We start from the raw sequence: 143,669 nt of genomic DNA, 5'->3' as shown, positions 1-143,669 counted from the left end.
CAAATCTCCAGCTGCCTGCTCTGTACAAGTCTGCCCGCCGTTCCACTAAGAAGATACAAGGAGGAGTATGTGCTTTAGGGCAAGCACTTGGCGGAGGGGGTGGTTCCTGATATAAGAAGATGAGGCAATCAAAAATGGAATTCTGGGTAACCTTTGGCCATTAGACAAGACTCAACCTATCCATCTTCTGTTGGGAAGAAGTAGTATAGCGGTCAAGAGCTTTGGCTCTGGAGCCAGACTGCCTGGGCTCGAATCCCTGTGCTGTCCCTCCCTAGTTGCTTTACCTTCCACAAGTTACCTAACCACCTCAGTTTCTCCACCTATAAAATGGGGATGGTAATCACAGCTCCTTGTGAAGATTAAGTGAGCTAACTAATGCTTGTAAATACTTAGCATAGTGCCTGACACTTGGTGAGCTCTATGTAAGGGTTTGTTTAAGTAACACTGATGAAGGACTCAGTGACATTGGGCTGGACAGCAGGGGAGCTCAAGCAGGACAGGAAATGGGCTTTCAGAACTAAAATTTTGGAAGCCACATAGTCCAGCCAGCATCCTATCAAATTGGCCTCTTTCTGAAGAAGCGGGGGACTGGATGTTTCTAAAGTTAAAAGGCTTTGTCTGGAGACCGTAGTGTACCTTGTATGGAGAGGTTGGGTCCAGGACCTGGACCGCAGAGGCAGGATCTGCAGAGGGCAGCAGGGAAAGGAATCCGGGGCTCTAAGAGATGCCCCCTGACCCACACAGGTCTCGCTGGCCCATTCTGTGGCCCGGTAGAGGCTCCCGGAAGGGCTCCTCTCTCCCTGTCAGCACAGCAGGGATCCATTCCCCATCCGCTGTCTGCCACCTCACAAAGATCCTTGGTGGGATCTGGCTGCCAAGCTTCCCAAGGTCTGGGCCCTGCCCCAACCTCAGATGCCACCATCAGGAGCTGAGACACTGCCTGAGGTGTGGAAGGGACCAGCCCAGGTCACAGAATGTGGTATGGGATGGACAAACTCTATATACAGTTTTCAATAAACTCTTTATTCTTGAAAAAACAGGTGAGGCTGGCTGCCGTGTCCCCTTGGCGGAGTGGGATCAAGACACTTTGTCAGGGAGTCTCAGAGAATTCCCTCCTGAATCTCAGCCAGGCCCAGAACTACACCTGTTACTGAGCACCTGTTCTATGCTGACCTGTGGAGGGTCAGTGAATCAGACATTGCCCTTGCCTTTGAAGAATTTGGGATAAACAACCAACTCCAGGAGTCTCTTCTCTTTGGGCCTCAGTTTCCTCTTTAGTCTTCTTCTCTTCTATAGAGCGGTCCTTCCATTTGCCCCTCTCTTCTCTGTTTTCCTCCCAGGCCCCTTCCCCAGGCAGATGATGGGAAGGACCACTACGGAGAACAGAGTTTGTACAAACTGGGGCCATGGCTAGAACTTCTGATTGGCTGGTCAGGGCCGTTCTTTTCCCTGGTTGCCATGGTAGCCATTTCCCAGGGTTGTCAGTGATGAAACTCACAACATTGTTTTCAAATAATCCGTGTAATTGAAATAACAATTGAGCTGTTAACTCGTCTCTCTCACGTCCTGGCTAGGACAGATCCTCCTCTCTTCACACCGGCCTGCCCACCCCTGGGAACACTGGTCCCTCCCACCTTCTCCCTGAGGGTCCAGCCCCTTCCTCTGGGGAAAAGGAGTTGGAGGAAGAAAAAGGAGGTGGCATGGCCTCCCAGCACTATCAGAGAATCCTAGAAACTCAGGCCTCCAGGGCTGAACCTGAACTTAGGGACCAGAAATCCCTCATTTTGTGTCCAGAGGCCCAGAGGAGGGAAGGGATTTGCCACGGTCACACAGCAAAGCAGCAGCTGACTAGGACATGTAGCTCCATTTTTTTAGCACCTGGCCCAAGTTGGAATTCATGCATTGCACTGAGAGGTTGAACTCAAACCATGGAGTTGTCCCCTTCTAAGGACTTGATCTTGTCTGAACCCCTTCATACTTCTACCCTCATTTACAGATGAATAACTGAGGTCCTGAGAATTCAAGCACAATATAGGTGCTTTTATACCTACTCAGAAAATACCTGTTGAATGGGTAGATCTCAAAGAGCACAGGACACCTCCCTCCCTCGAGCTGACCCCTCAAGCCAGGAACTGAGCCTTGGTCCCTTCAGTTGGAGGGCTTCATGGAAAAGGGGGTTGAGGACAATTTGGGTATATGGGCTTAGAGGAAGAGGAGAAGGGACTCCTGGAGAAGATATGAGACAGAGGAAATTCTAAAGTACTGCCTCACCCCCATCCACCCCTGGCTTGGGCTGGGGGTGGCGTATTCAGAGGCAAGACTGTGAAAAAGGCAGGCCCTGCCCAGTCCTCAGTAGAGCCTGGGGTGGGCTGGAAAATGGAAGAAGCAAGGCCTCTTCTTCCTCCATGCACGTGCCAGGACGCCGGTCTGCACAGACGGCTCCCAGTAATGGCACCTCTACGTAGGATAAAAGCATTTTTTATAAATGTCTGGTCGCTGTCCAAGGTACTCGCTGGGTCCAGCAGACTGTGTGGGTGGCTGGGGTGGCAGGCACTTGCTGGGACTGGGGGTGGGGAAGTCCTCTGGATGCGAGACTGGGTGACAGCAAGAGGCTGGCTTAGTTCCCTGAATTGGAGAGTGTTGGAAATGCTAAGGCTCTTGGCAACCATTTAATTTCCCTCCCCGCCCCCCATTCATTCATTCTTATTTACTCGACCTTTATTGAGCACTTATTCTGTTCAGGGAGCCCTGGTGACACAATGGTTAAGAGCTTGCCTGCTAATCAAAAGGTCAGCAGTTCAAATCCACTAGCCAGTCCTTGGAAACCCTAAGGGACAGTTCTACTCTGTCGTATAACGTGGCTATCAGTTGGAATCAACTCAACAGCAATGGGTTTGGTTTTTTTTTTTTTTTTTCCTGTTCAGGTGCTGTGTGGGCCACAAGGTAGGAGGATTAGACAGACTCAGTCCCTTTCTTCAAGGACTCTTTCAGTCTAATGGGGAAAACACAAACACATCCAGTGGTCAGTGCTTTCCTGGAGAGTGGGAGGCACTAAAGGAAAACAGAGGAGGGAGTGCTTATCTCTGCCTGCATTAATAAGAAAGACCTTGAGCAAATGGCTTGGACTCAATCTTGAAGGATGAATAAGAGTTCGCCAGGTGGACAATAGGGAGAATAACATTTCAGTGGGAATGGCATAAGCAAAGGCAGGGAATTAGTTATGGTTTAGAGAACAGTGAGAATTTCTGTGTGGCTTAAGTGCTGGCTGCCTGGAGGTGAATGGCAACTGAAACTGGGTTTCAGAGAGGGACAGTGACTTGCCCAAAATGCCACCTTGAGTTGGGGGTGCATCTGAAATCTTATTTACAAGATACCTTACTTTGTCATAAAATTAAAATATCAGAGCTAGTTGGGTCTTTGAGATGCCCTTTTCCAAACTGTCCATTTTTCAGATGAGGAAACAGAAGGTCAGAGATGTTAAGTTCTAATGCCTGGGGCCCCACAGCAAAGACGTAGTAGAGCTGGGATTTGAAATCTGGTCTATCTGACATCAAAGTCTAGACTATTTTCTCAGCACCGCAGCTGGGAGCAGGGTGAGCCCCATCTTAGCTCAGCTGGAGAGCAGAGGGCTCAGGCAAGGACAATCTGTCCCAGTGGGACCTGTGCATGTGTGGGGAGCAGGGGGCTGGGGCAGCTCCGTCACTTCATTGGCACTCAACACCTGCCCCTGGGGAGCACGACTTCAGCAGGAAAGCTCAGCGGCAAGGCCTTCCTCTTGGCTGGAGGGAACCTGAGTCCTGCGTGCAGCCCTGCCACTGACTTTATGTGACCTTGGGCAGGACACCACCCCTAGCCAGGCCTCGTTGTCCGCAATCACCTGTATCAGGATTATCCTCCTTGCCAACTCTCTTGGCAGTGGTTCTCAACCAGGGGCAATTTCCCCACCAGGAGACACTTAGCAATGTCTGGAGACATTTTTGGTTGTCACACCTGGGGAGGGGAGATGCTACTGGCATCTAGTGGGCAGAGACCAGGGATGCTGCTAAACACCCTGCAACTCGCAGGATAGGCCCCCACAACAAAGCATTATCTGACCCCAAATGTCAATAGTGCCAAGGCTGAGGGACCCTGCAGTCTGAGGTATTATTGTGAAGATCAAACTAGGTCGTGGGGGTGGGCACGGAGTTCTGTGCACTCCAGGCTGTAATATGGAGAAGCAGAGTAGACTGATGTTGGGTAGACCTGGCTGTGTTAAGAGGTACTTAACCTCCCTGAGCCTTGGCTGCTTCATCAGTGGAACAGGGACAGTAATCACAGCACCTAGCTCTGGAGACTGTGGAGAGGCTGCAATGAGCTTCCATATGTAGATGGCAGAGGAAGACGGGCAGCGTATGAAATCAGGGGACCTTTACCCTGACCTCCTTGACCACAAGCAGAAGCACAGGTTCTGGAGCCAGCTCTGCCACTCACAGCTATGAGCTCTTGGACAGCTTCCTTTGCCTCTCTGGGCCTCAATTTCTCATCTGTAAAATGGGGATTACAGTAATACCCTCCACATAGGCTTGGTGGGAAGATTAATGAGTTTACAGATGTAAAGTACTGAGACCCATGTTGACACAGAGTAAGTGCTATGCGAGCATTAGCTATTAGTATATGAATTCTGTTTCACACACATGGCAGAGGGTGCCTCAGACAATGGCCTCTCCAGACGCCGCCATCTTTCTACAGCTCTCTGACCTCCCAGGCCTCCCGCGGACCCATCTCAGAACCTCAGGGACCCTGCCAAGGCTGTCGGTCTCATTCTCACCAGCTCCTGCCCTGCTTGTCTGTAGCTTCTTGGATCCCCTGACAGATTGGGCTGGCTCCTTCCTCCCTCTCCCTCCCCATCTCCATCCTCGCCCTCCTCCTCTCCGCTTAGTCTGCCAGAGCCAGAGGCAGCTGTGCAAAGCTGAATCCACGGCGAGGGGGCATGTGGGCACCTGCCCCACACTCTTGACCTAAGCCCCGTCACACCAGCCTCTGCCCCCAAACACTCATATCCTGACTCCTGGTCCTCTTGGATTAACCCTTGGCTAACCCTCCAGGGAATAGGTAAATTGTCTAGCAATAGGTTCCTAGCCTCAGCACTATTGGCATTTTGGGTTGGATTATTCTTTGTTGTGGGGGGCTGTCCTGGGCATTGTAGGATGTTTAGCAACATCCCTGGCCTCTACTCACTAGATGCCAATAGCACCCTCCCCTCCAGGTTGTGACAGCCAAAAATATGTCCAGACATTGCCACGTATCCCCTGGGCAGCAAAATCATCCCTGGTTGAGACCCGTGGCTCTAGAAGTTTGCTAGGAAATGTGAGTTTCTGTCCTCTAGTTTCCGGGAATGGAAACTTTTACAACCTAACAAATGTCCTCAAGTCTGGCGTCTGATGCCTCCCTTAACTTCATCCCATTTTCCCACCAAAGTTCAATCCCTTGACCCATTCTCAGAACTCTTTAACCCCAAATCTCAGGCCCATCTTCCAAACTCTGACCCCTAACCAGAAACTCTGAATCTTAACCTTAAATCCAAAACTTCAACTCATATCCAAGCCCAAAACCTTAATCCAAGCCCTAACCCTAAACCCTTAACCTGTTTCAAAACCTCAGGTTCCTTAACCTCAAACAGAACTCTAAATCCAAAGGTTGGTCCCAATCATAAAGCCCAGTAGGAATCCTGCACTTCCAGATCCTTCCAGCACCAGCTCTTAAATTCTGATCCTTGTCTCTCTGGCCTCTGCAGATTCTTTGGCTCAATTTTTCAGCCTTCCTCCCCCTCTAATGTGACCCCAAGTCCTTGGTGGAAAGGCAGGAAGGGCCACAGGAATGAGAGGCTCCGGAGACAACTCTATTTATCTCATAACCTCTCCCCCACACCACCCAAGGAACCCATCTGGAAACTCTGTTGTTTATTCATTTGTTCATTCAAACGTTTAATGAGCACCCACCCTGGACGGGTTGTGTTGGACACAGGAAAAACAGCGGGGCATTGGACCAGTTGCCGTCCGCTGTCTACTGGGGGAGACCCACAAGTAGACAGTTAAAAAAAATGAGTCTAGAGGCATTCAAGAACCACCCATTGAGCACCTATTGTATGCCAGTACCACTCAAGATGCTGGGGATACAGCATGGAGCACAAAAGTCAAGGCCCCTATACTTTTGGAGCTCCCGTTCTAGGGAGAGGAGACAGACAATAAGCAAATAGGTAAATTTATAATATATCAGATAGTGATAAGTTCTATGGGGGAAAGGATGCAGGGTGAGGGGGACAGGGAGGGTCAAGAGAGTGAGGAGCTGTTTTGTCTCAGTTCGTCAGGGAAAGCCTCACCAAGGTCAGCCATTTGAACAGACCCTTGAAAGAAGTGAGAAGGTAAGCCAGGCAGATATCAGGGGCAAGGACGTTCCAAGCATGTGCAAATGCCGTGAAGTGGCGGCATGCCTGGTACATTAAAAGAACAGCCAGCAGGCCAGTGTGGCTGGAAGAGAGTGTGTGAGTGTGGGGCTGGGGGGACTGAGGGGTAACAAGAGGCCAGATCGCATTGGGTCTCATGAACTATTTTACTCTGTGTAAGACAAGAAGTCAGAGAAATTTTGAGAGGAAGAGTGTTATAATCTGATTTATGTTTTAACACCATAACTGAGAGCAGTCTGTAGGGGGCAAGGGCAGAAGCAGGCAGACCAGTGAGGAGGCTGCTGCAATAAGCTAGGTGAGAGATGATGGCAGTTGGACCAGGTTGTTAACAACGAAGGTGGTGAGAATGGTCAGCTTCTAGATCTATTTTAAGGTAGAACTGGCAGGATTTGCTGATGGATTGGATGTGGGGTGTGAGATAAAGAGTGAAATCAAGAATGACTCCAAGGCTTTTGGCAGAAGCTGCTGGAATAATGGAGTAGCCAGTTACTCAGATGGGGACAGCTGGATGAGGAATAGTTTTAAAATTTATTTTATCATGATTATCGTTTTGCTGTTATGGGTGGAACTCAGGAGTTTGGTTGGGGCATGATAAGCTTGAAGTCCATTTTAGACATTCAAGTGGAGGTGTGGAGCAGGCAGATGGATCTGTGAGTTGGGGTTGCAAGGACAAGTCTGGGTTGGCCGTAAACATTTGGTGTCGTCAGCAAATCAACAGTGTTTAAAGGTGTGGGGTTGCATGAGGTCACCTAGGTTGTGGGTACAGACACAAAAGATGAGGGCCCCAAGGACTAAGTTCTGGGGACTTCCAACACATGGAGGGAGATGAGATCGAAAGTGCAAAGGAAACACAAAGGAGCTGAGAGGTATACAAGGTGCAGGATGCTGAAGGGGTTGGCTACAGAGAAGGAAGACAAAATCTGGAGGAGCCAGGGAGGGCTTCCTGTATTGGAGGAGCCACTGGAGTCTCATCTTGAGTTATGAATAAAAAGTCTCCCTTTAGACAAGCTTGGGAAAGGGCATCCCAGGGACAAGGAACAGCGTCTGCAAAGATCTACAACCACCAGGCATGTTCAGGGCGGGGCAAACTGAGCTCATGGTCTGTGACCCTCCAAACTTGTTACTCCCCCCTGCTCCTCAAATCCACAAATGGGGCCACCTCCCTCACCTCTTCATCAACCCCCTACTATGTCCTGAGGATTCTACCTCCTAAATAGCTCTAGAAGCTGCCCACTCCTCTCAACCGCCACTGTCCCACCCTGGTCCAGGCCATCATGACCACCCTTCTGGACAACAGCCTCCTCTCCAGTCTCCTTGCTTCCTTCTCAGTCACTCTGAGAGGGCCCCAGCTGGGTGGGGGAGGGGCCAGGCTGCTCTGTGCTTGCACTCAGTGGCCTGGGTGAGCTTAAAAACAGAATCAGGGCCACGTCAAGGCTCTGCTTCACAGGCTTCCAACAGCTGTCCATTGCCCTAAGGAAGGAATTTAAAATTTAACAAGGCCCACCAGGCCCTGCGTGGCGTGGCGTGGTGTGGCCCCCTGCCTGCTCCTCCAGTCTCATCTTCCCCATCACTCCTGACACGCCAGCCTCACTGGCGCTTTCAGGTTTCTCAGCTTGGCGGGTTGCGGCCAGCCTCTGGGCCTTTACCCATGCTGTTACCCCTCCAGCCTACCTCCCCTCCCCACCACCACCACCACCACCACTGTAGTTAACACCCACTCAGCCCTGCAGCCTCAGAAAAAACAGCCCTTCCTGGGAAGCCCTTCCCAGAGGCCCAAACTGGATCAGACCCCTGTCAGAGGCTCTCCTTCTTCCGTACTTTTCTTTTGAGGCCATTATCATACATTTTAAGGAGCCCTGATGGTGCAATGGTTGAACGCTCAGCTACTAACCAAAAGGCTGGTGGTTCAAATGCACCAACCGCTCTGAGAGAGAAAAGACCTTGTGATCTGTTCCTGTAAAGATTGGAGCCTAGGAAACCCTATGGGGGCAGACTTACCCTATCACATGTGGTGGCCATGAGTCAGAACTGACTCAATGGCACCCAACAACAGCAATAACACCATCATATGTTTTCATAAAAGCGTGAGTTAATAATGATAATAATGGCATACAGTTATTGAGCACTTTATGCCACACACTTACAGTAAGGGTTTCACATATGTTCCTAATCATTTAATTCCTCAGACAACCCTGTGAGGTGGCTACAATTATTATTCCCATTCTACAAAGGAGAAAACTGGGCTCAGAAAATGTTATTTGCGCAAGACCGCGCAGAAGCTCAAGAGCCCAGCAGGGATATGGGCCCAGGCAGCCTGGCTTCAGAGCCCACAAATGTCTATCTTTGCTGCCTGATGCTAAGTTCCATGAGTTGAGGGGCCATGTCCATCCTGTTTACAGCTTCATCCCCTGCGTCCTTCAGATGTTGTTGTTGTTGGGTGCGCAGAGTAGAACTGCACCATAGCATTTTCAAGACTGCGACTTTTTGGAAGCGGGTCACCAGGCCTGACTTCGGAGGCGTCTCTCGGTAAGTTCGAACCACCAACCTTTTGGTTAGTGGCCCAACGCTTAACCATTTACACCACCTAGGGATTCCTGCATCCTTCAGAGGGCTCAATAAATATTTGTTGAATGAATGAATGATTGAATGAGTAGTAGCTTTAGCAGTACAGGGTTTGTGGCTTGGGAATGGCAAGCAAGGAGGCTGGGCAATAGATAGAACGTGAAATGAAGGGCTCTGAATGCCAGACAGATGAGTCTGGACTTGGCCCTGGGGCATGGGGCTTTCTGGAGCAGGGGAGGGCAGAGCTCAGAGAGGCACGTTAGAAAAATCCCACTGCTGACTGCTGTGGAGGAAGGCCAGAGGTGGGGTCCTTTCCTGCCCAGCAGCCAGGCAAGACTGGCACCCGCCCCCTCCCACTTGGCCCTATTAGCATTCCGCATGTGGCTTGGGCTCCACAATTAACACAAAGGTACAGTCATTCATTCTGACTGGCGGACTTGGGGGATCAGCCGATCTGGGGCTGGCTGCGCGGGGCTTCTGCTGGGAAGGTATGTCACAGCACAGCGGCCACCGAAATGAAAAGCTATTAATAACGATCCTGTAACTTCACTCCCATCAGCTGTTTGTTTAAAGGTGTTCCGTACTTGGAGCCGCCTGATTTATGTGGGCAATAACGCGCCCCGGTCAGTCCTCACTTTTTAAAGCTGCGCTAATGGGGTAAGTCCAAGACCCAGGGGGATTCTGGGAATAAGGCTCGAGGGTGAGGCCTGGCCAGGCCCAGACCTGGTCTCCCTGCCTGGCACCATCTTAAAGGGCTCTGGAGGTGCAGAAAGGGGAAAGCTGGAAGAATCTGGTTCAAGCCTGAGCCTGTCTCTCCCTCTCTGAGCCTCGGTTTCCTCATCTGCGCTTTGAGAAAGAGAACCATTTGCATTGCAAGGTTAATAGGAGGATTCCATGAGAAGCATGAAGTAAGTGATCAGTAATTTCTTAGTTCTGTCTCCTTCCCCTCTCCTCGTAAAAAACTGCCCCCACCACCTCCCAGGAACCTCTTCAGGTCCAAGAAGCATTCAGTCCACTTAAGTGGCTGTCGAGGACGTACAGTTGTATCTGACACCTAAGTGTTTGAAGGCCTCGCAGCAGTGCTGGGAGAAACAGGTTGTTTTGCCCATTTTAGAGATAAGGAAACTGAGGCTCAGGAGGAAGAGACATGTCTAAGGTCACCCAGCTCAAAGTCCATTACCCTCTGAGATCCAAATGGTCAGAGATTGTGCCTATTTTCTCTGTCACCGAATCCCCAGCCCCTTGCACAATGCCTGGCACGTAGTAGGAGCACGACACGTGTTTGTTGAATTGAAAACAAAAAGTGTCAGAACCCTGAATTTTTGACTCAGAGGCCTAATGCCCTTTTTACTGTCTAATCCCAGGGGTAGACACAGTCAGGAGACCTGAGTCCTACCCCCAGCTCTTGGGTAAGTTACTTAATGGAAATATTATTCTAGGGTACGGTTTTTTAACCTTAGCACTACTGACATTTGGGGTTGGATAATTTTTTGCTGTAGGGGCCTGTTCTGTGCCCTGTGGGATGTTTAGCAGCATCGCTGGCCTCCACCCATTAGATGCTAATAGCAACCACCCCTCCTCCCCGTTATGACAAGCAAAAGTGTCTCCAGACATAGCAAATGTCCCCTGGAGGGCAAAATTGGTCCTGGTTGAGAACTACCCTCCAGGAGCTCTTTCTAAACCAGGCACAGACTCTGCACAGCAGAGGTCTACATTGTGACTGGGAGGGCACAGGAGACAGGACTTGAATGCATGGCCCAGCCTATGACCCGAGGAGAAATGTCATATTGACATTTTCACAAAGTCACATTTTCCCACTTGGCCTGTCAGAGAGCAATTCTTATTCTTATCAGAGCCAATCACTAGGCAGTTTCTGCTGATAACGCTGACCTGGTTCAGACAGGAAGGTCACTGGACATGCAAGGCTAAGCTTCCCAGAATCCACTGCAGCTAAAAATGGTGACCACTGGCTCGCTACTAGGTTCACAGGTGGAGAGATCTGAGGCTCTTGGGGCTGAAGGTCAGGCATGGTTAGGGCTGGCCTGCACAGAGGCGATGGAGGATTTGGAGAGATGAAGAGAAGGTGATAAGAAGGTCAGGTAGGGGCACAGCCTAGGCAAAGATGGAGAGGCAAGAAGACATAGTGGTAGGAGATGGGGACAGATGGTCGTACCCCTCCCAGGAGGAGAGACACAAGTACCCATGCCCATTGCCATCATGGCGACCCCATGTGTTACAGAGTAGAACTGCTCCATAGAGTTTTCTTGGCTGTAATCTTCACAGAAGCAGATCTCCAGGACTTTCTTCCACGGTATCACTAGGTGGGTTCAAACTGCCAACCTTTAGGTTAGTAGTCAAGTGCAAACTGTTTGAGCCACCCAGCAATTCCTTAGCCACTGGTACATCTTTCTGTACCCAATAGACCCTCTGCCCACTTTCCCACCAGTGCAGGGGACACCCAGTTTCTCCTGGATCCAAGCCATCCCTCCAACTCCTCCCCACTGGGACTCATTACACAGAAGTCCTGGAGGGGCAGAAGTGGTGCACAGTTTGGTATCAGACACCATGGGTCCCAATTCCAGATCGCAATTTACAGCCCTGGGACCTTGACCAAGTCCCATGACCAAGGGTGATAGTCAACATATTTAATAGCCGGTACAGCCAGGCATGGACCAGCCTGAACAGACAACACCTGAAAACCACTACTAGGGCCGGCTGATCATCAGCCTTGCCTCCGGTCCTCCTCTCCGTCTCTAGAAAATGACACTCATATCTACTCTGTAGGGCTGTTGGATGAAATGGAGGTAAAGCACTCAGCACAGCAGCTTGCATACAGCAGATACTCAATAAACATTCCTTGGCTTTTCTAGAGGACCCAGAAGGTGCTGAGGTCTGAGTTCCCTGCAGTGGGCCCTGTTCTTGTTGTTAGGTGCTGTCAAGTCTATTTTTGACTCATAGGGATCCAATGTAACAAAGTAGAACTGCCCCTTAGGGTTTCCTAGGCTGTGGTCTTTATAGAGGAAACCCTGGTGGTGTAGTGGTTAAGTGCTACAGCTGCTAACCAAAAGGTCACCAGTTCAGATCCACCAGGCGCTCCTTGGAAACCCTATGGGGCAGTTCTGCTCTGTCTTGTAGGGTTGTTATGAGTCCAACTCGATGGCAACAGGTTAGGTTTTTTTGTTGTTTTAATCTTTACAGGAGCAGATTGCCAGGCCTTTCTCCTGCCAACCTTTAGGTTAGCAGCCGAGTGCCTAACCATTGTGCCACCAGGGCTCCCTTGACCCCAGCAAAGACATCTTTCTTTCCAGGTGTTGAGCAAAGTTGTTTAATAATGGCTCCCTCTGGCCAGGACTTAGGAGCACAGAGGCTGAGAGAGACCAGCTGGGGCCCAAATATATCGACTGCAACCAGCATTCATTGAGCACTGCTCTGCAGAGGCCCCTGACCACGCTGAGGCTGGTGGCCTGGGCCCTTGCCCCAGGGGTCTCCGTCCTGCCCAGGGCCCTGGAACAGCCAACATCCTCTCCACCCCAGAAGGAGTCTGTCACTCCATCCTGGCCCAGCGAGCTTCTCTCAGTGTGTTTAGGCAGCTTGTCATTACAAAATCCATTTTCTTATCTTCTACTATATCTATTTTTCTAATTCTTACTTAACGAGCTCCCCTGAAAATAAAATCATTGGAACAATTTCCTTAAGTGTGAAAGATTAGTCTGAAATCGGCGTTAAGGGGACTAATTACCTTCATTCCCCTACCTTTCCGACAGCTGTTTGTTAGCTGCAAGGCCTCATTCATCTGCTGCTCAGGAAGTCAGTCAACATGGGCCGCAGTGAGATCCACGCTTGCCTTTGCTCATAGCGTGTGTGCATGTGCGTGCAAACACACAGGGCTGGGCCTAAGGTGAGGCAGGTGAGGCATCTAGGGTGCCACATTTAAGGAGATTTAAGGAGGTTCCCCAGCCCTGCACTTGCATGGCTCTGAGGGCGTGCACCTCCTGAAATTTTGCACCCTGGTACCTCACTCGCCTCTCCCTAGCCCCAGTGTGAGACAGAGAGAAGTCAGGATCGGGGGACCAACAAGATCAGAATGTCTTTCGACTCAGGGTGAGTTCTCTCTGGGACTCTTGGCGGGGGGGGCATCTAGTTCAGAATCAGGGGTGGGGGTACCTGGGGAGGTGTGGGCTCTGACTAGCTCCCAGGGACTTAGGTTCTCTGCCACTTTTAGGTTCTCTGCCACTGACTCGCAGAATGACTTGGAGGAAATCACTCTGACTCTCTGGGCCTCAGTTTCCTCATCTGTAAAAGGAAGGAAGTTTCTTGTAGCTACAACAGCAGCCGTGTCCCATTTCCCGACGGGAAGACACTGCCCAGGTGTCTACTCTTGAGCCTCACAATAGCCCAGCGCAGACGAGAATGGGGAGGATCAGAGATCCAGGGGACTTGCCCAGCCTAGCCCCATAGTGAGGTCAGAGCTAGAAGTGGAGCCTGTGTCTGATTCTGAAGCTCAGGCCTGTCCATTCTATCCGGTTCCAGACCTTCACCTGCTCCCCAAATCACGCTCCTAGTGACCTTGGAGTCTGAAGTCTGGGGTTCTACTCCCAAGTCAAGTTTGTACCAGCTAAGTGACCAGAGGCACCTCCAGGCATCTCTCTGAGCCTCAATTTTTCTCCACTGTAAAATGGGGACAGCAAGGCTTTCTGCCCTAGAGGGACGTGGTGAGGACCACACGAGATAACGCAGCCCAGAACTGAAGCATGGCAGAGAAAATGATGGCAGTGGGGACTCTCACAGAAGGGAGGAGCACCTAGAAAGGGACGAAGACTTCACAGGGCCTGCATGGAGTCTGTGGTAGCCAGGGACAAGAACCCGGGTCTTGTCCACTCCTATCCCCAGCACTGAAGGGGAACTCCTCCCTAAACATAATCCTGAGCAGCAAGAAGGCTTGAGACAAGGGAAGAAGGTGACAAATGGTGACGCCCAGAACTAGCCAAAGATCACAGGCTCCAGACTCCAGCCCTATATGCCGAGTGGGAGAGGGGTAACCCCCTACCGAACCACCCCTCCCCTGGAGAGACCTCACTGCGGGAGGCGGATAAGCTCTGGGAAGACCACGGGTACATCTTCCATTTTCCATTTAACCACCCGATATTGAATTATAAATAATTCATACACCTGCCAAACATTTGATTAAAAGAACCCAATTCGCACTGCATTTGTCAAGGGGTAAGAATTGCATTTGGTGTTTTTATTTTAATCTGTCCTTTAACTCTTTTACGAATATTTATTTATACTTGGCTGTCAGGTTTTATTCTATTTGCCCTGATTTTATTCTAGCGGTAGCTGGCATTTTTTCCTTTCCCTTTTTATTTTGTCACTTCTGCCTGGTAGTCATGCATTGGAGAGCCCAGAGGTAATAAATAAGGAAGCCAGATTCCAGACTTATTCGTTGCTTGCACTTCCCTCCTGCCCCACCCCCATCTCCACCCACTGTTTATAGACCCTTTCTGTATTTTTTTTTTTTTTTCTGTATAGAATGGCTCCCCACCCACCCAGGCTAATCTACTCTGGATTCTCACCTGCAAAGTCCAGGGTACTCTGAGCACCGTCACACTCATCTGACCTTTGCCCGTACAGTCCCCCTGCCATTCTCCTTCCTCTTTTCCAAGCCTAGAACTACCCCACAGGGTTTCCAAGGAGTGACGGGTGGATTCGAACTACCGACCTTTTTGGTTAGCAGCCAAGCTCTTAATCACTGTGCCACCAAGGCTCTGTAAGCATAGAGTAGGGGCGTTATTATTAAATAAGTGAAAGAAGCGACTTCATTAAAATCGTCAGTATTGATGTCTTTGGGGACACAAAGGAAGGTATGAGTATTCATCAAGCCTAGTAATGGGAGGAAGCTGTCATAGAGGTCTTCAGAGCTGGGCCAGGTTTAAACCCCAGCTCTGCCACTTAGCAGCTGTGTGAACCTTGGGAAGAGACTTCAGTTCCCTCAGCCTGCACCTTTCATCTGTAGAAGGTGTCTATAATAACAGCGCCTATGTCGTAGAGTAATGTAAGAATTAATGCATGAGCCCAGCGCACAAGAAGCATTCAGAGAACGGTAGCTGCTATTTTTATTATGAACCGTAACCTCCCTTTCTCACCCTGGTCACCTTCCACCTGCCCTTCCTGCTTCTCCCTTGAATTGGAAGTTTCAGGCATCGGTGGTGCTATCCTGAGTGCCAGATGTAGGTCGACAGATGTGTCTGTGACAAACAAGGAGAAGAAAAGCTGGCCGTCCCTGTTCTCGGTTACCTGCCTTCACAATGATGCACTGTGTTTGTCGGAGGGCTTACATGGGTCGGTTTGTGAATTGACATAAAAACTTGTTTCTGCCAAGTGATTCAGGTGAGCTGGGAATTTACTTGAGAGCTGTGTCAACGTTCCCTGAATACAAAGGTGCAGGGATGTTGTATGCCCAAGAGAGGCTTTGGCAGTGACCATGAGAGTATCAGGGTAAGTGGATACTATTTTTTAGTTTACAAAACACCTTCTCATATACATCACGTGTTTTATTTCAATTTCCTATAAAATCAGAGCACCTTTCAAAGTTTAGTCCAATCACCCCACTCTTCTCTGACCTCCTCCACCGCCATCTCTATCCTCAGGGATCTCATAGTATTAGAAGGACCTCAGGGGCACTCATCTGTCACCTGAACTATTCACCACAGCCTCCTCACAGGTCTCCCTGCCTCCAGGCTTGTCCCTTCCAAGCCACGCTCCACGCAGCATGTTCTTTCTCAGGCTTGTCTGACCATGTCACTCCCTCGATTAAACCTCTAAGGGCTCTCAAGGTAGAATTCAAGATGGCCCTAGTGATGTGAGACCAGCTATCAGCTGTGATGAGGAGAACTCTTGCTTGTGAGTGACCTGCCACCTCAGGTAGATTGTAGTGGCTTTTTCTGTTGTCACTGATAATTCAACCCCACCCTGTGTCTGGCACAGGGCTCAGGGGCGAGTCAGACACTGTCCGGGGCTGTCCGGTCCTTGGGTAGAGTTAGGGGCTGTTGAAAGAGGAAGAGAGAACAGGAACTAACGTTCATCAAGTGCTTCAATGTACACTTTGCGCACAGAAGCCTGTGAAATAGGAACAGTGAGAGCCGGAACTTCCTGGGATTGCCTTGTTTTCCTGGGTCTCACAGGTTTTCCGCTTTTGATAGGGTGCAGCCTTACCACTTTTTTTATTGCTCATTTTAGTGGAAAATATTTGAGTTTTCCTGACAGGTTTCTGCCTTACACAGGTTCTGGCTTTCACAGGTTTTACTGTATTATCTTGCGGAGAGAAGTGACTTGCTCAAAGTCACACAGCTGGTAAGTGACAGAGCTGGGATTTGAATCCAGGTCTCTCTGTGTTCAATATCTAAAGTCTATCCTTAGCACAAGAGCCCTGGTGGCACAATGATTAAGTGCTCAGCTGCTAACTGAAAGGAGAAAAGACCTGGCAATCTGTGGCAGTAAAGATTGCAGCCTAGGGCAGCTCTACTCTGTCACATTGGGTTGCTGAGTGGAAAATTGACTCAACAACACACAGCAACAACATCCTTAACATGGTACAGTAGTGAATATTCCCATGTGTCGCATGGGACAGTAGGGTTCAATTCCCCAATGGGGAGCCATCGCCACCCATCTGTCAGTATGTCGTAGTATGATGGCTTGTATGTTGCTATGATTTTATATGCCACATACCAGCAGGGTTACCCATGGTAGACGGGTTTCAGTGGAGCTTCCAAACTAAGAAGGCTAGGAAGAAAGCCCTGGCAATCTACTACCAAAAATTAGTCAGTGAGAACCCAATGGATCACAATAGACTATGCCCAGTGTAGTGCTGCAAGATGAGCTTGCTAGGCTGGAAGGCACTCAGAATACACAGTGGCCACAACAATGGACCTGAGCATAGCAACGGTTGTGAAGATGGCACAGAACTGGGCAGCGTTTCATTCTGTTGTATATGGAGTCACCGTGACTCAGAGTGACTTGATGGCAACTAACAACAACCACAATCCTTAGCACTATGCTGCCTCCTGGGAAAGGTCTCAAGAGAGAGGGCAGCATCCAGACCATATGGCTGAGGTCTTTGGGGCCAGCTCAGCTGGGGCTGTAGGGCCTCTGCCTGGAGACTGAGTTCTCCAGAGAGGGAGCTCAGAAGAGGGCGGTACCTCCACCATCATTATGCTTATTACAGCAGTGGTCCATACACAGCTTAAAAGGCATTTCACCGCCCCCCAGCCTGAAGCACCGTAAAGATGGGCCCAGGATACGGAATCAGCCAGCTCCGGGTTCGAATCCCAGCTCTGTCCCCACGTCACATCTGTGACCTTGGACAAATCATTTCACCTCTCTGTACCCCAGTTTCCTCCTCAATAGAACAGAAATTATATCACTCAATGTCTCGTGGAGAGGATGAGTAAGGTCACGTGGGTAAAAATGCTCTGTCAACTAGAAAATGAATTAGACATTCTCCATGCACCTAGCATTTGATCCTCCAGACAATTTGGTGAAATAGGCAGGGCAGGAATCTTTTGAAGTTGTTAATTTCTTTTCAAAAATTTTATTTTAATTTTATAAGGAATACACGCGTCCATTCTCTTAAAAATTGGGACACTGCTGATGGAGGTAACATCCCTTTATCACCACTTTCAATTCGGGGCTCCTCCCCACTTCCACAGAGGCAGCCCCTGGGGTGGGCTTGGTATGGATCACTGCATATCATTTTTATACTTTAACATACATTACATGTGCCCACAGAAAATAAGTAACGTTGTTTTGTATTTTTAATGTAAATGGATTTATACTGGATGTATCACTCTATAGCTTGCCTTTTCTTTTCTCTCCAGCATTGTTCCTGCGAGCTATCAGTGTTGATATATATAGCTCTAGCTCACTCCATATAAGGGGCTGTATTCCACCACGCGAATATACTCCGTTTTATTTGTCCACTCTGTTTCCAATCGACATGTAGGGTGTTTTCTCTTCCTCCCTTATTATCAGCACTGCTGACAGGACTCTCTTTATATGCAAGCTCTCGTACACATATGCTCAAATTTCTGTAGCACAGACTTCCGGGTTTTATACATTTTCAGTTTTAATCAATCAGGTTGGCTTATTAATAACGATACCGTTATCACTTGCTGTCCAGTCAATTTCAAATCATGACGACCCCTGTATTTTCAGAGAAGAGTTGTGCTCTTTAGGGTTTTCAGGACTGTGGCCTTTCAGAAGCAGATCGCCAGGCTTTTCTTCCGAGGCTTCCTCTGGTTGGGTTTGAACTGCCAACTTTTTGGTTAGTAGCCGAATGCTGGACCATTTGCCCTACCCAGAGACTCCTATTAATTATGATAAGAGCTTTCATATGTGGAGTTTTTGCTATATTCTAGGAGTGTTGCGGGTATTATCTCATTTAGCTCTTACAATAAGAACACATGACTGCAATGATTATCTCCAATTTTCAGATGAGAACCTCAAGGCCCAGAGAGATGCAGGATTTGCTAAAAGGCACAGAGCAACTGGGTTGGGACAGAGCCTGGACTAGAACCTGGTTCTCCTGAGACCACCCCCCTCCATTCCCTACCCCAGAAATAGCTTCTCCTTCCATTCATGGGGGTTTAGGGCAGGAATCACTGGGAAAACTGACTAGGTCATTCTAGACCCAGAGACCAGAATCCGCAAAATTCCAAGTGGCAGGTCTCTTCTGGTAATATGAAAGGTGTCCCTCCAGGTCCTCTCCCAGCCAGAAGGCTCATCTTGTCTCCTAGGAGGACTGGCTTGCCCCTCATGATCCTTCCTTAATCTAGATGCCAGGGCCGGGGCAGCAAAGGCAGGGACTGGAAGGGCCGTTGAACCATGGGATCCTAGAAGCCTGGAGCTGGACTGACCTTTGCAGAGAAAATGGTGTGTTGGGGCCTGGAGGGGTGGGGGGGGGCTTGCCCAAGGCCATGCAGTAAGCCTGAGGACGGGCAACCTGCAGAGGCTGCCTGTGCCCCATCCAAGCTGAGTCTTCACATCCTCAGTGGCCTGAGCAGCATGAGTGGAGGGGCCTGGGAAGCCTGGGCTGGTGCTGGTGATGGACAGGGGAAGCAAAGCCAGTCCCCAGAAGGCAACTACCAAATGGGAGCTCCTAGGCCCCCAGAGGACTGGGTCTGGGCTCTGTTCCCAGGTCTCGCGACCTGCCACCCCCAGACTCACCCTCTGGCTCCTCCTCACCGCCCGTTGTCATGGAGGAGCTGTCTTTCTGCTCAGCTGAGTCCAATCCCTCCGCCCGCCTTCCCTCTCTGCCTCCAGTCTTCTGCACTTTAGCCTCTCCCACTCTGTGACTCTTCCCATCAGCACTGAACACTGGTCACCCCAGCCAGTGCCTGAGACTCACCCCAAAAGCCTAACGTGGACGTTAAGAGGAAAGGCTCAGGGAGCAGACTGTCTGAACCCTGTATCCAGCACTTGTGGTGTAGACTCCCTGTGCTTCCATTTCCTCATCTGTAAAATGGAGATAATAGTCCCTTCCTCATAGTGGGAACTGTGGTGGCATAGTGGCTACATGCTATAGCTGCTAACCAAAAGGCCGGCAGTTCAAATCCACCAGGCATTCATTGGAAACCCAATGGGGCAGTTCTACTCTGTCCTATAGGGTCACTATGAGTCAGAATCCACTCAACAGCAATGGCTTTGGTTCCCCTCCCCCCCATAGGGGTGTGGAGTGGTGTGGTTGTGTGGATTAAAAGAGATGGTAGGCGTCTCTCTCCTTTAAAAAGCCCTCCCTCAGCCCCACACTCCTCTCCAACTTCCGTCCCCTCGCCCTCCTTCCCTTCACAGGCCTACTTATCAAGTTGTCTCCATTTTCTCTCTCTCCCACCCATTCCACAACCTCCTCCAATCCGGTGTCTGCCCCTCCCCCCTTACAACTCTGGCAAGGTCACCAATGGCCTCCCTGGTGCTAAACCCCAGGGTGCTGATTCCTCACCTCAGGACCACGCCCTCCTCTAAACCCTCCTTTCCCTGGCCTGGCACTCTTTCACTTCCTGCCTTTCCTCCGCATCCAGACCTCAACTCCTCAGTCATCGTTGCCATCTCCTCCTCCACTGCCCCCAACTTGTATTAAAATATTCATTAGTTAAAAAAAATACAAAGTAGGGAGAACAAAAATGACTTAAAATCGCACCAATCAAGCGTCCCTCATTGATGTAGTTCTTAAAGTAGCTTTGGTGCGTGTACCGCACGTACGTGTACTGCATGTCTGAGTACGTGCTCAGTGTACAGAAGGGACAAAGGAGGCAGGGAGAGCATCCTCTCCCACCCTCCCAGTTTCTCTCCAGAGGTAAACCCATTCCTTCTAGAAAAATGTTTTGTGCACGCACCAACACACGTTTTTACATTGTTTTACTTAACCCCAAAAGGACCATACTAACACCCTGTTCTGTACCCCTGCCCGCCCTTTAAATCCTGCGGCTGACCTGAGCTTTTTCTCACACCTCATACTTGTCTCAAGCCACCACTACAGCATCCGGTGGTGTCCTGGAGGGGAAAACGCTCAAGTCACTTGTTGCTACTCTGGACTGTAGACCCACAGGTAGACTGGGCATTTGGCGTCCACTTGGGTGGCCCCAACGCCTCACACTCTTTGTGGATCTAGTACCTCCCCCACTCCTGCCTCCCCAAATGGCTCTAGTACTCACTGGTCACTCAAGCCAGCAACCTGGGAGTCACCCATGAAAGCCTAACATGGTGAAGTTCAGGGACCAGACTGTCTGAATTGCGTATCCAGCACTCGTGGTGTAGACTCCCTGTGTTTCCATTTCCTCATCTGTAAAGTGGAGATGATAATAGTTCCATCCTCATAGTAGTGTTGTTGTGTGGATTAAAAGAGATGGTACCTGTAAAGTGCTCAGAACCATGCCTGGCTCACAGTATCTGCTCAATAAATGATGGCAGTGGTTCTTATAACCCTATGGGGCGGTTCTACTCTGACCTATAGGGTTTCTGTGAGTCAGAATCAACTCGTCAGCAATGAGGTTTTTTGGTGGTTATTATGATCATTATTATCCATGCCTCCTTCCTTTTCTGGCCACTACATACGATCTATCTCCTATGATTGTCAATTCTCCCAGCTGGAATAGCTTAATAGCCTCCTATCCAGCTTCCCTGAATCAACTCTGGCCCTCCAATCTATTCTTCTCTTGACAGCTGGAGTGATCCTTCTAAAAGGTGAATCTAATCACTGTCATTCCTCTGTTTAAACTCGTCAGTGATCACCAATATGTCTAAAGTCTGGGCTTTCTCATGTGGTTTAGGGCACAGAAGAGATTCCGCCAGAATGTCCCAGCCAGAAAAATGGCCAGCATCTTTCTGATGCGTCGGTGCCCTGATGAGCTAGCTGACTGTTCCTTATGTTGCCTATCCCCTGGGCCGAAGGTCCTGTGCAGTCTGGCACCACCCCACCTCACCAGCCTCATCTCTCTCCTGCCCCCCTTACAATTCATGTTTCAGTGAGAACAAGCATCTTACATTTTCTTTTACTTTCTCTCTGACCTCTGAGCCTTCACATACGATGTTCCCTGGGCCTGAAACACTCTTCCCTGCCTCTTTGCCTAGCTAATTCCTACTTACCCAGCAGGCCATTCCCCAAGACCCCATCATCCTGCTCCCACAGCAGACTTCTGTAAAGTTTATCACACTCATTTCTTCTTGGCTGTGGGGGATAGGGGTCCCTGTTTATAACGGATTTAAGTTTTTCTCTCTACTACTAAAATGCAAGCCATTTGGGGACGAGAGACTTGTTCACCTAGTTCACCACTGTATCCTTAGCTGCTGGCACAGAGTGGGCATTTGTTCAACATTTGTTGAGTCACTTGTTAATTCATCCACTCTACAAAAGTTTGTTGAGCACCTTTCTGCGCCAGGTACAGTATGATGCCCTGAGAGTACATCAGTGAATCAAACCAACAAGAATCCTTATCCCAGTGAAGCCTACGTGCAGGTAGGGAGAGACAGACAATCAATAAGCATAAAGAAGAAGTAAGTCACAGAAGGTGATATGTGCTATGGAAATGGAGGAGTAGAGAAAGGGGAATTGGCAGTACCTTGCGGAGGGGCTGTAATTTTAGATGGAGTGGTCAGGTTACATTTCAATGAAAAGATGAAGTTTGAGTGTAGGTATATGTTATCAGGAAGGACCAGTCCCTGGAGAAGGACATCATGCTTGGTGAAGTAGAGGGTCAGTGAAAAAGAGGAAGACCCTCAATGAGATGGATTGGCACAGTGGCTACAACAATGGGCTCAAACATAACAATTGTTAGGATGGCACAGAACCAGGCAGTGTTTCATTCTGTTGTACATAGGGTCACTATGAGTCGGAACCAACTCAACGGCACCTAACAACAACAACATTGAAGTAATATCGGAAGGAGCCCTTCAGGTGTCTGGAGGGAAGAGCATTTCAAGCAGAGGGAACAGAGAGTGCAAAAGGTATCAGGTTGGAGCATATCTGCTGTGTTAAAGGAGAACAAGAAGGTCAATGGGGCTGGAGGAGAGTGAGCAAGGGAGTGAGTAGGAAGGGACACCATGGATGTGGATTAGGTAGCGCTTTGTAGGAACTCTAGCTTTTATTCTGAGAGAAATGGGAGCCATTTCTTTCAACAGTCTCATTGAAGTATAATTTAGAAAAAAAATAATAATAATTTACATCGTATAAAATCCCCCCATTGTAAGTGTACAATTCGATGATTTTAGTAGATGAAAGAGTTGTGCAAGCATCATCCCCATCCAGTTTTAGAACATTTTCATCACTCCAAAAAGATCCCTTGAGGAATGCCTGGGTGGTGCAAATGGTGAAGCCATGGGCAAAAAGCATAATGAGTAAGTCGTAGAACATGCCAAAAGGTGATAAGCACTATGAAATTTTTTATTTTAATTTTTTTGGATAATAATAATAAGATAATAAAAAGGCTGATGGTTCAAACCCACCTAGAGATACCTCAGAAGAAAGGCCTGGCAATCTGCTTCTGAAAGATCACAGCTATTGAAAACCCTCTGGAGTGCAGTTCTGCTCTGACCCAAGTGAGGTCGCTGAGAGTCAAAAGCAGCTCCATGGCAGCTGGAAAAAAGAAAAGGCAAAAAAATCCCTCGGGTCTATCTGCAGTCACCTCCTATCCCCGCCTCCCCAGCCCCAAGCCAATCACTAATCTACTCTGTCCCTATAGATTTTCTTGACATTTCATATAGACGGTCATACAATGTTTTTTTTGCATCTGGCTTCTTTTACTTAGCATAATGTTTTTTGAGGTGCATCCGTGTTACAGCATATATCAGTAGTTCATTTCTTTTTATTGTTTTATAGTATCCCTTTGTGTGGCTATACCACATTGTGTTGATCCATTCACCAGTTGATAGACTTTTTGGATTGTGTCCACTTTCTGGCTATTTTGGATAATGCTGCCGTGAACATTTGTGTACGAAGTCTTTGCGTGGACATACATTTTCATTTCTCTTGGGTAGATACCTACAAGTGATTCCTGGTCGTATGGTAAATTTATGTTTAACTTTGTAAGAAATTACCAAACTGTTTTCCAAATGGGCTGCTGGGTGGAGATTTGTCTACATTGGAGCTAGGATGAGAGCCGAGAGACCAGTCATTTAATTAATTAGATAGGTTCACTAAGTTCAAGGAGAAAAGAGTTAGGATTGTCATTGATACCAGGATGCCTGGTGCCCATGTTGGCACCAAAGACCTTCATCAAGGACCCAGGCCAGGGAACCCCAGAGCCTAGCCTGCCCAGCCCCAGAAAGGAGCAAGGAGGGGTCCCATCCCACCTATCCCCACCACAGTGCCCTATCCCCAATCCCCAGACAGCTTTCACACAGCCAGAGCATGAAAATCTCCAGTTTGGAGAACAATCAGCGTCAGGCATGACTGTTGGAAGCTACAGAGCCCTCTTCCCCCAGGGAGATGACAAAATTTTCTTTGCAATTAAAATTCCTTTGAAACTGGGACCAAGGAAAATGCTGAGGAGAAAGCTTTTTAAACTAGGGGAATACTCTTCTGTAGGAATTACCGTGTGTACATTTCAACAAAAGCTGTTCTGCCCCCCTCCTCCCCGGGCTGCAGGGTGCTGCCCGTGCCTGGGCTCTGCGGCCACCTTCTCAATGGACCAGGCGTCTCCCTTGGCCTTCAAGACCTGGCCCTGGTTGGTCTGGCTTCTTTGGCCACCATTAGCTCTTGGATTCCTCACACATTGCAACCTGCAGACATTTGCTTATAATGTGCACTTCCTGTGACCTTCCCTTCCCAATCCAATGACTCACCTGCCAAGATGCAGTTCCCTGGTCCTATACATCACTCGCTGCCATTGTTCCTCTCCATACCCATGGATCTTTCCATCTTCAGAGCTCCTCAGCCCTGCCTGTCTGTACAGTTCACGGAACTCTGAACTCTGACCGCAGCACTCTGTGAATATGATGGCCAATGCGTTAGATAGAGCAGGGACCCTGGGGACCTGGGCTCATGACATTCATTCAATCAACAAATCTTTATTGACCCATTACTATGTGACATGCCTCGGGCTAAACCCTAGGGATTAGGAATTGCTGTGTTTAGAAACGATAGGCTGGTTTTTTTTTTTTTTTTTTTTAACTAACTCTTCAGCTGAAAAGAGCTAAGAATGCTGGATAAAATATAAGAAGCATCTTATTAAATCATCAAAGAGCTGACAAGTAAGCTCTTTGTAAGGAATTACCAGAAATTATTAGGTCAAAACTGAAGGGAAAACAGAAACCCGGAGAAGTTAGAATATAGAAACTGCTTTTGTCCTGAGGGCACTGCTGATCCCAGAAGATTTGAATTTGTGTTCTGATGATCTCACAGCAGAAAAGGATTGAAATCAAAGCCCACTGCCTGGATAAGGTGGACAATCAAATGGGAGACCTTTACCAAAACAAACAGGAACTCCAAAGGGCCTCACGCTTCAGGTGAGCGTAAACCAAAGGTAACCCAGCCTTGAATCATGGATTGGCAGCCTCATCCATGTTGCCTGGGTATTTCAGGGAACCTCAAGCCTAAAATTTTAAAAAGGTAATCCCAGAGTGGTAGCGCACACAGACAAATGCAAATCCTCTTTAGAAGAAAGTACCTTCATCCTAGGCCTCAAATTCTTACTAAAAAAGAAAATGTCAATAAAATGGCTAACACACAGTCAAAGATGATCAGACATGTAAGAAAATAATGCATAATGAGATAAGCACTGGGGGTACAATGTGGGCAAAGCAGGTGACATCCTTTGCTTATACCAGCAGGGAAGACAGAATCAACAACCTCTGTATTGTCTAGCAGAGTCACTTCTCTGTCCTCAGTTTACTTTGCCTCTTGGCAGCTTTCGGTCTCCAGCCTCACTGGCAGCTTCTTCTCAGTCTTTGCTTCCTTCTCCTCCTGTATTTCATCTTTGGAGTGCCCGGAGGCTCACTTCTGGGCCAGCTCTTGATCTCTCCCCAGGTGATCTCATTCATTTCCTCAGCATTAAATATCATCTACATAATGATAAATCCCAGATTTATGTCCTTAGCCTGGTCCTCTCCTTGGAGTTCCAGACTGCTCTATCCAACTGCCTGCTATACATCTTCATTTGCATGTCTCATGAATGTCTCAAACATAACACCTAGAAAGAAACTCTTGCCCCCTCCCACAACCTTTCCTTCCCTAATTTGCTCCATCATTATCGTAAGTGTCGCCACCATCCAGTGTCAAGTCAAAAACCTGAATCACTGGTGTCTTAGTTTACTAGTGCTGCTATAACAGAAATACCATAAATGGATGGCTTTAACAAACAAATTTTCTCACAGCTTAGGAGGCTAGAAGTCTGAATTCAAAGCGTCGGTTCTAGGGGAAGGCTTTCTCTCCTTGTCTTTTCAGCTTCTGCTTCCTGGTTCCTTGGCATCTATCTTCGCTCATCTCTGCTTCTCCCACTTGCTTGTTTAATCTCTTTTATATCTCAAAAGAGATAGACTCAAGACACATCCCATACTAATCCTGCCTCATTAACATAACAAAGACAACCACTGACATAAATTCACTGCCCCCTTAGGTTCCTATCTAATCTTTCAAGTTGCCGTTGTCACTTTGATCCCATATAGCCCAAGCCCAAGCCCACTGTCCAGTCAATTCTGACTCAGTGATCCTATAGGACAGAGTAGAACTACCTCAGAGGGTTTCTAAGGAGCAGCTGGTGGATTCAGACTTGTCAACCTTTTGGTTAGCAGCCACGCTCTTAACCACTGTACCACCAGGGCTCCATTCACAGGCATTAAAAAAAAAAAAAAAAAAAAAAGGCATAGAGGTCAGGAATTACAAAACATATTTTGGGGAGACACAATAGGGTACTAATGGAGATGATGGAGATGGTCAAATTAAAGAGTTATTTGGGAAATTAGTGAACCAGACTTGATAACAGATTATCCACTGGGGGTCCAGGGATGAGAGCTGCTGAGCATGACTTCCACCCTTCTGGTTTCGACTACTTGATAGATATGGGTGGATAAAGGCCATTCACTGAGATGAGGAACCCTGGAGAAGGACAAGGTTTGAGGGAAAAGAGCATAATTTGGCTTTGGATATGCTGAGTTTGAGGTTTCCTAGAGGCATCTAAAGTAGAAGTGTGGACTTCGGAGGAGAGGTTAGAACTGGGGATACTAAATTTGGGAGCCATCATAGTACTGATAGCAACTGAAGTCGTTGGCATGGATGAGATTGCCCAGGGAAAGACTGAGGATTTTTGAAGGTGGGATAGAGGAGGATAAGCGCGCAAAGAAGATGCAGAAGGCACTATCAGAGAAGTAGAAAGGAGCCCAGTTATCTAGTCACACGAGAGGTCGAGTAAAATGAAGACTGAAGAACATCACTTAGATTTAGCAACATGGTGGCCATGGGTGACCTTAGTGAGCCATCTTGGTGCAATGTTGAGGGTGAAAGCCAGGTGTCAGTGAGTTGAGGAGAAAGGAGAAAATGAGTAAAGGAGATAGTGGGATGACAAGTCTTCTGTGAAGTGTTGCTAGTAAGGAAAGGGGCTGGGTGGTATAGGGAGCAGTGTGTGTGTTGTTTATTTTTTAAGATGGAATCTACTCGAGCATGTTTAAATGTCGATGGCCAGGAGCCCATTAGAGAAGCTTGAAGATAAGGCAGGGGAAGGACAAATCCGTAATAGCAAAATAAAAAAATCAGATGCTAGGAAAGTGTGGGCTCTGTAACTCAGGTCAGGGGGCTGGCATCAGACAAGAAGGGGGACATTTCCTCTGTTGCAAAGGGAAAGAATGGGGTTGGCCATAGGCGTCTTTCCTGATCTGTAAAGTGGGGATAATAATAGTCTACCTCATGGGGCTGGGTGGAGATTTAGTGAATGGATGCTTATAATGGGCTCAGTCAGGGTGGTAATAGCAGGTGGTAAGCGCTCCACAAACAGCAGATGCTATTATTATCTTTGGTTCTCACAACTCCAATCCATTCTTGCTTGTGGATAATAATAATCACACCTCACCTGTTACAGCACTTGACTCTTCCCAGAGGATTACCTTTGTATTAATCAACTACTCGAGCTTTACAACAAGCCTGGGAGGGTTTCTCTTCTCCATTTTACAGAGAACACTGAAGATCCGAGAGGCCAAGTGACTTGCCCGAGGTCACACAGCTGATGGAAAAGAGTGGTATTGCAGTCAGGTCTGACTCAGCGGCTCACTCCTGCCGCCTCAGCCCCTGCCTTCTCCATGAAGGGGAATGCTGACTCAGGGTCTCCCCACCACACTGGTGCAGTTGCTACAGAACAGCCCTGTATTCGAGCTCGGCTTCCTTCAATACATACAATGTCTCCTAGAGACAGCGATGGGGAATCCATGACTAGAATCAATCGCTTTAAACTCAAGAAGAAAAGGATTAAGATTTGAACAAGGAACCAGGCTTGGCTTGCTTTCTTGTTCCAGCCTGAGCCAAGAGATTAGGGAAGAAGATGCCTTATCTGCCAGCTCCATCACTTGTCAGGAGAAGGAATAAAGTAAAATGCCCCTCCAGCCTGGCATCGGAGCTGCCTATCTCTCACTCCAGACGTGGTCTTGCTCACAGGCTGGGCGGTGTTTTGGCCACACTGGTTAGCCATCTGGTGCCCCAGCAATCCCAGCCTGGGGATGTAGGACACATGAGATACATCCTCTCCCTCTTCCCATGTGTTTCAGGCACAGCCACAATGAGTGTGACCACCGCCAAGTTAAGACCCAACCCCTCAGGAAGGTATTCAGCTGGGCCTCTCCTTATCTTTCTAGCAACTCCCACCCCTCACCCCAGACCAAAACCAAACCAGTCGCCATCAAATCGATTCCAATTCATGGCAACCCCGTGTGTGTAGAGTAAAACTGCGCACTGTAGGGTTTTCCTGGTTGCATAGTGGTTAAATGCTACGGCTGTTGACCAAAAGGTCGGCAGTTCGAATGCACCAGGCCCTCCTTGGAAACCGTATGGGGCAGTTCTACTCTGTCCTATAGGATCACTGTGTGTTGGAATCGACTCGACAGCAATGGGTATAGGGTTTTCAAGGCTTTTGGAAGCAACTCGCCAGCCTTTTCCTCCAAGGTGCCTCTGGGTGGGTTTGAACCACCAACCTTTTGGTTATTTGTTGTTGTGTGCCATTAAGTTGATTTTTTGACTCACAGCAACCCCATGTGACAGAACAGAACAGCCTCATAGGGTTTTCTAGGCTGTAATCTTTATGGAAGCAGATCGTAGGTCTTACTCCAGAAGAGCCACTGGGTGGATATGAACACCTAACCTTTCAGTTAGCAGCCAAGCATTTAATCCGTTACACCACCCAGGGCCTCCTGGCCCATCCCCCCATCCCAGACACTCTGAATATTCCTTTCTTCAAGACTTTGCTCAAGCTGTTCCCTCTGCCTGGAATTCCCTTTCCTCTTTGCTCTTTATGGTGATCTCCTATTTACCCTTCAAGGAGCACTTGAATGTCGCCTGCTACAGGAAGACTTCCCTAGCTCCCTTATATGAAAGCAAGGCTTTATGGAACACCTACTGTGTGCTGACCCTTGTATTGTGCTCTGGGGGACAGTGATGACTCAGACTCCAGCCCACCTTCAGAGGTTCAGCGTTGCAGTCCAGCAGGAAGGAGTGACAGCGTTGGAGGTCCCTGAGAACATGGACAGGAAGCTGCGAGGAAGTGGAAAGTGGTAATCCCCAGTGGGCAGCGTCAGGGTGTGGGACAGCACTGAAACCAAATTCCAGACCCAAGAATTCAAGCTTCCCAGGCAGAGCAGCCACCCTTACCTCTCCCTGGCACATTTGCCCCTCTTGCCAACTCCTGCCTGTTGGTCCATCCACAAGCAGGCCACGTGGAGCGAGGCAGCGTGGAGCAGAGGAATGCCTGGCTGAGAGCGTGGACAACTCACCTGGCCTCTCTGAGCCTCATGCCATCCATAAAATTGTGATTATAAAAAATAGATCCTTCCATAGAAAAATAGGGTTATGTAAGATTTAGACAGGGTGACACATGCAAGATGCTCAGAACGAAGGCCTTAAGTACTCAAGGAATGTAAGCTCTTCTTATTACTATTTATTATTTTAATTGGCAGAAGATCTGGGTCCTGCTAACAAGTCACCATGTTTCCTGGGAGAAATTCATTCTCCTCTCTGGGCCTCTCTTTCCCCATCAGGAAAGTGAATAAAGTAGTGAGATTTCCAGCTCTGATACTCTGGGGGAGTCCCTAGATGGTACAAATGGTTAGCCTGCTGCTAACCAAAAGGTTAGAGGTTCAGATCCCCCCAGAGCTGCCTCAGAAGAAAAGCCTGGCGATATACATCCAGAAAATCAGCCGTTGAAAACCCTGGAGCACAGTTCTACTCTGACACACATGGGGCCACCATGAGTTGGAATCAACTCAGCAGCGGCATGTGGTGTGGTTGTAAATATTCTGGGATAGGAATGAATGGGGTGGAGGGTGGGGAGGGTTAAGCATAAAGGGGCAGGGATGGTATAAGTAAAGACCGAGGGGCAGAGCTAAGCACTCAGCAGGGAAGAGACCCCCAGGCAGCCTACAGTGCTGGAGAGCCACAAAAGATGTGTTTACACAAAACGTGATACGTGCATACAATGAAATACTACTTAACGAGTAGGAGAAATGAAGTCTTGATACACACAGCAATATGGATAGAGCTGGAAGACATTATGCTGAGTGAAATAAGCCAATCACAAAAGGACAAATATCATATGACCTCAGTTATATAAAAAGACAAGAGAAGGCAAATGTAAAGAGAACGAAGTTTATTAGTGTTTACTGGGGTGGGAGAGAGGGGATTACCAGCGATGGAAAAATCACATTCATTAAGGGGAGGGTTGCACAGCCGATTATTATAATTGCACACCTGTAAAAAGAATCTACTCAACGGCACTGGGTTTGGTTTGTTTGTTTGTTTGTTTGTTTGTTTGAAAAAGATAACAGATATCCTCACAACTGGAACAATAAGCAAAATCCCGATAAATGGAGAAAAGATTGAAGTTGTCAAGGATTTCATTTTACTTGAATCCACAATCAACGCCCATCAAAACAGCAGTCAAGAAATCAAACATATTGCATTGGGCAAGTCTGCTGCAAAAGGCCTCTTTAAAGAGTTCAAAAGCAAAGATGTCACTTTGAGGACTAAAGTGAGTCTGACCCAAGTCATGGTATTTTCAAGCACCGCATACGTGTGCAAAAGCTGGGCAATGAATAAGGAAGACCAAAGAAGAATTGATGCCTTTGAGTTATGGTGTTGGCAAAGAATATTGATTACACCATGGAAGAAGAATGAACAAATCTGTCTTGGAAGAAGTACAGCCAGAATGCTCCTTAGAAGTGAGGATGGTGAGACTTCGTCTCAAGTACTTTGGAAAATGTTATTAGAAGGGACCAGTCCCTAAAGAAGGACATCATGCTTGATAAAGTAGTGGGTCAGTGAAAAAGAGGAAGACCTGTAACGAGATGGGTTGACACAGTGGCTGCAACAATGGGCTCAAACATAACAATGATTGTGAGGATGACACAGGACCAGGCAGTGTTTTGTTCTGTTGTACATAGGGTCACTATGAGTAGGAACTCACCTGATAGCATCTAACAACAACAACAAAAAGTTGAATTGGCAAAAGTTGTGTGATATATTTACAGCAATCACACACACACACACAAAACAGAAGAGCTGACGAGGCTGCTTATGTACAACCAAAAACCTCATGGGATTTTGTTTCATATTTGGAGGTTTAGAGTCATGGTTTCATGGGGCATCCCAGTTAATTGGCCTAATAACATGTTTAGTGCTCCAGTTCTACCTCCTAGTTCATTGCGTAGTGCCTGGGGTCTTAAAAGCTTGCCAGCAGCTATCCAAGGCACAATTGGTGTATACTCGCCTGGAGCAACAAAGGAAGAGAGTCAGGAATAGAAGGAGGTTACAGCATGCATGGCTGATTGCCTACACGAACAGCTGCCTCCTTTGCCCTGAGATCAGAAGAACTGGATGGTGCCCAGCTACCCTTACTGAACATTTTGATCAAAGATTCTATAGAAGAATCTGATCAAAAGGGAGAAAATGCAGAACAGAATGTCAAATTCTCATGGACTCCAGACTTCTTGGAGCCATGAAGGTTGGATAAATCACTGAAAAATTGCTCTGAGGTAACCTTTAAACCTTAAACCAAAAATATCCCCTGAAGTCTTCTTAAAACCAAACGGTAATTTAGCTTAACCAGCAAAATAAAAAAGTCTGCCTTGAGCATTATGCTCTTTTGAGAACTATCTATATGGGATCAAAGTGACAACAGCAACTTGAAAAATCAGATAGGAACCTTAGGGGGCAGTGAATTTATGTCAATGGGAGAGGAACAACTCCAAAAAGGAGGATGACAATGGCTGCACGACTCAAAGAATGTCATCAGTGATACGCGTAGAAACTTGAATTACTTATGTATGTTTTGCTGGGGTCTCTATGAGTCAGAAATGACTTGAGGGCAATGGGTTTGTTTGTTTGGTTTGGTTTTTGCTGTGTATATTCTCAACAACAACAAAATAATTTTTTTTAAAAAAATGTGTTTACAAAAGGGAATTAGCAGCTGGATCATGGAGGACCTTAAATGCCAAAACACATGCTTATGAGGGGTGACAGGATGTTGATTAGTTATTTGGAGACTGTCTCTAAGCCTTAGGGAAATAATGGGGCCTCTACGGCACTGGGTTTTCCTGAGAGACAGTGAGTTCCCCATCACCGGAGGCATGCAAGCAGAGGTTGAAATTTAAAAGAGAATTCAGATATCAGATGGGTGGGAGCCCTGCCCGCTAAGAGACTCTAAAACCCTCCAAGCAGCAGTGTGTCCTAGTGGTTAAGTGACCCAGCCCCAGAGTCAGCTGCTTCCTAGGTGTAACCTTGGCAGTTGACTTCACACTAGCTCCTTGGCCCCAGTTTGCCCATCTATAAAATGGGAATAATGATAGTGTCTGCACCATAGAGTGATTGTGAGGGCTAGATGTGATAGCATCAGAGTGCTTATTATTGGTGGGGTTACTACTATCCCTCTGTCTTGGCCTCTGGAAGTCCATTCTGCCATCTCTGGCCTCTCCTCTCTCTTAGGGGGAGGCAGCCGCACTGGAGTCTGGGGCTGATGAGGCTCAGGCCAAAGCCTCCCCAAGGAGCTCGCCATGGTTACCAGCTGCCTGCAAGGAAAGGCCATAAATCCTGGCCAGGTGGTGGCAGGGAGGGAACCTGTGTGTGGGAAGGGGGGCAGCTAACTGGAATTGAATCTTGTTTAAGGAGGAGGCCTGTGCCTCCCCGGGCCTGTAATTTACTGCGAGGTTGACAAGAAGAAAGCAGAATTTTTAGTGGCATAATCGCTGGGACCTCGGGGAGCTGCGGGAGATGAGCCGCGAGGCAGGCGGTGGCGGTCAGGCTTTAAGCGAGATCTGGGGCGCTGATCCTGCTGTGATCACAGCGGGCGGCAGGCTGGGCCATGGGCGGGAGTGGGGCCAGGGCTCGGCTAAGCCCGGGGCTCAGGCCACGTCTCATCTGCTGCCGTCTCCAGAGCTGAGGTCTGCCCATTTTCAGCAGATTCTAAGTAGCAGAATGCCCCGCCCAGGTCAGCTGCCGCCTGTGTGTGGCTACTGACAGTATTCAGCGTCCCTGTTTGGGAATTACCTGCAGTCAAGGCCACGCCCCCTTGTCTGCTAGATGCATGTATTCAAAGACTCTGCCCCTTGCCTCAATTTTGGGGGTATTCCAGCTCCAGAGGTCTCCTTGGGACCAGCTGAGGCTTCTGTGGAGACAGCATCGCCTCTGTACCACCCCACGCCACCGCTCCCTCCCATGGGGTTCCCCAGAGCTTACCCCAGTCAACCTCCCAAAGGCAAACCTCAGCCTCAGAGTCTGTCTTTAGGGAGTTGGACCCAAGGCCTTCCACCACCGGGAGGCTTGTTTTAAAGCCACGTGGTTGTATAGTGTTGGGTTAGGATCATGGAGCCACCTTTTACAGATGGGGAGACTGAGGCCCCAGAAGGAAGAAACTCATCCAGTGCCACACCTAATGTTAGGGACAGAAGCTGGAATCCAGACCCCAGCCCACTAGTTCAACTCTTCCATTTTACAGATGGGAACACTGAGGCCTAGATTGTTGGGGTTCCAACTCAGCATCTATTACCAGGACCAAGGCAGAGTAGGGTAACAGAGGCAGTGTGCTCAAGTGAGAAGCTCACAGCTTTGAAATTGGACCCCGGCTTGTGGTCTTGAGCCTCTATTTTTTTCATCAGTAACTGGAGAGACTAAATCCCATCCCAGGGTCCTGGTGTGAGGATTGTGTGAAATGGTAATAGCCTGCATTGGTTGTGTGCATCTTGGTGAATCACACACATCTCAGTGATTCACTGTGAAGACATGTTGCTTCTGGTTCAGAGTCTGGTACACAGTAGGTGCACAATGCTTGACCTTCATTCCACAGCTTCCTGACCACCTGGTCCATGGGCTTCCAGGCTGACATCAGAATATGCTAGGGAGCTGCCCCAGATCTAGTGCAGGGTTCAAGTCCTGGCTTCTCCACTTCCTAGCTATGACCTTGGACAAGGTACTTCACCTCTCTGTACCCATTTCTTCATCTGTAGGATAAGGATAATAATAGGACAGATCATGGCACAGATTAAACTAGTAACACACCTAAAGTGCTTAGTGCGATGGTCAATAAACACACCCTCTTATTTTTAGCTCATTGGATGCACGCATCCTGGCACATAGAAAACGCCCTGGAAATATTGCCTATTGGTATTGTTATCACGGTCTTGAACCAGATGCTCTGGAGACCTAGGAACAAGCATTTTGAACAAGTCCCCCTTGTTATGCCACCAGCATGACCCTGATCCTCTGGCTAACCCCTGGAAAGCACTCTTCCAGTATGACCCTCCATTGAACAGAAGCCCAGAGAGGGGCAGGGACTTGCCCAAGGTAACCTAGCATGATGAGATCAAAGCCAAGCTCCCACCTAGTCCACTTGCCTTCCAGCCTAGAGAGCTTTCTCCTGTGCCGCAAAGGGACAGATCCTTAATGTCATCTGCTCGGATGGCAGTAAGAATTAACTACTCTGAATATGTGCATTATCAATTCAGCTCTGAGACAGAGAAGAGACTAGGGAAGCTGAAATGAAATGTGTCATGCATGCTCATGGGGTATCCAAACAGGCTCTCTACTGGCTCCTTGGAGGGTTCCCCGCACTGTTAGGACCCTGCCAGGCTGCTGGCTTCCTCTGTCTTGGCCTGAGCGGGACATGATGCCAGGCACATGGTAGGTGCTCCATGCAGACCTCCAGTGGACAGAGCTGAGGGTGGGGCTTGGCTCTTGATGGCCTGGGTTCCAAACCCCTCTTCCAATCAGGCATGCATCCTACAGATGGACACACGATCACTGTGGGCCACCTTAGTTCCCACCCCAGCCCAAAGGCTGAAAGTGAGAGATGAGCCCTTCTCCCCAAAGGTTGCTAGACCTAGGGTAGGATGCCCAGGGGGCAAAGGACCCTGCTGTGCCACACCCCCAGTCTCTGCCCCAGGGATCCTCTGAATCAGACCTTAATAGATTCAGACCCAGGGCGAGCTTCCCACTGGCTAGAACCACATCTTCCAGGAGCTGGGTGGGGAAGACCCAGAAGGGACACCCACAGGGGGCACCAGGGCCTGGCAGGATGTTAGAGCTGGGATCGAATGTGTGTGAGATGTGTGTGCCCATTTCTCAGATGGAGCAAGCAGAACAGTGGGGGATGGACAACCAAGGAAGTGCAACAGGGGTGAGAAGAAGGAAGGAGAAGAAGATGGAAGGGAAAGAGGAGAACAAGTAAAAGGAAGAGCAGGAGAAAAAGAGAGCGAGGAGGAAAAGGGAGAACAGATAGCATGGGTTTATGAATCGAGAGCCCTGGTGGTGAAATGGTTAAACTGAAAGGTGGTAGTTGGAACCTACCCAGCAGCTCCATGGGAGGAAGACCTGGTAATCTGCTCCCACAAAGATTAAAGCTAAGAAAACCCTATGGGGCAGTCCTACTCGTCACATGGGATTGCTATGAGTCAAAAATCAACTGAATGGCACCTCACAACAACAACAGTGCATTCGTGCAGTGGAGTACTATGCAGCAGTGACAACGGACACACACAAGAACAAAGGTAACTCACAAACAGAATGTTGAGAAAAGGAAGCAAGATGCAAAAAAAATGTATATAATGTTTCCATTTGTATCGAGCTCAAATGCAAGCAAGACTAAGTAAGATGTTTAGGGATGCACAGTTAGGTGGTAAACTAGGAAGAAAGGCAACGGAGGGGTTCTCATAAAAGTCAGGATGGAAGGAAGTGGTGGGTGAAGAAGGGACACCCAGGGGGCTTCTGAGGAGCGGCAATGTTCAAGATTTAGATCAAAAGGTGGCTTCGTGGTTGTTCATTTTATAACTATTTGTTATGCTACGGATTTATGATTTGTGCATTTTGGGGCATCCGTGTTAGATTTCACAATTTTAAACAATTATAAAAAATTGAGAAAGGGGAGGAGGAGCGGGGAGGAGGGGGAGGAGCAAGCAGTTCTGGTGTGGAGGGAGAAGGGCCACCTGGGCTCTGCTTGGCTGGCATCGCGGCGGGGCCCTGCCCCCCATCCGGCTGCATCTGTAAAATGGAATAAATATTGACACGGCCAGGATGGTATTCAATTTGTCCTGATCACTGGGCTGTGGTGAGTTCTGACAGGGTGCAGTGTAAAACACCAGCTCAGGGTGTAATTTCTACTGTCAACATGATGTACGGCGCAGCTCTGCCTGCAGCACCCCGTGCTGGGCAGGGCGGGGAGGAGGGGCAAGGCAGAGGCACCTAGGGTGGAGGGCCCAGGTGGGCCTCATCTGGGCAGGTAAGCAGGGCCAGCCCAGGAGTGTGTGCACATGCTATGGTCATAGCTTGCATGATTGGTCCGCCCTGGGGTCACCTCAAGGGGGGCGGGGAGCCCAGTACAGGCCTGTCCCTCCTGACAGCCCTGGGCACCTCCTTGCCCAGCCTCATCCTGCTCCCCCTGCCACACCTGTTTGAAGGTCATTTCCCCCACTAACTAGCTATGTGACCTTGGGTAAGTCCCCCTCATCCTCTTTAAGCCACTGTCCCTTCTTCCATAATAGAAATTTTAAAGAGAGCCGTTGTGAGGATTCAATCAGACCATTGATATAAAGGGCCTGGATGAATGAAGTGTTACCTCTTATTATTAGCTAATTGGATGGCACCATGCCTGGCACATGGTAAAAGCTCTCTAAGTGCTATCTATCATCATTGTCACTGACTCAGGACCAGCTCCACATCTGTAACCTGCCTCCCTCTTGCCCTTTTCTATTCCTTTGATCCTCTAAGGCTGTCCCCCAAAGGCACAAGCTTGGAACAGGTCCTATTGTGCCCCACCACCCCATCGTTCTTGTTGGAGTGAAATTAGATTATAAAGGGGGATAACGATAGTTTACCTTATGGCGTTATTGTGAGGAAGAGGCAGGTAATGCATGGAAAGTACTAGAACCATGCCTGGCTCTTAGGTGATCAATAAATGTCAGCTAAAATGAAAACAGATACCTGGGAGTCATTCTTGATGCAGCTCCCTCCCTTATCCCCTACATCCAATCCGTCGCTATGTCCAGTCCATTTTGCTTCCTAAATATTTCAAATCTATCACCTTTTTTCCATCTCACGGCTGCCTGCCTGGTCCGAGTCACCACTATTCTCCCCCCATCTCCAACCCCGACACTCCCGCAGTTGCCCCTCTGGCTCCGTTTCCCGTCTCACACACCTGTAGTTCATTCTCAGAGGCAAGGACAGTGATCCCTTTAAAAGCACGAATTTCATCACATCTCTCCTGGGTAAAACCTTTCAATGCGTTCCCATTGCTCTCGCGCCAAAATCTAAACTCCTTAAGCCCCTCCTGAAGCTGCTTCTCTAGCCTGTCCCCCACACACTCCATGGGCGCTGGCCCCTGACCATCTTTCAGTTCCTTGAATGTGGCTTTGCACACTCTGTTCCCTGTGCCTGAGTATGTCTCACTCGTCCTTCAAGTTTCAGCCTCAAAAATCGCTTTGTCAAGGAAGTGTTCCTGACTGGTCCCTCCCATCTCAAATGAGGTTGTGAGTGTTGGAGTTAAATGTTGAAGTCCTCTATAATTTCCCTTTGTGGAGCCTGACCCAGTTGGTAGTTCTACACTTACTTGTGGGGTTGTTGGATTAATGAATGTCTCTCTCTCTGCTGCACACATGTGCACACACTTGCATACACACACTAGACATGAAAGACCATGAAAACGGGGAATTTGACTTGCTCCCTCCTGCATCCTCGGCGTCCAGCACAGTGCTGGGCATGTAGTAGTTGCTCAATAAGTATTTGTTGATGTTGAATCAATAACTGGAACAGGCAGAAAGAAAAAATATGTCTGGTGGGAGGTGGTGTGGCAGTGACCAGGCAACCCCATCATCTGTCCTTCTGCTCATCCTTCCGTCCATCCATGCATTGTTTCATCCATTCACTCAGTTAGTGGTGCCCGCTCTGAACGCAGCACTGAGGTGTGAGCTGATGGCCAGAGAGCAATAACGTAGGAGCCCTCAGCCAGCAGGCAGGGTACTGAGAGAGCCTGGTTCTGGCCATGGGCTCAGATGAGAGTGAGCTCACTGGGCTCGGGGAGAGGAGGCAGAGAGGCTGCATGGAGGAGAGGGATGGGCCTTGGAAGGTGAGTCAAGGTTGGATGTGTCAGGGCCACACAGGAGGACATTCCTGGCAGAGGAAACAGCAGGAGCAAAGGCCCAGAGGCATGAAAGTAGTAAACGATGGTTAGTTCTGCCTGTCTTCCCAGGGAGGTGGGTACATGCAGAGAGGCAGTGACAATAAAGAGTAGGCAGGTCCAGGTCAGGCGGGGCCTCCAATGGCCACATGTATAATGGCTAAAGGTACAGGCTTGGTAATAGACAAGAGTTCAAATCTCAGCTCCACAACATACCAGTTGCATGACCTTGAGCAAGTCACATAACTTCTTTGTGCCTCAGTTTCCTTATCTGAAAATGGGGGCAAATAACAGTACCCACCTCAGAGGGTTGTGTTTGGAGTCACTGAGCATGAAAACCCCTTTGCGACTCTAGAGGATAATGAATGAAGACCACGCCTCGGAGTCTAGACTTTATTCTGAGGGTGAGAGGGAGCTGGGGAAAGTTTTGAACAGCAGAATGCTCTAGCCCATCCAGCCGTATGATCAGCCGAGACTGGAGGACAGACTGGGGGCCCGGGATCAGCCTTTGCAGAGGGCTGTCTCTGGGCTGGCCATGTGTATGTGTGGGGGGTATGGCCTCTTCCTCTGATCATCCCCTCTCCTCTGGAAGCCTCCTTTACTTCCCTGGGTAACGGCCCAGCTAGCAAGCCCAGAAGTTTTGGCATATCCTGACCCCACACTCGAACACACTCAGAAACGTAACTTGCAGGGTGTGTGGCACCACACCCAAGGCCCCAGCACAGCCCACAGGCACAGGCCACCCATCCAATCCCTCACTGATTGAGAACCTACTACGTGTAGGGATTTGTTCTAGGTGCCAGGATGCACACATCAGTAGTGATGCTCACACACACACGTGCTTAGCACACACGAGCTCATAGGTGCCACAGGTGCACCAGGGCAGAAACTGGCTGGCTCCCTTGTTCATGGCATCACCAGGGGTTAACGCCATAATTGACGTCATCAGGGATTATCAATAGGCACCATGCTTACCTTGTTTACCAGATCATCTGTAGTGAACAATTTCACGTGTTTTCACCACGTCAGAGATTCTGCTTCTGGGGTGGGGGTTTGAGGACCATGGTTTCTAGGGACATCTAGGTCAATTGGCATAATAAAATCCATTAAGAAAACATTCTGCATCCCTCTTTGGTGAGTGGCATCTGGGGTCTTAAATGCTAGCGAGTGGTCATCTAAGTTGCATCAATTGGTCTCAACCCACCTGGAGCAAAGGAGAATGAAGAACTCCAAAGACACTAGGTAATTATGAGCCCAAAGGACAGAAAGGGCCACATAAATCAGAGACTACATCAGCCTGAGACCAGAAGAACTAGATGGTGCCCGGCTACAACTGATGACCGCCCTGACAGGGAACACAACAGAAAATCCCTGATGGAGCAGGAAAGCAGTGGGATGCAGACCTCAAATTCTCATAAAAAGACCAGACTTAATGATCTGACTGAGACTAGAAGTACCCAGGAAGTCATGGTCCCCAGACCTTCTGCCAGCCCAAGACTGGAACCATTACCAAAGCCAACTCTTCAGACAGGGATTAGACTGGACTATAATAAAATAGAAAATGATACGAGTGAGGAGTGAGCTTCTTGGCTCAAGTAGACACATGAGACTATGTAGGCAGCTCCTGTCTGGAGGGGAGATGAGAGGGGTGAGGGGGTCAGAAGCTGGCTGAAAGGACACAAGAATACAGGATGGGGAGGAGTGTGCTGCCTCATTAGGGGGAAAGCAACCAGGAGTATATAGCAAGGTATATATAAATTTTTGTATGGGAGACTGACTTGATTCGTAAGCTTTCATTTAAAGCACACACACACACAAAAAAGTTGCAAGAGGAGATTCTGCTTCTAGGTATGGCTGGCATCTGTCTCTCTCCCAACCCCGCAGCACTTCCCTACAGAATCTAAGCCTCTTTCAAAATGTACAGTCTCTGACAGGGGCAAGTGACCCAGTAAGCGATGTAAGCACAGGGTTACTTGTGCTTACTAATTTGTAGTGAAATCGTTCACTACAGATGATCTGGGCAAGGTAAGCACCATGCTTACCTTGTTTATTGGATAACCCACCCCTGGGCATCACAGTGCCTTCCACCTGGTGGGGAGGGGGACAGGAGAGGTGAGCGGAGACCCGGTGGCTCTGTCCAGTGCTCCTTCGTGCTCCAACAGCATCTGTGTTACTCTGGGAGCCATTCTGGCCCGGAAGGACAGCACTGAGCTGGTAGAAACAATATTCCCCTGGGGAGAAGGCAGCAACCAAGCACAGAGAGCTCTGGGCTCCGGATCCAGCGGGCACAGTGCCCTTGGGACTCGGACGGGTCAGACAGGAGCCAGACTGCCAGGCACAGCTCCCACTGGCAAACCCGGGAGCCAGGCAGGCATGGAGAGAGGACATGTACTTGCCAAACTGGGTGGACAGGGCAGAAAGAAGGAGTGAACAAATGAATGGACAAGCCAGTGAGCTGCCTCTTCCTGTGTTACCCTTCCCCCTAGCAGGGCACCTTGCCCTGAAATGAGGAAAGGGCTCCTGAGGATCTCTGTTCCCTCCTGGCAGGCCTGTCGGAAGCAGCTGAGACCACCAGCCTAGCACCAGAGCTGGAGGCAGCACCCTTACCCTGTACAAGCAAGCCCTCTCTCTTCTTGGAATGGGGTGCACTCCTGGGCCTGAGAAGTAATTGTTAAATAAACGCATCAGTGAGTAAATGAATGGCTAGCAAGACAGCTATCTATCTCTGAACCCCCTTCACCAGGTCAGGGTACGCAGTACATAATAGGGACCCAGTAGTATTTGTTAAATGTTAAATTATTGGAAATAATAACAATAGCTATAATAATTGTCATTACCATTACATTAAAAAAAGCTTCCATTGGCTCTGACTCACGGTGACCCCCACGTGTGTCAGAGTACAACTGCGTGCCATAGGATTTTCAGTGGCTGATTTTTCAGAAGTAGACCTCCAGGCCTTTCTTCTGCCGCACCTCTGGGTGGGTTTGAACCTCCAGCCTTTCAGTTAACAGCTGAACACATTAACCTTTTGCACCGCCCAGGGACTCTTGTCATTGCATTTGTTGCCAAGCACTGTGGATCACTTTACATGCACCATCTCATTGATTCCTCACATTGGCCCTATGAGGTAAGCATTATTATCCCCATTTTTCAGATGAGAAAACTGAGGCCTAAGAAATGGAGCAAAATACCAAGGTCACAGATACAGTAAAATAGCAGAGCTGGGACTCAAACCCTGGTCTGACTTTGGAACCTGTAGGGCCCCTGAATGTTAAATTCTGCTCCTGAGATAGGGGCTAGGAGGGACAACAGAAACCTTGGGAAGGAAGAGAGGGAAGAGGAGCCCCAGTCTGATCCATGAAATATCTCCTGCTTTGTCCTGCCTGGTGGTCCCTGAGCCCATCCTCTCTGCTTGGCCTGCACAGAGTGAGGCCAGGAAGCAAAGCTGGGATGAGTAGGACAAGAAGCCCTTTCCCTGTCCCCGGAGAGACAGCCAGATGACAAAGAAGAGCCTGGAGCCACCAAGCTGGCAGTCACACAGCCTTGGCAGCATTGATACCAGGACATTGAGAAATCAAGAAAGGATATGTGCTTGCCCAGCCCACGTTCCGGAAGGACAGAGTGTGGACAGTGATAGTGGTGCCCAGAACATAATTGGGCCAGAGCAAGTCAGCAGGGCGGGAAGCTCCTCAGTGGGAGGGACATGTTGCCCAAGAGGCCCCTGGAATTTTTCTGGGGAGGGCTGTCCTGAGTCCCTCCCAGCTCTGTACTTGGCTGTGCCAGGGGTGTGTGTGGGGGTGGGAGAATGGAAGAAGGAATAGAACAACCTCTGTCATCCATAAGCTTGCTGTCACAGATGACACCAAATCCCACAGGGAGACTCAGCTAGACAGGTCTAAGGGAGTTCAGAGGAGAGAGCATAACAGAGTCTAGAGGAAGTCAGGGCTGGAACTGTATCTTCGAGGCCCAGTAGGTTGCTGTGGCCTCTTGGACTGGCTCTCCCTCATTATCCCAAGATAGCTGCTGTTGTTCCAGCCATCACCTCCTCACACAGCTACCTCCAGATGCAGAAGCAGTTTCTCCTCAAGTGTCTTTACTTTCTCTCCTCCCAGGCCCTCCTGAACCCATTCTACTTAAACTTTCACACCTGCCACTCCACCAAAACAGCTTTTGTCAAGATCCATGACCTCCACGTTACCAAATACCATGGTCAATCCCAAGTCCTCATCCAACTTGACCATCACTAGGATGACCATCAGTAGTCGATGCCTGCCCAGTAGGTCATCAGCAGGATGACTGTCCTAGTCATCTGGTGCTGCTCTAACAGAAATACCACAAGTGGATGGCTTTAACAAAGAGAAATTTATCCTCTCACAGTCTAGTAAGTTACAAGCCCAAATTCAGGGTGTCAGCTCCAGGGGAAGGCTTTCTCTCTTTGTGGGCTCTGAAGGAAGGTCCTTGTCCTCAATCTTCCCCTGGCTGAGGAGCTTCTCAGGCACAGGGACCCCAGGTCCAAAGGACACGCTCTGCTCCCGGTGCTGCTTTCTTGGTGGTATGAGGTTCCCACTCTCTGCTTGCTTCCCTTTCCTTTTATCTCTTGCGAGATAAAAGGTGGTGCAGGCCCCACCCCAGGGAAAGTCCCTTTTGGATCAGGGAAGTGACCTGAGTAATTCCTTAACCGTGGGCCGAGATTATGGTTTATGACACATAGGAAAATCACAAAATGGAGGACAACTGCATATGGCCTAACCAAGTTGACTCATATTTTGGGGGGACACAATTCAATCCAATACAATGACCATATCATCCAAACTAGGAGTAAAAGGGAGGCCGCTTCTCCATCTCAGTCCTTGGTGATTTCGTCCAGTCTCAGCTTTAAATACCATCCAAAGGCTGGTGATACCTAAATTTATACCTGCAGCCAGGGCCTCCCCGCCGAACTCCTAACTACAGGCACTGTTGCCTACACAACATCTCCACCATCTCCAAACCTGAGCTCCCAGTCTTCTCCCCAACCCTGCTCTTCCCACAGTCATCTTGGTCTCAGTGAAAGAAACTCCATCATTCCTGCAGCCTAGGCTGAAAGCATGCTTATTCTTGGTTCCTTTCTTTCTCTTACACCTGAATTCTGACCCATTAACAAACCCTGCAGCTCAGCCTCACTTCTGAGCACATCCACTGCTCTCACTTGGCCCAAGCCGCCATGATTTCTTGCCTGGGTTATTGAAATAGCCTCCCCACCCACGCTCCCCAGCCCCAGCCTCCATCTATTTCGAACACAACAGCCAGAGCCATCTTCTTAGAACATAAATCAGATCGTGTCATTCCTCTGCTCAAAGCCCTCCTAGAATCCCATCTCACTCATTGTAAAAACCCAAAGGTCTGACCCCACCTCCACACCTCTCTGACCTCCTGGGGTGCCACCCCACCACCACCACCACCACCACTCACTGCACTGGGCTCCTGGCTGTTCCTCCTTCACACCAGATGTACACTCACCTCAGGACCTTTGCACTTGCTGTTCCCTCAGCCTGAAACACACAAGTCTCTCATCTGTATGGCTCCCTCCCTCACTTCCTTCAGATCTCCGTTCAAATGTCGTCTTAACCGTAAGACCTTCTCTGACCACCCTGTATAAATGATCACTGATGAAAGATAGACAGCAGATCACCCCCTGCGCCAGCACTTTCTATGCCCCTTACCCTGTTTTTTTTTTCCCTCAGCACTTACCATCATCTGACCTGCTTCAGTGAAACCTGTGAGAGCTGGAACTCACATGAACTGCCTTGTTTTTCCGGGTATCACAAGTTTTCCACCTTTGATAGGGTGCAGTCTTACCACTTTCCTATCGCTTAGTGAAAATATTTGAGTTTTCCTTCTCTGACAGGTTTCTGCGTTACACAGATTCTGGCTTTCACTTGCTGTATTTATTTGTTTGTTTACTATCTGTGTCCCCCGTCTGACTTTGTAAGGGCAAGAGTTTTGCCTGTTTCTTGTCACTGTGTCTAGAACAGCACAGAGCAAGCACTCACAAACACTTGTGGAACGAAGGAACGTGCACCAGGTACGCATGTACACACCGACATGTGTGAATGCAGACCCATGAACGCACACACACACCTAGGAACCATGTGCACGTACATGGTCCCACGGGCACACGGATTACAGGAGGTGAGACTGAAGCGTGGATGGGGCAAAGCCAACATTTATTAAACCAGGCCCGGACTCAGTTTTTAATCCCATTTGGGATTAAACGACTCTGTGTAGTCGGTTGAGACCTGCCACCTGGATAAGGCCACCAGTGTGACCAAAGTCTCAGGACAAGTCCTAGCAGAAGGAACACAGTCTTGGGGCTCCACAGCTGCCTCCCTGGAAGGACTCTGAATGCCAGGACAGGGTCCTGAAGTCGGACAGACGCCTGATCAGAAAGGCAGCTGGAGCAGGAGGAGGGAGGGAGGAGACCGAAGTGTCTGCTGCAGCATGTGGCAGGGCCCTGAGGAGTTGGCAGGCGGCCAGGGAACCTGGCCAACAGGCCTGAGGGAGGACCTGTCGGGCTGCGGTATGAAGGCCAGGTGGGGGAGGGAGAGATGGAGACTGTGAGGACTGGAGCTCCACCCTCAAACGATGGTGCAGGTTGTGCCCTGCACAAGGGCACCAGGCCAGGGGGCAGGTGGGGGCTGAGATGCAGGTACCCTTGGTGAGCCAGGCTCCCCCTGGCCCTGCAATGCATCCACCCAGAAGATTGCCTTTTCCCATCCTTTCAAAGTTGCCCTAAGCCAAGGGGAATCCAAGTCCTGAGTTCAAGTCTCTGCTCCATCATCAAGTATGCTCTGCAAACTTGGGCGGCAGTCTCGGGCTCTACTTTCCCCATCTCTAAAATGGAGATTTGACCCCAGCGCAGCCTTTCCACCGAGACCTTCTTCCCCTTCCTAACAGCCCATTCCATGTGCCTAAATCCTTCTGGTACTTCAAGTTCCTGGGCCCCTTCACATGATGATTCCCTACTCCGCAATCCACTGCACTGGGCCCCAAAATTGAAGACCCACATCATGGAATTCCCTGAAGGCTCTGTACTGTGGTTTTACTGTGTAAAATTCCTCCGAGGTCTTCTCTGAACACTCAGAATCAAACTGAAGCTGCCTTCCCCTCTCCAGTCCTGTCTGATCTGGCCCCTACCTCCCTCTCCTGCCCCGCCTCCAACCGGCCTCTTGCTGTGCACCAACCACAGTGACCTCCTTGCTGTTCCTCAGCTTGTCCCAGCCTCTGGGCCTTTGCACATACTGTTCCCTGTGCCTGAAACCGTTTTGTTTTGGGCTCCTTCTCATCCTTCTGGACTCAGCCAAATGTCACCTCCTCAGAGAGACCCTCTCTGATTCCCTCTCTGTACTAATACACCCACCCCATCCATCCCATCATTCTCTTTCCCCTTATCCTGTTTTTTCTCTTTAACATGTACCATTGCCTGAGATTATAGCGTAGATTCATTCCTTCATTATATGTCCCGCACCAAGACGTCAGCTCCATGAAGACCTGAACTTTGTCGTGTTTATTACTGTGTCCCCAGTGCCCAGCTCAGGGGCTGGTGTTAGGGACAGGCTGGTAAATATTTGTGGAATGAGCTAATGAGGACACCGAGGACACGCATCTCTCTCCTGATATGTAGCTGAATAACTGATCACATCTTGCTGCCCTACACAAATGATTTAAAAAGTATGTTGAGTAAATAAATGAATGAATGAAATGCATTTGTGCGGTCCTGTAGTTGACACTTGTAGCAGACACTAATGTTTGATGAGTGAATAAATGATTGAAATCTAGCATTCTCTCCCCCCGCCCCCCCCCCCCGCCTTGTAAAAGGTGTTATGAAGAAAGAAAGAAAAGACCGGAGGAGGAAGGGAAGGAGGGAGACCAACAGCTGGGTTCCTGCACATGTTGGGGGCTCTCCCTTGGCCCAGCCCTCCTCCACCCCCACACCCCTCCCCAGGGTAACCCCAGGCTCCCTCCGGGTCCTCCCTTTCCTACCCTCCCTCTGAGTCCCTGCGGGGCTATGATGGCCCTGGAACTGCCTGAGGAGTCAGGGGAACAGTTCCCACAGCGGGAAAGTCATAAGCTCCAGGAAATGAAGGCCTCGGAGCGGTGCCTCCTCCTCACCCATAATTCCAGGCTCATTATGACTAGCCCAGGCTGTAATGTGGGGAATCAAAGCCGGATCCCCAGAGGCGGCAGCACAGCTCATGGCTTATGGGGGCCCCCAGAGTGGGGGAGGGTCTACAAACATCCCTTGGTTCCGCCTTGATTCCCAAGCCCCACAGAGTGTGGGGGAAGAAGAGGTGGTGGGGATGCTCAGAGTAGGGCCACAGCACCCCGCCACCACAACTTTCCAGGGCGGGGCCTCGAAGGGAGAGGGAAGGGCTTGTTCAGGACCCTTCCTCTCCCTCTTTCCTATGGGCTGCTGTTGTGTCCCCATTTTCACTGCCTTGGAGATGTTAACACTCTCACCATCGCCCCTGCCTCCCGACAGATTACTCTCCACCCTGAAGCCCCTTCCATAAAGACATTCTGAGGCCACCACTGGGACAGAGTCAGGCCTCTGCAAAATAGGGATAAAACACCACCTTTGAGGGTTGTGGCTCACATGAGACAAAGGCATGAGAATTGCCCTCGGTGGTTCTGGGCTGAAGGAGATGGTCAGCATGTCTTCTTTCCCACTTCTTTTGCCCTTAGGAGGACTTGCCTGGGGCCAGGTCAGTCCCCCCACCCCACCCCACAGCCAGCCACACACCCTTTGGGCCCAGCCTAATTCCCCAAATAGCCAGACCACTACCCAGCCTCCATGCACACCCCTCTGCCTGCAACACCCACCCCTTCCTCCCATCTCTGCCTGCTGAGGTGTCCCCTCCTCCAAGCAGTAGCCCCTGATTCCTTGCCACCCACCTCCCCCTTCCAAACATGTGCCCATTCCCTTCCCTGGGCCCTCCACGTCTCAGGTTGTCCCCCCTTTTATAGTCCTGATCACTCTCCACCAGGTTATTATTAGGGGACTCGTCTCCCACCCACCAAACTGTGGGCCTATTTCTCTTTGCTGCCAGCATCCAGCCCAAGCCTGGCCCCGTGTTGAAACTCAGTGGGATTGAGTTGTTGAACTGCACTGAATTGGGCGTGGGGTGGGGAGTGGGGATTGAGCCCCTCACCTCCACTCACTCTGCTCTGTGCCTGAAACGCCCCCATTAAAGCAGCACCACTGTCCCCTGTAAACACCCACATTAAGCCATTATTCATCATTACGGCCTGAGTAGGAGTTAGTCCCTCAGATCCTTTTTCTGCTGAAAGCAGGATCTGATGGAGGGAGGGAAAGAGAGATGGATTGATCTGGGGATGGCAGCCGAAGTCCAGGGTGGGGGAGGAGAACGTCTCTCAGACCTGGGGAAAGAAAGGTTTTCTGGCGGAATGTGGAGACACCAAAGGCAAGCTCAGAGAGGTTGTGACCCTGCCCAAAGCCACACAGGGTGCCACTGGGCAAGGCCCTCTGGACTCAAGTGCTCCATCTTGAAGTGGAGTGTGGAGGGAATCTCGTGAGACCAGAGGGCTTTCCTCTCTGAGCTGCTAGGGAGGGGAGAAGATGGGCTGGGTGCTGGACTCCAGAGCTCTCTGTGCACCCAGACCTGGGCCCTGGGGGTTCCTGAAGACCCTTCTAGAAGGGCCTGCTAGATCTCTGGGGTGGGGGATTCCTGGGGGCTAGGCTGGAGAAATGATAGTCAGGGGCTGGGGAGGCTGCTTCAGGGTCTCTGCTCCTGTGGACATGGACCTCTGAGAAGGACCTGGGTGAGGGGGCTGTGGAAAGGGGCAGGAGAGGCTAGGAGAGGGTGGGAGAGAAGGAATGAGTGATGAGGGTTGAAGAACCTAGGGCTGAGGTGCGGGACCACGTATCAGCCACTATCGTGTGCCCCACCCTGCCCAGTGCCAGGCACGCAGTAGGTGCCTAATTAGTACCTAAAGGAGGAAAGATCAGCTCCAGCTGCCCTCCATCCCACACATAACTGGTGTCTTCTTGTCTCTTTTGCAGGCTCCCGGACAGGACGGCCCCGGGTCCTCGAAGGGTCTGCAGGCCCCAGCTAGCACCCTCTCTGCCCAGGGCCCATGGCGCACAGCCCAGTCGGGAGCTGCGCCCGCGCCGTCTGCTGAGCCGGCCGCGGCGCCACCAAGGGGGTGCGGACGGCGACCCCAGGGGCCGTCCATGCCCCGGGCGCGGCCGCGCCCCCTTCCGCTGCAGCCGGGCGCCCCCGCGGCCGGGCGCCGGTCAGAGCCGCGGGCCTGTCCGGGAGCCCCTTCGGGGGCGGCGTCCCGGCGGCCGCGCTGAGGCCACCATGTGACGCTGCGCCGCTCCGTTGTGCGACCCAGTGGCGGCGCCCTTCTGCCCCCAGTACATGCTCCCGGGACCCGGCCCCGCGCAGGCCAAGCATGAGGCCGCGGCCCGACGGTCGGGGGCTGCGGGCGGGAGTCGCGCTGTCGCCCGCGCTGCTGCTGCTGTTGCTGCTGCCGCCGCCGCCGCCGCTGCTGGGGCGCCTGTGGGCGGCGGGCACTCCCGCGCCGTCGTCGCCCAGGGCTCGGGAGGACCGCGCGACGGGCGCCGGCCGGGTGAAGCGCGGCTGGGTGTGGAACCAGTTCTTCGTGGTGGAGGAGTACACGGGCACGGAGCCTCTGTACGTGGGCAAGGTAAAGTGGGGGCCCCACACCCTGTGTCCAGCCCCAGAACCCTGGGAGCACCCACTGGTAGATGGAAGGGACTTCCGTCCCCCTGCCTCCCTAAATCCTGGCCCCCGGGCCGCCTTCTAGCCTGTCTCCTTGTTGTCTGGCCAGGCGCAGACAACAGTGTCACTCATCCATGCCCTTTTCTCGGCCCTCTTGCATCTTAGGGAAGACAGTGCTAGTAGGTGAACCCAGACCATCTTAGAGGTAGATGCATGTGGAGCCTAAAAACAAGCTGGCAAATCTGAGCATGTCACACGCACCCCTCACTCTGCTTAAGATTCATTAGTAGCTTCCCACGCACTTGGTCAAGCCCAATCCCATCCCGTTGCCTGCAAAGAGCTGGCTCCCCCTCCAGCCTCATTTCCCACCTCCAGCTCTCTGAGTTTCTGCCACACTGCCGGCTCCCCTCGTGCCCTTCTGACCATTTCTCCTATACCCACACACTCTCCTGACGCCTCGCCTTTGCCTAGGCTGTTTCTTCTCCCTGAACTATGCCTTATTACCTTACACTCACATGACATATCTCTGCTCAGTTGCTACTTCCTCAGAGAAGCACCTCCGGGCTAGGACAGGTCCCTGTTAGAAGCCCTCTGAGCTCCCCGTATCTTCCTTTATAACACTTAATTATGCGTGTTTGTTTCATTTCACGATTAATGTATGTCATTCTTATTAGACCATGCCTGTTTTGCTCGCCATTAAATTCCCAGTGTCTAGCGCAGACACAGAGCCCTGGCGGCACATGGTTAAGCTGTCAGCTTCAGACTGAAATGTCGGTGGATCAAACTCACCAGCTGCCCCACAGGAGAAAAGACCTGATGATCTGCTCCCGTAAAGATTACAAGCCTAGGAAACCCTATGGAGGCAGTTCTACTCTGTCCTATGGGTCGCTATGAGTTAAAATTGACTTGATAGCATACAAGCACAGACATTGCTCACCAGCTGCTTGTTGAATGAATGAATGAAAGCTACTTTTCAGACCCTCTGAGTACATGCTGGTTAATCTGGCTGAACATCTGTGCCCTGGAAGTATGAGGAGCTGAGAAGAACTTTTATTCATCCATTCAATACCTGAGCCCCTCATGTGGCTCAGGGTTGATACTGGGGAGGTAGAAGTGAATAAGATCCAGTCTTTGCCATGTGGGGGCTCCCCAGAGTCGGGGAGACACCCTGGTGCATTCAAAGTCTTGCAAGTCAGCACCTGGGCCTGAACTGGTAGGTACTCAATAAATGGTATTTCTTGGCTGACTTCACAGAGGAGAAAACAGCTGAGCAGGGTTTTGATGTGTGAGTAGGAGTTCATCAGGCTGATGGGGAAGAGCACATAGCTTATGCAAATTCTTGGAGGCCTGAAGGAGCCTGGCTCGCAAGCAGTTGGGGTGTTGAAGTAAAGGGTGCCTGTAGACATGAAAGCAGGGCAGCGCCCAAGGACAGTTCCCTGGCTTCTGCCAAAGCCAGTCAGCTTTCTAGAAAGTTTTGGTTGGCAGAGAAAGTGCGGAGGCCTGGGAATTGGGAGGCTGAGCAGGACACTCAGTTCTGAGGCTCAAGGATCAGGACCTTTGGCAGAGAAAGGGGGAAAGTCTAGATTTAAACTTTTAGGTTTGCCTTGTAGGAAACCCAGATTTTCTCTGGTCTAAAAAACTAAAAAGAAAAAAAAAAACAAACCCATTGCTATCAAGTCGATTCCGACTCTAGAAACCCTGGTGGCATAGCAGTTAAAAGCTACATCTGCTAACCAAAAGGTCAGTTCAAATCCACTGGCACTCCTTGGAAACTCTATGGGACCATTCTACTCTGTCCTACAGGGTCACTATGAGAGTTCTCTGGTCTAGAGAAAGTAATTTCCAGTTCTTGGCTACTTTCCCCTGCATACACGTGGCTGAAGTTGATCCCCACAACTGAGCAAAGCGAGGATTGACAGATGGAGCTCAGAGAGGTTGAGGGCCTTGCTCAAGGTTGCCCAGCAACCTAGGGGCAGAACCAAGGACTCCTGACTCCCAGCCAGGGTACTGAGATGGCAGAGCTGATAAGAATGGGGAAGGAGAAACTGGTGCCATCCATGTGCTGGGCAGTAGTCAATGGTGATATAGCTAAAAAAGCAAGTTTTGGAGCCCAGCTCACCTATCTTCAAAGCTTGGTGCTGCCAACTTATTAACCATGTGACCTTGAACAAGTCACTTCACCTCTCTGAGCCTCAGTCTCCTCATCTGTGAAAATGGGGCTTTGAGGCCACTTCCTAGTGTTGCTGAAAAAATTAAAGGAGAAAATTGAGCATGTAAAGTGTTCAGCTTGGGGCCTGAATGTTGTTTGGTTTGAAGCGTTTTTTTTTTTTTTTTAATCATTTCCATATAAAGCACTTAAACGTTAAACTTTTGTTGGGTGCGGTTGAGTCCATCCTGACTCATAGCGACCCCATGTGACAGAGTAGAACTGCCCGGTAGGGTTTTCTTGGCTATAATCTTTACAGAAGTCGATCACCACGTCTTTCTCCCAAGGAGCTGCTGGGTGGGTTCGAACTGCTAACCTTCTGGTTAGCAGCCAAGCGCCTAACCATTGCACCACTAGGGCTCCTTAACCTTTAAACTGCAAGGTAGAAATTATTGTTCCCTTTTGTAGATGGGAAAACTGAGGTTCAGAAAGGGCAGGGTCATAGGTTGGGCAGGATTTGAACCTGTATGAGCTGGAGTTTTTAGCCACCCAATGAGAAAAGACCAGTCCCAGCCTGATTCTCCAAACCTCTCTGAGACCTCCAGGCTTAGGAGAAGGAATTTGGTCCAGGAAAACTCCAGAGAGACAGAGGAGGGCCTAAATGCCAGCTGTGGTCGTCTTGGGCACCTCAGCCCTGCAATTCGCCCAGCAGCCTCCCCCGCCACCCACATGCTGAAGAGATGAGAAAAAACCAGCCAGTGAATCCGCACTTTTCATCTGCATTCACCTAGCTATTGTCATCTCGACAGCATAAGTCTAACCCCACCCCCACCTCCGTGGACCAGCCAGTCCGAGATGAGAGGTCCCTAAAAATCATGCGAGGCCACACGGCAACACAGTGACAGAACCTACCCAATAAACCCAGCCTTCTGACGCTGGCTCTGTGGTCAATTCCATTTAACAGACCTATATTAATTTTTTTTTTATAAGCCTAATAGAGTCCCTGGGGGGTGCAAACAGTTAAGGACTAGACTACTAGCTGAAAAGTTGATGGTTTGAACCCATCGGGAGGTGCCTCAGAAGAAAGGCCTGGCGATCTGCTTCAGAAAGGCCACAGCCTTGAAAACCCAATGGAGCAAAGTTCTACTCTGCAACACATGGGGTCACCATGAGTTGAAATTGACTCAACAACAACTGGTTTGGCTTTTTTAAATGAGCCCATCGTTGTGCCAGGCCCAGGGGTCTATCCTTTCCTCACAGCAACCCCTCTCCACATCTCCACTGCCATCAGGACTGTGCCCTCCTTCATCTTCACCCAGAGCCCCTGCTCTCTGACTCCCAAGACCACCTCCAGAAAAGTACTTTGTGCGAAGAGGGAGAAGTTTCCATCTCTTTGCAAACACTTGCCCAAAGCACGTTTTCTTACGAAAGCTGAAAGGTATATAATGTGTGTGTGAGCAGGAAAGCTCTGGAACTAGACTGCCTGGCCTCACATCCCAGCTCTGCTGCTTATTATCTCTCTGACTTTGGGCATCTGAGGCTCAGTTTCCGCATCTGTTGAATGGGGCTGTTGGTAGCACCTACCTCAAAGGGTTGTGGTAAGGAGCCAGTGAGTTAGCCTATGCCGACGACTTAGAACAGCACCTGAGTCCTGACACATGCTTGGCGAACGTTAGCTTTTATTAGTTTAGATCTCACCTGCTCTCTCTACCACCCAAGTATGCTGTCCACGCAGATACTACAAAGCCCTGCCCCAAACCCAGAAAGCCTTTAGGCATCCTGGTTCCTCACCGCTCAGTGGGGAAGGTGATCACTAGCCCGCCCGCTTCTCAAAGAATATGAGTTGGGGCCGTTACAAACCACCTGTCCTTTTCCCGGCTGAGTACCGTGTATATTCAAGTGTTGTGTGCTCACGCACATGTAGGCATGCACACACACTCATTCCATGCTCTCGATCTTCAGGGAGAAAGGACTTCTCCATGGTTTCAGTTAATTCACTGTCTCTCCGTTCCCCCACCCCAAGGAGCCGCCGCTTGGAGCATCCGTCCTTGTCGAATTCCAAAGGTAGCTTAGCAACAGCACCATCCACAGAGTGAACCCCGGGCAACCCAATGGTAACCTATTTTACAACCGCCTCCTCCATCACTTACTGCCAGGCTCCTGTCCGCACCCACAGGAACCGCTGGGCCCCTGAGTGGCCGCCAAGGCCCCACACAAAGGGCTCTCTCCCCAGCCCGCCCCCCAGCATCGGCCCTGGCCCACCTCTTCCCCTCACCTTCTCACAACACCCACCCTCCATGCCACATCCTGGCATTTCCATAAAATCCGGGTCCTTTGACTAATCCCTCTTCCGAACTATAATTTCCCCCGAGGCTTCTGTTAGCTGGATGTGGATTTTGTAGGATTTTTCTTTTTCTTTTTTTTTGAGAAAGATAGAATTATGGGGTCAGCACTTATGACCAACTCCCGTAGGCGGTGAGATCTATTTTAGATATACGGCAGGATTAAAGTAGGGAGGAGAGCGGATTTAATTACGCTGCTAATATTTAAGGAAAATTGATGAACTCCTGGTTTGTAAGTAGCCCAGGCGTGAGCAGATACCTCATTCTGGGGGAGGCTTTTTATTTGATTTGCTTTCTGTTTAAACCTTGGACTTGTTTTATTTGCATAGCCATACTGTCCGTTTAATTGTCTTTAATAAGGCAAATGTACCTCTGCTCACATTCAATTTTGATTTAATTAGGAGGAAGTAATTAATGGCCTTGTGAATCCCATTTTTCAGGCCCCCAGGATGGGAAACCCTCACTCTTGTGTTTTCCACGTTGTCTTTGATCAAGGGCTGGGGGTGGGGTGGGGGAATCTCCTCCGGGGTTGCGTACAGTGAATGCAGTGGCAAGTACCCAGGGTGTGGAGTCAGACAGGCCTTGGGGCTGCTGCTTTTTGGCTGTGTGATTTTAGGTAGGATTTGGACCCTCTCTGAGCCTCGGTTTGCCAATCTGTACAATGAGGAGAGTAATCCCTGATTTATAAGATCATTATGAGACGCCAAAGAGATAGTGGTGAAAAGGGTCTAGAACTGAGCCTGGCATATAGTAAATTCCCAGGGACTCTCTTCCCTAGTCCGTGTGTACCTGAGACTTCACAGTGTGGCTGGCTACTCCAGAAATGCCAGGAAGACAGATGAGGAATTCTAATGACAGTTATGTCTTTCATTATTCATCTCTTCGGTGTTTGGTGCTATGCTCTGTGCTGGGTGCTGGGGAGATGGGAACAGGCCATAAGCTCAATCCTCAGGGAGCTCACAGTCTCACACTTCCACATGTATACACACTCACACACACTTGCACACACATTTTTCTCCCCACCCCTGCTGCATTTCCTCTGCCGGCGTAGGTAGAGCACCTCGGCATGGGGAGCTCAGACACTAGTCAAACTTAGCCCACGCCCCTGAGGCCCGTGACAGCTGGAAGACAGATGTGCAACACTGGGTGTTACTGGGAAGCATGGAGCATGGCAGAGGGGGCAGGGGCACAGAGCAGGCGGGGTCTCTTCAACCAAATGGAAGGGCATCTGAGAGGGCTACCTGGAGGAAGAAACAAGCCCAGTCTGAAAGACAAGAAGGTATTCATTGAGTGATGACACTATATCTCCAAAGGGGCAGGGCTGGAGCCTGTGGTTCTTATGTCAGGAGAAGGGGAGATGAACTAGGTGACCCCCCCAGCCCTCCTTAGACCAGGCTGGGAAAAGAGGAGGGAATTGATCCATGCTGTTTTGAGCACCTACTGTGTACCAGGAGCTTCCACATATTATGAATCTGCAGAATCTATGAGTAAGTAATATCAGTCCCATTTACGGATGAGCAAACTGAGGCACAGGAAAGGGTAGCCACTTGCCCAGGCCCGTGCAGCAGGTCAGGGCAAAGCTGAAACTGGCACCCAGCTGTCCCTGACTCAAAAGCCCTTCATCTTCCTGATTTGTGGTTTGAGATCCTTTTTGAAAGGATGAAATGGAGGCGCAGAGAGCAGAGGCCATCGGTGACTGTGGCCTGTTGGATGCAGGACAGAAGACAGGTGTCAGGGCCTCTCCCCAGTCATGGCCCTGCGTCCTCATCTTCCCTGTCCCCAGTGACTCCCCATCTCCCTCATCCTCAGCCAGAAGCATTTTAAGCAGACTAACCAGATTCTCCGAGGCTGCAGAAGGACCAACCCATGGTTTGGAGTCAAACAGACCAGGCCGCACCTCAGTCTCTTCATCTGGAAAATGGGTCTACAGTTACCTGTGTTCCAGAGCTAAATTAGGTTTTCATGGATGGCCTGCAACACGTGTCTGGCATATAGTAGGCACTCAATAGGTGGGAGCACCAGCCTCCACTCATAGTGAGCATCTTGAGAATTATCATCCGGACGTGGAGCTGGGGCACCCCCTCCCCTCTGCAGAGTCAGGACCCAGGCAGGCAGGGCAGGCAGTCTCGGCCCAGCCCGAATCCCCCTGTTCCGAGCTCTTAGCATCGGCCCTGTCTGACTCTGCAGTCCCCAGAGAGCAGCCGCTTGGCCCCAGGGTGGACTCCACGTTGCACTTCATAGAACATCAATGACATCACTCCTGGGTTCCACTCCCTCCTTCCCACTCCTCACTCTTAAGTAATTCCTGTCCAGGGTCTGAGTGAAAAGGTCAAGGGCTGCAGGGACATAAGAAGACCAAGGAGACAGAAAAGGAAGGGAACAACTATTGACAGAGTGCTTAGGTCATGACGAGCCTGCTCTCACTGACTCCTCACCACTTGCTGTGCCAGGTAGGGCTTGGTCTGATTCCTCAGGTGGGAAAACAGGCTCAGAGAGGTAAAATTGCAAGTCCGTGTTCACAGCATTAGTGGACAAAGGCAGGTTAGCTGTGGACTCAGGAGCTTAGCTTTTCCCACTTAACAGCTGTGTGACCAAATAAATGGCTTCTCCTCTCTGTGCCTCAGTTTTGTCATCTGAGAAATGGGAAGAACAACACTGTTTCATGATCAGGACCAATAAGGTAATAGCGATTAAGCATCCCCCTCCCCCTCAGAGACATCTGTTCTGCCACACTGCTTACGAATGACACAGTAAGCAGACAACAGGTCTGATTGGGAAGTGGGTGAAGGCACACCCGGGGGAGCAGAGCCACCCAATCCCAGCCCCGTCTCCCCTGGGCAAAGGTGGAGGAAAACCATAAACAGCAAACAGGGGAGACAGGTCTCCTCATCCCCGGCACTGCCAGTGATTCAGGGCCGACATCCTGAGATCATTTTATTGGGGGCATTAAACTGAGTTATGAGGTTTTTACAATCCAGCCACTTATGAGAAATCTATTAACAGTAACTGGACAGGAAGGAGGCTTCTTGGTGGAACCCAGGATGGGCATTAATTGGGGCAATCTATAACAGGACGGGGACCCGGAAAGGTTCCACCAGACGCCTCCATTTACTCCCTGCAATTTCTGCTGAGAATCAGCAGACTCGCCAAAAAGAGAGAGATGCCCATTAATCGGCTAATGAAATATGAAAATGTTTATGGGCCATTCAATCTTCCAAATGGCACTTCTATAATCCACCTCTCAGACACCAAGTTCCACTGGCAGAATTTATACCCAGGCTCCTCCCGCGGGCCAAGGGTGGGCTTGTATCCCGTGTCGTGACGACTCATTGGCACCTGTTCCCCTGATGAGTGGGCTGGGGTACAAGGAGTGCTAGCCCCAAAGAGCCCTCAGGGGTTGTCTCGTTCATGCCCTGTCTTCCTGGAAGCTTAGAAAGGAACAGGGATCCACCCAAGGTCACCGGCATCATTGGATGCGTTTTCCTCTGTTCAGGGCCACCTCGGAGACTTGGACATCGGGGGATACAGACTTGCGCATTTCTGTTGGGGGAACAGCCTTCTTGCTGGTTCCTTGCCCAAGAGATCCTGGTGCAGTGCAAACACTCTGGACCCTGGAGTCTAAATGTGCCTGAATTAAATCCCAGTTATATATAGCTCCCATTTAATAATAATGTAATAATAACGATAGCTACCATTTGTTGGACACTTACTATGTCTCATGCAGGGCTGATTTTCAGCTAGTACACACTGGAATGAGTGTACTGTTTGTTAAAGTAGTGAACACCCTTCATAACTGTGGTAAATAGCCCCTCTCCTCTCCCTCACCTTAACTCTCAGCTCCTTGGGCCTCCAGGACCCAGCAAACACTCCCTGTCTAGCCCAGCAGGGGCCTGGCTGCAGTACCTTCCATGGTCAGTGCCCCAGCCACGCCGGTGTTCAATATTTTAAATGTCACCTGAGACCAGGCAAGTGCTAAGAACCTCGTGTGGTTGGTAATTCTGTTCATGCCTCAACATCCCAAAGAGGAAGGAGTAGGAGTCCCACGTTACAGATGGAGCGACTGAGGCCCAGAGAGGCACGGCGATGTGTGCAAGGACATGCAGGGAGGTGATGATGGAGCCAAGGCTAGGCCAGGGCGGGCCGTCCTCCTTCCCATGGGCTCCCCCAGGCATGGAGCCAGGTTGGTGTCTCCAGAGATCAGAGCTCACACAAATCATCCCAGTCTCCTCATCTGTAAAATGAGGCTAGCAAAACCCACTCTTGCAGCATTTTGTTGTTGTTTAGGATTTCCTTTTTTCTATAATTTATTTTATTTTTGTAGTTGTTGTTGAGAATATACACAGCAGAACAGGCACCAACAGTTTCTGCATGTACAGTTCAGTAACACTGATTACATTCTTCAAGTTGTGCAAACATTCTCACGCTCCTTTTCAGAACAGTTCCTCCCTCATTAGCATAAACTCACTGCCCGCTAAGTTTCCTGTCTAATCTTTCCAGTTGCTGTAGTCCATTTAACCCCATATAGATAGTTCTTAAAAGAGCACAAAGCTCAGGGGAGACCTTCTTTACTAGTTAACCTCAACTGTTGTTTGTTTTTTAAGAAGACTTCAGGGATATTTTTGGTTTAAGGTTTAAAGATTATCTCAAGGCAATAGTTTCAGGGATTTATCCAGCCTCCATGGCTCCAGAAAGTCTGGATTCCATGAGACTTTGAAAGTCTGTTTTGCATGTCCCCTCCTCTATAGAATCGTTGATCAAAATGTTCAGTAATGGTAGCTGGGCACCATTCAGTTCTCCTGGCCTCATGGCACAGCATTTTTTAAGAGCCCTGAACAAGATAAGTGTGTAAAATTGTTAGCACAGTGCCTGGCACATGGTAGGTGCTCCTTCAATTTGCATTCCCTTTCCTCCTCTCTCCCTCACTCCTATCCCTACCATGTGCCAAACTCTGAGCCTGGCTCTCCAGATGCCAAGATGAGTAAGAGATCACCCCTACCTCCTGGGGACTCAGAGCCTAGGAAGAGATGGACCTGTACGTCAGAGTGAGGTCCACAGACCAGCAGCCTGAAAGCTTGTCACCAGCACCCACCACAAGTTGCCACGGAGTTGACTCTGACTCTCGGAGACCATGTCAGAGTAGAACTGTGCTCCATGGGATTTTCAGTGGCTTTTTTTTTGGAAGTAGATTGCCAGCCCTTTCTTCTGAGACATCTCTGAATAGACGAACTTTCAGCCCTTGGGTTAGCAGCTGAGTGCATTACCGATTTGCACCACCCAGGACTCCTGAAAACTTGCCATCGTTGTTGTTGTTGTGTGCCATCAAGTCAATTCCGACTCATAGCAACCCCATTATACGGAGCAGAACTGTGTCATAGGCTTTCCTAGGCTATAATCTTTATGGGAGCAGATTGCCAGGTCTTTCTTCTGTAGAGCAGCTGGTGAGTTCAAACCGATGACCTTTTGTTTAGCAGCTGAGTGCTTAACCATTTCACCACCAGGGCTCCTTGAAAGCTTGTTAGGAATGCAAAACAAAACAAAACAAAACAAAATACCTCAGGCAGCACCCCAGATCTACTGAGTCAGAATCTGCATTTTATCAAGATTCCCAGGTGGTTTGCATGCATGCCAAGGTTTGAGAAGTAGTCTACAGCTACAGCAGTCCTACAAAGCTGAACATGATAGTGATGGCTTGATGTACTAAGAGACCATGGCGTGGGGGTGGGGATAGAGAGGAATCCTGAAAAGCTTCCTGGAAGAGGTGGCATTTGAGCTGAGCCTTGAAGGATGAGTAGACTTTCCATGGGGCAGAGAAATAAAGGCAGGGAGCTCAAAGCCGAAGCCCTAGGGTCCCTCGTGCTGAAAAGCACAGAGGTACGGCGGTGCCTTTGGGCTCCTTTGTAAAGGCAATGGGGAGCCGTAGAAGGATCGCAAGCAGGGGAGGACTGTTGGGATCCACCTCTTAGGCTATTTGCTCTGGCCGCAGAGGGAAAGGTAGATTTTGGAACAGGGCTGGACACAGTGAGGCCTGGACTAGAATAAATGAGGTGTGGCTTCCCAGTCCTCAGCGTCTTCACCAAAAACATGGGTGTATCTTAGGGAGCAGACCCCCGTTGGGACCAGGGGGAGGCCAAGAGGAGCCCCCACCCGAGCCTCCACTCCATCTTCCTCCTGCTCCCCAGATCCACTCGGACTCAGACGAGGGTGACGGTGCCATCAAGTACACCATCTCAGGTGAGGGCGCTGGCACCATCTTCCTAATTGATGAGCTGACGGGTGACATCCACGCCATGGAGCGCCTGGACCGAGAGCAGAAAACCTTCTACACGCTGCGGGCCCAGGCCCGGGACCGCGCCACCAACCGCCTGTTGGAGCCCGAGTCGGAGTTCATCATCAAGGTGCAGGACATCAATGACAGCGAGCCCCGCTTCCTGCATGGCCCCTACATTGGCAGCGTGGCTGAGCTCTCGCCCACAGGTGGGCTCCGCTCCAGGGCTGGGGGTGAGCCAGAGCCATGTGCCCTCCAGGGGAGGGGACCACCAGGCCCTGAGTGGAAGCCTGCTGGGGGGGGATGGTTTTTCTGGGGGAGCAGAAGAGGCAGGAACTTCTGCCCCAGGGCAGAGGGCACAGGTGTGAGCACAGGTGCCCGCATGGCTCAGGTATCCTCCCAGAGACCATCACACACACACAGGCACAGCTGCACACCTGGACAAAGCCACACACATGGACTCAGCCACATACGTGGACATGGCCCCTACACAGACCTCCACATGGACACAGCCACACACTTGGACACGGTCCTTAACCCCCACACACAGGCACAGCTGTACACTGGGACAAAGCCACACACATGAACTTAGCCACATGCATGGACACAGACCCACACATGGGCACGGCCACACACTCAGGCATGGTCCCCCACCCACACACAGGCATAGCTGCGTATCTAGCCACCACCGAGCACACAAGCACAGCGCCACATACAAGCTCACCTGCCCACCTGTGCCCACGCCACCCACAAGCACAGCTCCACCTACTGGCACAATGGGCAGAGCCACCCCCAAGCCCACATTGACACAGCCCCCCACCCAGGCCCCGTGTCCACCTCAACATAGCCCTTCACCAGAGCCCAACCCCACACCCACAGACGCAACCGCACACAGATGCAATCACGTGTCTAGACACAACTAGACATGGCACACCTACAACGAGAAACAACCACAGGGACGCACGGTGGAGACAAGGCACAAATGTACACCCAGACATAGCTTCATACCCTGCCACAGCCACATGAAACCCCACACAGGAAACTGCACCTCATGTAGGTATCCACAGACAGCCACCTACACGGACACAGGCAGATGCCACACCCAGACATCACCATCCTGGGCCAGCTCCACTAGCGTGCAGCCCCAGGCAGGCGTGGGCATAGCCAGGTGCAACAGTGTCCCACCAGCTTCATTCACTGCCCACAAAGAAGCCAACACACACACCAAGACCCACAGTGTAGGCGCATACAGAGATAGCTGAACCCGACAAAGATTCAGGCGCACACACTCGGCTAAGGTGGCAAACGCCCAGGGACACTGCACACACACAGTTGCACACATAGGAAAACACCAGGGAATATACACACGGAAACACACATCTACTAGAAGACCTCAGACACAGCCACACTCGGAAACTCACATTCACACAGCGCCGGGGAACGGAATCTGAGGGCCAGGTGAACCTGCCGTCTCCCCCTGTGGGACCCCAGACATTGTCCAACCATCAAGCCTTCACCCAGCCTGGGCTCCTGAGGCTCTGGTGGAAGCCGGAGTCATGGGGCAAACGGGTGCAAGGAGTAGCTGCCATCTCCTTCCCCTACTAAGTGTTAACCTAAGTCATCTGAACAGGGAGCAGTGGCGCTGGGTCCTAGACCGCACTCACTGTCTGCCTGTGGTCAAGGGTTCCAGGTGCCTCGCTCTCAGCCTCCAGCTCTGCCACTGGCTGTCAGAGGCCAGGGGTGTTTGGGTTCTGGGGGAGAGTGCAGTGAGGCCCCAGCCCCCCGCCCTGGGTTGGCCAGATCTGGCAGGTTGGTGGATGATTAGACAACAGTGATGGGAAAGGAGGAGGTGAACCAGAGAGAGTGGTGGGCCAAAACGGGTAGGGGAGAATGGGGGGAGAGGGCAGTTAGGGCACTGTGTGAGTGCAGGCTGGTGTACACACACACGGCGGGTACACACGTGTGCCTGGTGTCCATGTGCACTCACACACGTGCTGGTGCGCATATGTATCCACACACATGTGCAGGTGTGCATATGCATCCACAGGTGTGTGCCTGCTGTCCATGTGCATTCACACACGTGTGCAGATGTGCACTGTGTGGCTAGCTGAATGGCACTTTAAGGCCTGTGCATGCATGTAACTTGGCATGTGTCTGTTTGAGTGTGTTCATTTGTTCATTTAGCAAATATTTGCTGAGAACCTACTATGTGTTAAGCACTGTTCTAGGCACTGGAGACACAGCAGTGAACAGGCAAACAAGACTCCCAGCTCTTGTTGAGGGTACATTCTAGATGGGGGAGACAGGCAATAGGCAAGTAACCAAATATATCATTGATCCGGGAAGGAGGTGCCATTGAAAGAAAGAACTGAAGGTGTGAGCCCCAGGGGAAGAGGAAAGTTTGTGCAAATGCCTGAGGTTGAATTCCCTCAAGGGGTTTGGGGGACCAGCGTGGCTGGAGCAGAGTGAGCGAGGAGGAGATCAGGTCATGCAGCCATGCAGACCGTAGTCAGGGCTTTGCCTTCCATGTTGAGCGAGCTAGGAAATCAGCAGAGAGTTGTATTCAGAGGAGTGGCATGAGCTAACTTAATTTTAACAGGATCCCACGGCCGTTCCGTAAAGATTAGAATGGGGAAAGAGACATGGGCAGAAGCAGGTTTCCCAATGAAGAGGATATTGCAGTCATCTAGGCAGGAAATGATGGTGGCTTGGAACAAGGTGGCACCCGCGGAGGCGTCGAAAAGAGGTCGACTTTGGGATATATTTTGAAAGTACAGCTGAAAGCCTTTGCTAATGGATTGAATGTAGGGTGTGAGAGAAAGAAAATTCAGGGATGGCTGTGGAGATTTTGACCTGAGCAATTAGCTAGATGGAATTTCCATTTACCAAGATAGTGGAAACAGTGAGGGGGACAGATTTGGGGGTGGAAGGAAATCCAGAGTTTGGTTTCCGACGTACTAAGTTGGAAACACTAAGTAGCTGAGCAAAGGTCTTGAAAAAGCAGTTGAATATATAGGTTCGGAGGAGAGGTCTGGCTGGAGAGATAAATTTTGAAGTTGTCAGTGGCAGAGACTCGTGGACTTTCAGGCCCAATGGGAACTTAGAAATCAATTTTGCAAGTGGGGAAACTGAGGCTCAGGGGGATCAGTGACTTGTCCAAGGTTATGTAACAAGTCTAAGGCAGTTCCAGGTCCAGCATTCCCCACCTGCTGACTCAAGCTCTGGCCCAAGAAGATATGACCCTGTCTCCCTTCACCCAATGCTGACCTGCACGTTGCTGCTTGGAAAGGCCAGAAGGGTGGGAGAGATGAGGCTGGAGAAGGAAGCAGGAGCCATGGCTGAAGGGCTGAAGGGAAGCGGGTAGCCTGGGAAAGACTTAAGCCAGGAAGTACTGTGAGCAGTCTTGCATTTTAGAAAGCTCCCTCTCTGCAATGTGGAGAATGCGTGGGGATGGGGGGTGCCAGGTGGAGGCATAGCCCCTATATCCACAATGGTGGCTCCTCCATCACACCTCATTCTCACATCAACTCTGAGAGGTATGCGGGACTGATGTTAGCATCCCCATTGAAAAGATGGCATTACTGAGGCTCAGAAAGAGATGTACCCACAGTTACATAGGAAGTCCATGATTGAGCAAATCACTGGGCTTGGCTCCCAGACTGTTCAGACCCTTGTTTCGCAGACAGGGAAACCAAAGCTGAGAGAAGGGGAAGGACTTGCCCAAGGTCCCACAGAGACCAGCCCTGTCTCCTTTCCCTCCCCCAGCCCGCCAACCTTCACCTTCTACTCAGGGAAAAGTCAGGCAGAGGGACTCAACTGGGACAAGCGGGGAGGCGAGAAGGGGAGGGGGAAGAAGTAGAAATTAAATTAGTTTATTTCATTTGAGCATCTTTTTGAAGGGGAAGCAAATCCAACACCAGGGTGCTTGTGGAGACTCCAGGCAGCTTTGAAAATCAGTCACAATTATGGAGCCTCCTGATCGGAGTTGCGGGGGCAGGGCCGACAAGTGGCACCAGGGCCTGGGCAGCTTCGGAGATCAGAAGGAGCAGGGACGCAGCTCAGGACATCAAAGGCGGCAGCGCTTGCAAATTAAACCACTCAGAGCTTGAAAGGGAAAGGAAGTGTGCCAGGGTCCTCTGATGAGCCACGCGCCTGAGAAGGGGCACGCCAGCCATGCTGAGCCGGGGGTGCAGGAAGCAGGTCACGAGCTGACAGTCAGGAGACCTAGCTCCCCATGTGACCTTGGCCAAGCCCCCACCCCTCTTTGGGCCCCAAGTTCCCTTCTGAGCGTTGAGGGAGTTCAAGCATTTGGCAGATATTTATTGGGTGCCTACTATGTGTCAGGCACTGTTCCCTGCATTGGGGATTCTTAGGAAACCTACATACTAAGAGAAGTAAAGAAATAAGCAAGCAACTACACAATGGGGCAGGTAGTGTAAGTGCTATGAAAGCTAAGAGAATCAGGAATGGTATTGTGGGGGTGATAGTTTAGAATGATCAAGGGAGGTCTCCTATAAGAGGACATTTGAAGAAATGTCTGAAGAAACCAAGGGAGCAAAATAAGGAGTTGTCTAAAACAGTGGTTTTCAAGCTTTACTGGTCATCCAGGTTACCTGGATAGCTAGTTAAACACAGATTGCTGGATCTCACCCCCAGAATTTATGATTCAGTATGTCTGGGGTAGTGCCCGAGAGTTTGCATTTCAGACAAATTCCCAGGGGATGCCGATGCTGCTGGTCTGGAGACCACACTGTGAGGACCACTAAGCTAGGAGAAGAGTGTTCCTGGCAGAGGCAACAGCAAGTGCAAAGATCCTCAGGCAGCATGTGTTTGTCATGTTTGCAGAATAGCCTGGAGGCCAGCGAATGAGGAGGAGAGTATCTCATGAGGCCAGTTGAGGTACTGGCAGCTGGATCACATAGGACTTTGTAGCCATTGAAAGATTTCCAGTTGTGCTCTGAGTGAGATGGAAAGCAGAGGAGTGGCATGACCCAACTTGTGTTTTAAAAGGGTGATTCGTTGGCCGCCATGTTCAAAATAGACTGTAGGGGGTTGAGGGATGCATGAGGAGGCAAATGCAACTGTTCAGGTAGATAGTGACTTGGACCAGAGTAGGAGGTGAGGAGAGATTTGGGATTCTGGATGTACTTTGAAGGTAGAGCCAAAGACTTTGTGAGGAATTGGGTGTGGGGAATGAGAGAGAGAGGAGTCATGCATGACCCTGAGGTTTTTGACCTGAACGACTGGCTGGATGGAGCTACTGAGGCCGGAATGCACCCTGACACACAATTCCGAATTCAGTTTTGAAGATGTCAAGGTTAAGACATCTACTGGAAATCCAAGTGGAGATGTCAGAGAAACAGTTGGATCTGTGAGTCTGGAGATCAGGTGGGAGATCAAGGTTAGAGACACAACTTCGGAAGTCAACAGGAGAGAGAGGGAATTTAAAGCTGGATGTTGGATCAGCTTGCCAAGGGAGTGAGTTTTGATAAAGAAGAGCTGGATCTCTCAATGCAATCCCTTCCCTAGCGTGTCATGATCTGACCAGTGGACAGTGAGAGGATTTGCAGGGCTCCCATACCCAGTTCAACTCCATCTACTTATTATTGTCAACTGTGTACAAGACACTAGACTTGGCGCTGTTAAGGATACAGAAATGAGAAGTTGAATTCAACACACATTTGTTAGCCACTACTTTATTCTGGGCATTGCAGGGGGTATAAAGATAAGTAATTGAATTAAATCCACAAATGTTTATTAGCACCCATTATATACAGGGCCTCCAGTATACTTGGCTCTGTAGGGGCACAAAGGTGAGTCACTGACTTAGTAAACATCTATTTGCACCTGCTTTATACATGGCCCCACAGGGGTAGAAAAATAAGTCCTTGTTGTTGTTGCTGCCATTGAGTCAGCTCCCGACTCAAGACAATCCCATGCACAACAGAAAGAACTGCTACCCAGTTCTGTGTCATCTTCATGATCGGTTGCAGATCAGACCATTGTGCTCCATAGGGTTTTCACTGGTTGATTTTTTGGGAGTAGATTGCCAGGCCTTTCTTCCTAGTCTGTCTTAGTCTGAAAGCTCCTCTGAAACCTGCTACGCATCAGCGTAACACGAAACCACCACTGACAGATGGGCGGTGGCTGCATATGAGGTGCACTGTCGAGAAATTGAACCCAGGACTGCCACATGGAAGGAGAGAATTCTATTACTGAACCACCAATAGAATCCAGGAAAATAAGTAGCTACTTTCAATTCATTAAACACATATGAGTGCCTACTATGTACATGGCACTTTGCTAGGTATGTGAGGATGCAAAAATGAGCAAGACACAGCTCTGACCTCAGAGTAGTAGCAGTTCAGTTTCATCTCTTGTGCCAACTCTAATCACTTGGTAGCAGCTGCAGAGCTGTGTTTAGAAGGAGTCTGAGTCCTCATTCAGGCTCAGCAGAAACGAGTGCCACAATCGATTAGTGATGTCTGCTGTGAGCAGAGGGAGGAGAATATGGCAGCACATGTGCTGTAGAGTTGACATTGTTGGACTACAGGGCTAGGGCTCAACAGACTGTGGAAATGGGCAGGGGCCCTGCTGCAGCACTTGGCTATGTATTCCAGTTGCTCTGTGAGCAGCATCTTTAATAGATGGACAAAGACTGTTTTGTAGTGCAGCCTGCACTTCTTGGGACATTCGCTAAATATCAGGTATCGGACAACACTGCTTTCGCAGAGCTATTTTCCTTTATTCTCACAATCCTGGGGAATAAGCAGGGCAGGTATTACTGTCCTCATTTTACTGATGAGGAAATAAATGCAAAGAGAGATAAAGTGAGTTTTGCTTGAGGTTCCGCAGAAAGAACTGGAGCCAGAGCCAGACCCAGAACCGGGAACCAGCACTCAAGTTACTTGACCATACGTGCATGGCTTCCTTGGGGGATATAGTCATGACCATTTGTTTAGCTTACACAGGACTTTACAGCTTGCAAACCACTTTCATATCCCTAATCTCATTTCATCCTTCCAGGAGCTCTCCTGGGATGAGTGTCGGTGCTCCTATTTTACAACTGGGGAAACTGAGGCTCAAAGAGGGGAAGGGAAATAAAATTGGGACAGTGCACTGATTCAGTGCTTGGGAGGGGGCAGAGGGCAGAGAGAACAGGGGGAAGGCAGGAGACGGTGTGTTCCCCCAGGCCTCATTTGGGGCTGGGAGCCTCTGATTGTCCCGTGTTCAGCCAGAGAGAGAGAGAGTGGCTCAGCAGCCCTCAGGCCCAAGCCAGGAATCAATCGCTGGCCTCTGCAGAGACAACTTCTAAAGATGTTTTTAATTAAAGTCCAGGAAGATCTATATGTGCAATATCTCCTCGCCTAGCAACGGCACTGGCTCTCATCACCCGGCTTGGGGGAACAGGACAAGAGGTTTCTGGTGGCGGGGTGGCAGGAAGGAGCAGAGGCCCTGGCCCTCAGGAGAGCAGCCTTTGGCCCAGGTAATCTGGGTAGAAGAGGGGTGTATCCATGCTCTTCTTTGCCTTTTTATCAATAAATCATTCAACAAACATGAGGACCCTTCTCTGTGCCCAGCCCTGTGCCTGCACGGCACTGGGATACAAAGGTGAGACAGCCACCATCCTGCCCTAAAGTGACTAGCGCATAGCAGGTGCTCTGTAGTTGCTGGGTGAGTAAATGGAACAGAATTATAAGCAATAAGTGTTTACTTTCTGCAGCTGGCACAGGGGTACTATTGCAGACACTTAGAGTGTTGCTGTCCCAAACAAAGAGGTCACCAGATTACTTCACCGAGGGTTCCACTTATATGTTGAGAGCACCAAAGAGCTTATGGGTCTCAGTTTGAGGTGGTAGGAGACTCTTCTCTTTTGGGGGACATATTAGATCCCCATACACATACTGTGTTTTATTGACTATGCAAAGGCATTGACTGTGTGGGTCATAACAAATTATGGATAACATTGCAAAGAATGAGAATTCCTGAACACTTAATTGTGCTCATGCAGAACCTGTACATAGACCAAGAGGCAGTTGTTTGAACAGGACATGAGGATATTGCTTGGTTTAAAATCAGGAAGGGTGTGCATCAGGGTTGTATCCTTTCACTATACTTACTCAATCTGTATTCTAAGCAAATCCAAGAAGCTGGACTATATGAAGAAGAACGCAGCCTCAGGATTGGAGGAAGACTCATTAACAACCTGCAATATGCAGATGACAACCTTGCCTGCTGAAAGCAAGAGGACTTGAAGCACTTACTGATGAAAATCAAAGACTACAGCCTTCAATATGAATTACACCTCAAAATAAAGAAAACAAAAATCCTCACAACCGGACCAATAAGCAACATCATGATAAATGGAGAAAAGATTAAAGTTGTCAAGGATTTCATTTTACTTGGATCTACAATCAACACCCATGGAAGCAGCAGTCAAGAAATCAAAAGACATACTGCATTGGGCAAATCTGCTGCAAAAGACCTCTTTAAAGTGTTGAAAAGCAAAGATGTCACTTTGAGAACTAAGGTGACCCAAGCCATGGTATTTTCAATCACCTCGTATGCATATGAAAGCTAGACAATGAATAAGAAAGATCAAAGAAGAATTGATGCCTTTGAATTATGGTGTTGGCAAAGAATATTGAATAATACCATGGACTGCCAGAAGAATGAACAAATCTGTCTCGGAACAAGTACAGCCAGCAAGCTCCTTAGAAGCAAGGATGGCGAAACTTCGTCTCAGGTACTTTGGACATCTTCTCAGGAGGAACCAGTCCCTGGAGAAAGACATCATGCTTGGTAAAGTAGAGGGTCAGCAAAAAAGAGGAAGCACCTCAAAGAGATGGATTGACGCAGTGGCTGCCGCAATGGGCTCAAGCACAACAATGATTGTGAGGATGGCACAGGACCAGGCAGGGTTTCGTTCTGTTGTACATGGGGTTGCTATGAGTTGGAACTTGACGGCACCTAACAACAACACACTCTGGGTTGCCTAGAGGGCAAATTCATTCTGGGGTCCATAAAGAAAGAAAGAGTGAGGGGAGGGTGTTCTGGCATTCCCTGGAGACTGGAGAAGTGAGTGTTTGCAATGTAGGAGGTCTCCCACCCCACTGGGCCAAACATTGCCTTTTTTCTTGTCCTTCCTCCCTTCTTTCTCACTCTCCCCTTGCTTTGTATTATCTGTGTCTCTGTTCTATTTTTCTCTGACTCTGTTTCTGTGTATCTCTACTTTTCTGCTCTATCTCTGTATTTCTGTCTCTTTGCATCTGTCTCGCTGTCTCTGTCCCACTTTCTCTCTGGCTTTATATATCTCTGTCACTCTGACCCTCATCTGTTTGTCTCTGTCCTCATTTCTCTCTCTGTCTCTGGGTATCCGTGTTTTTCCTCTTTCTCTCTGCCCCTCTGCCCCTTATTTCTGTCCCTCATTTCCGTCTCTGACCCACTTTCTTTCCCCATCTCTTTGTGCCACCTTCTCTGTTTCTTGTCTCTGGACCTGCTCCCTCCCCCTCTGGCCTGCGACCTCCCCTCCCTCCCAGCCTTGTTCCTGCGTCTCCTGTGTATGATTCATCTACATTACGCTGCCCTGACTGGGTGGCTGGAAGTGGAGGCTGCCCTGACTGGATGGCTGGAAGTGGGGTCAAGGCCAGCCTAGTGAGCCTGTATTATAAGTGATGATTGAAGAGGGAGCTGGGGAGGGTGGTGGGGGAAGCTCGGGAGGGGACTTGTTTCCTGTGTAATCTGAGCGTTCAGAGCAGTTCTGGCAGCAGCAGGGGGTGGGACTCATTTTTTATAAATGTTTGAGAAGCTAAATGTGAGCCAAGGGTTTCCCCAGGCCCAGCAGGGCAGCAGTAGGAAGTAGAGAAGAGGCAGGATGATAATAATTACAAACATCTTCATAATAATGACACTTGGTCACCTTGGTTGAAGACTCTGTTCTTTTCCAGAGTGCTTCACCTATTTTTTCTTATTAAGGGGTCTCCCACAACCTGGGAAGACGAGAGGGATAAAGCGTTATCTTCATTTTACAGAAGGGAAACTGAGGCCCAGGCAGGTCAGGGAGTTTTCCCACAGCCACACCAAGAGCCAAGAACAGGACTGGAATAAGCATTTATGTCCTCAGTCCCTGAGCTCCAATCTCCACTGTGCCACCCCCTCCCTGAGCCCTCTGGGGCTCCTCTTGAGGGTTCTGGAGGCTGAGTCTGGGGCTCAGTTGCATCTCACAAATAGTGAGGGCTAAGGGAGAAGAAAGGAAAGAATTCTGTCCTGACAGCCAGGACATGGGTTCCAATTCTGACTTCATGACCAACCTTGTCAGAGCCACCCAGGTAAACCAGAAATGAGAAGTAGACAGACAAGCCTCCCTCCTCCCACTCTTGGTGCCCAGGGGTCTCCTACTCAGGGCTAAGGGTACAGCCCCAGGTGCCTCCTGACCATATGGAGAGAGGCAGAAGGAATGAACTTGTATTGAGCACCCACTACATGCCCGGCTTCACCAGCCACTCAAATCCCTCATCTCTAACCCTCATAACAGTTCAGGCCCCTCTAATATTACAGGTAAGGAAGCAAGTCAGACAGTGGAAAGACTTGGTCCAGAGCACACAGTGAAGAAGTAGTGGGATTTGAACCTAGGACTCTGATGCCAGAGTTCACTCAGTCTTCATGAAGGTGTGTCTGACTCCTCACGCTGACCTTACCTGTGAGGAGGACAGCTGACTTGGTGGCCTGAGTCATCTTTGTTGCTTCCTTCTGTGTATCAGTCACAGTACGGGCACAGGGAGTCTGGGGAGGGTGAAATGACAGCTATTCACACTTGGGCTTGAGTTTTTTCCATCACTTACTAGCGATGAGACCTTGGGAGGGTCATGGATCACTCTGTGACTCAGTTTCCTCATCATTCCAATGAAAGATTGAGCTAGGACAGCAGTTATCAGCCTGGGATTCACTGAGAATCACTCTGGAAGCTTGTAAAAATACATTTTACCACCTCCAGAGAGCCCTATTTCATTGGCCTGGGGTGAGACACCTCGTGTTTTATTTTAAAGCTCCCAGGAGATTCTACTGTGCAGCCAGCTTGAGAACCACTCATTTCTGGGCTCTCCAAGGGTCAGCTTTGCCAGTTCTAATGTTCCACATAGATCGCAGGGCCCCTCAGATCCTGTTTACTAAGGATTCAGCTATAGAGACCCTCCTCTTCCAGGCTGAACTCAGAACCTTAACCCTACCCAGCAAAGTGGCTGGGCGTCAGCACCACGGACAGCAGACCGCTCCTCCCAGCCAATCCCTTGAACACGTCGGGGAGGGAGAGTCCTGAGCTAGCTCCCTGACCTTCCCCTCCTCTTCCTTCCTCCTTTCTCTGCTTCTTCTCTCTCTCTCTCACTCGCCCATCTACTTCTGCTATCCAGGTTCTCCTCCCACCTATAAGGCAGGATACACTGGGTTTTGACATCAGACAGACCTGGGTTTGAATCCTGCCTCTCTTACTTCCTTACTAGGTGAACTTGTTACTTAACTTCACTCAGCCTTCATTTCCTCATCTGTAAAGTGGAAATTTTAATACAATTTACTTCAAGGCTTTATTGTATAAATTCCATGAGTTACTGTACATAAAGGGCTTATCATAGTATCTAGCACAAAGTAGTTATTCAATATATGGTAACAATCGTTATCATGGAGCCCTGGTTGAGCAGTGGGTAAGAGCTCAGCTGCTAACCAAAAGGTCAGCAGTTCAAATCCACCAACTGCTTCTTGGAAACCCTATGGGGCAGCTCTACTCTGTCCTATAGGGTTACTATGAATCGAAATCAACTCGATGGCAATGGGTTTGGTTTTTTTGGTTTATTATTATGAGACGGATTGAGCGAGGCATTGGTGGTTTAGTGGTAGAATTCTCACCTTCCATGTGGGAGACTGGGTTTGATTCCCAACCAATGCAGTTCAGGCACAGCCACCACCCGTCTGTCAGCAGAGGCTTCCGTGTTGCTATGATGCAGAAGAGGTTTCAGCAGAGCTTCCAGACTAAGATGGACTAGGAAGAAAGACCTGGCCATCTACTTCTGAAAATCAGTCAGTGAAAACCCTGTGGATCACAGTGGTTGGATCCAGTCATGGGGATGGCTCAGAACTGGAAAGCATTTCATTCCGTTGTGCATGGGTAGAGTGGAGGCTGACTCCATGGCAGCCAATAACAACAACATCATTATTATTATTATTATTGTTGAATTAAAAACAAAAAACAAATCCATTCCCATTGAGTTGATTCTGACTCATAGTGACCCTATAGGACAGAATAGAACTTCCCCATAGTGTTTCCAAGGAGCAGCTGGTGGATTTGAACTGCCAGCCTTTTGGTTAGCAGCCAAGCTCTTAACCACTGTGCTACCATAATGGGGTTCATTAGTAATCCATATTTTCACCCTTGACTGTGCAGAGCAGTTTCCTCAGCTGTAAAATGGGAAACATGCAGTGGTGTTGCTCATACCAGCTCACGAGAACCGAATATGGATTCTCAGGAGTTTTGTGAGCCAGTACATGTCCCACTGGTAGCTCAAAAGCATCCATGGTAGGGTATTTACATCACAGAAATCTGCAAACACTACACAGCAGGGGTCCCCCACCTCAAAGCCAATAATTACACATTTTCCAGCACACCACTGCATCTACACCGTGGAGTTGGTGCAAGGACCAAAGGAGAGACTGGACACAATGATGCATTGCAGCATGTAAACTGCCGAACCCAGGGAGTTGACCCTGAGGTGGCCCCACAGCAGCCACAAGCATGACACCTTTTTGCCTGCCAATTCTGGGGAGCTGCTGACTTGTAAAGAAGATAGGAGGGGATGTGTGGCCTGAGGAATCCATTCCCCTGGGGCCCGGGGCACCGGTGGTAAATCACTGGCCCTTCACCATCCCCACGTGTTGGCGTTAACTGTAACGGCTGCAATAAAGAATCCCGGATTGGGAAAATGATTCCATCATCCCCTCGGGAGTCCATGGGTTGCAGCCAGGGAGAGTGAGAGAGAGAGAGCTCAGCTGGGTCCCTGGGGAGTCACTTAGCCCGGCATTGTGCCTTGCCCAGGCGGTGGGGGGGGGGGGGGGACATGATGGGGAAGTGTCAAGGAGACCCTTTCTCATAACAGTTTCAACAGCCACTATTTATTGAGCACCCACCATGAGCCTGATGCTTTATGTATCTTCTCCCATTTCAATACCTCCATGACGCAGGCACGGTTGTGCTATTGTATACTGCCATGCAGGGCCTCCTGAGATGACAACAACTTGCATTTATTGGTTCTTTTTTTTAGCATGAGCCAGACGCTGGCCTCGGTGCTGAACATGGAACGATCCCAAGAGTTTGATGGTGCTATTGTGGAAACTCTGGTGGTGTAGTGGTTAAGTGCTACGGCTGCTAACCAAAGGGTCAGCAGTTCGAATCTACCAGGCGCTCCTCAAAAACTCAATGGGGCAGTTCTACTCTGTCCTATAGGGTCGCTATGAGTCAGAATCGACTCGACGGCACTGGGTTTGGTTTTTTTGCTTTATTACCCTGTTTCACCTTTATTACCCTGTTTCACAAATGAGAAAATTGAGGCACAGAGGGGTTCATGACACACCCAAGGTCAAACTGCTACTAAATGGCAGAGTCATCACTGATTGTGACTCCATCCACCAGGCCACCATCCCCAGAGTCACTGTGCCTGTACTAACACTAGCACCCAGAAGGGCTTTGGCATCAGTAAGTCCTAGGTTCAAATTCCAGCACTTTCTCATTGTGTGCCCTGTCTTTTCCCCTGTGACCTGTTTCTTCACCTGGAATATTAGAGGGGCCCATTCTGCTCCCAGAGATGCTATGAAGGTTAGAGATGTGGGATTTAAGTGGCTGGTGCAACTGGGCATGGAGCGGATCCTCAGTAGGAGTTCTCTCCTGCCCCTTCTCTTTGTATGGTTAGAAGGCACCTGGGGCTGTGCCCTTGGCCCCGAGTAGAAGACCCTTGGGCACCAGCATCAAGAGGGAGGGGGTTTGTCCACCCCTTTTCCTAGCTTCTCCAGGCAACTGACATGGTTGACATGGAGCTGGAGCTGCCAGAGAAAGAGGCGCATTGCAGGGCCAGATTAGGAGGCTCAAACTGGGAGGGGGGACCCTGAGAGGGAAATGAGAAATGCAAAAGAGTGAAAAATAAATACATGTGTCTGTCTGGAATGATCGAGGGCCCCAGGCTGGAGGCGGGAGAGCCAGGCGGCAGGCTGGGCTTAGCAGAATTGCTGCAGTAGCACTTCCAGACTTTCACTCATTAGCCAGGCAGTGGACTGGCCTTACCTCCCAGCATGCAGCCTGCTGGCCAGGAGAGCCCAATCCCGGTCCCAGAGGGCCCTATCCAAACTCTCAGCAGGCGTAGGCCTCCCCGCACCCTGGCAGGACACCCAGCAGAGGGCATCTCCCTGAAGTGGGGTCTGAATCTTATCCCCCCGTGAATCATTGCCTGAGCCCCAAGACCCCCTCTTTGGCTCTGCACCTTACCTCTCCCCTCTGGGAAGGTCCAGATGGACCAGACAGCTTTGCTGGACCCTCCATCTGACCCGCCCCCCCAACCCCACCACCGCCCAGTCCAGCCTCACGTCCCAAGCCCTGCTTTCGTTAAATTGAACATGATGTCAAATTAGAGCCATCTCTGGGACAGGCCGAGAGAAGCTCCCAGTTTAATGAGGCAGCGTCGAAAATCAATAACTTAATTGCCGCCGTTTGATGGACTTTTATCCAATTTATACTCTCCCCAGCAGTCTACGTGCAGAGCATAAGGAGGAGTTGTGGGAGGCTGCCTGGGCACCTAGAAGGAGGGGCAAGGAGGGCACCACCGTCCGCAGCCATCTACTTCCCAAAAGGAAAGTAGGGCGCTGCTGTCCTCCTGCCCAGGGCCCCCAGGGCCAGGAGGCTCTGGGCTCTGAACTCCCAAGGAACTCTGTTGCCCCTCAGGGGCAGGAGGGGGCAGGTGTCCCTGTGGGGGAGGAGTCCCTTGAGGAGTCAGAGGGGATGGGTAGAAAGAAAACTGAACTGGCTCCAACTCTGAGACTTGACCTTAAGTGACAGGGTGAAAATGATGGTTGCCACCATTCATTGAAAGAGCCCTGGTGGCGCAATGGTTAAGCACTTGGCTGCTAACCGAAAGATTGGTGGAGGTTCGAACCCACCCAGCGGCTTCTCGGGAGAAAGACCTGGCAATCTGCTCCCATAAAGATTACAGCCTAGGAAAACCTATGGGGCAGTTCTGCTCCGTCACATGGGCTCACTATGAGTCAAAAATCGACTCAGTGGCAACTGACAACAATAACCACCTCTCGAGACACTACTCTGAGCCCTGAGCTTGAACGCATCTCCTCAACCTCGTGAACCAGGGAGTAGGGTTACCCTCATCTTGCTGAAGAGGAAAGAAATTTGATAGCTGCCCCCGCAGTGAGACTGGAATCCAGCTCCACCGCCAACCTCGTGCCGCTAGGAAGGCTGCCAGTCAGGACGCGGGGTGGAGACTGAGGCAATGGCGACTGTGAGGGGGCTGGCCTCGATGGCCGCCAGCCTAGGCCTCCTCTCCCAGCTTCCCTGGGGTGGGGAGGGGTGGGAGTGAGGAGTACAACGGCCCCAGGTGACTCTGTCTCGCTTGGTCCCCCGGGCCCAGGCACGTCGGTGATGCAGGTGATGGCCTCAGATGCAGATGACCCCACGTACGGCAGCAGCGCTCGGCTGGTGTACAGCGTGCTGGATGGCGAGCACCACTTCGCGGTGGACCCCAAGACTGGTGAGGGGCGGGACCGGGCCAAGGGGGCGGGGCCTGTCCGAAAGGTAGGGGCCGGGGTGGGGACGCTGGGGGCGGGGCCGGGAGCCGGATCTGGGGCGGGGCGGGGTTCGAGGGGCGGGGCCTGAAGGGAACAGAGAGGAGGTGCCAGGGGGCGGAGCCCGGTGGGCGGGCCCAGGGCCATAGCCTGCTCTCAGACCTCGGAATCAAGGATCGAGTCTCTCCAAACAGCGTTGGGGGTGCGGCAGATACGAGACACCGAGGCGTCTTGCCGGCACCAGAAGACCTCCAGGGTCACGGGATGGGGCAGCCAGGCAAGAAAAGGAAAGGTCTAAGGAACAAAAAATGAATTGAGGGTGGGAGGGGTCTGTAAGGGTTACAGAAAGACAAAAAGTCAGGAGACAGCAGCCGTGAGCGCCCTGAAAGGACTTCAGAAGCCTGAGCTAACCGGCTCCACTTGTCCTTGGCGCTAAATTGAGGTGGGCTTGTCCGCAGCCCTTAGGGGTCGTCAGGATAGTTTAGGAGGGGTGCCGGGTGAAGGGCACCTTTTCAGCAAATTTGAAAGCTCTGCTCACACAGCAGTTGTTAAGGATCTGGCGAAACGTCATTTGAGGAGAGACAGAGACTGCTAACGGACGGGCGACTACTTTCTCATCCCCTCCCCCGACACCACCAAACAACGTAGCAGCATCCCCACCCACCGTCCCCCACTTCGCTCACTGCGAGGTTAGAACTTGATTACATTTCTGAGGGTCTTGCCAGAGGCAAGGAGGACAGACAGAAGTCTGAGGCACAGAGATGTGCAGCGACTCAGTCGAGGTCACACAGCTGGACTGTCCATAGATATTGCCTAAATGGGCCAGATTACATCCCCACCAGCCCCGTGAAAGAGTGCCTCTTTCCCCTTCTCACCGTGGCGGAGTCTCATGGCCCCCTTCAGATAGGAGGAACAGGGCAAGAGTGAAGGCAGGAGAGGGGACATGAGACTCCACGGAACGTTAAGCAAATGCCCTCACGGGGCTCACAGTGCAGTGGGGGCAGGGGACAGGCATAGACAGGGGAGATCAGGAGGCAAGGCTTCTTGGAGGCGGTAGCAGCAGATCTCCAAAGGTTGTTTCAGTGTTGCCCAGGCTGAGATTGCAGAGAAGGGCATTCCAGGCAGAGGACATGGTGCAGGCAAGAGCTGGGAGGAAGAACACAGTTTGAGGCATGAGGGGAGTTGTAAGCAACTCAGGTTTGGGGACACTGGAGTGCTGAGAGGTGAAGGAACAGGCTGGCTGTGTGGAGTGTAAACCAGGCTAAGGAGCTTGTATTTCATTCTACTGGCAATGGGAGGGGGCATTGATGGATTCGGGTTTTTTGTGTGTTTTTGTTTTGTGTCCCCCCCCCCCCCGCTTCTCTCTTTCCTTGCAAAAGTAATACCTTTTGGAAAACATTCAAACAAAGAAATGTAAAAAATAGAAAAGAAAGTACTTCCCACCTCCCACCCCCAGTAATTGAAGCCCCAAAGGTAGCCACTTGGTATATATATATAGCCTATGAGATCTGGGACTCATTTGCTTGAAAAATATTGAGTTTTTTTTAATAGATAATACATTTCAGTGTTTGAAATTCAAAGAGTTCAAAGTGGGTATTTAGTGACAATCCTTTCCCCCACCAATCCCCCAGTCACCCAGTCTCTGTCCCTAAGGCAACCAATGTAATTTTCTTGCATGTCTTTCCAAAGATATTCTATGCATGTACAAGAAAATAGGTGCATGTATTTGTTTTATTTATTTTATGTGAATAGTAGCTACACACACACATACTATACACACTGCTTGCCTTTCTCACTTAACAATACATCCTGAAGATTATTCAGTATCAGTACCTAAAGCGCTTCCTCATTCGTTTATTTAACTGCTGTTATGTATGGATACACTAAAGTTTATTTCACCAGTCCCCTACTGATGGACATTTACGCTGTGCTCAATCTTTTACTACAACGAACAATGCTGCAATGAATAACCTCGTACATACATCATTTTGCGCTCGTGTGAGCATCTCTGCAGGATAATTTTCGGGAAGTGGGAAAGCTGGGTCAAAGAGCATGTGCATTTGGGATCTTAATAGATATTCCCTAAATGGGCCAGATTACACTCCCGCCAGCCACAGGAGAGAGTGCCTCTTTCCCTTCCTCCTCACCAGCACTGGGGTTCACTGATGGCTTTTAAGCAAGGAAGTGACATGCTCAGGTTTTCATTTTAACAAGATCTCTCGGGCTGCTTGCTGGAGAGCGTGGCTCAGAGGCAGGAATTGCAGGCAGGGAGACCCAGAGCCTGGGGTGCCCAGAATAGGGCTCCAAAGAACAAAAACCAAAAGCCTGCCCCTTCTTGGTATCCACCCAACTCCTCAACCTGCTTGTCTAGTTAGGAGGGCAGAGGTGGTAAAGAACTGATAGTGAGGGGTCGCTGAGGTGCAGAAGAGGGAGAATGGCAGATGATGGCGAGATCCTGCAGAGAGAAAACCGCCAGAACTTGGAGGCTGGATGAATGTACATGACTAGGCTGAGGGAGGAACCCAGAGGGCTCCTAACGTTGGAGACTGGAGGCGGAGGGGCGCCACCTACAAAAACAGAAGGAATGTGGATTAAGGAGCAGGGGGATTAGCAAATGAGCCCCAGGATCTGGTGCAGAGCTAGAAAATTCAGTTTGAACCATACTGGCTTTAAGATGATGACAGAAAAGGAGAAAAGAAATCCCTAGAACTCGCAGGCCGCCTGAAATATGGCCTTAGAGTTCTGAGAACAGCTTGTGCTCCTTTAGCTTTGGTTTCCCCGTGTGCTCAAGGGAAGTAATAATAACCACCTGACGTGATCATTGTGAGAATTCAATGGGAAAATTCATTGATGCATTCCAACAAGTGTTTATTGAGTGCCTACTGTGTGCCTGAAGTCCCTGGGTGGTGCCAATGGTTAACATGCTCAGCTGCTAACTGAAAGGTTGGAAGTTTGACTCCACCCAGAGGTGCCTCGGAAGAAAGGCTTGGTGATCTGCTTCTGAAAAATCAGCCAACAGAAACCCTAAGGAGGACAGTTGTACTCCCACACACGCGGGGTTGCTGTGAGCTGGAGTTGACTGGATGGCGACTGATTTGACTGTGTGCCTGGCTTTGCTCTGGGCCCTGGAGGTGCAGCAGAAGGCAGATCAGAGACTCTACCCTCATGGAGCTTTTATCCAAATAGAGGATGCAGAAAATAAGCACATTAACATATAACATAATGACAAGTGGTGCTGAGGGCTAGGAAGAAACATCAAGCAAGCTAAGGGGGTGGACGTAGAAAAGAAAAGCAGGACAGGTTTTCTGGGGAGGAGGCATTGGGGCAGAGACCTGAACGCAGGGAGGATGTGAGCCATGCAGATATCTGGTATGAGAGCACTCCAGGTCCAGGGAACAGCAAGCAGGGAAAGTGGGCGGCGCAATTCTTGGTGCAGACATGTAAATGAGATGATGGAGACTTCATCCATTTAGCTGGGGCAGGCGGGGACCTTAGAGTTGCTCAGCTTTCAGGGGGAGGAAGAGAGAGGACACAGAATTAAGGGAAGGGCCAGGACTGAGACTTGGGAGGTGGCAGGGATGAGCAGACAACAGATTGGACTCCAAGAGAGGGAAGCCAAGTTCCAAGAAAGAGCATCGCCCACTGCAGAGGGTCAGGAGGAGGAGGGTACCAAGAGGCAGGCCTGGAGGGCCCGGGAGGGCAGGAACAGTTCCCAGGAGGTAGGAGGCAGACACCAAGCAAGGCAGGTACAGGCATCCAGGCGGGATCCTCGTTTTGGGAGGCTTTTTTTTTTTTTAGGGAAAGAAGGGTCCCTCAACTTTCTCAGTCTGAAAGGGTTTTAGACATTTTCCAGAAGAGACCAGATTTTTCCTCCCCCTGCCCACAGTCCCACGGCAGGAGCCGCCCTGGTGCCATTCGCAGCCCCAGCTCCATTTCCCCAGCCAGGAATATTCCGCTGATGCGGGTCTATAATTAGCAGCTGCTTCGAGGTACAGTCTGTTCTTGCTGTGCAGATAGCAGGGAGCAGAGCCGGAACGGGGCCTGAGAGGAAGGTGTGAGGGAAGGAGGAGGCAGGGTGCCACGAGGCCCCAGTGCCAACAGAGGAATTAACTTGTGTGGTTTAAAGGCCAGGCCTGCTGGCAAGCCTCCAACAGGGGCAAAAGGGAGGGCATTTGCAGGTTAATGAGGCATCACACGGGCTCCTGGGGCCCCTTCTGCCGCCTTTGGAGGGGGCAGCGGGGGCGTCGAGGACAACAGCTGGAACTGGGGGTGTTGAGTGAGGACAAGGCTGCAGGGAGCCATGGTTAGGTTATAATTACCAGCCCCTGCCCACCACCGCCTTGCACAAATAGATTCTCTCCGAGACTTCAAGATCTACACTGAAAATTCCCAACTGGATGTCAGTTTTCCTGGGAAGGAATGGAACTAATATTTTTTGATAACCTTCTAAGGGCCAGACCCTGGGGTCAAGATAATGAACTAGACCTGGGCTCTGCCCTCTCAGAACTTGAGTTCTAACAGAGAAGCCAGAAACAACTAGGCAACTACACCCAGGCTGTGAGAGAAGAGGCAGAGGGAGTCGGTCAGTGAATTAAAATGTTTATCGAGCACAAGCTGTGTGCCAGATCCTATAAATGAAATGATGGCCAAGACCAGAAAGGATCCTTGTCCTCATGGAACTTATTTATGAGGTTCCCAACCCAGGACTTGAGAAGGGGGGTCGTCGGTGTTGTTATTTATTGTTAGGTGCTGCGAGTTGGTTCCAACTCATAGCGACCCCATACACAATACGATGAAACACTGCTCGGTCCTGCACCAGCCTCGCAATCTATATTCGAGTCCATTGTTGCAGCACTGTGTCAATCCATCTCTTTGAGGGTCTTCCTCTTTTTCACTGACCCTCTGCTTTACCAAGCATGATGTTCTTCCCTAGGAACTGGTTCCTCCTGATAACATGTCCAAAGTACCTAAGATGAAGTCTCGCCATCCTTGCTTCTAAGAAGCATTCTGGCTGTACTTGTTCCAAGACAGATTTGTTCATTCTTCTGGCGGTCCCTAGTATATTCGGTATTCTTTGCAAACACCGTAATTCAAAGGCATCAATTCTTCTTTGGTCTTCCTTATTCATTGTCCAGCTTTCACATGCATACAAGGTGATTGAAAATACCATGGCTTGGGTCAGGCACACTTTAGTCCTCAAAGTGACATCTTTGCTTTTGAACACTTTTGAGAGGTCTTTTGCAACAGATTTGCCCAGTGCAATACATAGTTAGATTTGACTTCTGCTTCCCTGGGAACCTTATTTATGAGGTGCCCAACCCAGGACTTGAGAAGGGGGATCGATGAGGCATTGCCAAATGCAAAACCTTCTGCTGGAAGTTTTGTCTCATTTTACCCTCTCAACAACCCTACTGAGTAGGTATGCCCATATTACAGAATACAATACTGAGGCTTAGAGACTCAAGAACTTGCCCAAGTTAGCAAGTAAATGATGGAAAGAAGATTTGAGACCACATCCATCTGACTCTAAACTCCCTCCTTTTGGCACTGCCTCCTGTCTGTTTCCGTGTGCCCTAGCCCTCAATGAGGCTCTAATAAATGAATGAGTGAATGAATGAAGTTGCAGAAGCAGGAGGTTTTGAGAACAGCTTCATGGACCAATTTGAGACTTTTCACCCCAGGCTTCCAGGTGCAACAGCCTCCATGATGCTTCTCCCAGCATCAGGAGGTTGAGAGAGGAGCGGTGCATGGTAGAGGCAAAATATGCCGTAAATTCCTTCCATCCCTGTGTACAGCCTCCTTGCAATGTGACTTTGCCACTCCTCCCATCAAGAGGTGGAGTCTATTTCCCCACCCCTTGAATCTGGGCTGGCCTTGTGACTTGCTTTGGCCAGTAGAATGTGGCAGAAGCAATGTTGTGCAACTTCCAAGACTTGGCCTTAAAAGACCTTGCTCCTTTCGCTTTTGCTGTCCTGGACCATTGTCCTAAGATGCTGTCCTTACAGCAGATGGCGGGACAGTTCAGAGCAGGGGCTCTGGCGCCAGAATGGCTGTTTGAATCCTTGCTGCACTGCTTTCTGCATGTGCAATCTTGAGCAAGGTACTCGGCTTCTCTGTGCCTAAATATCCTCATCTGTAAAATGGGGGTAATCATGGCACCTCTTTTGTAGGAATGTTGAGAGGATGAACTGAGACCATCCGCTTAAGATGCTTAGAACAGTGCCAGGCACAGAGTAAATATGCATAAATGTTAGTTATGGGTGTTATCGTCACATGCAATTCTCTTGAGGAGAAACCCTACACCAGCGACTCTCAGTGGTTCTCAACCAAGCTTACCCCCAGGGGCCATTTGATGATGTCTGCAGACATTTTTGGTTGTCACAACTGGGGCAGCTAGTGGGAAGAGGCCAAGGATGCTGCTAACCATCCTACAATGCACAGGACAGCCTCCCCTCCCCCAAGAAATAATTATCCCAAATGTCAACAGCGTTGAGGGTGAGAAACCCTGTTCTTTAGGGAGGGATCATGGTTGTCCCCATTTTACGGATAAGAAAACTGAGGTTCAGAAAGGCGAAGAGATTTGCTTAAGATCACATGGCCCAAAAATAGCAGCTCTAGGATTTATCTCATGTCCACCTGCTTCCAAGGCATCTCTGTCCCTGGGAAGATAAAGAGGGGGTCTGTTGAGGGGCCATGGAGAAGGCCGATAACCTTCGATTCCATAAGACTACCCATTCCGTGTTTCTGTGATCCCCCAGAAGCAGAGCTGCCTGTAGGCCCCACCCCAGGGACACACATAAGTATTCACACACACGCAGCCTTTCCTCCAGTCTCACTGCCTTTATTGTAGTCTGTGGGCTGTTTAGGGACATCAGAGTCAGTGCTTGGGTTTTATGAGACATGTCAAGGGGCTGCTGGTGCATGACTCCACCCGGCGCTCAGGCCCTGCGCACCACCTGCCACCACCTGGCACTCGACAGGTTGGAGTCGGTGGCAGGAGAGGCTCGGAAAGCCTCATCGACTCCCCCCACCCCCAGCCCCAGTCTCTTCGCCTGGCAGGGAGACAAGAAGCCCAGCCTTCTCCAGCACAGAATTAATCTTGCGGGCACCCCCACTCCTGCCCCTACCCCCGCTGCCATTAACAGCTTAGAGGATTGTCTGTTCACAGATTAGCTGGTGCCTGGATAGGGAATCTCGGCCAGGGTGTGGGGCAGGCAGCTGGGGCCCCTGGGGCTGACGGGGGGGGCTTTGATTGTGGGGGGGGGGTGTGTGTGTGTGTCTGTGACTTTGTGTGTGTTTTTGTGCATGCATTTTATAGTATGCGTGTGAAATACGCTGTGTACACTGAGTGTGACACCTCAGTGAGGGGACATGCGTGTGGTGGGTGAGTCCAGCCCACTTTGACAAGCACAGTGCTGCAGCTTTGGGCCGAGGGCCACTGACAGAGACAAGTCAGGTACAGTCCAGGTTCATACATAGCATCAGCGTTCACCTTCAGATGGGGAAACTGAGGCCTGAAGAGCGAGATTGGTTGTCCAGGAGAGGTCACACAGTGACAGGTTCGTGTGTGTGTGGGTATATGTGTGTGAGCATGTAAGAGTATGTGAGTGTGTGTATGTGTGTGTGTGTAGGTGTGTAGGTGTGCAAGAGCATGTCTGAGTGTGTATGTGTGAATATGGGAGTGTGTGTCGGTGTGTGTAGATGTGTGTGTGTGTGGCTGTGTGAGCATGTGTATGCGTCCGTGAGTGTGTGTATGTATGGGAGTATATGTGCGTGAGTGTGTGTGTGTGATGGCTGCTGAGCTCTGCACCTCCTTGGTGACCATATCAGTGTCTTTGGCATCACCCACTCCCCTCCTGAACTTGACCCAGAGCTCACCAGAACTGAACCGGCCTCACCACACAGGCCAGGTCGCCATACTAGCTGGAGCTTGTGGGAGCTTCCTCAGCCTCACCCCATCCACCCACAGGTGTGATCCGGACAGCTGTGCCTGACCTCGACCGAGAGAGCCAGGAGCGCTACGAGGTGGTGATCCAGGCCACAGACATGGCGGGCCAGCTGGGCGGCCTCTCAGGCTCCACTACTGTCACCATTGTGGTCACCGATGTCAACGACAACCCACCCCGATTCCCTCAGAGTGAGTGAAACCTTCTCAGAGGGAGGCCACCATCTGTGTGTCTGTCCATTTGGGCCCCCTCATTGGGTGTCCTTGGGGGGAGGCCACTGTGGGTGTCTGTCTGTTTATCCATCCAAGCCACCCACTGGCCTCCCAGCCTCCCTCTAGGCTTCCCACCAAAAGAGGGGCTTCCATCTGTCTGTCTATCCACCCAATCACCTATGTACCACCACCTCCCCGCAGAATTATGCTTCTTACAGAAGAAGACCCAAAATGTGGCTGATATTCCATAATCCAAGTAGTGCAATTACCTTCCTACCCCTCACCTTGCTTCCCGCAGAGAGGGGGCCCCACCTGTCCACCCGTCTGCCCATCACCCTTTGTACCACCCCCTGCCCCCACCGCTGCTTCTCACACGGTGAGTTGCCACATGCCCCTGATTCATGCTCACAGAGGGAAGTGAGGGGGTCAAGAAAGGATGACGACAGAGGGGTTCCCTGACCTGGTCCCCCACCCCAGTCGGCCCAACCAGCCCCTCTGTCCCAAGCTGAGGCCTGGCCAGTGCCGAGAGCCACCGGGGAAGCTGCTGGAGCAAGGCGGAGATTGACTGCCACAGGGAGCTGGGCTGATTCCTATCAGGCGAGTCATTACCCGAGGTCTGCTGCTCTCACATTAGGCTCCGCCACAGGGGACTGACCCCCGTGAGATAAGGGAATCCAATCCCTGAGCTGAGCACGTACAGCATAGCAGCCTAGCACCTCAGCCCCGACAGAACCGGGTGGGCAGAGCCGACGCCAGTGCCACGTTGCCAGGGAGCCTGGAACGGAGCCAGCCCACTGTCTGCTCCCCTAGCCCAGCCCCCGCCCACTGCTGGGGAGCTCCAAAGCACCATGCAGAGGCATGGGGGCACCCAGTCTCATTCCCATTGTGCCAGACTCCATGCCAGCTCTGAGCTGGAAGGGGTGGGCAGAGCAGAGAGGAGGAAGCCAGGGCCTCAGGGAGACGATTGTTTATTCATTCATTCATTTCTTTCTCTTTTTTAAACATTTCTATATTGTGAAATATAGCAGTAAAATCAGTTGCCATCGAGTCAATTCCTACTCATGGCAACCCCGTATGTGCAGAGTAGAGCTCTGTGCCGCAGGGTTTTCATGATTGTGACCTTTCAGAAGCAGATCACCAGGCCTTTCTCCTGAGGTGCCTCTGGGTGGGTTCAAACTGCCAACCTTTCGGTTAATAGTCTAGCGTTTAACCATTTGTGCCACTCAGCACACAAATAGAAGAGTATAAACTATAAACGTCTGTTTTAAGAAATAATTATAAATCAAATACCCTAGTAAGCACCAACCCAGGACCCCAGGAGCCCCCACATGCCTTTTCCTGGTCATAACTTCTCCCCCATCCTCCTCCTCCCACATCTGCTTTTGTGATAATCATCCTCTTGCTTTTCTTTAGGGTCTGTTCACCTAGGTATGCATCACCAAACATTATAGTTTAATTTTGCCTGCTTTTGAACCTTATATAAATGGAATCATACAATATAAACTATTTTGTCTCTTGCTTTTTTTGTCTCTCAAATTATGTTTATGAAGTCCATCTATGTTGTTGCTGTAGCTGTAGTTCATTCATTTTCATTGCTGTATAGTATTTCACCGTATGGCTAGACCACAATTCATCTAGGCTGCTCTTGATGGGAGGAGTCCCTGGGTGGTGCCAAGGTTAAGCACTCAACTACTAGTGAAACCACTCAGTGGCACCTTGGAAGACAAGCCTGGTGATCTATTTCCGAAAGATCAGCCATTGAAAACCCTCTGGAGCAGTTCTACTCTGACACACATGTGATGTCAACAGTGCAAAAAATTCTTGATGGGCATTGGGGTTATTTCCAAGTTTGGGGCTATTATGAAGATACTGCTTTGGAGATTTTTGTACATGTCTCCTGCTGCTATTTGCAAGTATTTCTCTAGTATACACAGGTGAGTAGACTTGCTGGGCCCTGAGATAGACTTACCTTCAATTTTACTAAGTAAAGCCAAACTCTTTTTCCGCCCTGAAGAAATGTGAGTGTCCACTGCACCACATCCTCGCCAATACTTGGTATCATCAGACTCTTTAACTTGTGTTAATCTGGTGAGTGTATATGGGAAACTCATCTTGGTTTTCATTCATTCACTCACAAGTCACTCACGCATTTCATTTATGCGACAGCCTGGTGTTCTGCCAGGCACTGAGGATGCCTGATGAATAAGAGATGTGGTTCTTGCCTTCCAGGCACTCCTACCCAAGGGAGAGAGAGAATAAACAGAAGATGATAGTAAAATGTGGTAATCCCTATAGCAGGGAAAGCTTGGGGGCCATGGGAGCACAGGAGCTGAGCCTGGAAGTCTGGGAAAGTTCCCAAGAGGAAGTAGCATTCAGCGAGGCTAGAAGGCAGAGTGGGAACTGGGGAGGTGAAGGCAAAGAGGAGAACGGGGAGAGGGAGTGCCTGGAGGAGAGCCTGGAGGGAGTGCCTGGACAGAGAGCAAGTCATATTTGAGGAATTACAAGAACTTCAGCTAGGCTGAAGCTGGAGTTGGGGATGGAGGAGGATGAGGCTGGAGAAGACAGCAGGGGCCAGGCAGCAGGCACCATGTAGGGCAAGCCAAGAGGTTGCCTGACTTCATCCTGAAGGCAGTGAGGAGCTATAGAAGGGATTTATGCAAGGGAGTGACATGGTCAGCTTGTGTTGTAGAAAGCACCCCCTGGCTGCTGTGTGCTAATAAAATGGAGGTGGCCGCTGCCCATAAGGGGCACATCTCCAAAAGCCACATCTCCCTGCCCATGGCCCCTGCTTCTGCTGGGCTGGCCCATCCAAGTCATCCTCACCTCAGCTCTGGGAGGAGAATTGTTTGCATCCCATGTGACCTCATCCTTCTGGTTTTCCCATGCTTCTCCCCTCTAGTCGCCGTGGTCATCTTGCCATTCTTCAAACACTCCAGGCATTGCACCCACCCCAGGGCCTTTGCACCTGCTGTCCCTTCTGTCTGGAGTGCTCTTTCCCAGATCTCTGCTTGACTCACTTCCTCATCTCCCTCAGGCCTTTGTAAAAATGCCATCTTCTCAGTGAAGCCTATCTTGATCACCCCGCGAGCCCTCATCAGCACTTCCTATCCCCCTTTTCTGCTTTATTTTTCTCCCAAATACACATCACCATTTGACATACTGTATGGTTTACTGCTGTGATTGCTTAGCGTCTGTCTCCTGCCATTAAAAGAAGAGCGCCGTGAAAGCTGGAAGTTTTGTCTTTTCTCTGTCGCTGTATCCCCAGTGCCTAGAGCTGTGCCTGGGACATCATAGGTGCTCAGTAAATACTCTGCAGTGGAGGAATAAATGCCATTAACATCAACAGCTTGTTAAAAAAGAAACCACAGCAAAGTCAGTATGAAGCACCATCATTTTAATACCGTTTGTTCCACTTTTCGAGCGTGTGCCAGGCACCGCACTAAGCATTTTACATGCATCATCATCTAAGTTCATTGTCGTAAGAGCATTGCTGTTAGAAAGGAACTATTATTTTTCCAATTATTCTAATTTATTTAATATAATGCTATCTATTGAAAATGAAACCAATAGTGTAAACAAAATGCGATTAATAAGTAATATAACCCACTTGTTTTAAAATTAATTTTACTCTGTTTTAAGAAAGGTACTATCATTATTATTACTCCCATTCTACAGATGAGGAAACTGAGGCTCAGGATTACACAGCTAGGATGGATTCCAGAGCCCTGACTTCTTTATCACAGTGCTCTTCTATCCCTTTCACTGGGCAGATGGGAAAACTGAGGCCTAAAGAACTACAGGGACTTTCCCAAGTCAATCAACAAATAAACTCAGGGTCAGAATGGGGACCTCCTAGGAGCCCTGGTGGCACAATGGTTAACCACTCGGCTGCTAACCCAAAGGTTGGTGGTTGGAACCCACCTGGCAGTTCCATGGGAGAAAGACCTGGCGACAAGCTTCTGCAAAGATTACAGCGTAGAAAACCCTATGGGGCAGTTCTGCTCTGTTGCATGGGGTCTCCATGAGTCGAAACTGACTCAACAGCACCTAATGACAACAACCGAATAGGGCCCTCCTCCCACATTTCTGCAGGGAATGCACCTTCCCCAGCTGCCATGCTAGCCAAGCTGGGAACCCCTCGGAAACACTGCCCTCCCTGGAGGCCCATCTGAACCCCCCCTTCCCATCCCCAGAGCTGGCAGAGGCCAGGCCAGGGACTGCCCCCACACCACTCATGGCCATGTCCCCCACAGAGATGTACCAGTTCAGCATCAAGGAGTCAGCCCCCATCGGCACAGCCGTGGGGCGAGTGAAGGCCGAGGATTCGGACGTGGGCGAGAACACCGACATGACTTACCACCTCAAGGAGGAGAGTGGCAGCGGTGGAGATGTGTTCAAGGTCACCACGGACAGCGACACTCAGGAGGCTATCATCGTAGTGCAGAAGGTGCGCTGCCCCCAGGAGGGATGGGAGAGGCAGGCCCCAGGGGCCGAGGGGTTTGGCTCTTGAGCAGCCAAATCCCCCCACCCCAATCCTCCTCCAGGTTTAGCTCTTCCCAGCACCCAGGACCAACCAGAACACTGATGGTATCTTTCCCATTTTACAAATGAGAGACTGAGGCACAGAGAGGTTAAGTGACTTCTCCAAGGTTGCACAGCTAGTTGGCAGAGCCGGAATTCAATCCAGGTTTGCATTTGTGCTCCCTTTTTTTTTTAATTGTTGTTGAGAACATACACAGCAACACATACACCAATTCAACATGTACCATACAGTGACGCTGATTACATTCTTTAAACTGTGCAACTGTCTCACCCCCCTTTTTTGATTTGTTCCTACCCTATTGACAGTCACTTCCCCCTGAGCCTCCTGTCTGAGCTTTCAAGTTGCTGTTACCAATATGATCCCATAGAGTAAGTTCTTTAGAAGGGCACAGTGCTCACTGCAGACATTCTTTACTAGTTAAGCTAGAGTGTTGTTTGGTTTAAAGAAGCCTTCAGGGGATATTTCTGGTTTATGTTTTCAGGGTTAAAGATGATCTCAGGGCAGTAGTTTCAGGGGCTCATCCAGCCTCAGTGACTCCAGAAAGTCTGAATTCTGTGTTCTTGCTCTTAGAGACTATGATATGCTCCTTTGACTCTGGGCCAGGCCCTTCACAGTCATTATTTCCTTTAATCCTCATGCCTCCCGCCGGAGGAAATGTCATTATCCCTATTTTTACAAATGCCCCTGTAAAGGGCAGAGTGGGGATATGAACCCAGGTCTGGTGGCTCCAAAGTTCTTTCCTTCCTGAGTCTAACAACCTTCCTCACCCACTGACTGGCTCAGGAGCCAGAAGCTAAAACTACAAACTCAGGCATCCTTAGGGAGAGTGAATGCAGGCCAGATAAAGAAGTGAAATTTCCATCTTCCAAGACTTGGTCATGGGCTTGGCAACTCAGGGCTGCATAGGCCTTTAAGACTGTCCACTTCAACTCCACTCTCCCATGGGAGGTTTAAATCCCCCTGCACTGGCCCGTAAAATGTTTGCATACCTCCAGGGGTGGGGTGCTCACTCCCTGACATTGTCCAGCTCTTCTCCTCCCACTCAGTGAGAACCCACCTCCCTAAATCTGCTCCTCTCAGCCTGGGCTCTGCCTTCAGGGACCCACAGAAACATCTGCCCCTTGGCTAGAGGACAGCCCTTCGTTCACCCAGCAAGCACATAATGACACACCTCTACCTAGCACTGAGGGTTTGAGGACAGGGATCCCTCCCAGTTCCTTCAGCTACTTCCCAGAGAGTAATACAGTGAAACTGTGAGAACTGGAACTTGCCAGGACTGCCTTGTTTTTCCGAGTTTTCCACCTTTGACAGGGTGCAGTTTTACCACTTTTCTATTGCTCCTTTTAGTGGAAAATATTTGAGTTTTCCTTCTCTGGCAGGTTTCCACCTTATACTGACTGGCTCCAGCTTTCTCAGGTGTTACTGAAATAACTAATACTTTTAAAGTGCTCGCCATGTGCCAGGCACCTTTCACCTGCTTTCCATGTATGAATTCATTCTGCCCCTATAACAACCCTCTAAGATGCTAGTATTATCCAGTTTATAGGTGAGAAACTGAGGCCCCGAGAAGTAGCTTGCCCACAGTCATGCATCCAGCACAGCAGAGCAGGGTTATGGACTCCAGAATCCACCCTCTTAAACACTATGCTGTGTTGGATCTCCATTCGTCCTCACTGTAAGACCGGCCCATTTCACGGATGGGGAATTGGAGGCCCAAAGAGGCCCCGCACTGGAGAGCAGTAGAGCCAGGCTCCAAGCCCAGCCTGGAGACTCCAGCGTCGCATTTGTTCTCCTCCCCTGAGCTGCACACCCCCCTTGGGCCCCTCCTCCTGCTCCAGCAGTGGCGCCTGAGGTGTCTCTGTGGAGGCAGTGCTGCTCGGGAGCAGAACCCCAGCCTGACTGATGATCTGATTCCAGGGCCCATCGCTCACTCCCAGGCCAAACCACTGCCTGCCTGCCTGCATCCTGATTGCCCAGACAACAGGACAGAGGGTGGGGACAAGGGAACAAGGATGGGAGAATGAGAGAAAGGGACGGTCTCTACACACAGGGCAGGTACCCACCCGTGGGTGTCTAGGAAGGTCACTCGTCACTCGATATCTCCCCCAGCATGCAATGGGGTGCCTGCAGTTCCACCATCAGTATTTCTCTTGGCTGTAAGACATTGTCTTTAGAAGGCCAGAGCCAACACACAGACATGGAGCTAATTCATCAGAGGGTTGCGCATTAGCCGGGCTGGTGAGAAGCACAGCTCCTGCCTGGGTGTAGCCAGATCTCAGCAGAAAGCTCTAAATTTTATCTGGCCGATTCAAGCTCAACTCACATTAATTGCTCCTTCCTATAGCCCTGGTGGTGCAATGGTTAATTCAGGCTCAGCTGCTAACCCAAAGGTCGGTGGTTCAAACCCACCCAATGGCTCCATGGGAGAAAAGAGCTGGCCATCTGCTCCAGAAAAGATTACAGCCTAGAAAACCCTATGGAGAAGTTCTACTCTGATATACAGGGACACTATGAGTTGAAATTGACAGCACCTAACAACATGTACTGGGGGATGTCTCCCTCATTTAATCCTCCCAACTGAGGCCCAGAGAGACTAAATAGGTTGCCCACAATCACACAGCTAGTTGGCGGCAAAGCCAGGCTTTGAACCCAGGTTGGTGTGACCTCAGATCCAGTGAATGCCCTTTCCTTTCGTGGGGTTAAGAGTGGGGACTCTGGAGCCACACCGCCTGGATTCAGATCCTGCTTCTGCTAGTGTCTAACTGCTAAACAGTGCGGGACAGGTTACTGAGCTTCTCCGGACCTCTATTTCCTCATCTGTAAAGTAGGAAAGATAACCAGTATAAGCCTCTTAGGGTTGTTGTAAAATGATGTGAGTTAATATAAAGTGGGGCACATGGTAAGTGCTTTGTGTTTGTTAAATAAATTAATGAAATGCCCCAACATGCTGTGCTGGGGGATGGGAATTCTGGGTTCAGTTCAGGACCCTTCTAGCCCTGACCGGCTGTGTGTCCCTAGGCAAGACCCTCTCCCCTCAAGGCCTCAGTTCCCCCACCTGTAATCCCAGAAGGTTGGTTTTGGTTTCTGAGAGGCAGTTCACTGGTGCAGCTCAGATACTCTGGGCACCACTGCTGGGTCACCGTGTGGCCTTGGGCCAGTCTCACCCTCTCTGGGGTCACCTCCGGGACTCTGAGAGCAAGAGGGGCTTGGGATCTGTGGGCAGGGGTCACTGCCGGAGCAGACCCCAGCCCACTAACCAGCCCTCTGTCCCCTGCCCCCCAGCGCCTGGACTTCGAGTCCCAGTCGGTGCACACCATGGTGCTGGAGGCCCTCAACAAGTTCGTGGACCCCCGCTTCGCTGACCTGGGCACGTTCCGCGACCAGGCGATCGTGCGCGTGGCCGTGACAGACGTGGACGAGCCCCCCGAGTTCCGGCCACCCTCCGACCTCCTGGAGGTGCAGGAGGACGCGCAGGTGGGCTCCCTGGTCGGCGTGGTGACTGCGCGGGACCCCGACGCCGCCAACCGGCCCGTCCGGTGAGACCCCTGCCCGGGGCCGACGCCTGCTGCCTGCTATCCCGCCATCGCTAGGGGGACTGACTGCAGGGTGGGAGGGAGGGGTGCGGGGGAACGGGTGCTGGGGGTGGGGAGAGACACAGATGGGCATGCAGAGAGGGAGAGACACAGACAGGGAGACAAAGAGACCAAGCAAACAGGTGGTGAGAACAGTCCCAGAGAGAGGGGAGGGACTCAGAAGGAGGGAGAAGCGGGTGACAAAGCAGCAGAGTGAAGGGGCTCAGCGGTGTCCGTCCCCCTCTCTCCATCCGCACTCCCTCCCTTGACGTTTTGAGGCTGTCCCAAACCCCTGCTCAGGGCTCCCGAAGCCATTTCTCCAGCCCTACCTCTCCCTACACATTCCCACGTGGAATCCACTGGGCATCTCAAACTAACGTGGTCAGAAACCAGCCCCTGGTCTTTCCACCGAGAAAGCAAACGATCCACTGCTTCTATTTCAGCCATCCTCCTCTCCCTGATGACAGCTCCATCCTAACAGTTGCTCAGGTTGAAACTGTTGGAGACCCTTTTTCTCTTACACCCCCCCCCCCGCTGTGAAGTCCACTCCAACTCACCACAACCCCCACTCATGACGACCCTTTGTGTGTCAGGGTAGTACTGTGCACCACAGGGTTTCCAGTGGCTGGTTTTTTGAAAGTTGATGACCAGCCCTGTCTTCCTAGGCACCTCTGGGTGGACCCAAACCACCAACCTTTCAGTTAGCAGCCGAGCGCATTAACTGTTTGCACCGCCCGGGGTCCTTTCTCTGACACCTCCCTTCAACCCCTCAGCAAACCCTGCCATCTCTACCTTAAAATATATACCTAAAGTCTGACCACTTCTCTCCACCTCTACAGCTGCCACCCTGGCCCAGGGTGCCATTTTCTCTCACCTGGACTGTGGCAGTTGCCTCCTTCCTGGTTCCCCTGCTCTGTCTTCGCCCCCTTTAATGAAGAATCGACACAAGAGCCAGCTTCTCTATATCAGTCAGATCATGGCTCTGCTCTGCTCCAAATGCTCCAAAGGGGCCTATTTTTCTGAAATAAAAGACCAAGCCCTCACAGTGGCCTCAGTCCGTACACCACAGGCCTGCGTATGAGGCCTCTCACACCTCACCTGTCATGCCTCACCTCGGCTGTTCCTAGTTCACTCTGCTCCAGCCACTCTGGCATCTGCCTCCCTGCTCTATAGATACACCACACTTACCTCCACCTTGGGGCCTCTGCGACTACTGAGCCCTCTGCCTGGAATGTTCTCGTCAGTATTTCCATGGTTCGCCCCTTATGTCCTCCACCCCTCACCTTCCCAGTGAGGCCTTTCCTGTCACTTTTTCTAAAATTTCAATCCCAGCCTGCACCCTAAGCCCCCACACCTCATATCCCCATTCCACGTTCTACTTTTCCCTCATCAGCCTTGTCACTATCTAACATGCGACCTATTTTTCCGATTAAACTGTTTGTTTCTTCCACTAAAACGTAAGCTCCATGAGGGCAGGGATTTGCATTTATTTGTTCACGGCTGTATCCTCAGGGCCTAGCCCTGTGCCGGGCAGTCCATGAACACTCACTCAAATGTGTGGCAAATGAATGAAATGTACAAGGAGAGAAAGACTAAGAAAAGAGACAGAGAGACAGACACACGGAGATGGTGAGAGGACACAATGAGGAGAGACTGGAGAGAGGAGAGCTGAAAGAACGGAGACAACAGAAACCAAAAGAGACAGAGAGACCTCGCTGGCAGTGTAGAAACAGAGAGGAGGCCTAAAGAGAAAGCCCTAAAGGGACAGAAAGACACAGACAGAGACAGAGACAGCAGGGGTGGAGACAGGGAGGTGGGGGGGAGGGGCACTGCTCATACTGTTGGTGTCCCTGGGGCCTGCAGGGGTCAGGGAGGGAGCAAGTCCCTGACAGTGGCCCAGGATGGGAGAAGGAAAGAGGACAGATAGGTGAAGGAAGAAGAGTTACAGCAGAAGCTGACGCAGGAGGAGGTCGGGGTCAGGGCAGTGGCCAGTGCTGGATGGATGGGGAAGAGGCTCTGGGGCTCCTGGCTTCCTCTCTCAAAGCCCTGCACATAGTTGGTCAATGATGGTTCCTGAGCCAACCGTGTGCTGAGCTCTGTGCGGGGCCTGGGGAATTGCACAATTCCAGAAGGTAACATTCCCACCTTCATCTGTGTGAAAGGCTCTTGGAGTTGTGTAGTGCGCAGCCTGTGCAACCTTCTGTGGCAATCCTGTGTGAGGAGACACAAAAATGTCATCCTGCTAAGGCGTCCATGAGCTCTCAGGGTGGGAAATAGCCCCAGGGGTCTGGGAAGACTTCCTGGAGGTGGTAGGAATTGAACAGAGCTGGGTATCTGGGTCTGGTCAGATGGAAATATGAGGGGAAGGGGCAGAGATGCAGCCTGTGCAGACATGGAGGCAGAGGGTTGGTGAGTGTGCCTGGGAACAGAGCGGGCAGCGATGGCTACAGCAGACTGAGGGGGATGGGGCAGGAAAGGCGCAGAACTCAAGGACAGGCTGAGGAGCTCAGACTCTATCCAGAAGCCCAGGGTGCCCTCGCTGCCTGCACCCCCTCACTGTCAAAACCGTCCTGCCACTGCCTCTGAGCTCTTCCATCTCCCTTCCACCCTGGCTGTCTCTCCAGTCTTTAAACACCACCGTGGCCTCTGGCCTGGGCCCAGACCTCTCCTGGGAGGATACTGTCATGTCAGGGAACCGAGGCCCAGAGGGGAGAAAGAGGAGGGGCCAGGTCCGCCCACTCCCCTCCTCTCCAGTTTCACCCTCCACCCCCTTCTCAGGCTCCTCACTCTGGCTTCCCTTCCCTCCGCTTTTATCTGCGCTGAAACGGCTAACTTTGAAACCTGTTTCTCACCTTCTTTCATCTCTCTCTATCGGCCCTTCCCTGGGGCCTCTCAGATGTGGGGGTGGTGAGGAGCTGAGACAGGTCTATTCACCCAACTCCTGCATGCTCAGCCCAAAGCCAGGCCTGGGGGTGAGAGATGACTCAGCCAAGGGCGGAGCACAGGGTGGGGGGAGCTCCCAGCCTGTGGGGAGACAAACTTGGAAATGGGAACGTGGTGAGTGGCGGTGGTAGACAGAAGGGGTCCTGGCAGGACACATGAGCTGCCCAGAATCCAGCATATCTCCTGGCTCCCAGGCTCTAAGGGTTACTGACTCAATCAACAACTCTGCATTGAGTCATACCCGCACTGTCCCAGGCAACAGGGGGACAGCGGTGATAAGGTCCCTGTCCACATGGAGTTTACCTTCCCTGGGCAGATACAGACCATTTGCAAGTCAACAAATGGTTAAACCAGATAATTTCAGACATAGGTTATGTAGAAAGTAAAACAGGGGAACAGGATAAGGAGGAATTGGGGCCACAGGAGGCTACTTGCAATTCAATGGTCTAGGAGGGGACAATTAAGCTGAGATCAGAATGGTGAAGAGAGAGGCAGCCATGCAAAGACGTAGGGAACAGCATCCCAGGAGAAGAAACAGCAAGTGCAAGGGTCCTGAGACAGGAACAAGCCTGGTGGTTCCTGGAAAGCTGGGTGTTCCTCATAAGACCTTGCATAGCACAGTTTGTGGGACACAGTAGGCTCTTGGGAAATACACTCTGACTGTCTAGACTGATTTTTCTGAGCCCTGCACTGGGGAGAGTATAAAGTGCCTCAGATTTTTACATTTACCCTTTATGAAGTGTTATACCCATTTTACAGATGAAGATACTAAGGATCAGAAAGGGGAAGTAGCTTGCCCAAAGTTATCCAGCTTGAAAGAGGAAGGACTAGGATTTAACCCATGCCTGTCGGCTTCCTGAGTCTGCCCTCCTGCCAGCTCACCCCTGCTTCCTACTCTCTTGTGGTTAGCGCGGTACACAAACCTGTGCCGTACTCTCCCCTGTGTGTGGGACACAGACATGAGTCAGACATGGGCCCAGGGAAGGGCTGGGCCCTGAGTGAACTAATCCAATAACAGATCAGGCCTGAGGGGACTTGGGGCTGAGGCTTCCCCCAGGTGGCCCCTGAGGGAGGACAAAGGGGATGAGGCTTGAACTGGGGAGAGGGCGCTCCAGGTTGGAGTGATGGTGAGGGGCAGGGGGCAGGAACAGAATCATGGAGCCAGGAGGACAAGGTCAGGGATAGGGGGACCAGCTGGATGAGCTCACATCAGGGGTGGTGGGAGATGAGGATGGGCTGTGAAGGACCTTGAATGCCAGGAGTTTCCCCTGCAGGCAGTGGGAAAACTTGGAAGACTAGAAGGAAGGAGGAGAGTGCTCAGGTGGGCCTGTCTCTGGATTAGGCAGTCTTACATATAAACTGTCCATTTATCAGCCCAGCTATGCACCTCCAGCCCCAGCCCCTGCCTGAGTCTTCTTTGAACATCAAAAGCAAAATAGCCTATGCTAGACCAGAGGATCCCCCCAACACTCCACAACAGGCTGCAGCAAAAAGTCCATGGACTTTGCAATCACACAAACCTGGCTTCAAATCCCAGCTCAGCTGCAGAACTTTGGGCAAGTCACTGCATCCCCTCCAAGCCTTGGTTTCCCCATCTCTAAGATGGGCATCATGATAATACTCGCCTCATTCACTTATTTAAAAAATAGCCATTAAATGCTTGCAATGTACCAGGTTCTGTGCTTACTGCTCCCAGGGCTGGGGAGTGAGGCGGAGGATTAGTGTTTGGCAAGTAGTAGGCCCTCAGAGAAAGGACATTAGCATTTTCCTTGGTGGTCTGGAGGCCTGATTCTCCCCTTCATTCAGCAGCCAGTACTGGCCACATGCAGTGTTCCAGTCATTATGTGTGGGCATTGGAGCCAGCAAGCACACCTCTTAAAAGGGGGGCGGGGGGAGAGATGAAGACAAGGTGGAGTGGAAGAGGAGCTTCAACCCCTTCCTTGGGGGGTGGGGAAGAGATTTCCTCCCACTAGCAGCTTGGGTTGGGGGCTGCATCTCCAAGCCCCGGCTCAGTTATGTCCATGAGCCCTCCCACCCATGAGCCTGCAGTCTTTCATGGTTATGCCTGTGTGCATGATATAAGCACATGTTTCTGTACGAAAAAACACACGTGCACCCAAGCCAAGAAGCAGTGTCCACCCCTTTCCCCCCCGCCCCACCCCCAGCCCTGAAAACAGACTCCACTGGCCAGACCCAGCCTTTTGTGTGGCCGTGGTACACTGGGACTCCGGCAGTTGCACCTTGCTGGGCTGCTTACAATGGTGCTCCTTGACCTTGGGCTCTGGACCCATGTAGGCTGGGAACTTGGCTGTGCCACTTACCAGCTTTGTAACCCAGGACAAGACACCTGGTTTCTCCGAGCCTCAGTTTCCTCATCTATAAAATGCGGGTGATAACCGTACCTAGGAGGATTTGAGGAGCTGGTGCAGGTGAAGCCCTGGACAAAGTTGCTCAGTAAATAAGAGCTAACATATCTACCACATTGCGTGTCCTTCATTGGTGGACATTTGTCATCCTCACAGCTGCCCTGTAAAGTAGGTATTATTATTATTAGCTCCATTTTCAGGAGGAGGAAACTGAAGCACAGAGTCACTAGGTGATTCACCCAAGGTCACACAGCCAGATTACTAACCAGATCCGCACTCTTAACCACTATTCCCAAACCTCCTTGGCACATGCTCCCAGGTACACAAACACACACATGCATACACACACCAGCTGACACGCATCCATACTCTCCCACTTTACTCTTCTGCCCACGAGTGCTCAGTTTCCCCTTCCCGCCCTCTAGGTCCTGGCTGACTAGGTGGGGAGCAGGATGTCAAGATTTGAGCAGAAACTTCTAGACCCACAGCCACCTCCTGGCCTCCTCCCCCACTGACAGCCCCCAAGTCTGCACGTGGTGCCACCCACCCCAGGCACGCAGACCACACACTGGGCTGAGGGGCCTCCTTCATACCCCTTGCCAGACACTTCTGAGTAATAATTAGAATAGCACAGCTCCCATGCATGGAGCATTTTCCTGGAACTCAGCCAGGCATTTTATATACATTTAATCCCCCCAGCAGCCTTGCCAGGTCGGATTATCATCTCCATTTTGCTGAAAACTAAAGCTCAAAGGTAGAAGTGACTTGCCTGGGGTCAACAGGGGCCTGGATCCAGATCCGATGCCGAGCAGCTGCCTCTTGAGCCTTGGCTCTTCCAGCTGCAATGCACACACACAGGCATGCGCTTGCACGCACGCACACCACTCACATATTCATGTCACACACACACACACTTTTCCACCTACGATGAGACACACAATGCATGCACCCACATGTGAGGTGCACAAGTTCCCCCCACACTCGTTTGCGGGGCCACACTCCTGCCATGCACCCCGCTCCCTGGCTGGCTCCCTGAGCTGGAACAAAACACCTGGGCTCAGCCAGCCATGCTGACCCACAGCCCCAAGTCTTTAGCTGGTTAATGGTGGGTCCCCGCAGCCCCCGCCCCACGGCCTTGGGAACAGCTGCCTCCGCTTAGATTCCAGCCCCCACCCCCTCCACCCCTTCTCCTCCACTAGGGAACAAAAGAGAAAAACCGGGAGGAGGAAGAGAGGGGAGGAGAAGCAAGGAGAAGGCAGTCAGCATCCTTCCGTAAGCCTTGCCTCCTGCCCTCCCTGACCTGGGAACAGGAGCCCGTGGCTGTGTCATGCCCCTGTTGGACTCTGTTCTCCCATCTATAAAATCAGGAGGAGGTCTCCAATGTCTTTCCAGCAGAGCAGAGACTCCGAGTCTGGTCCTTCGAGCCCAGACATCCTGACGGCACCAGGCTAGGGCAAAGGGGACTGAGTCTCCACACGCTGAGGCTTTGGAAGGTCCACCAAGTTAGAAAGAACTCTGGGTATAGCACTCCAAATCTGGGTGCACATCCCAAGTCTGTCACGGAGTCCCTGTGCAGCCTCGGGGAGGGTCATCGCTAGCACATATGGCACCTTTGTGTAAATAAGAAAACGGTGCCCCTTTAGGAAGATACTCCCTTAACTAGGACGTGTGTCTTGGCAACCAGAACACTGACTGGACTTCACCCCCACTTCTTCCCTCAGCCTAGTACTCCCATGAGGGACACAACTTACACCATCGTACTTGGCAGCCCTGAGCTCGGCAAGTCCCTCTCTGAGCCTCAGTGTCTTTATCTGCAAAATGGGAGTGATCACCAGCATCATAGGATGCTAGAGACCTTGTCTGTCTCCTTCATGGCTTTATCCCTAGGGCCCAGATCAGAGCTGCTACAAAGGAGGCACTCAAGTAATGCTGAGGACATAAAAGAATGAAAGGGGGGATGGCTGGGGAAGAGCAGTCTACAAACTGTCAAGTGGTAGGCTGGGGGTGGAATTATCATCTGGGGTCTGGACCTCCATTTACTCTTTCACCCAAGTCAGTAGGACCCACGCTGGCCAGGGGCAAGAAGGATGTGGGTTTAGCAGCGTAGGGACAGGAAGGAGTGATAAACCGGGGACTCAAGACTGGCTTATAAGGCCACCGCACTCACGTGCAACCTCCTTTACAGTTTGTCAAGTGCCTTCACCTCCCCTGCAACAGCAAATAGCAAAGAATAAGGGCTGTCACCTATGCCCAGCCCCAGGAATTGGTGGCGCAATGGTTAAAGCACTCGGCTGCTAACTGAAAGGTTGGTGGTTTGAACCCACCCAGCCATTCATCGAGAGAAATGACCTGGTGATCTGCTCCTGTAAAGATTTACAGCCTAAGAAACCCTATGGGGCAGCTCTGCTCTGTCCTGTAGGGTTGCTAGGAGTCAGAATTGACTCAGTGGCACACAACAACAACAACAACCCACACCACAGTATGAGAAGGATATTAATCACCTTTTCCAGGTAAGCAAAGGGAGGCTAAGGAGGCCAAGTAACTCAGTCAACGTCACATGAGTAAAATAGGGCAAGAGCCAGAATTCGAACCCAGCTCTGTCTGCTCTATAATCTGTGTGTTCCCAATGGGAGACATTATCCCCATTCAACAGATGAGGAAACTGAGGCCAGAGAGGTTTGGCAATGCAGCCAAGGCTCCACTGAAGGGGCCTCTCAGGGCTTTGGGCCACAGCTGGCAGTGTTTCTGGTGTCCTCACCACCCCCCTCAGCTTCCCTCTCCAGGAGATGGGGGAGAGGCCCCTCTTGTACTGTCTGTGGGAGGGGCTGGTGACTGGGGCACAGCACCGCCCCACCAGGCTGCTTTGTCCTTGCCTAACAATGAGCCCTTGCCTGGTATTCGAGGCCTTTGTCCAGCTGCGCTGCCTGGCCGCGCCCCCTCCCGCATTATCAGCACCGGAAAGCGGCTGCCAGTGCTGGCGGGGCCTCTTTGGGTCGCTCCGCCTGAGACATGTGTTGGACACGGGCCTTTCAGGCCTGGAGCCGCTGCACAAAGGCCCGGGAAGAAGGCGGAACAAAGGGTTTTTTCACTGGACAGCTGAAAGGCCGCAGATTAGCTGGCGCGTGCTGCGCAGGCGGGGTGGGGCCGGCGGCCATTTCCCCCCAAGCCCCTCCACACAGGCACTCGCCTGCCTGTGGCCCTGCTCTGGGGCTTCCACACTGTGGCAGCCGGTGAGGGCCTTCTAGCCCAGAACCAACCCCCTCTCACCTGCTCAGAATTCCCCCTTGGCCCCCTAGTACACATCAAACTCCTGAATTCCACACCTGCCCTGCGTGTTCTGGTTCCTAACTCTCCCCACGTCCAAGTTCTACCCATTTCGCACTATTGGCCATTGCCTGAATGTCGTTGTTGTTGGGTGCCATCAGTTGATTCCGACTCGTAGTGACCCAGTGTAATAGGGTAGAATTGCCCCCGTAGGGTTCCCTTGGCTGTAATCTTTATGCAAGCGGATCACCAGATCTTTCTCCTGCAAAGCCTTGCCACTGGGTGGGTTTGAACTGCCAACTTTCTGGTTAGCAGCCATGTGTTTAAACGGTTGCACCACCGGGGCTCCTTACCATACAATTCTCACTGCCCCAGCCTTTGCACATTATGTTCCCCCTGCCCGAATGTATTTCCGGCCCCCTTCTCTGCCTTCAAGGAGCTCTGGTGGCACAGCGGTTAAAGTGCTTGGCTGCTACCCAAGGGGTTGGTAGTTTGAACCTACCAGCTGCACCAAGGGAGATAGATGTAGCAGTCTGCTTCCATAAAGATTACAGACTTGGAAACCCTATGGGGCAGTTCTACTCTGTCCTGTAGGGGTAGGGTCGCTATGAGTCAGAATCAACTCCACGGCAATGGGTTTTCTGCCTTCAAGCCCAATTCTTCGGTCACTTCCGGAAAGATAAGAATCGAACATTCGGTGCATGCTAACCCTGTACCAGACACTTTACCTGTCTTTGACCCTTACAACGGTGGGGTGCAAATTATTAGCCCATCTCTTGGCTGAGGAAACTAAGGGTCAGAAAGGCTGCGGGTTGCCTGTGTCACACAGCAGGAACCCAGTCAGCTGAAAGGCAAACCCAAATTCTTTCCCATCCCTCTTCTGTTGGGATGGGCTGGGGGATATGAGCACAGGCTCCAGCTGGCACTGAGGCACCTTCAATCAGCCCCTCCCTGCACCCTCAGGTACGCCATTGATCGCAACTCGGATTTGGACCAGATCTTCGATATTGATGAGGACACGGGCGCCATCGTGACGGGCAAGGGACTGGACCGAGAGACAGCCGGCTGGCACAACATCACAGTGCTGGCCATGGAGGCTGGTGAGACAGTGCCCCAGCAGGGCAACTATGTGGGGGAGGAGCACATCTGAGGGGTGGGGCCAAGGGCTGGGGTGGGGCAAAGATTAAGAAACTGGGCCAGGATCCTGGAGAGAGAGGGATAAAACCTGACGGGTGTGAACAAAGATCCAGGAGGGCTCCCGAGCCAAGGGGACAGGGCTTTCTTCCTTCATCATTTATTGAACACAACTATGTGACCTAGGGGCTGGGGATTCAATCAGGAACAAGGCAGGGAAAGCTCCTGTCCTCACAGGGGAGAGATACACCATCAACAAATAAATCAAGAGAAAGGATGTACATAATATGTCAGGCTATGTTAAATGCCAAGAAGAAACAGGGAAAGGTGATTGGGAGGAAGAGAGGCATTGTTTCACCTACAAGAAGGCTGCTCTAAAAAGGAGACATTTCAACAGAGTCTGAAGTAACATGAGGGAACCAGAAAAGCACTCCAGGCAAAGGCCCTGAGGTGCAGGTTTGCCTAGCGTGTTAGAGAAACAGCAAGGAGGCCAGTGTGGTTGGCGAGGGGCACTTTACTCCATCCAAGCGAGCTGGGGGCCACTGGAGGGGTTTGAGCTGAGAAGGGTAGTGTCTGACTTAGGATTCCTCCGGCTGCTGCCGTGAGAATAGACTGGGGCTAAGGGAGGGAGAAGGAGACCTGTTGGTGCAATGGTTAAGTGCTCGGCTGCTAACCAAAAGATTGGCACTTTGAACCCACCAGGTACTCCGTGGAGGGGGGAGGGGGAGAGGGAGACCTGGTGATCTGCTCCCGTAATGATTTATAGCCTAAGAAACCCTATGGGGCAGTTGTACTCCAATTTATAGGGTTGCTATGAATCAGAATCAACTCTACAGCACACAACAACAACAAGAGGGGGCATGGGGGCTCATCTGGGAGTTCGATGCCGCAGAGCCAAGGAGATAAGAGGTAGCAATGGAGGATGTCAGACACAGTAGGCTTTGGGACACAGGCTAAAAATGGAGCCAACAGGACATGCTGATGGGCTGATGTGGGTGTGAGAGTTGTCAACAATGACTCCAAGGTGTTTTAGCCCCCATTTCTGGAATGCTGTATGTGTGGATCACAGGCAGTTAGGTGCAGCTGGGGGGAAGTATGAGCTGGGAGACAGAAAGAGGGAGCCCTGAGACATGGGGGACCAGATCAGTAAGGCTGAGGGCGTAGGGAGTCCTGGAGCACCGGGGTTGGAGGGGGGGCCGTGCCAGGCTCATCTTTACCTGCTAGGCCTCCTCCGTAACCGAGGCCACTGCTGCCACTGCCTCAACCTGGTCTCCAGGCTCCCCAACCTTGTCAGCTCTTGAGGTCTCAGGAGTCAACGGAGCTGCGGTAAGCAACCATGACTGCAGGAATTCTCAGAGCCATGGGCAGGCCAAGTTCAAACTCACTTCTGCACACCTCGGCTCCAGGCCCCTCCTGCCTCTGGCCAGCCCTCCTGCCTGCCTGCCTCCTCCTTTCCCCACTGGTGTCCTCCCACCTTCTCAGGCCCCACTGGCCCGTTCTGGGCCGAGGAAGTCCCTGGGCTGAAGTTCCCTCTGTCTCTTTCAACTTCAGTTTAAAAGAAAATACAAAGCTGGCTCAGACCTCAGTGCCTGCTGCTCTGGGGCCTTTGAATCCACTCCTCCACCGCATGGAAGGGAGATAACAAAGGTGGCTGGAGAGGAAGTGGCAGCTGGACTCGGGGGGAAGAGACCCCCCCACCTTTGCCTCCCCAAACCTGCTCCCTGGGCAGCAGCAGAGGCTCTGGCCTGCAAATGGAGCCAGGGAGGGCCGGCCTGGCTGCTGGGCAGAGATGCCTCCTCTCCCTGCCCAGGAATCCATCTCTCCCACCAGCCTGTCACACTACCTGGCGTTGCACCATTAGCACATCCCCTCTTGGGTTAAGCATTGTGCTTCTACCCGGTCAGTTGCTTTCACAATGCAGCTAGAGTAGCACATAAAGTCTGCCGCACTGAGGGGGGGTGCGTTTGCCATTTCACAGGAGAAAGAATGCGGGAGGGCGGACTCTCCCCTACAAACGTTTTACAGTCTTTACCTAATACGTATTCTGCGCTAGATGTCTTCTAGCAGGCACTTTCATGGAGTCCTCACAGCTACTTGGTGACGTAACATGATCATTACCCATTTTACTGATGGGAAAATCAAGGCTTATAGTGGTAGGAGACATACAATGGCAGAGCTGGAATTTGGATCCCGTCTGCCCGGTTCCTTCCACCGCTGTATTAGCTTCCTAGGGCTGCCATAACAATGTACCACAAAATGGGGGGCTTCAAACAACAGGAATTTATTGTCTCACAGTTCTGGAGGGTAGAAGTCTGAAATTAAGGTGTCAGCAGGGCCGTATTCTCTCTGAAGGTTCCTTGTCTTTTCCCAGCTTCTAGTGGTTCCCATATCCTTGACGTTCCTTGGCTTGTAGGTGTATCCCTCCAATCTCTGACTCCTTCTTCACATGTCTGTCTTCCCTCCGTGTCTCTGTCTAGTTGTGTCTCGTCTCCTCCTTTATAAGGACATCGGTCATATTGGATTAGGGAGCCCTGGTGGCGCAGTGGTTAAGAGCTTGGCTGCAAACCAAAAAGCTCGGCAGTTCAGTTCAAATCCACCAGCCGCTTCTTGGAAACGCTATGGGGAAGTTTTACTCTGTCCTATAGGTTCGCTATGAGTTGGAATTGACTTGATGGCAGTGGGTTTGGGTTTTGGTTTGGTCTATTTCAGCACAGCCTCAGGTTAACTGATAACATTTTCAAAGACACTATTTCCAAACAAGATTGCGTTCACAGGAACCAGGGGTTAGGAGTTCAACCTATCTTTTGGGGGCGGGGGCACACAATTCAACCATGACAAGGGCTTTGCTGCATGGCCTCCATTTTCCTGCACTCTCTGCTCTCCAAGTCCTACACCAGTTCCCAGCGCCTGGCCATGGGGAAGATGATGAGTCTCTGAAAGGAGAAGACTGGGCACTGGCATAGAGACCCCTCCTCTGGATTGTGACCCAGGACCCCTACCCAAACTCCACCTGGGATATTAGTCAATGGGAAAATGAATGGGCCCTACTTGCAGTTCTGGTGGGAGAATTAAATGGGAGAGTGCATGGAAAGCCCTTAGGCTGGTACTTAGCTAAGTGCTCAATTAAAGGGATATATTGCTTTTGACGGAAACCTGGTGGCGTAGTGGTTAAGTGCTATGGCTGCTAACCAAAGGGTTGGCAGTTCGAATCCGCAAGGCGCTCCTTGGAAACTCTACGGGGCAGTTCTACTCTGTCCTATAGGGTCGCTATGAGTTGGAATCGAGTCGGTGGCACTGGATTTGGTTTTTGGTTTTGGTATTGCTTTTGACATATGTTAAGCACTGACTGTGTACCAGGCACTTTACAGTGATGAGCTCACTGAATCTTCACATCATCCCTAAGGGGTATTGATTCCAGTATTATCCCCAACGTTCAGATGAGGAAACTGAGAATCGGAGAGGTGAGGTCATTTGTCCAGACTCTCATGGATTCAGCCCCAGCCTGTCTGCTCCAGAGCCCAGCACTTTCCCAGATGCCCCTCAAACACATATCCTTGGTTCTTGCACAAAACCAGGAGCTATATCCACCCACTCCACCTTCTCACCATCTCCATGAGGCAAGTACAAAATTATCATTCCCATTTTAAAGATGAGGAAACAGAGGATCAGGGAGGAAGAGTGGTATCCCCAAGGTCACAGAGCAAGTCAATGCAGGTCCAGGTCTTGATCTTGGACCTCCCACCTCCGAGTCCTCACCAGAGCCCAAAGTTTAGTGCCAATGGGTCCCTCCACATTTAGCCTCCTGCCAAAGCATCCACTTGGTATCCTCAGAAACAGAAGGGATATTTGCGGGTTCATGGTGGCCCCACCTGCTCCTGGGCATAACAAACATGAGGTGACAAGAATCAGAGGGGAAATATTTATACACAGCCACGGAGTGCTGCAAGCCCCTCGGAGAATGTTGTGCTCAGCCGGGAGCCAGCCGCCTGTCATACTGGATTACCTCAAAGACTCCCGGAGCCACTTAGTATGCCAGCTCCCCTCTTGCCTAACTTCTGAGTCATCCATTCTGCCCATGCAGACGCTCCTTCCACTGACATTATCTTTAACGTTTTGTAATCATGAAATATTAATGACCGATATTGAATTTAAAGTACAATTTGTGTCTGAATCCTTTGGTGGAAAGGGCAGTTGTAAAGGGACAGTCTTGAAAGAGACAGAGGGACTTGGAAAGCCAACTCTGGGGGCAGGGTCTTGGGTGCTGCATCCAGCTCCCTCCTCCTGGGTCCTCAGGCCCCATGCAGGTCTGGAAGGGGAATAGCTAGCTGTCTGGGGCAGCAAAGGGTTAACCAGATGAGCTGGAAGCTTCCCATGCGGGTCACCCCAGGCCAAGTCACGTCTCCCAACACTGCATTTTTCTTTCAGGCCACAGAGCATGCTTCGTGGTTTAGATATTCATCTGTGTGCGTGCTGGGTTAATATCTCCCTCCCCCAGGAAACTGTACATTCCATGAGGGCAGGGCTGGTCTGTATCCGCAGCACCCACACCAGGCCTAGCCCATAGTAGGCGTGTGGTAAATATTTGCTGGAAGGATGAACTAGTGGGCTTGCCCACCCAGCTAGGACAGCGGATAGGAAAGAACTGGCTCTAGCTGCGCGGTTCCCGCTGTGTCATCTCGAATAGGCCACTCCCCCTCCAGTTGCCTTAGTTTTCTCATCTATAAAATGGTGACAATAACGCCTATCTTATTGGATGGCTGTTGGATAATCACTGTTAATAATGATGGTTGTTGTTAGCTGCTATCTAGTCAGCCCCAAACTCATGGTGACTGCATGCCCAAGGGAACGAAACGCTGCCTGGTCCTGCGCCATCCTCCTGATCGGTTGCAGATTGGACCGTTATGATCCACAGGGTTTTCATTAGCTGATTTTCGGAAATATATCACCAGGCCTTTCTTCCTAGTCTACCTTAGTCTAGACGCTCAGCTATAACCTGTTCAGCATCATAGCAACGCGCAAGCCTCCACTGATAGATGGGAGGTGGCTGCGGGTGAGGTGCCTTGGCCAGGAATTGAACCGAGGCCTCCCCCATGAGAAGTGAGAATTGTACCACTGAACCCCCACTGCTAACAGCTTCTATATGTTGTATTCAGAGCTTACACTGTGCCAGACATCGTGTTGCATGCTTTATTATAGAACAACTCATGGATTAGAAGTTATGCAAAGTGCCTAGCAGGGTGCCTGATACACAGTAGGTGAGATTACATGCCAGAGAAAGAGTCTGAAGGGAGAGGGGATGTCAGAGATGACATCTCCAGCCACTCCCAACTCCACCCCCATTTCATAGCTGGGAACGCTGTGGCCCAAGGAAGGGAAGCAATTTGCCAAAGCCCACCGATGAGGCTCTTTGGCTCTCAGTCCAGTGCTCCTTAGAAGGACACTAGAGAAGGTCTGAGGAGGGTAGAGGAGGAGCAAGGATGGGGAGTGAGGGGCTACAATGGGGTGTGAGTGACAGACAGTACTCTATTTCCTCCAGGACCCCCCTCCATGTTTGCTGTCAGCCAGTGTTTTCTGAGGGTCCTTGTCACCCACCCAGCCTGGGCTGGTCCCTGGGACCTGATGATGAACCAGGCTAGGCCACTGACCCATGGGCCTCACAGTTGGACAGGAGCGGGCACGTCAGCAGTCAGGGATGACACAGAGTAAAATCTGTGGGGACTCAGAGAGGGAGACACTGTGAGGCATGGGAAACCCTTCCCAGACAAGGTGACATCTAAGTCAGGTCTCAAAGGCTGAGGAGGCCCAGAGTGGGGTTCGGGCACGCCAGACAGGAAGACTGCTGTGTGCAAAGGCCTGGAGGCTTGGCAGCCTACTGCCCATTCTGAAGACGGAGAAACTCAGGGTGGCTGGAGGCTGGGGCCCAAGAATGGCCAATCCCAGCCAAGGAGGGCCTTGGGTGTCCTTTGAGGAGGTAACCATCTCCTGGAGGCAACAGGGAGCCAGTACAGGGCTTTGAGCAGGGGAGTGACGTGACTGGATGTGAGATCCCAGCATTCAGTCGGGTTCAGGGTGGACGTGGGCAGGAAAGGACGAGCCTGGAGGGGAGAACAGATGGGAGACTGTCAGGAAGACTCAGGATCAGGCATGTGCTGGGGGTGCCAGGGCAGGGCTAGGGTGATAGGAGGAAGCTCCAGGGGGACAGAGTGGGTGCAGTCTGGGGAGAGGCTTGTAACAGGTCTGCAGGGAAAGGGCTGCTTCGGGAGGCAGTGAACTCCCCCTCACCAGAGGTGTGTAAATTGGGCCTGGGTGTCCTCTTATGGGCTACCGCTGGGGTCCATTGCCACCTTAAGTGTCTAACAGATGCCAACAGGAACAAAGATTTTGTGATATCTATGAAGTCTCAGGGGAGCAGACATTAGGAAACAGCTGGACCCTCAATCCCAGGGACACTGTGATTCCAGATTCCCTAGTTCCCTTCCCACTGGGCTCTCGCCCCCCAAGCACAGTTTGGTTCAGATGCCAGATGAGTGCCTGTGCCAAGGCTGGGGCCTTCCTTGGAAGGGATCCAGGGTCTCATTATCTACAGCCTCGCCTCCTACCCCAGGACCTTTGCACATGGTGCTCCCACTACTGGGTCATTCTTTCCATTCCCAGTCCTTCATCTGATTATTTCCTACTCAGATTTCAGCCCACACCCTGGAGGACTAAACTTTCTCCCAACAAGGCTAAAGCCTCTAGCTTCAACACAGAAGCCAAACAGATCATCAAAGTCCCCAAGGGAGAAGGGCGCTCAAGCTCCTGCTCCCACTGGGTGAGTGGGGATGGGGCAGTGAGTGCAAGGAGTCCACTCCTGACCGCCCTGATACGCTCTCCCAGGAGGACCCCCACCTGCTCCCCAGCCCCTCCTCACCACCCTGCCTGCCTGTCTTGGAGAGCTGGTAATTGGGATGATAAATCTTCCTGCCCAGCTGGCCAGCTCAAATCAGAGCCTGGTGTTTGGATGCAATTTAATTCCTTTGGGAGACGAGGAGGGCCTGGGGGGACCGTGGAAAAGAGGGTCCGGGCTCTGCTCTACACCACTACCCCTACTGCAAGGGTGGTTAGGAGGACCTCTGAGCTAGTCTGTGTCTGTCTGTCTCTGTCTCTCTCTGTCTGTCTCTCTCTCCACTTTCCACTCTTGGAACCTCACTTCATCTGTCTGCGCTTCCCTCTCTGTGACAGAGAAGGAGAACCCCAGAGTCCAACTCCGTTTGTTTTACTGATGAGAAAACCTTGACCCAGGAGAGAGATAGGAAGAGAGTCACACAGCTAGACTGCTCCTTAGAGGGAGGGTTTCTGGAGGGAAGTGCAAGCCCACAGGATTACTCCATCCAAGCAGGTCTTGGTCTCTTGGTCACCTCCCAACCATCCCTCTTAGAGATCGGGGATATCAGGGATGCCACAGGGACTTATTGTGTTTTTACGCAATAACTTACCTTCTACGTTTGTTTGCCAACCTCGCTCTTCCCTTCCCCCAGGAGGTATTTTCATAAGCACACTATGCTAATTTTTTTTTACAACCTGTAAAAATAAATTGGCGTAGTTGCGCTTATGAAAATACCTCGCAGGGGGAGGGCTCGGTTGGCAAACAAATATAGAAGGGGTGCATTATTTTTGGAAAAATAGGGTAAATCTATTCATTCCACAGACATTTGGTAAGCCACCTACTATGTGCCATGCATTTGGTGCCAGGTGGCACAAAGGGTTTGCACTCATCCACTAACCTAAAGATTGGCAGTTGGAACCCAACCAGTGGGACCTTGAAAGAAAGGCCTGGCAATCTGCTTCTGTGAAGATTACACACCCTGCAGACCAGTTCTACTCTGTAACACGTGGGGTCGCAGTTGACTGGAGGACGATGGATTTGGTCTTTTTGGTTTATATGCCATGAACATAGATGCTGGGGGTACAGCAGCAAAAAAAATAGAACAAAATGTCTGCTTATATTCTATCATTATTCGTTGCTGTTGAGTCAGCTCCAACTCATGGCAACCCCATGTACTACAAAATGAAACATTACTTGGTCCTGCAGCATTTCATGATCGTTGGTATGGTCAAGTTCATTGTTGCGGCCGCTGTGTATTTTAAGTGCCTTTCAACCTAGGGAGGCTCATCTTCCAGCACTGTATCAGACAGTATTCTGTTGTGATTCATAAGGTTTTCATTGGCTTATTTTTGGTGATAGATTGCCAGGTCTTTCTTCCTAGTCTGTCTTAGTCTGGAAGCTCCACTGAACCCGTCCACCATGGGTGACCCTGCTGGTATTTGAAATACCAGTGACATCACAGCAATATGCAAACCACCACATTAGAACAAACTGACAGATGGGGTTGTGGGCTTACATTCTAGTGGGGGAGATGGATGATGAGCAAGTTAAATAAGTAAAAATAAAAGATGTTGGATAAGTACTATGGAAAGAAAGAAAACAGAGAAGGGACAAATTTAAATAAAACTGTCAGGGAAGTCTCTCAGAGAAGAAGACACCTGGGCAAAGACCTGAAGGAGGTAAAGGAGTGAGCTTGGAGCAGAGTGAAAGAGAGGCAGAGGGCAGAGAGGTGAGGATGAGGAGGCAACAGAAGGCAGATAGCATAGGGCCTCCTGGTCATGAATGAAGGCTTACACTTTGATTGCCCAGGGCTGAGGGCAGTCAAGGAAAGCTTCCTGGAAGAGGCAGAGGCTTTTGTCTAGGATCTTGAAGGCAAGGAGAATTCCGATAGCTAAAGACTGTAAGAAAGGCAGTACCATCTGGTGGTTAGAAACTCCCCCCTTTGTAATCAGATCCAGGTTTGAGTCCCTGCTTCATCAATCGTTCCTTTTGAGACCTTGGGTAAGTCACTTTGTATCTCTGAGCTGGTTTCCTCTTCAGTAAATCAGTGAAAATAATAGTCCCTCCTTCCCACAATGGCTGATGGGATAAAATGGGGCAGCACAGACCCTGATCCATGGTAAATGCTGTATGTGTGCTCCCTGGTGGCCTTCTGGGAAGGATCACGTTGCCAGGAGAACCCTGACAGGGCCAGCAAGTCAGTCCCCACCTCCTCTTATCAATGGCCCCAAGTCCCCCAAGCCCAGTTGGGCCCAGATGCCACTGGTTAAGTGAGTAGCTCTCCCAGGGGCTGGGGTCCTCTTTGGAAGGGACCCAGGGTCTCATTATCTACAGTTTTCCCTCCCACCCCAGGGCCTTTGCACATGCTGTTTCCACTCCCTGCATCACTCTCCCTCCCCATCCCCTTCACCTGACTATCTGCTGGTCAGATCTCAGCCCAAATGTCAAGTACTCCAGGGGAAGCATCCCTGCACCCTAGGACACCCCTGCTTCACACACTCACAGCTCCTGTGCTTTTTGTCTCAACTCTTATCAGTGTAATGTCTGTCCCTGCCATTAGACACACCATGTTGGTCTTGTTCACCGCTGTGTCCTTGGTACACAGAAGTCATTCAATTCATAATTGTCAGCAAAAGCCAGAGACTCAGTTTCAAATCGTTCAGTCCAGTCCCCTGTCGGCTTCCCAGAAGGGACTCTGAGACCCGAGGTAAGCAACCTGCCCACTTTGCACAGCAATTCTCCTGCTCCAAATCCAGCCTCTTCTGAGGCCCACATTGGGCTGTTGGGCCGCCCAGCCTCCCAAGGCCCCTTGAATCCTAGGGCTTCCCCTGCCAATGCCCCGGATAGATGATGAGGTAGCTAGGAAGCACCAGGCTGAAGCACGTTTAATTTTAATTTAGGAATCGGCTAAGGCTACAGGCCTGCTCAGCTCTGGGCTGTCAATCAGCCTTCCTCAAGGCTGCATCAATTAGTTTAAAAATATTGAATGTAATTTTGCCTGACACAACATATTGCAGCTACTGCAAAATATAATTTATTTTAGAAGAAGAAATAATTAAACTAATTTGCATGTCAGTCAGCTGAACCGAGATGCCAAGAGAGGGGTGGGGCCCTGTAGGGACCCAGCCCCTGGAGGCGGCACCTGCTGAAAAGCAGTGGGTGAAGTCAGCTCGGGCCTGGGTCTGAGCAACAGCTGCCGCCAGCTGGACAAAAAGCAAGGCAGCAAGAAGGCCCATTTACGGTATATCTGCACCATGAGCACTGGGCCTAGTCCTAGCTCTGCCCCTGACCTGCCTTGTGGCTTTTGGCAAGGTCCTGCCCCTCTCTGTGCCTCAGTTTTCTCATCTACAAAATGGGATTACATAACAAATCTCCTTCACAAAGAAGATGTCCTAGGTATGAAAGTTTGTTATAAATTGGAAAGTCCTACAAAGAGGTCCAGATTAATCAATTGATGGATCCCCGTTTTATACTAGAAACATTTAAGGTGATAAAATTATGAATGATTTGGATCAATTATTACAAGTGATACTGTGATCAGGAGACGAGACATCAGGTTGGACTCTAGAGCAGAGGTTGGCAGCCCGCATGGTACACATTAGATTCACCTGGGGAGCTTTGAAAACCATCAATGACTGGGACTTGAGCATCTATTGGTAATTTCCAAAGGCTTCCCGGGTGGTTCTGGTGTGCAGCCAGGCCAGAGAACCACGGTTGGGATCACACCGACACTGGGTGCTGACTGGGGCCAGCCCCCAGCTCTGGGGATTCTAGTCCAGCCCCAAATCCAGGGGTCCATCGATAAGCTCTACAGGTGGCAGCTGTGACAATGTGGACACACACCCTCTTCAGTGCTCACTCAGCTGCCCCATCCCTCAGGCCTGAGACCCTCACTCACACTGAAATCTCAGGATTTCCCCAAAAGGTGAACTGTGACATTTTAAAAGAGGAGACTGGAGAGGGCCCAGCATAACCCAAAGGCGTGGTGCAATCATGGAGGTTCCTCCAGCAGTGACCAGCCCTCCAGCAGGGTGATTGTCCACTGGAGAGGCCAGTCCTGCTCTGAGGTCTCCCTTCCGCATGGACCACTTGGCCCTCTCTCCCCCTCCAGCCCCTCTGCCCTGCCCCCCTGCAGGAGAGGCTGCCCGGGAAGGACGGTCAGACCCTGCCACTCCCCTCCCCTCCCTCTACCTCAGAGAGGAGGAAGGCGCCTGTTTCTGGCTGCAGGAGCACCCACCCTCTGTCTGTTTAAGTTCTCTGGCAGCGCGCTCTCAAAAATAACGGCTCACCCAGCATTCCCAGTCACGACTCCCATCGCTCGCCCCCGGAAGAGCCCCCCTCTAATCACTGAGGCAGCAGATCTGGGTTAACCGAGAAGATAAGGTGCCCTGGCTAAGGGGCGCTCCAGAGGGGGGTTGGGGTCTGAGTCGATTAATGACTCACCCTGCCTCTTTTCCGCGGCCCCCAGGAGGGGGCTGCACCTGCCTCTCAACCTCCATTTCTGACTTTATCAACACACACACACAGCTGCCGTAGGCATCCAGCGGACCCCTGGGTTCAGAGAAAGAGGCAGGCGCCTACCTTGCTCCTCCCAAAACTCACTTCACTGGCTGCCTGGAAGCTTCCAGCCTGACCTCGGCATAGCTCTCTGCCAGCCAGGCCGAAGATCCAGCCATCAGTACCTCTGCTGGGAAGTGGGGTCCAGTTTCTTCTCCCAGGGGATGTGCCTGAGGTCGCTGGCACCTGGGACATGTCAGCGATGAATACTTGGTTAAGATAGCTGACAACTGGGTACCAGCAAGGTTCTCTTAGGTTCTAGAAAAAGCCAGTGTTCAGTGTGCTGCTCAGAGAAGGCAGGCTGGGATGAAGTATGCCAATACCCTTCAGTCATTTAATGTCATAGCTGAAAGGTCCCTTTGAGGACATCTGTTTATTTAACAAATACTTATATAGCCCTGACTATGTGTTGTACCCACAGTCGTTAAGTGTTTTATAGATATTAACTAAATCTATCCTCTTTTTTTTTTTATCCTCTTAGCCCCATTTTGCAGGTGAGAAAAATGAGAGGCAGACCACACAGCTAATAAGTGGCAGAGTCACTATGCTCTGTTCATTTTTCAGGTGTGGAAACCGATACCAGGGAGGGAAGGGTCCTACCCAAGATCGAACAATGGGTCAGGGACAGAGCCACGCCTCGAATTCAAGCCTCCTTCAGTTCTCAGTCTTTCTAGGCTTCATTCATTCATTCAAGACATGTATTAGAACTTACTCTGTGCCATACCCCACAATGCTGGGATTCCAGGGATAAATAAGACAGGGACCTTGACCTCAGTGAGATTACAGTTGATGGGGCCGGGACTTCACAGTTTTTCTGAGGGCTCTGGCCATCACCCACCCCAGAGGATTTGTCTGGTTTTAAAATGGCAGAGGTTTTGAGCTTCAGCTGCAAGATGTGTGGACTGAAGGCCAATTTTTAAAACATTCCCATGTTTTAGTTCTGCAAGGATACCTGAAATATTGGATATGGATACTCCAGGTGCGGTCTGTGCAGTCTATGGTGATGGGGATGGAGATGGCAATGGTGGTGATGCTGTTGCTGTTGGGGTGGTGTGATGGTGATTATCGTGGGGTGACGGTAGCAGTGGTGGTGATGGTGATTGTGGTGATGGTGCTGCTGATGGTACTGGTGACGGTGGTTGATGCCGATGGTGGTGGTGACAGTGATGGTCTTAGTGTTTGTGATGGTGGTAGGGATGATGAGGGTGGAACTAGTACATATGGCAGTGGAGGTAGTGGTGTTAATTTTAATGATACTGGTGATAACAGAGGTGATAATGGTGGTACTGATAGTTATAGTAGTGGAGATGGCGATGGTGGTAATGGTTTAATGGCAGTAATGGTGATTGTGGTGGTAGAGAAGAGGTCATAATGGTGGAGATGGGGGTGATGATACTAATAGTGGTGATGGGACGGTACTGGTGATTATGGAGATGAAATTTGTGGTGATGATGCTAATGGTGCCTGTCATGAATTGAATTGTGTCCCCAAAAAATATCTGTCACCTTGGCTATGTCATGATTTCCTTGTATGACTGTCTACCATTTTATCTTCTGATGTGATTTCCCTATATGTTGTAAATCCAATCACTATGATGTAATAAGATGGATTAGTGGCAGTTATATTGATGAGGTCTACAAGATTAGGTAGCTTCTTAAGCCAATCTCTTTTGAGATATAAGACAGAGAAGCGAGCAGAGAGACATGGGGACCTCATACCACCAAGAAAGCAGTGCCAGGAGCAGAACGTGTCCTTTGGACCTGAGGTTCCTGTGCTGAGATGCTCCCAGATCAAGGGAAGACTGACGCGTCACAAGGACCTTACTCCCGAGCCAACAGAAAGAGAAAGCCTTCCCCTAGAGTTGACGTCCTGAATTTGGACATGTAACTTACTGGACTATGAGAGAATACACTTCTCTTTGTTTGTTAAAGCCATCCACTTGTGGTATTTCTGTTATAGCGGCACTAGATGACTAAGACAGTGCCAGTGGTAATGGTGGTGATAGTGACAGTGATGGTCGTGGTGATGTATCAGTGATGGTATCGGTGATGGTGATCGATGATGATGGCGATGATGGGAGGATGGTGGTGGTGACGAATGTTGATAATAGTGGTGAGGGTCATGGTGATAATTACCCACTTGTGCTCAGATGTCCCCTATCCTGCTCCTATCACCAACTTGGTCAACCCAGCAATCTCTCAGTGTGACTCGTCTGCTTAATCTTGCTCAAGTAGCAGATGGGGGGTTGTGTAGGCTTCGCACTTGATGCTACTCATCCTGCTCCTGTCTTTTGCCTGCAGACAATCATGCCCAGCTATCCCGGGCATCCCTAAGGATCCGAATTTTGGATGTAAACGACAATCCCCCAGAGCTGGCCACACCCTACGAGGCAGCCGTGTGTGAAGATGCCAAGCCAGGCCAGGTACAATTGAGGGGCTGGGGGCTGGGGAGTGCTGCCAGGACTGGCCCAAAGGTGCCCTCTACCCAGGCCAGAGTGGGCTTAGCCTCCTGCCCCCCCCCCCATCACCTTTCAGCTCATCCAAACCATCAGCGTGGTGGACAGAGATGAGCCCCAGGGCGGCCACCACTTCTATTTCCGCCTAGTGCCTGAGGCTCCCAGCAACCCTCACTTCTCTCTGCTCGACATCCAAGGTGAGTTACCTCTGAACCACCAGATCCTAGGATGCATCAAAGGAGGGGCCTGTCCTCCCTGCTCCCTCCCATATTCTAGATGGAGAGACTGAGGCACCCAGAGGGCCAATGTTGGGTCTATGACCACACAGAAAGCCCAGGCCAAGCTGGAGCTGTTACTCAGCACACTGATCAAACTATGAAGAACAGGCAGAGTGTGGGTTGGCAGAGTGGAGAGAGCAACCCAAGGATAGAGAATGGTGGACCATAACATCAGCAAAGGGCATGCCTGAGGAGTGGCTGGGCCTGGAGCCCTGCCTGGGCTGGGGAGAATCCCTAGTTCTAAGTGAACATGCGCACACTCCCCACCCTTCAGCTGAAAAAGCACTTTCTCCACTCACATTTCTCTTTGCATCCTCACTCCCACTGTGGAGGGTGGTAGTCTTATCCCTTTCGCCATTTTGCAGGCAATGAAACTGAGGCTGTAAGAGAATAAGGGACCTGGCCAGGATCACATAGGGAGTCAGTAGTGGGGCTGGAATTCAAACCCATACCTGTCTCAGACCCCGTGCTCTTCCTGCCTTACTTAGCTCACTACCTTGAAAGCAAACTGTCCCCCGCCCCCCGCCACCCCGCTGCACCAGCCTCAGCTGATTCCATTGTGAGATATCCCCAAAAAATTCCCCAAGAAGTTGATATTTGAGCCTTTCAAGGAATAGATTGCAAGGGGGCAGGGGCAGGGTAAGCAAATGGACAGGGAGTCAGGAACCCGAGTGCAAGTCGAGGCTAAGTTGACGGCTCTCTATGCGTGTGCCCGTGTCACTCAAGCCTCAATTTCATCATCTGTAAAATGGGCTGATGACACCTCAGGGGGTTAGTTGGCCCCAGTGAGATGAAGGCTACCAATGTATATTGTCATGCTTAGAACATATCAATTCCTTCATTCAGCAAATATTTATTGAGCCTCCATTATGTGCCAGGCACTGTTCTGAGCCCTGAAAATACAGTGGCAAATAAGACAAAGTCCCTACCCTCGTGCAGTTTACATTCTAGTGAGGGGAGATAGAAATTAAACAGATAAATAAGATGTTGGGGATGATATGTGGCTGTGGGGGGAAGTAACCCAATCTACACAAGAGTCTGGACTTACTTCGTTCACTGCTAGACCCAGGGTGCCTAGTAGTAGTAGATGTTCAGTAAAAATTTGTTAAATGAAAAAATAAATCAGAGTAAAATAATAAAACGTGATGGGAGGGGGAGGCTCTTTTAAATAGGGCGGTCTGGGAAGGCCTCTCTGGGGAAAGCAATAGCTGACTAGGAATCTGAAGGAAATGAGAGAGCGAGCAGTGCACATTACTGGACAAAAGACAATCCAGGTGGAAGAAACTGCAGGTGCAAAGGCCCTGAGGCAGGAGCAGACCTGGGATGTTCAAGGAAGAGAAGGAGGCTGGCATGGCTGGAGGAGTGAGCCACAGAACTGGAAGATACAGTCAGAGAGACTATGGGGCTAGAGCACACTGCTTCCTTCTGGCCCTGGAAGGGCCTGGGGTCACTCTCAGGAGCTTTATACCCCCTAAAGGTAGAGGCCTTCAGTGGTCTCTGAAGCCTGGTCCATCTGTATTCCCAGGAGTCATACTAAAAATATTTAACAACCAGTGCAGCTCAGATAACCAATCAGAAAGGATGCTGACCATACCCATTAGCAGATTCCTGGGGCCCCTGCTGTGCCAGGCATTAACCCTTCAGTTGTTTGGTTGTGGCAAGGCCGAGGGAGTATGGGATGGGGGAAAGGCTGAGGCAACAGGGGGACATTTGGGAGGCTCAGAGTAGCAGCTATTTAAACCTTTTTGGAAGTATCTTAATATTTTAACAACCAGTATGGCAAGTTACCTGCTCATCATGCCAGTGGTGTTCTGAGCTGGCCCCAGGAGACATAGATAGCCCTGGCTGGACCTGGCCAATTTCATGAGCCGTTCCACCCCAAGGGGCCTGAGTCTCTGTCCCAACTGACTCTATTTGTCCAGGGGCCGCCAGAGCTCTCCTCTAACGTGACCACCTGGTAAGGTTGGCAGCAGCATGCCTAAGGTCAGAGCAGCCAAGGAAGGCCCCCCTCTAGTCCCCTAGTCTCTTCCTGCAACGTGCCAAGCCCCTCCTCCTCACCATATAAATATCCTGGATGACAAACGGCTACCCCAATCCATCTGTTTCTTTGTACAAATTTGTAGCCAGTTTGGAAATGTGATTTATAAATATTGCTTCTGCAGCCAGGAATTGACACTGATCTATGTCAGGCCAGATGGATGGATGCGGTGCCGGGCGTCCAGCCCACCTAGAAGGGTGGGATGGGGGCCTGGGGTGGCCAGAGGCTTCCCCAGCTGAGGCAGCTGCTGCCCAGGAGGCAGCTTGGGAAGTTCAGGGATGATGGGATGGAGGAGTGGCAGGGACCAGAGCCTTCAGAACATACGGCTCCATGGCCAAAGACAGCAACCCTGAGAGACAAACATCTCCCCTTCTCTCCCCTGCTCTTGCTGGGGAATTTGAGGCTGAACCAGGGCCAGCCTCCCATTTCTCAAATCTGTCGATGTCTCTCTGCCTCCACTAGCACTATTATCTCACACCTAAAACACACAGTAACTTCCTAACTGCTCGCTCTTCTACATCCACTCTTGTGTTTTAGGATGACAAGCTCCTCCAACTAGAACGTAGGCTCGGCAGGGCAGGGACCATGTCTGTCTTGTTCACTGCAGCCCCAGAAGCTAAAACAGCCCTAACAAAAGGGTGCTGAGTGAATATTTGGCATTGAATGCATGGATGATATATCACAAGGTTAATGTTTTTTGCTTAAAACTCACCAATTGATGGCCTCCCATTGCTTTTAGGAAAATAATCCAAATTCCTCACCGTGGCCTCCAAGATCTTCCATAATGAGCTCCTGCCTCCCCTCCAGCCTTATCTTGACTCACTGTAGCCACACTGGACTCCCACAGTTCTGGGAGCGTGTTATGTCCCTTCCAACCTCAAGGCCTTTGCATGTGCTGTTACCTCTCCTTGGTTAAGGCCTACCCATCACTCAGGGTTCAGCAATATCACTTCTTCCAATAAGCCCTCCACGAACCTTCCAGGCTGGGTCAGGTCCTCTGTTATGTACTCTTCCTATACTTTGTAGCACTTGTCATGGTTTGTAATTGTAGACTTCATTTTTGGGTTTATTTGATTAACATTTGTCTCAGATCAGGGACTATGGTTGGTTTACTTCTTCATTGTTTTCCCCCAGTGACTAGCATGGCGCTGGCACATAGGAGTTACTCAATAAACGTTTGTTAAATGGATGGATAGATGAGTGGATGGGTGGGTGGGTGGATAGATGGATGGATGGGTGGGAGGGTGGGTGGATGGATGGATGGGTGGGGGGGTGGGAGGGTGGGTGGATGGATGGACGAATGGACGGATGGGTAGGTGGGTGGATGGGTGGGTGGATGGATGGATGGATGGATGGATGGATGGATGGATGGATGGATGGATGGATGGATGGGTAGGTGGATGGAGGGAGGGAGGGAGGGAGGGAGGGAGGGAGGGAGGGAGGGAGGGATAAATGATTTAATGAGTGCATGGAAAACATGTCTATGCCGCCAAGTCAGTGATTGGCAGGGGACACCACTGTTTGTATATCTGAATGAACCTTGTGCTCAGTCATCTGTTAGCCATGCCTTGATACCCTAACAGGCACTATCGCCCCTGGTGGTAGGTACTGGAATTGAAGGCACAATGTCAAGGTTGAATTCAGACAAGCAGCTTGTCTCTGAGCCTCAATTTCCACAGATATAAAATGAGGATAATGCCACAACTTTTGGTTGTATTAAATATGACTGTACTTAGGGTACCCAACACAGTCCATGTGCATAAAAAGCGTCCAGTCAGTGTGAATGAGCCCATACCAGTCCTTCTCCCCATCTTGCTCTTGAGCCTCCTTTCTTCCCCAGGGAAGTCAGCTTGAAGAGCTGACTCAGAACCACCAAGTACCCCAAAGTCGTGGTTCAAACATTGTTCTTCAGGACTGGTTCAGCACCAGGCCCCGGCTGACCATATAGTGAAGAGACAGGCACACAGCAAACACGAACGTAATACAGCGTGACAAGTGCTGTAACTGAGGTGTGTCTGGCCCCTGCGTAGTCAGAGCAGGGAGGGGTAAGCCATAAATCCTTCCTTCCCAGGCAAGCCAAGAAAGGAGGCCACAGAAAGGAGGTGACATTTAGCTGGAGCGTGATGGATGAGGGATTCGCCCAGGAAAGAGGGTGGAGAGGGCAATCTGGAGAGCAGAACCTCATGAATAAAGGCAGGGCAGCTTAGCCAGATGGTGATGGCGTGGTGCAGCACTGGGAAGATGGGGCTGGGGTATGAAAATAATAGCAATAGCAATAACCAGCCTGTATGTGCAGAAACTATTCTCAGGGATATGTGTGGATTGTACCAGTTAACCCTCACACCTGTAAGGATTAAATGATACTATTTTTCTTCATTTACAAATGTGGAAACTGAGGTCCAAAGAGACTGAGCTTCCCAAGCTAGTAAATGATAGGCTCAGTATTATTTTTTTAACATTTTTATGAAAGTTTTCAAATTGCAGTAATTCTTTTTTTTTACAGTTGCTATTGGGTTGGGTTTATTGAGTCAATTCCTACTCATGGCAACCCCAAGTGTGTCAGAGTAGAAGTGTGCTCCATAGGGTTTTCAATGGCTGATATTTCAGAAGTAGATCGCCAGGCCTTTCTTCCAGGGTACCTCTGGGTGGACTTGAACTGCCAATCTTTTGGTTGGCAGCCAAGGGCATTAACCACTGCACCACCCAGGGATTCACTGTAGAAGTAATAGACTAATATAATGAACCGTCATGTGCCCATCACATAGCTTCACCTCACGGCCGGTCTTGTTTCATCTTGACCTTCAGTCCACAGGACAGATGTGACCAAGGTCACAGAGTCAGTCCCTCTAGGGGCTCTTTTCCCTACAATATGTCCATTATGGGGAAGACCAGGACAGGAACACCAAAGTGGAGGCTGCTGGGGAAGGGGCTGAGTTCACTGGGGCCAAAAAGCTGGAAAGTGACTCAGGCTGCCAGAGTCTAAGACAGACTAGCCTGCAGACTGCAAAGACAAGGAGAAGGACTCAGGAGTGAAGCCTGGGCCCCCCAAAGGAAGACAGGGCCCCCCTTTTGTGGAGCTGGCTGTGACTTTGGTCTCTGAGTGCAGCTGCACCGCTGCATTGCAGCCTGGCTGAGTGGAGCCATCACAGTGATGGAGGATAAGGGATGGCCTCACTCATACGGCAGCCAGTAGGGCGGGTGGGAAGGGCAAGGGAAGTGGGTGTATGCCCATGCTCCAAGACCAGACACCCATCCCCCTCGGTCCCACCTGACTCTCCCAGCAACAGGCTGAAGCTGCAGAGAAACAAGTATGATTTGTGTCAGTTCACTGTCCTCTCCAGCCGTCCTCTCTCAGGTGTGAAAATGAAGGGGGTGGAGGGAGAGACCTTGGTGCTCTAGGGTCCCTCAGCATACCACGGCCATGCCCCCAGCCCTCCAGGCTTAGCCTCTTAACCAGAGACCCCAGAGTCGGTTCCAGGACTCCTGCCCAGCCTCAGGGCATGGGGTGACAGAAAGATCCTCAGCAAGAGGTAGATACCAGCGAGAGTTCCCAGTCCCCTCTGATGGCCCAGGACTTGTCAGGGCCTGTCAAGCCACAGTCCAAGGACCCAGGGACAGAACACACCAGGCAGCTGGGGTCGAATCTGCAGGCTTTTGAGACAAATGACCAAAAAAAAAAAAAGGAAGTTGACATAGTGGGACAGGACGTTGGCACAGCTGGGGACAGAATCTTGGAACAGCTGAAAAGAGAATCTTGAGACAGCTGGGAAAAGAATCCTGGAAAAGCTGAGGATAGAATCATGGGCTGTATGGTTGGGGACAAGATCTTCCGGCAGCGGGGGCAAAATTTTGGGACAGCTGGGAACAGAGTTTAGAGAGACCAGGGAATAGACCCATGGGTCAGCTGGAAGGCAGTAGCTTGGAGAAGAGGGAGGCAGATGTTGAGGCGGGGTCAGGAGGTGGCTGGGCCAGGGGAGGCCGACCCTGGGCCTGAGTCACAGCCAGCCCTTCTTCTGGAGCAGACAACACGGCTGCCGTGCACACACAACACGTGGGCTTCAACCGGCAGGAGCAGGACGTGTTCTTCCTGCCCATCCTGGTGGTGGACAGCGGGCCGCCCACACTGAGCAGCACTGGCACGCTTACCATCCGCATCTGCAGCTGCGACAGCTCCGGCACCATCCAGTCCTGCAACACCACGGCCTTTGTCATGGCCACCTCCCTCAGCCCTGGCGCCCTCATTGCCCTGCTGGTCTGCGTCCTTATCCTGGTCGGTGAGTCCCCCGAGAGCCACCTACTCCTGCCTGATCAGCCCTCATCCAGGCCTTGGGTTTCTTCCCCAACTGGCCTCAGTTTCCCCCTCTGTACAACAATGGGCTGGTATGAGTGATCTCCGAGCTGTAACATGGTGCTGATGAGAAGTCTTCTAACTACTCAAGAGGGTGTCAACCCCCACCTGGGACTAAGTTCATGCTGGCTTACCCTCCACACAGCCCAAACCCTCCCTGAAATTCAACATCTATTCTTTAAAACCAAACACATTTCTTAAAATTCTCTTATGTCTATACCATTGCCATTGAGTAGATTCCAACTCGTAGCGACCACATAGGACAGAGTAGAACTACCCATGGGGTTTCCAAGGCGGCCATCTTTACAGAAGCAGACAGCCACATCTTCCTCCCCAGGAGCAGCTGGTGGGTTTGAGCCACCCACCTTCCGGTTAGCAGCTGAGTGCTTAACCACTGTGCCACCAGGGCTCCTTCCTTCTGTCTAGAGTCCTTTTGTTTTCTCTCTATAGGACTTTCAGTAAAAAGAGCTCTTGTGAGCCTCACAACTACCCAGACAGGTATATATCCCCATTTTTTGGATGAGGAAACAGGCTCAGAGAGGCTAAGTGGCTTGCCTAATGGTACACAGATAGTCTTCTGACTTGAAATCAGGTCTTCTCACCCTGGGTCCCCTGCTCCTTTAACTTCACTACCTGCTATGTATCTAAACTGGGGGCAAAACCTTGGGACGACTAGGGAAGAATCCTAAGACATTTGGGGGCAAAATCTCTGGTATCACTCCCACCAGCAGCCAACTGAACCCCCAAATGTCCCCAGGGAAGAGGTCAAGTTATCTGGGTGCTAAACTGGCCAAAGATGAACTAGCTCAAGTGGCCAAAATGCCACCTATCACCATGGCAGCCACAGAGTGCAGGAAAACACCTACACCTCAGCTCTGACCACTGGGTTTCACAGGGCAGCCAGAGCTGGAGAGACTCCAGGGAGGTCTGGGTTGCAGACAGCACCTTTGCTCAGTTTCCTGGGACAGGTCAGCTGCACCTCCCCACCCCTACCCTCCTTACCACCTACCACTAGTGTGTCTTCTGCCAACCCTCAGACTACCTGCCCGCAACCAAGCTCATTGGTGCGGCACCTCCTCAGGTCCCTGCAGAGGCCCCGGCAGACTCCTCCTAGCTGGAGGGCCAGGCCCCCCTTCCCTCCCCACTCCAGCCCATGGCTCAGAAACCCTTTTTCCAGAGGGTGCACTTTACAGCAGTTTCATTTTCCGAGGCAGTGCAAACAAATTTCTGCCTAATTGCCCACAAACGAAGAAAGTGCACATCAGTGCTCTAAAGGTGACGGGCGGAATCGCTGATCAGGCCTGGCACATCTGTCGCCCACCGCCCGCACTCCCCACCATCTGCTCTCCCGGGCATCCCCTCCACAGCACCGAAAGCTGTCCATCCATCTTTCCCACTTCTCTCCTGACACCTTCCCTCCCTCCTGCCCTCCTTCAGGACCTGCTCCCTAGCCTCCACCCCTTCCCTGTCATGAGCCCCTTGTTAGGTGGTGAGCCAGCACCCTGCCCCATGGCCCCAGCAGCTGGCTCTGGCTACTGGCCCTGCTGGAGCTGTTTGGAGCACCAAGAAGTGTCTAGTACTTTCCAGCCCTGTCTGTCCATCCATCTGCCTATCCATTTAATCCTCTCATTCGTTCATCCATTTACTTATTTATCCATCCTGTGAGCTACTCCTCTGTGCTGGAGGGTTCTAGGCGCTGGGGATTCATCAGTGAAAAAAAGAGACTAAAAGCCCTGATTAACTGGAAAGTTGGAGTTGCCACCACGGAGATGGGGAAGGCTAAGGGTAGGGAAGGGAGAAAGATCATTTTGTCAGCTTTGGTCATGTTCACTTTGAGAGTCTTCTGGTCAACCAAGAGGACATGTTGAGTAGGAAGTTGGATATCCAGTGTGAAGTTCAGGGGAGAGGACCTGGGTGGAGGCTGAGATATGAGAGCTGTCGGCTTCTAAGTGGAAGTTAAAGCCTGGAGACTGGAGGGGAGCACCAAGGGCGTGAGCGAGGATAACGAACTATGTTAAGAAGTCGGAGAGAGGAGCAGAAGCCTGCTTAGAAGATGGTGAGCAAGTGATCAGGGAGGTGGGAGGAGGATGAGAAATACGTGGAGTCCTGGAAGTCAAGTGAAGAAAGCCAAATGGGGACGTTTCATTCATTCATTCACCCTTTCACTCATCCAGATCTCCTTCCACCTCCTCCCCTGGTCATTCATTCATTCATTCAGCAAGCTCAAGTGCTGACTGGATGCCAGGCACCAAGCTAGGGGAGCATTTCCCTGCTCCTTAAAGGTAGTTTGTTTTTTGTTTTTGTTTTTTCCAGGGGAGACAGACATGTTAACACATAGTCACAGCAGGGTCTGTGCTAACACAGAGTGGGGAGGAAAAAAAAAACGTTACCATCAAGTCAATTCCAACTCATGGTGACCCCATACGTTACAGACCATAGGGTTTTCTTGGCTGTAATCTGCAGAAGCAGGTCGCCAGGCCTTTCTCCTATAGAACCCCTGGGTGAAATGTCCCAGGAAACTGAGCAAAGCTGCTGTCTGCAACCCAGACCTCCCTTGAGTCTCTCCAGCTCTGGCTGCCCCATGAATCCCAGTGGTCAGAGCTGAGGTGTAGGTGTCTTTCTGCACTCTGAGGCTGCCATGGTGATAGATGGCATTTTGGCCACTTGAGCTAGTTCATCTTTGACCAGTTTGGCATCCAGGTTACTTGACCTCTTCCCTGGGGACATTCGGGGGTTCAGTTGGCTGCTGGTGGGACTGATACCAGAGATCTTGCCCCCAAATGTCTTAGGATTCTTCCCTAGTCGTCCCAAGGTTTCGCCCCCAGTTTAGATAACAGGTGATGAGGTTAAAGGAGCAGGGGACCCAGGTCAGCAGCAAATAGCAAGCTGCTGTGCCACTCAGGGACCTTGAGCTGCCTCAGCATCACCTGGAGGCCTCGTTAAAACACAGACTGCTGGGCCCCACCCAGGAGATCTAAGCAAGGACCCGAGAATTTGCATTTCCAACAAGCTCCCAGGTGATGCTGATGCTGTTGGTCCAGGGACCACACTTTGAGAACCACTGGGCTAGAGGGAGGAACCCATCACCAGGGGAACTGAGGCGAAGGCACTGAACCTCCTGATGCTCTCTGGGAAGGGCTCCTGCAGGCGACACCTTGACCTGAGACCCAAAGGACTGAGCAGGAGCCAGAGTGAAAGAGAGGTCAGAGTCAAGGACATCTCTCACCACTCCCCCCGCCCCATCATCCCTCACTGCCTCCTTCACACCCCCAGCACCTGGAGTCCTCACAAGTGTCTCTTCGTGGAATTGAGGATGGGGACCTCGGACATTTAATCCAGCCTTCTGCTTAACACCCAAGGAGCCCTGGTGGTGCAGTGGTTAAGCCCTGGGCTGCTGACCTAAAGGTTGCAGTTCAAACCCACCAGGACTCTGCAGGAGAAAAGATCTGGCCATCTGCTCCCATAAAGATTTACAGCCTAGGAAACTATGGGCAGCTCTACTCTATCATATAGAGTCGCTATGAGTTGAAATCGTTATGAGGACATATAACAACTCAACACCCATGAAAACTCTTAGCACTGCTCTCTGCTTGACCCAGTGGGGGGCTAGCCTAGATTTGCACACCTCCTGAGATGGGTAGCTCACTACCTTTCCAGACAGCCAGCTCAGTTCCGACTGTGACTGTTCAAAAGGTCTCTTGAGGAGAAATCTAGAAAATTTCTAACAGTACTAAGCTTGGGCCTTCTCTGCGGTGGGAGATCGGGGGCATAGGGTGCGAGGAACCACTCCTCCCCATGCCCTGGGCGTGGCTCGGCCCTCACTGGCCCGCTTCTCTCTCCCACGCAGTGTTAGTGCTACTGATCCTCACCCTCCGGCGCCACCACAAGAGCCACCTGAGCTCGGACGAAGACGAGGACATGCGGGACAACGTTATCAAATACAACGATGAGGGCGGCGGCGAGCAGGACACGGAAGCCTACGACATGTCGGCGCTGCGTAGCCTCTACGACTTCGGCGAGCTCAAGGGCGGCGACGGGGGTGGCGGCGGGGGCAGCGGCGACGGGGCCGGCGGCGGGGGCGGCGGCGGGGGTACGGGCAGCCCCCCGCAGGCCGGCCTGCCCTCGGAGCGCCACTCGCTGCCGCAGGGGCCGCCGAGCCCCGAGCCGGACTTCTCGGTGTTCAGGGACTTCATCGGCCGCAAGGTGGCGCTGGCGGACGGGGACCTGTCGGTGCCGCCCTACGACGCCTTCCAGACGTACGCCTTCGAGGGCGCGGACTCGCCGGCCTCCTCGCTCAGCTCGCTGCACAGCGGCTCGTCGGGCTCCGAGCAGGACTTCGCCTATCTCAGCGGCTGGGGCCCGCGCTTCCGGCCGCTGGCCGCGCTCTACGCCGGCCACCGCGGGGACGACGAGGCCCCGGCCTCCTAGCGCCCCGCCTGCCCTCGGGGGCGTCCCCACGGGCTGAGGACCGAAGCTTTGCCGCTGCTCACCTCCCCAACCCTCCCACTCCCAGGGCGGCCGGACGGGAGGGCCTGTTAGGGGCCGATCCCCAACGTCCCTCCCCCCGGCGGCGGCTTTTGGACCCAGGGGTGCGGGAATTACGACCGATGTCATTAAAACTGTGGCGACACTGGGCACTGCGTGGCTCTGGGGTACAAAGGGAGACGGGATGGCGGTGCTGCGACGGGAGGGGCGGGTTACCCAATGCTGGCCTGGGGGGCGCTGGAGGGAGGACCCTGCGGAGAACTCCCCCCAACACCAAGTTTCCCCCTTCCCGAACAGAGTTAAGAGGAAAGAAGGGCTGTTCATTTACTTAGCGCCTACTGTGTGCTGGGACGCTGTACCGAGAACAGCTCAGTTGTCATAGAAACCACGAGGTGAGGTCCTCCAGGTAACAGATGGGGAAAATCGCCCAAAGATGTGGCTGTGATCTGTCCAAGGACACCCAGCCAGTGAGTGGCGGAGCTTCTGGCACTTACCAGCTGCCTAGCCTTGGGCAAGTAACCGCACTTCTTGGGGCCTCGGTTTCCTCATCTGTCAAATGGGGTTAATAACAAAACCGACCTCCAAGAGCTGTGAGGATAAAAAGGGATGATACACGTAAAGTGGTTAGAACAGTGCCTGGCACATAGTAGGTGTTCAATAAATGTTAGCCGATGTTACTATTATTATCATTGTGTTACTGTTATTCTCATTGTGGTTAGTAGAAGCCCAGTGTGTCTGCATTCCAGACCTGAGCTCTCTCTGTTCCCCCAGCTGCCCTTTTTCCAACATCTGGAAGAGAGGAAGAAATGGTCCCAACTGTCAGCTTCTGCTCCTGCCCTGAGTGGGGAGTGGGGATGCCCCCAAGGGCAGTGGAGTAAGGCGGCTGGCAGGGTACCAGGAGAGAATGCACTGGGTGGCTCCAGGGACTTGGGTAGTGGTGGTGGGATTGGCAGGAGATGGACGGGTCAGAAGCCACCAGACTTGGTGGGGACCTTGTCTATCCAGTCCAGACACCAATCACCCTCCCCATCCATGGACCCCAAGCTAAGAACCCCTGCACTAAATTGTCTCTAAGAACTTCCAGCTCTAAAACCATATGACTAGAAGGCATAGGTTGGTCATTCCCCCTGCCCCCACAGCCAGTGATTCATTCACTCCGCATTAATCAGGTGTGGATCCCAGCTCCTCCTAGTTGGGTGTCCTGTAGAGTTGCTATGAGTCGGAATCGACTCGACGGCAGTGGTTTGCTTTTTTGTTTTGTTTTGTACTAGTTGGGTATCCTTCATCAAGGTCCTGGAATGCTGAAGCCTCCATTTTCTCATCTGTAAAATGGGAATAATGGCAGTCTCTTCTTCAAAGGATTGCTTAGAGGCTTAAATGAGAAAATGAGTGTTAAGCTCTGATCTGAGTGCCTTCCTAAAACACTGAAAGTGCTCGATGAATGCTGTTAGCTTTACTTCTTTTTCCCTCCTAGTGAACATTCACCCGTGAGCCCCACGTTTGCCGAGGTCCACTGTGATGGATTCAGAGAGGTTCATTACATCCTGTGTGCCCTACCTGTGTTATTTTCATCTTTACAACCCTCTAAGTTAGGTACTGTCAGTCCCAGTTCGCAGGTGAGAAAACTGAGGCTCAGAGAGTAGTAACCTGCCCAAGGTTACACATGATGTAGTAGTTCCTGCCTTCCAGGAGCTCAAGGCCTGACTAGGGAAAGGGGTAGACATGGAAACAGCCAATAATAATGTTGTTGGTAAGAGTTGTTGCGGAATTAACAGAACAAAGTAATGGGAACACTGAATAATTCCTGGAGGGCTTCCCAGAGGAGGTGACATCCAACTGGATCTTAAAGAATGAACGAGTATGAGACGGCCAAGCAGAGAGAAGAACACCTGTGCAAGAGTGGCAGGGGGCAGGGCTAGGGGTGGAAGAAGCGTGTGGCTGCTTCAGGAATTTTGTGTGGTCCCAGGGGCCGGATCCCAGGGTGGAGGAATGTGGAAATGTGAGGCAAGAAAGTTGGGTTGTAGACAGGTTGCTAACAGAACCTGAAGGCCAGGCTATGGAATTTGGTGCTTTGCTCAACTTGAATATGTCTCCTAAATGTCCTTCAAAGGTGGCTAATTGTGGGAATGTGGGGTTGGTGTGGTAAGCCCAAATGGGAGGATATTTGGGACATTTTACCCAATGCTACAAATGAGTATGGTAACTTGGAGACCAGCGAGGAGATGTGTGATCAGCTCCCTCACCCGTGTGTGCCCAGTTCTCACAGAATCCCAACATCAATTCTGAGGTGGGTTATTGTCATGCCCATTGTACAGAGGAGGAAACTGAGACTCAGAGGTGTAAAGTGGCTGGCTCAAAGTCACCCAACTGGTATGGACAGAATAGGACAAAACTAGCACCCTGACTCCAAGTCCTTCTTCCTTCCACATGCACCAGTTGTCTTCATAGATTATGACCCTGCCAAGAAGGTTACAGACAGGTAACATGTCCAGAGAGACACACGGACATGGGTTCACAAGGACCCTTGAACAGCTTGTCCAAACCCCACACGTGGAGAATGACCTGTCTAAGGTCACTCAGGATTAAAGGCCTAGCCAGAAATCAAGAGCATTCTTCATCCACGTTCACCTTCTGAGCCTCTGGCTCTGCCGTTTACCATCTGTGTGATTTTGGACAAGTCATTTGCCCTCTTTTTGACTCCCTGTTCTTAGCCATAAAGTGGACACACTCAGAGCACCTACTTCATAGGGTTGTGGTGAGGATCAAACACAGTAATAGATGACACCGAGTTTCTGATTCACCAGGCACTGCTGTACACCCTTTACCTGGATTAACTTATTTGATCTCACGACAACCCAGTGAGATGTCTCCATGCTATAGGTGAGAAAACTGAGGCACAGAGAAGTTAAGTAACTTGTCCAACATCAAACAACTAAATAGTGGGGTTGCCAAAACTTAAACCTGGGCACTCCAGCCCCAATACCTACACCACTAGCAGCAGGCACAGTGCCCAGCATGCAGTAAGCATTTAACATATGGCCTGGATAGATCCAGATGTCAGCTGTCTGTGTTGTTCTCTAGAAGAACATGTTCCTCCCCTCACCACATTCCACAGCCTGTGGGAGTCCTCTATGATTTCTGCTCTTTCCAGGATTGGCGGAAGGGGCAGGGGAATAACGCTCCCTGAGACCTCTCTGCTTCTGGCTCCTGCATCCACATTTGCTGTCTCCACTGCGTCCTGAGTCAACTTAGGGGTGAAATCCAGTGAACCTAGCCCCTTCTCTGGGTTCCCCAATATGTCCACTCATGCCAAGCGTTTGGTGAGCTTGGTACACTTCTCTGGTAATTTGGGGTCCTACAGAAGGGTTATGTTGTAGGGGACACAGCCAGTGGCCATCTCGTTTGTTCCCTCAGATTCCCCAACAGCCCCAAAACCTTCTCCCTGTGTCATGCAGAGAGTACGACCACCCCCAATGCCTGGTCCCAGTGGGTACATCCAACCCCATCAGGGAGCTCAGAGAATCAAGAGCTTTCCGTTTACCACATTTACTCTCCTTACGAGGCTTCTGGGGAAATGAAAAGAAAAAAAAAATTCCCTTTTCTTGTCATATCACCATCACCATCATTATCATGGGATAAAAGCATATTCAGGGTCATGAGCAAGAACTGATGCATAACTGGCCAAGAAGTTCAGGACCATGGATGGTAATGGCTTTGATGATGATAATGATGACAGTATGCACTCATATAGCGCTTGCTGCATGCCAGCACTGTTCTCAGCACTGCACATTATTAATTATTAATATTAATGCAGATAAAATGCGTGAACTCTGTGTTTGCTGTGCTTAGCACTTTGCATGTCTTGCCTTGTTTAACTGTAAGCACGTACTCTTATTAGTCCCATTTTATAGGTGAGGAACCCAGTGCTCACCAAGCTAGTAAGGACCCGGGACACTTCTCCATACGCCCCACCATGGCTCTGCACAGGACCAGGATGACTTGGACCCTGAGGGCTCTGTTTGAGAGAGAGTGGAGATTCTAGGGGATGTGGGGAGGACAGAGAAGTAGGTGGATAAGAAGGCGAGACATTCAAGACAGATGGCAGTGCTGGGGAGCAGGGTGGAGTTGGGGCCAAGCTGACTGACCCCAATCCAAGCCCAGCCTGTGTCTCTGGTGTGTACCAGCGTGTGCGTGTCCCCACATGGCTGTGGACACGCACCAGGAAAATGGGAAGCCAGCACCAAGCCCTACAGGTCAAGAACTAACCTCCCCCACTCCTGATTCGGGCAACTCAGAGAACTGGCTGCTGTCATAGAGGGCAGCTAAGTGCCCGCATCCGTCAGCCAGCCGTCATCGCCACCCACCCCGGGTCACGAATCAGCAGCTCCACTTACCTCCTGCCAGCAAGTGCTCTCAGGCCAGCTCTGTCACTGGCCACTGAGCCTTTGGAAAACGTAACCCTGTCAGGCTCGCTCCAGGGCCCCTTTCAGGGCCAGAGGGCCCATGCTTCAGTGCATACACATGGGTGTGTGAGCACACCCAACGCTCGTGCCAGCAATAATACATGCACTTGTTCCCATGTGTGAGCATGGTGCAGACAAACAAATGGTCACAGCCATGTACCCAGCGAATAACCCTGCAGCTCTGGGGATGTACCCACATGCCAGCACACCATGCATGTACCACAGTTGTGAGCCATGTGTATCCATACAAGATTACAGACATGCACTCATGTTTGCACATGAAGCATATACTTATGTGTCCATAGATGTGTTTGCCTGCATACACGTACATGTGTGTCCAATGATACCTATCTTCCCATTCAAGAATGCACTCATGCACATTCATGAACATATATGTCTCTAGATACTCCCATTCAAGTACACAGTATATATATCTACATATTCTCACATGTGCTTGTGCACATGAGCATAGAGCTCCGTGCACTCATCCGTAAAGCATATGCACATTTTCACGCATGCACAAGGAAGCGTGTGGAGATTCAGGGAGAGTCAGTACAGATGTACACAGTTCAAGTGCACAGTGCCCATAGATGTGTTTGCACATGTGAACACATAGGACTATGTGTACATATATAATATACACGCTCACCTAGGAAAAACCAAACCTACTGCCAACTCATAGTGACACTAAAGGACAGACTAGAACTGCCCCATAGCGTTTCCAAGGCTGTAAATCTTTACAGAAGCAGACTGCCACATCTTTCTCCTGCAGAGCAGCTAGTGGGTTCAAATCATTGACCTTTTCGTTAGCAACCAAGCACTTTAACCACTGAGCCCCCAGGGTTCCTTTACATGCTTGACTAAAAAAACCCAAGACTACAAGTGTCTAAATATGTGAACACACAAGCATCCTCCAACAAGCACTCAGATCTACACCTAGCATGCATACACGCTCTGGATATCTACCTCCATGTATTTGCCTGCCTACACTTGGGTGCCTCTGCTCCCAGGCCACGTGTCCTCAGGCACCTAGCCATCTCTGCCTGTGGTTCACCCACGGCCACACCACATGTGCCAGCTCCACAGACAAGCGTGCACCCACCCAGACACGTGCCTCCAAAGCCCATCTCCCACACATGTGTGGAGTCAGAGCCCGGTCACGTGGATACACACAGCCCCCTCCAGGGTGCAGCCTGCCCCAGCCCCAGATTGTCAGGTGTGCTAGGGAAAACGGGAATAGTGCCCACACACAGAAATCGCCACTCACGCAGAATTGCATCTGCTGCAAACTTCTCATCTGCTGTGCAAATGATGATTAAATGTTATTGTGCAAGAGAAAACGGCAAGGAGGGACTCATTAGCTTTATTGTCAGGAAGGACTCCGTGGGCTCCAGCTCCCAACTCCAAGGCTGGCTTAACCCCCTGTGTACTGGGGGTGCCATGCTGAGATGTGGGCTTGCAAAGAATGAAGTTCCAGGAGACAGAAGTCCTAGTGCTGGGTCCATGTGAGTCAGATCGGCTGCAGAGAGCACTGGACTGGGAGTCAAGAGGCCTGCATGGCCACTCCGACCTTGACCTTCATTTGCTGTGTGGCCTTGGACTCATCATTTCATTCACTGAATAATCCCCTCGCCTCCATATCCCCAGGAATATAGAGATACAGACGCCATGACCCTTCTGGATGCATGGGGGCTTATCAGATGAAGAAGGGCATTCCAGGCACCAGACACTACTTAGGCAAGGGATGGTGGCCTGGAGACACAGCAGTAGCAAAGCAGAGCTTGTTCAGAAAACACTTGGCCTGGACAGGCCAGTTGGTGGACAGGTTGTGAAGGGGCTGCCAAAGAGCTTCAGCCTTTCCTGGGAATAACAGGGAACCATGAAAGGTGTGTGGAGAGGATTGCTAGATAACAGACAGGGCTACCAGTGGAATTTCAATTTCAGATAAACAATGAATAATTTTCTAGCATTAGTGTATCCTAAATATTGCACAGGACATACTTATACTAGAAAAAAAATTATCCGTTGTTTATTTGAAATTCGTATTTCACTGGGCATCCTGCATTTTTATTTCCTAAATCTGACAACCCTATGTATGGGTTTATATTTTAGAAAGATCACCTAGCTCCTGTGTCCGGGTTACTTTAGAGGGTGAGAGAGGAGACAGGAGGCCAGTGGGCAGGCGTGGTGGAGAATAAATTCAATCACAGCCTCACCTTCTTTAGCTAGAGAACTCCCAATTTTTAGCTGGGGACCTGGCCATCCATTACAAGGACCACAGTTCCCAGCCAGGCCTAGCGATCTACTTCCAAAAACTCAACCATTGAAAACCCTATGGAGCACAGTTCTACTCTGACACACTTGGGGTCACTATGAGGCAGAGTTGGCTAGATGGCAACTGGTACTGCTATCACGAATAGGTATTGTATGGACCAAGTCCTGGTCAATAGGATCTAGACAATTGTCACATGGCAGCTTCTGGGAAACCTTCTTAAAAAGACTGGTGCACATGCTTTTTGCCTCTTTTTTCTCCCCCTTTCTCCTTCCTGCTGGCTGAACAAAGTTAGATGGCTGGAGCTCAAGCAGCCATTTTGGACCATAAGGACAACAACCATAGCCTAGGGTTGGCCAGATAGTACACTAGTAGACTCATTTCCTTTCAAAAAAAAGAAAAAAAAAATGGAGCCGCCATACCAGGCCTGAACTGTCTATCTCTGGAGTTGGCTTATGTGAGAGAAAAATAAATTTCCAACTTGTCAAAGGCATTGTTATTTTGGTTTACTGTTCCAAGCAGCCAAGCCTAATTCTAGCCGATACGGGAGAACAACACAGCCATCTCAGAAGGAGACACTGAGGCTTAACCTGTGTCGGCAACAGTGGATTTGAGAAACTTTTAGAAGGAAGACCCAGCAGGAGTCAGCAATTGATTAGATATGGGGGCGGAGGGTAGAAAGCAGATCAAAGGCTTCAGGGTTGAGTGACAAGGACAAAGAAACTGGTAATGAACCGAGGAACCCAGGAGGAGCCTCAGATCTGGGGTCAGGAAAAGTCAGTTTGATTTTGGACATGTTGAGTTTGAGAGGCCTGCAGACCATGTCCACGACACGTGGAAATTAAAGGCTGGAGCTCAGGAAAGAGGCTGGGGCTAAAGTGAGATTTGTTGATAATCATCTATAGGATAGCTGAAGTCGTAAGGGTTTGTGAGACTTGGGGAGAACGTGTAGAGTGATGGGATCAAGGGTAAAGGTCAAGGAGGAACTCTGAGGACCACAGAGGGTGGGTAGAGGGAGAAGGGCCACTTGGACCTCAGTTTCTCCATCTTAAAATGGGGGCAGGTGAGAGGGGTGACCTAACTGATCCCTAAAGTTCTTCTCTGGTCTGACATTTAAGAATTTGAAGGGGTGATCTTGGACCACTGAGTTCCCCTCCTTGTGGTTCAGTTTCCTCTTATGGGGAATAGGGCAGAAATAGTCCTTACTTCACTGGGTTATTCCAAGGAGGAAGCAACCTAGACTAAAACACTTAGCTTGGCCCTGGCATACAGTAAGAGCAGAATAAACGTCAGCTGGAAGGACATGGACAAAGGGGCTTGGTGTGAAGTGGAGGTAGGATCAGGATGAGCCCCCTTCCCTTCCCCAAGCCCAGAAAGAGAGTGGAACCCCTTACTGAGACCTTTAGTGTGTACCTGCTGTATGCAGGACACTGAGCGAGGCAGGGAAAGAAGAAATGGGGAGAAGGAGACATGCTTACTTTTGATAAGGGGACAAAGCCCAGTCTTGCCAGGAGAGTTTTGTGGAAGGTGAGGCCCTGGGACAGGGGAGGAGCTGGGAGAAGGGCAGGGGTGGGGCTACTTAGAAGGTCTCCCAGAGGCAGGGCTACTGAACTCCTAAGAGGACACAGGATTTTAGGGAAGCAGAGGGGAAGGGGCGGAAGAAGAGGCAGCCCACTGATTACAACCTGCACACCTGTGAAATGGGTCTTCGGGGAGAAGCTGGAAGGAGAAGCACTTTTACTACTTCACGGCTCCACCAGCTCTCACCACAACCCCCTCTCCAGGCTCCAGTACTGGGCTGTGTGTGTTCTTCCACCCTAAAAAAAAAAAAAAAAAAAAAATTTTTTTTTTTTTGGTGGGGGCCTGTACTATAGCCTGAGGCAGGAGGCCCAGGCACTCGAATCACCAGCTGGGATGGGGTGGATGGAGGTAGGGAAGAGCCTTCTCCCTTCCTCTTCCTTTGTGCCCACTGATTCACTCAGCCCTTCACATTTAACCACAAAGGCACACACACAAGCAGACTCTACACACAGAGAGAAAGCCAGGGACCCACCGATAAAAATGGAGGCACATAACCTCTGTGACATAAGACACCATGCAGAAGCTCATACACAAAGACACACACACAAAGACACATGCAGGATCACGCTCATACACGTACTCCTCACACATCCTCACAGATACGGAGACATGAACTGACACAGACAACATACAACTCACATGCATCCCTGACACACAAATGCATGCCAACACACCCTCCACCCTTGCACACAGGCACACAGGGACACATCTGTGTGCTCACAATCCCACGCACTCATCCCCATGTGCAGTCTCACAGACCCACACGCAGAGACACACAACGCCCTGCCACAGACGTTCACGTATACACCCCTGCAGATCTATGGAGGCCGTTTGCCTACACAGGGCTTTTTAATCCCTTTGTGGTTGGCAGCTCCTGGCCTGCACGCTTCATCCCTCTGGCCTCGTGGCTCACCATTCACTCTCTGGTAATTGGAGGCAATTTAATCCCCATCCCGCCCAGCCAATCACAGGCCCTGCAGAGCAGGCAGCCCTCAAAATGCCCCCACCACGAGGGCACTGAGGCGGAGAGTCCCCTCTCCACTCTGGTTTCCTCTGCCACCTTTGTAGTTAAGATGGGATTTATAAAACCTTGACACACACACTCACAACCACATCAACACACAACCACATTCATATAGGCAGAACCACACACAATGGCGCGCACACACACACACACAGAGGCACAGGAAGAGTGTACACAGCAGACATACAAGGTATCATGAGATGGTGTATGTATCTACACGGATACACAGTCTTACAGTTAATGCAAACATGCATACACGATTACAGGGGTTCACTAGTGTGTGCAAACTCACATGGACACATTGACATGGAGGACATGCATACACAGACATCCACAGATCCCATATGCCACGTGAACACCTCCCACCCAGGGTGTCTGAACATGTGTGCACGCCGACATCCAGTGACAGTGAGGAGGCTTGTGAGCACAGAAACCCCAGGCCAGGTGTACACATGCGTGCACGCACACCACCGGCACTCTGCGCTCCCCTCGTGCCGAGCCCAGAGACAGCCCAGGCCTTTCCCAGACCAGGCTGATTTCCCAGGAGGGGGGCACCATGGCCCCACCTGTCAACCTGCTGTTTGTCACTCCATCACGGCCGGCGCGCTGACATTCAGAGGCCGGCGCTGCAATGATCGCATTTAGCTGTAATGTACCACAGATTGCACTGACATTTGGAAAATATTCCACCTCGGGACCCATTCGACTTCAAACTTTTTTTCCTGGAAGAGGAGAGAAGCAGCAGAGAGGGGACAGCGAGGGCCTGTAATGTTCCGGAAGGGAGAGGCTTCCCCTCCCAGACCCCAGGCACTGAGAAGCCCAGGCTCACGTCCCAGCGGCCCAGGCCACACTGGCTGCCCCCTCTGCACCTGCCTGGGGCCGAGAGCATGGGGAGGAAGAATCAGATGGTGCAACTGTTAAGTGCTCAGCTGCTAACAGAAAGGTTGGTGGTTCAAACCCACTCAGAGGCTCCTCGAGAGAAAGACCTGAGTATCTGCCCCACAAAAATTAAAAAAAAAAAAAAAATTTTTTTTTAATCCTATGGGGCAGTTTTACTGTCACATTGGGTTGCCATGAATCGAAATCAACTCAATGACACCTAATAACAGCAACAACAAGGCAAGGACAAAGTTTCATCCCAGAGGATCTACCCCGAGTCCTTCCAACAAGCCAGGGGCCTAGTGCTATCTACTGCTATCAGTTGAGCACCTACTAAGCGCCAGGACCTGTTTTAAACATGTTACTTACATAACCTCGTTGGATAATCATAGCAACCTTATCAAGTAAGAACGACTACTGTCCCATATGAATGATGTGAAGAACCTGAAGCTCAGCGAGGTGAAGTAACCTGCTCAAGATCACACAGCCAGGAAGGGCTGGAGCTGAGATTTGAACCCAAGTCTCTCTAGATCCAGAACCTGCCCTCTTTCCAGCTCCGCATCATGAGCACGCAAGACGTGATGTGGAGTCAAACAGGTGCTGAATTCTCCCCTGGAGCTCACTGTCTCTTCTTTCCTTTTCTTTCCCATCTTCTGCCTTCCTCTGTCTGCTTTCCTTGCTTTCTTCCCACCTCCCTTGCTCTCTGCCTCTCTAAGCACGAACACTAACGTTCCCAGGGAGATGCTGCAGTCTGGGATGACCTTCTGGAAGGGAAGAGAGGGCCTGAGCCACATCTGGAAGCCCAGACAGGCGGATGGTAGGACTGACATCTGCAGGGTCAACGTGCGAGCCTCAAGGGACAGCCTCTGGAAGCCACTGCATTTTAGTGCATGAAATAGTTGGACCCTTCCAATGTGACAGCTGTGAGAGCCGGGGCTTGAGGGGGGAGAATTGCCTGGGGGGCCCAACCCACTCTGAGGCTGTGCCCAGTCTGGGATCCAGGCAGCAAGGCCATCCACATAAATTAATGGCAGCCAGAGGTGTGCATATCCAGTCCCCAAAAAAGAAACCAGCCCAGAATCCAGCTTAACTGAGCAGATTGGACAACAGTGGTGGAAATAGAGGCAGGAAGATAGGGAGTGGAAAAAAAGATATTTTGAAGGCAGAGTGCAAATGGCATTGTCCCAGCCCATCCAGAAAGAGATCAGAGAGGTGAGAAGGCTGTCTGGAGCTCTGATGAGTTGATTAATCTCCTTAAATAACTCGAGTCCAACTTCCTAAAAGGCAAAAGAAAGTTAGATTAATCTGCTCTAAATGATCCCTGAGCTTCTCGGGGGTGGTAATCAATAAGCACACGCTTAATCTCTTCGTAAGTAATTCTCAGTAATTGTAAGAAAGAGGTGTTTTTGTGTGTGTGTGTGGAAAATGACATTCTAGCCACAAAGAGACTCCCAGGCAAGGAGATCAATTGGTCTCCAGTTGGGGAGTCAGCCCTGCCAGCGGGGAGAGGTGGGGCGATGGCCACCATCACATCATGCTGCCAGCCACTGAAGGGTCACCTTGAGGTCCATTCACCTGCAGGAGCTTTAATTGGGTGGGGGAAGGGAGGCATACGGGACGATGTGGGGAGACATATGGGGAGGCTGGGGGATGGGAGACATATGGGGGGGTGGGGGAAGGGAGACATATGGGGAGGGTGGGGGAAGGGAGACATATGGCATGGGTGAACTGAGTTCCCAGCAGGAGCAAGGAAAGGCTCCTCCCAGTGCCCATCACTGATGCTGTCGGGGCACCATCAGTGCTCAGTACCAGTGTCCTTGGGTGGTGGGGGGGGCACAGTGTCTCCCTTGATGCCATGAGGAGCATCATCAGTGTCCATTACCAAAGTCCTTGGGGGCACATCAATGTTTAGCACAGATATCCTCGAGGCCACCATCAGTGCTCATCATTGACATCCTTGGGAGCACCGTCAGTGTTCTTCACCAGTGCCCTTGGGGGCCCATCACCTATATTCTCAGGAGTGCCATCAGTGCCCATCCTCAAAGCTCTGGGTTGGCACCTTCATTGATGCCCCCAAGCATAAGGACTGTGTCCTTTTTGATCACTGCTGTCTCCACTAGCCACAGTGCCTGGCACATCAGAGAAACTCAGTAAACATCTGTTAAATAGATGAATCCATGAGTGAATGTTCTCAGGGAGGACAGGAACTACTTCTGTCTTGACCACTAGTCTATCCTTAGGGTCTTACATAGTGTCTGGCCAAGATTAGCGCTCAATAACTATCTGTTAGTTAGGTGGACAGACAGACAGGCTGACAGATGGATGAGTGCATGCATGCATGGAAGGAAGAAGGAAGGAAGAATGAGCTTGGGAGCAGCAAGTGTCCATCTGGAATTCCAGGCAATCAGCCTCCAAACCACAGAGCTCGGCACAAAGTAATCCTGGGAGAGAAGAGAAACCTACCTCCTGCCTCACTCCTAGTGGTTCTGATCCCACGTGGGCTTGACAGCTTCACCTGATTCTCCTTTTTGCAGAAGGGGTGGGGTGGAGGGAACAGAGGTGGGCAGACACAGGGAGAGCCCCTCACCTCGTCGTCCTACTCTCGCCAGTCCTACTCTCTAACCCAAATGCAATTTTCTGGAATATCCTCAAGTCCTGGAGGGAAAGCTCATTACCTGTGACCTGCCCATAAAAAAAACATCAGTAGCTGCCTGGCGGCTAGGGAGACAGTTGTCATCAACGCACCTGGCAGCAGGGTGGGCAGGCAGGCAAGATGGGTGGGGCTCAGGCTGTGGAATCAGCCCAGTGCTACTGCAGCCACCAGCTTTGGGCAGAGCCAGCATGACTTCTGGCAGAGCTGACTGCCCAGTGCCCTGCATGGGGCCATCCCAGAATAGGAGTTGCTCAGTCCACCTACCCCTTATTCAGCACCCACTCTGTGCCACCTACTCCCCTGCATCACCTAATTTCACCCTCAGGACAACCCTAGGAGTCGGCTCTACTCATTTATGAGCCACATTTCACAGTTGAGGTAACCGAGGCCCAGAGAGGTGCAGGAAATTGCCTAAGGTCACACAGCAAGGAGGTGGCAGAGCCAGCACCCGAACCAGGTTGTTCTAACCCAAGGGCCTGGCTCCTATGGACAACAGCTCTCAGCTTCTCTGCTACCAAGTTTAGCATCACCACGTGGCAGATTAGGGAGAGAGCATGGAACAGCCCCTTGGAGACAGCCAGGTGACTTAAACAGCCAGTCAGGTCACCTGGCTGTCTCCAAGATGTTCCAGCCCCATGAGATTTGTATCTGAAGTCAGAAGGCAGGGATGCAGGGACCTGGCTGGGGACCCTGCTGGCTCATGGGTACATCTTCATGTGGATTAGAAGAAGACATGTATTTGTCTGTTGAGGGTCTGGTAGCTTTGTGCAGTGGTCAGCTTGTACTACCGTGCATAGCAGCCCTACCCTGGCTTTGAGATCATGTTCTGCTCTTAAATCCCAGGACGCTTGGCATTCAGCTTTGGAAGTATTACTGAATCAATCGGTGTTTTCCCAGTTTCGGCCATTCTAATTCCATATTCATGATTTCTTCCATATCCAAGTACCACTGGGGCTATTATTTACTTAATATTTTTCTTCAAACAACTGCCTTTTTATACATAGTTTTATTCTGAAAGCAAAACTAACATCACTACAGTAAGTGGAAAAACAGTAACACAGAATATAGATGGTGACATGAAAACAAACACACTGAAATAAAGCAATGGTATTAACCCTGGTCTGATACTGTTGCCTGCTAAGGGCTTCAGCCCGAGTCTTGCACTGTCTTTATCACCAAGGAAGATTACTAAGTATTGTTGATGTTGTTAGTTGGCATCAAGTCAGCTCCAACTCGTGGCAACGCCGTGTATAACAGAACAAAATGTTGCCCCATCCTGTGCCATCTTCATGATCATTGGTATGTCTGAGACCATTGCTGTGGCTATGGTGTCAATCCATCTCCATGAGGGTTTCCTTAGTTTTCGCTGACCCTCTACTTTACCAAACGTATGTCCTTTTCTAGCTATTGGTCCTTCCTGTTGACATGTCCAACATAAGCGAGCCAGAGTCTTGCCATCCTCGCTTCTAAGGAGCATTCTCGGTGTATTTCTTCTAAGACTGATTTCCTCATTCTTCCAGCAGTCCACAGTATATTCAATATTCCTCACCAACACTGCAATTTGAATGCGTCGATTCTTCTGTCTTCCTTTTCCACTGTCCAGCTTTTGTCGGCATATGACGTGATTGAAAAGACCATGGCTTGGGTCAGGCGCACTTTACTCAGAGAGGCATTAGACACACTGGCACCAAACCCAATCTTTCTCTTGTCATCATCAGAAGAAGGAAAGAGAATGGAGGAGGACCCACCTTTCTTGCCAAGTGGTAATTCAGTGTTATTTAATGCTGTATGTGGTTCATCAGGGACAAGTAAACCCCACTTTTGTAAGGAGAGCTTGGTTGCTAACCAAAAGGTCAGCAGTTCAAATCCAGCAGCTGCTCCTTGGAAACCCCATGGGGCAGTTCTACTCTGTCCTATCGGGTGGCTATGAGTTGGCATCAACTTGATGACAACAGATTTGATTTTCTTTTTTTTAGTCTTGATGCTAACTCTCACAGGCTTTCTACAGCTAACATGCCTGGCCACTGCATGGGCCCAACTCAAGAGCCTTGGCTTATTACTAGATTTTTTCACTACTTTTGCTGTGTGTCCTTGGGGGAGCCCCTTCCCCTCTCTGTGCCTCCATTGGACAGAATATCCTCTATGATATTTTCAGCTCTGATATTCTAGAATTCTGAGGTCTGAAGGAGGGTGATCACATTGTCTAGGAGAGTCGTCTGCAAACTTTTGGCTTTGCAGTCTGTGTAATTGCTACCGTAACTACTCAACTCTGCCATTTTAGTGAGAAAGACAATACGTAAGCGAATGGGCGCGGCTGTGTCCCAGTAGGACGTATTTACAGAAACAGGCACAGGCTATCCCACAGGCAGTAGTTTGCCAACCCCCGGTCTTGGTCTAAGAGGACAGGTGAGGCCCCAGGGTAGGAGGAAATCCCCACCAGTTTTCCATCTGTGACCAGGGCAGGCTTGGTCCCCTGCACCCCCGTCCTCCCATCCAGGAAGCTATCGTGCCTGGCTGGAGTGGGTCCGGCTGCCTGCTTCCCAGGCAGCCATTATCTGCTTGCTCTCTGCCCTCCCCTTTCAAAACTTACTAGAAGAAAAGATCTAAGTCGTTCTTGGAGGTGGAAATCATGGACTCCCTCACAGCTGCGGGTCCTTTGAGCCCCACCCCCTATTTCAGTCTGGTCTGGCACACAGAATTTTCTGGGAATGGACAGATTTGGATTTGAACTCCAACTTCTCCACTTATTATCTGCATGGCCTTGGGCAAGACTTTTCACTCCCTGGCCCTGTTTCTTCCATTATAAAAGGAGAACAGATATAGGCACCCCTATTGGTTTTAGGTTTTATGTGCAAATGGTTAAAGCACTAGGCTGAGAACCAAAAGGTTGGAGGTTCGAGTCCACCCAGAGGCACCTCAGAAGAAAGGCCTGGCGATCTACTTCTGAGAAATCAGCCACAGAACAACCTATGGAGCACAGTTGTACTTGGACACACGTAGGGTCGCCATGAGTTGGAGTCAACTCTATGGCAACTGGTTTTGGCTAATAAGGTTAACTCCAAGGATTAAAGAGTTAACCTCCACAAAGCACTCAGGAAGTATCTAGGTAATAATCAGCCCTCAGTGTTGTTACTGTTATTATTGTGAATAACAACGTTGATGACCAGGGCAGGGCACCCCTGGCCCTGGGCCCCTCCTGGCCCGCGCCTGCCACACAGCCGTGCCCGCTCTTCAGCAGGGCTTCCCCACTGCGCATCTGCTCCACAAATCACTGCCATCGATTTCTTGGAAGGCGGCTTTACTGTTTTTGTGATTTACCTTTTTTTTTTTTGGTTTGGTTTTAAATCCCAGTTTATTCTTAGCAACTTAAGGGAAGAAGTGGAGATTTGGGAGGCAGGCTGGGTCGTTCCTGACACTTGGTGTTCCTGTCCTTCCAGCCCTCCCCCTCCCCACACTCAGCCTTGCCCTACTGCTCAGTAACTTGTCTCCTTCTCAGAGGAGGTGGCGCTGGGGCCCTGGCCCTGGGAGTGGGTGCCAGGCACGGAGTCAGTGAAGGTGACTTGGAGTTCAGGTCCTTCTCCTGTCCCCTTGGTGACCCCAAGCCTACTCACGATTTGTCTGACCTTTCTCCCTTGACCCTTGGGCTCAGGGCACTGGCTCAAGGGGTCCCCCAACTCTGCCACTTCCTAGCTATGTGGCCTTAGGCTGCCATTACAACTTTCAAGGCCTCTGTTTCTTCCTCTGGAAAATGGGTTTGAGGGGCTACTCTCCAAGACTGTGGGAGGAGATTGCCACTGGGTGGGGGCTTTGTGAGTACGTTGCATGCATAAGGGCTGTTAGTGATCATGCCTGGCTGGAGAGAATCTGGTTGCCACCCAGGGGCCACTGGCTCTAGGTGGAGGCCCACAGAGGCCTTCCCAGCCGGGTCTTTCAAGCTCCAAACCCCAACAAAAACACTGCCTCAAGCTCAGGCTCTGGAAATGTTGCAGCTGCCATTCTGCTATGACCCAGCTGGGACCCACTGACAGCATCTTAATTTCAGCCCAAGCTCTTTTCCAGACGGGCTGCTAATTAGGGCTAATGGGCAGCTCTCCCTGCTGGCTCCAGCAGCCTCCTCCTCCTCCATTA

At 50.7% G+C, this 143,669-nt stretch overlaps 1 protein-coding gene across 1 annotated transcript; it reads left to right on the top strand.

Moving 5' to 3' along the window:
- The first annotated feature begins 48,798 nt into the window (after nucleotides 1-48,798).
- Nucleotides 48,799-126,612, top strand: CDH22 (cadherin 22). The gene is made up of 11 exons (XM_064276153.1): nucleotides 48,799-49,053; nucleotides 59,756-60,050; nucleotides 75,510-75,629; nucleotides 83,633-83,800; nucleotides 88,075-88,268; nucleotides 91,647-91,900; nucleotides 101,473-101,609; nucleotides 115,366-115,487; nucleotides 115,600-115,717; nucleotides 121,859-122,110; nucleotides 126,032-126,612. Exons 1-11 carry the CDS (start codon nucleotides 48,799-48,801, stop codon nucleotides 126,610-126,612), a joined length of 2,496 nt encoding a protein of 831 aa, XP_064132223.1.
- The last annotated feature ends 17,057 nt before the right edge of the window (nucleotides 126,613-143,669 follow it).

The sequence above is a fragment of the Loxodonta africana genome, chromosome 24 (assembly GCF_030014295.1).
Source record: "Loxodonta africana isolate mLoxAfr1 chromosome 24, mLoxAfr1.hap2, whole genome shotgun sequence".
Lineage (NCBI taxonomy): Eukaryota > Metazoa > Chordata > Mammalia > Proboscidea > Elephantidae > Loxodonta > Loxodonta africana.
The sequence above is the reverse complement of the archived record's forward strand: the minus strand, read 5'-3'. Positions and strand labels throughout refer to the sequence as shown.

Excerpts from the sequence above, each read along its gene's own strand:
- CDH22 (XM_064276153.1), top strand. The coding sequence starts at position 48,799 with ATGAGGCCGCGGCCCGACGGTCGGGGGCTGCGGGCGGGAGTCGCGCTG. Across the intron at positions 83,801-88,074 it reads CCCACCCCGATTCCCTCAGA|AGATGTACCAGTTCAGCATC; the intron begins GTGAGTGAAACC and ends TGTCCCCCACAG. Across the intron at positions 122,111-126,031 it reads CTGCGTCCTTATCCTGGTCG|TGTTAGTGCTACTGATCCTC; the intron begins GTGAGTCCCCCG and ends TCTCCCACGCAG.